This window comes from Prionailurus bengalensis, chromosome B2 (genome assembly GCF_016509475.1).
Source record: "Prionailurus bengalensis isolate Pbe53 chromosome B2, Fcat_Pben_1.1_paternal_pri, whole genome shotgun sequence".
Classification (NCBI taxonomy): domain Eukaryota; kingdom Metazoa; phylum Chordata; class Mammalia; order Carnivora; family Felidae; genus Prionailurus; species Prionailurus bengalensis.
The window spans coordinates 138702471-138843295 of record NC_057349.1 but is presented as its reverse complement, the minus strand read 5'-3'; the positions used below and the strand labels follow the sequence as shown (position 1 = coordinate 138843295).

At 37.1% G+C, this 140825-nt stretch overlaps 1 protein-coding gene across 1 annotated transcript; it reads right to left on the bottom strand.

Annotated features, from left to right (window-relative positions):
• Nucleotides 1–19158: 19158 nt before the first annotated feature.
• OPRM1 (opioid receptor mu 1) lies at nucleotides 19159–60336 on the bottom strand. Its single transcript, XM_043593200.1, has 3 exons — nucleotides 59809–60336; nucleotides 20460–20812; nucleotides 19159–19724 (listed from the first exon to the last, which is right to left on the bottom strand). The coding sequence occupies exons 1-3, from the start codon at nucleotides 60099–60101 to the stop codon at nucleotides 19159–19161; spliced, it is 1212 nt and encodes a 403-aa protein (XP_043449135.1). The 5' UTR covers nucleotides 60102–60336.
• Nucleotides 60337–140825: the final 80489 nt, after the last annotated feature.

The following is a 140825-nucleotide window of genomic DNA, read 5'->3' as shown; positions in this document are numbered from 1 at the left end:
CTATAACATCTGGTTATAAATGGGAAATCTCTTTTGGAAGTCTCTGGTAGTCAGACTCTTTAGGCAATAATGTCCACTAATTTTAAAACATGATGTCTTGACCATGGCAAGAAAAAAAGTCATGTGTACTACTCTGTCAGGAAAACTGGAGAAATTAATACCACATCTTAATGTTATGCCATATAATGGAAACTTCATGCAAATTGCATTGTATTATTCTGGGAAAGTAAAAACCATGTCACTCAAAAACCAGTGGAATCCAGTGGTTAAATGTTAGACTCTTGATTTTGGATCAGATCATGATATAATGGTTTGTGGGTTCGAGTCCTGCGTTGAGCTCTGCGCTCACAGTGCGAAGCCTGCTTGGGATTCTGATCAGTGCTCACAGTGCGAACCCTGCTTGGGTTAGCGTCTGATTAGAGATCTTTTGAGGGGATAATATAGACTATATGCCTGTAACTGGTCCTTTCTAACTCAGAACTGGGAATATCTGTGGAAGCCAAATCTACGTAGGCATTTGCAGACCCAAAGAAGCACCAATGGATCTCTAGGCTTGGTTGTTTTGATGCCCTAGCAGTGGGGGCAGTGACATTATGCCAGAACCAGATATGGGATGTGAAAATATCTCTGTGTCCCAGAAGCCCTTCTCTGAGGGAACCATAGAAAGGGGAGCCAATGAGACATATAAATGTTGCAAATACCATGTAGTGTTGGGACATTACTTCCCTCCTCAAAATGAGGGAAAATAATTTGCTGTTTTTCTCAGTGATTCATCTGCTGTGTCCTCCACGATGGATAGTAAAATCAGTCATCGGGTCACACAAATGTGATCTCTCCCTTTTCTCCGGGGCTCAGTAATTGCAACTATTTTTGCTGTGTCTATATTAATGAAGCTCACCTATGGTTGTTCAGAGTATATGACCATGTTCAGTTTTACCCAGGCTCTCAGGAACATAGTGTCTTCTCTATTCCTTCCCTTTCTCTTCTCAAATCTTCCTCTGTTTGTATCCCTTTTCTCTCGTTTCCATTTGGCATTCTATAACCCTCTGTATTCAGTAGAGACTTTCTAACTTTAGTGGGTAATACTAATTAAATAAAACATTTATGTATTGGAAGGAAAACAATAGAAATATCTCCTAAGAGACTTAAATGTATATATTATAGCCTATTCTCAAGATTTAGGTTCTTTAAGAAATCAAATAGCAAAATAAGAAGGAAGTTGTAGGTAATGTTTAAACTACCTATTAACTGACAAATAATATTCTTATTAAATAATTCACCTATTAAATAATAAATAGGTAATCCACCTATTCCTGGAGGATTTTTGTTGCTAAACATTCCTATTACAAGGCATGTGACAATACAAAGATGTATTTTCCTCACTGTCTCCAGAAAGACCTCTATGTTCGTTCTCTGAAACCATAAATGAACAAATATACATTTATTCTTTTCAGGCAGTGCATACATCACTAAGAATGTGACACTATTAGTTGGAACTTAGGCAATAAGCCTTTTCTTTTTCTAGTTACACTGGTTTAGATTTCATACACATAATTGTAGGGGGAGAAGAAAACAATGTTTGACTCAGGAGATAGCTCCGAATGACAACAAATCATTGAGATGTGTGTGCAGTTATTGAGGTGTACAGAGGCAAATTCAGTTACTGCAAAAATTATGAGCATCTCCCCTTATGACATATATTTAAGACTACCATTATTTCAAAATCAAAACCTAAGATACTCCGTCTGAAAAATAGAAACGTATCTATGCTTACATTGAGACATTTGGGGCTGTTAAAATTAATATTGGGCAATTTTCATACTACAGAGGGCTGTTTTGTGTTCTTTCCACAAGTATGTAGGGGTTTTATTGAAACACAGAGCTGTAAAACTTGCTTGTTTTATGTAGGTTCTGTTTCTGGTCTAATATGTCCTAAAGAACCACCGCAGCTTTGAGTAGATTACTACCTGCTCTGCAAAATGTTTGCACGATTTTTAAAGACAGTCTTTTAGTATAAAGGGTAGTAGTGCCAACCAGGTCCTCTGGGTGGTAGTGAAGTATGATGCCAAATAAGTCTGATGGGACAATGATAAAAATGAAGACACTCTCTCCTTCCCTGCTTACCCCTTATTGGTTCTACTTGATTCTTAACTAATTTCCCCCAAATAAATAATAAACATTTTGCACTGTCTTAGGGCTGGTAGTACACTCCAGGAACATCTTTTTCTATTGCATGGAGTTTTATTTTGTCTTCAAGCAGATGGGGTACTTTTCTAGATGTGAATGGATCAGAGACTTTAAGTTTCTGGAGCTTGAGAGAGAAAGAAAGAGTTCATACCTTGTACCACATGAAATCACAGGGCTGTTTTTTCTAGGTGTGGGTTCTGGGACCTCGGGACTCAGAACTCCAAGCATTAGTTTTCGAGTGAGTTGGTCACGAAATGCAAACCTGAACCTCATTCAAAGAGCAGATGAAGCAGTAGTTGTCCTAATTTCCTCTGTAAATTTGTAAAGTTTAAGTGCAATTCCAAGTGCAGATTTCAATGGAATTCTCACTTCATACAAGGTTACAGACAACGCAAAGCGAATTGAAAAAGTATAGTATTAAATTTGCATTAAATATGTAATGGGAACAACCCCACCCCCAAACTGATCCTTCTCTGAATATGTGCCCAGGGTCTAGAATCATCTTTTCACATATTTGAATCAAGACATGCTTTCAAAGATTTATATATTTAATTTTTTCTGAGTCTTAAAAATTCCTTTAAATGTACGTGCAGCTAGTCAATGTTCTTTGAAAAGTACCTTGTTACAGGATGCATTTTCAGCCCACCCTCAACCCATTTTCTGTAATCCTAAAATCTCAGTGTCAATGGTCGTTATGTTTGTAACTTAAGTGTCTTGGACACAAAAATATTGTGTAAATTAAATTGAACTTGACTTACGTTCTGACTCCTTTAAAAAATGCCATGGCATTACATGGCAAGAGGTTGAATATTTATTTGCCACACACCACAGTGCACTAAACTTTTGCAATTTGGTTTTGCTTACTTTTGAACAGCTAGTAATGTGCATACTTCCTTGTGGTTTTAGTTTGATCTCAGGGGTAACCAATGACTAGGTTGAAATTCTTTCTAATTACATTTAACTGGCTCTTGACTGGATGTCACAAAGCAGACCCTTTAATTGACTCATCACTCTTAGGCTCTAATGTCCTAATGGCAGTAGTCTTAAATATAACCTGGATACCATATTCTGTCACTGTGATCCTGAAGCATCTCCTATGAGGGAAAATACAGTGGTTGGGACAAGGCACTGATGAAAGTTCATGTTTCTTTCCATCCCTTCCCTTCAGCCAAGCAGTATGGCTTGTGAGAAAAAGAATTCTGTTGAGAATCTCAGCAAAAATCTTGATGCTTTTACAATGGCAGTGAGGATTTCTGAAGACACCCATTTCCTATGGGTGGATATTTCTATGAAAAGGGTAGTGTTTGTGGCTGTATATGCACAGCCACAGCAGGGGCATGTGTGGCTCATAGAGAGGGTGAGAAGCTGAGGCTACTATGTCTTATCCTTAGTTCACATCTACAGTCTCCTTTACTGGAATGCCAAGCCAGAAGAAATCCTATCCATAAGGACAGGAAGGTAAAATGAGAAGGAAGAACAAAGCAGAACATTGCATTTTCTTTATATTCAGATTTCATAAGGAACTTAAGCTCATCAGACTGAGTCAGGGCTGGCACTTCCCTATTTGTCATGGAAAAGCAAGGTAGTTCTAGCAAATTTCTGATAAAAAATGGTTTTGAATGAAAACTACTGAAAAAACACACCTATTTGTTACTTACCTTAGAATGTCTTAACTAAAGCTGGTCCTTAGGCAGAAATAATGATTGTTGAGAAACATCCTATGGGCAGAAAGCAGTAATACTTCATCTCTTGAGAGAACCTCTGTTATTACAGCCCATTAAAGGGAAGAATTTTCCTCCCTAGTGACTTACATACAGATACTTTATTCTCCCTTATTGTGTTTTATTTGAATTATCCTTTTACTTGTGAAATATCTAATAGTGTATATATGCATATATGTATTTATACACAAATGCATTTATTTAACATTCTAAAAATTTTTAAGGCTCCAGTTTTAATTACTCTGATCAGAAAAAAAAAAAATAATGCATATCCATTCTAGGACATGATACTTGAGAAATAGGTTTTTAGAGGCCAATATAAGACTTCAATATTCAAGATAAAATATTATCTTGGCTTTTGTTTTTTTCTCATCCAATGGGTATATGTATTGGGTCCACATTAACTACAGCCAACTAGATCTGAGACAGTAAATTTAGTTATCTTGATCCAAGACAGCTGTCTTCCTGAAACATTGCCTCTGGATGTCCGGTGCATATTTGTGCCTTATTATATTGAGGGACAGACACAGATTTTAACATTGAATCTACTGGCAGCCTGTAGAGTCAGAAATATTCTTATAAGGGAAGCTGGCACCCTGTTTTCTATGATGTTTTCATAGATAACTTCAGTGTGCTTGATTCATCTAATTAATACAGACAAAAGTTCAAAGTGGAGGGCTTTTTGGCATGAGGCATCTAACTTGACTATCTACATAGATAAAATAAAACGGGCGATTGCCTAATCTCTACTGTGTGTTACAACAAAGAAAACCATAGAGTAGAATTGTCTTAGAGAAATTGATTATAAGACTGAAATTTTACAAAGAAAATCTTGACATAATTTAGTGAAGATCAGAAAGACCAACATACTGGTGGTGACGTTATATAAACACAATCTTCAGGAAAATATTCTTGGGTCATTGTTAATATTTCATGTCCAAGGAACTACACAGGAGTGAAAAGATAGCCATTTTTATCTATGGTCATTTGAGTCTTTCTGCTTTGAGATTAAGCTTATTGGATCCATATTTTTCAAAAGGCTTAAAGTGTTCTGAAAATCAACCAAAAAAACCTGCCATTTTATCACATTGATTCAAAAGGCATAAGTATTCTGAGCAGAGTTAAAAAAAAAAAAGAGAGAAAATAATATGCAAAGGGAGCATGCAGTATGGAGAAACTACAGAGAAATGAAAAGTAAGTACATTTTAATGCTTGACTTCCTGCACAGATGCAATGATGAACTCACTGATCCACTGTTACCTTTTATGAATACTTAGATAGAAGAAGGAAACTGCACAGTTGAAACTAGGGAGTAAACCACTGAAAGCCTTAGAATGGACAGTCTCCCACTAAGACTCTCAGGAAGTACTTTCAGTGTGCAAGAATCAACCTTTCTGCAGCTGACACATTTCTGGCTTTCAGATTACGTTTCATGTTAATTTCTTCTCTTGCAATTATGTGGAACTAGGTAAGGGATGTTATTCTTTTAAAGAATACAAAACCAAGACTTGAAGGTGGACATGATGTCTTAACCAGAAGATAATTTTAAGGTTAATATTAAAGGTAAAAAGTAGAACAAAGTATTCCTTACAGAAGACTAGAAAGTCTTGGACTTTCCACACAAGGTCCTTTGATCAGAGGTAGCATTTACTTTTCATGTCATTATGGTGAATTTAACAATTGATGGGCGTTTTCTTTGATGAGGCCATCAATGTTTGCTTGCAAACAAAATATTACACACAAAGGGGTCACCTTCTAGGATGACCTCAGTTCACATACCACGGTGTGTTTCTGTCCTATTGGGCATCTTCCTCGGGATTATGTACACAAACTGGACTCTTCAGTGCGGTCTAGTTCTCTCTTTCCCAGCACTTCACTTAGTTTAGATGTCCCTCTCATGTGCAGAGTGGAGTGGCCACAGAGGATCAAGTTTTGATGACTCAGAAGCAGGCACTTTCCTAGGAAACTAGAGCCTCCCACATGTTCCTGCAACGACATACTTCCACGGAGATGGTGCCTTTTAAGCTCAGTGAGGGTCTGAATGGCATGAGACCCACTTAGGGCAATGGAGCAGTTTCTGCTTCCAAATTTTCCAGCTGAAAGAAGAAAAAAGAAGAAAAAAATGAGCATTTCAAATTGGGTAGCAGTGCACATTTATGGGACGTCTCCTGTATGTGGGCATTTATGGGCAGCAGCTCTGTATGTCAGAGCTGCACTGAGGGTCCTCAGTATACTTTCACCCGGGACCCTCAGAGCTTTTCGTAATTGTCAAGACATTAATTAATCTCTTGGGTCATCACAAATAATCTCTTGGATCATTATGAATATGGCTAATGAATAAGGTTAATGAATAAGAATTATACACTAGCCTTCAAAGAGATATTATTGATGGCTTCTTTGAAAAAATACATTTTAATCCAAACCCCCTTATCTCCTTCTGTTCTTGACCCTCTTCCTCCTTCTTTAGCCTCCAATTATTCACGACCTGACAAAATTTTCAAAAGAAAAGCAGTGTCTCTCTTTGCGATACTTTTTATATTCTTTATTTCTAAAGAAAGAAATCTTTATTTTTCACCCAAGTCTCAAAATTAATGGATTTTTTTCTGAAGCAACTGACTTGAAATACAGGAATTTTTCCACCCCCACCTCCACGGTAAAGCTGGCATACATAGTGAGCAATACCAGGAAATTTGTTCACACACATAAAAATGTGGCTTGAGATTTTCAAATAAGGGGGGAGAATTGTGGAAAAGAAATAGATTTTGTACTTAACAAGTACTTGTTGCTGTTATTGTTACTATAGTTTTTGGTGAGAAGAAAAGGAGGTGTTTATATAGTAAGTGTAACTTACTGTAAGTATAACTTACCATAAACACTTTATTTTGGTAAATTTCAAACTTCAGGAAAAATGCAAGAATAAGAAAGGTACAAAGAACAGTTGTACCTTTACTTTACTCGGATTCGCCTGCTATTAACTTTTTATCTCATTTGTTCATCATTTGCTTTCTATTCTTTTCTTCCCTCTCCTTCTACACACACACACACACACACACACACACACACACACACACACAATCTTATTGAACTATTTGATACTAACTTGACTTTTTTATCACTAAATATTTCAACATGTTTCCTAAGAATAAGGAATAGAAAGATCATGATCACCATTTGGAAAGGCAGTCTGCCAGGCGCTCTGGGTTTCCTGCACATCCTTGTTGACTGCCCAACTGCAAAGCTTACCTATCCTCTGACCTGGAACAGTTTCTCCAGATGGTCACACAGGCAAGTAGGTAGGCCAAGGTGACCACAGCGCTGATTGCCCTGTGAAGTGCTTTTTCCTAGGGAGGAAAAAGCTTGCCCCAAAAGGGGCTGAGACTTTAGCTCTGGGTTCCTTAACTGTGACCCATCGTGTGTGCAGATGGTTCCATCCCACTGCCCTATGGGGTGGGGGCAGAGGAGACACAGCTATTGTGAAGCGTCTGCTGTTTGCTGTGCTGTGAGTGCTAAACCGTCTGACATTTGGTCTACTTTTGGCATCTAAAGAGTTGTGGCAAGACAACCTGTTTGCTTGCTCAGTCACCTTCTTTGGAGTCTGGTTACTTCTTCCCAAAGGGGTACAGCGAGCATTGATATTGTTTCCTCTGGTCCATTGAATCACATTGTCTATTTTGGTACCCGTGGAACAGTGCCAAACCTGCTTGCTTGCTGAGATACCTCCTTTGGAAACTTGTAAGTCCCTGCCATTTTCTAAGACGGGGCTTCTTTCCTGACATAACCACAGTACTGTTACAGATTTCAGGATATTTGACATTTGACAGTGATACACTATTTTAATCTACCATCGGTTTTCCAATTTTGTCAACAGTTTTTTGAACTGTTTGTTTATTTATTTATTTATTTATTTATTTATTTATTTATGTTTTCAGGAAGTCAACTAGCAAATCCCCTTGGGTTATTTTTTTAGCCTATTTTGAACAATAGAGTTTTGAAAAACTTTTAGATTCAAACTGAAGCTTACTTGAGGCACTTTTAATCTCTATCCATACAATGGCTGGAGTTTGTTTACTACCCCTGAAGGGAATTTAAGAAATTGTATTTGTTTGTTTGTTTATTTATTACTGATTTAATCAGCAACAAGGCAGTCCTTGAATCTCAAGGCTTAGAAAAGTCTTTCTTTGGTTGTATTGCAATCCCTTTCCCCATAGCTTCCACCCATTGGCTTTAATTAGTGGAGTTGTGGTGAATAAATCTAATTCCCTCTTCATGTCCCTTCAAGTATATAAAGAGAAGTACCTTGTCCTCTTAGAGTCTTCTATTTCTCAGGGAATCAGGTGCAGTTACTTCAACCATTTGTCATATTGAGGAATTTTAACTTCTTTCACCTTTTTGGTGTCCATCTCTGAACACATTATAATTTGCTTATTTCATTCCTAAAAAATGTGGTGTAGTAGAGAGAAGCTAACATTTCTTAGGCTCTGGACACTAGACTTCTGTTGATGTGATTATCTATAATTGCAATAGTTCAAAAATGGCCTCTATCATATTGTTGGTCCATGAAATAGGATCTGTAACTTTTTTTTTTTCATATCTGCTATGACTCACATTCTGTGTGTCTGTAGTTGGATTTTCAGACTAAACTTTTTCTCTAGTAAATACTATAGTTGTAGGTTTTGCTTACTCTTCTAGTACATTGGTTCTTTATCCTATCATCTAAGACTGGGACTGTTAAGATGGGAATCCATTCAAATTTATAAACCTAACTCATTATACCATTATATCCAGATCATAATTCAACAAACTATAACATTACAAAAACTAGCAAGAGTTTGTCAAATCTCCTGTTAAAAACACCATTGATGCTGTGCTTACCTGATTTCCTTGTCCTCTAAGAAAACAAGATTCCTTTTACCATAACTAATTCCTAGAGGTATTATCTTACCTCCCAGAGGTTATTGTTTCCTTTCTAAGTATTCTCAAAATATATATTAATAATATGATCTAGGTCCTAAAAATAATTAGTACAAAGCTCAATATTCAGTGCTTTTTAGTTGCTACAAAATAACCATTAAAACAGTGACTCTATTTCTTTCCACTAGTTTTCCAGGACTAATTCCCATTCTTCTTTGCTTCTGAGATTATGATTTGGGTTTCACTGTGTTTCATTTACAAGTTCTCTTACTGGGTCACAACATCCAAGAGACTTGACCTCATTCTGAGCCTCCCAGGATCCTTGAACACTATCCTCACCCTTATTGACCTTTAATCCTTTCTTAATAATGTTTCAGGCTGAAAATCTTTTCTCTGAGAGAGAAGCTTCAAATAAAAGAAAGATTGAAGAATTTTCCTTTCCTCTTGTCTTCCATTAATATTGAGTCGTAGTCTTTGCAACTGGTTAGCAGCGCAGAAGGAAGATTTCTTTTGAGAAATCGGTGTGCTGTTTCACAGAACACCTGGGGTCTAGCTCCTAGTTTGGGCACTGATCAGTTACACACAGCTGTCAGTTTAGAGCAGTGGTTCTCAATTCATTTCCGCCCCCTGCCCCCATCCCAGGGGACATTTGGCAATGTCTGGCAACATTTTAGCTGTCATAACAGGGTAGGTGGGTGATACTGGCATCTAGTGGATAGAGGCCAGGGATGCTGCTGAACATTGAAGTGCACATTCCCCCACAACAAAGAATTAGCTGGCCCAAAATGTCACCAGTGCCAATGTTGAGAAGACTTAGCTAAGATCAACCTTATGATTCCTTTTGGCACCATTATCTGATTCCTTTTAAATTTTCTTTATAAAAGCTGTAATTTAGTCTCTTGGGGAAAAGAGAAGGAAGGAGATGATAAGTGTAAAGCTTCACTGAGTGGCTTAGAATAATAGTAATGCTAGCCAGTTGCCTGGCAAAGTGCATGGACTATGATCCAACACGTTCAAGTCAAAACTAAGTGCTAGCTACTACAAATACCACTATTCTCACAGAAGTAGCAGTTGAAACTGGAGAGTTCCAGAGGTTACTCAGAAGCATTCAGCTGATGGGTGGCAGAATCTGGATAAATCAATGAGCCACCTAGACTGTTGGATTTTATATTGTATCTGCTATCCTTATCTAATTATAAAGTGTTCCCTTACCTGTTGAAATGTTTAATTAAATTTATATATACTAGAGTATATACAATACATAATAACCTGACTTTGTTTTAGTCATAAAAGTTTTCTTAAACTCTACTTGAAAGCCAGATATTTGACAAGATTCTCACTATCATCTTTCATATTTGGAAAAAAAAAGCATATAGTCAAAAAAGTACATTTCCAGGGACGCCTGGGTGGTGCAGTCGGTTAAGCGTCTGACTTCAGCCAGGTCACGATCTCGCGGTCCGTGAGTTCGAGCCCCGCGTCGGGCTCTGGGCTGATGGCTCAGAGCCTGGAGCCTGTTTCTGATTCTGTGTCTCCCTCTCTCTCTGCCCCTCCCCCGTTCATGCTCTATCTCTCTCTGTCCCAAAAATAAATAAACGTTGAAAAAAAATAAAAGTACATTTCTGGCCTACACTTTCCCTGTTTGTAGAATAAGGAAGTTTGGACTGGACAATCGATCTTTAGTTTTTTGTTTTTTGTTTTCAGTTCCCATCACTTAAGAACTGTGAATATTTTGCATATGCTTGATAAATCCAATTGCATGAATGGGATTTAGATGTTGATCTTTACTTATAGTGTAGTCATTTGAGAGTCTCCTTGTCCCTCTGAATTTCTGAAATAGCCAGAAAACTTTTCAGTAACATGTATGCTTGCCATATTGCAAGCTTCGGTCTGCAGCATTGCAAGGTTCTAAGAGTGACAGGTTCCTCTTCCATTTCCGAAGTGTAGCTGAAGAAAATCAATTTTTAAGTTGATGTTTTGAATTTGAATGAACGCCTATATAATTATATTTGGGGATTTTTGAATATAAAGACATTTTAGCTAACATGATGAAGAAAAAAGAACAGAAAGAGTGAACTATTCTTGCTGGGTTGGTAAATTATAGGATGGGTTACATACGTGATTGTATTGTCAAATATGTAATGACCACATTCCCTTCCACATCCACTATTCACTGCATTTTCTTGTTAAGGTTTTTTTTTTTAATAATTTGGTTTTTCTTGAGTAAAATATTCTTATTTCTTAATGTCATTTTCTTTAGCCTTTACTTTTTTGCTTTTCTATCAAATGTCTTAGAGGTAAATATTTCACCACAGTAAGCAAAAATTACTCATTTCCAATGTTTTAAGGGACTTAGGCATACCATTTGGGATTCTGGATCATCTCTATCTCTATTGACCTTTATGAAGATTTGATAATGTGGGTAGAAAAAAAGGGGAAAATTAGGTAGGGCTTAATAGATTTTCTAGATTTCTGGTATCCTTAGGATTTCTGGTGTCTATGTGGAAAACAGAATAGGAGGAAGAATGTGGCTGATATACTCTTTTTCTCATTCTCTCCCTCCCCTCTTCCTCCCCTCCCTCTCTCCCTCCTTTCCTTTCTTTCTACCTTCTTACTTTATAAATTCTGTGCATTATAGACAAATGACATGAATTATTTTTCTCCATATTCATTCTTGGACTGACAGAGCCATTATTCTAAATCACAATGAAACTTGCAGCTTATATTTATATTTATTCAATATTTGATAATTATATGTAGCTAATTTATCTGGCTAATTCTTTATTTGCATGTGTTCCTAATGAGTTCAGGTATTATGGAAAGAAAAACTTCATTTCCTTTGATTCACAAGTAGTAAAGCAACAAACATTAAATTAAATGTAAAATAGACTCACACCCAGGTATGGTTAGTAAAGTAATATTTATGGGTATTCGTTCCTTCAGGATACATCACTGGTAATGCCGAAGATCAAACTCATATGGGGTCTTAAGAGTTGGCATTATAATCTTTTGCATATGTTGATCATGAAAACCATTCATGTTTTGAAAAAGTACTATTACAATGATTTAGCACTCAACATGAATCCTGTTTGTAGACTCCCCTTACCCTCACCGTGTGTGTGTGTGTGTGTGTGTGTGTGTGTATGTCTGTGCTTTTATTGCAGTATCGTGTTCTAATATTTCCTTTTGTCATGAAAGTTTCTACTCATGTCAAAGCCAGAAACTCCATTATATAAGAAAGAAATTCCTTAGAGTAAAAGGAGAAGGGCAACAAAATTTGTGGCTCTAGGTTCTTGACTTCCATGAAAATAATAATTAGAAAGGAAAAATTAAGACATGTTTTATTTTAGAAACTTGTACTTCTCATAGTGTCATTCCCCAAATCCTTTTGCTATGTGAAAAACTAGCAATTTGAAAAGATTTATTGCAGCTTATCAAAAAATAGGTTGAATGGCATTCAAAAATTAATGACTGGTTTGTGGTAGGTCCTTTATATTCAGATGGTCAGTTTGTTTGGGATGAGGAAAAAAATGCAAAAGCAAAATAATAATATGTCACTGCATTTCAAGTTCATATAGGTAGAATAATAAATGTGTTGTAGAAAGTTAAAAGAGCAAAATGTCCACCCTTCATATTTAGCTCCCAAGATATAAATACAGATAGAGAATAAAGACTGACATGTTCCAAAGCACTCAGTTTCCATGTGAGGACTTTTCCATGATAAGTGATTATGAAATATCAACTCACCACTTAAGGTTAGCCAAATAATAACATCTCATTTAAAGTTAGTTTTTTAAAGCTAAATATGTTGCTTTATTTTATCAGTTAGTTACGTCAATTGAAACAACAAGCACAGAAGAATGCTGCGGTAATTATATTAGTTAATCTAATCTTTAAAACGTAAAATGTAAAATGGGTACCCTCCCTGAAAGATGAGGGTATTCATTCAGGAAGACCACTAGCCAATTCATGATCCCCGTATGGCTCTGGTATACAGAACAATCTTCTGGTTCAGTCCTCTTATGTGTGAGTTGAGCAAACTGAGTTTTTATAAGATGAAGGGGGCTCGCTCCATCACATGTTGGACAGACATAGCATGCCAACTCAAACTTTCACCTGACCCACTGTCCTGGTCTCCTCTGGCATCATCACCCACCAAGTTGCCTTGTCTAGTAGGATAAATATGATTTATGAAAACACTATATGAACCTCTCTGACATGAATGAAAAATTTTAACTTATGGAAAAGCAAATACTATCATATGGTAAGAATCAACATGGACTTAATGATGGCAAGAGTTTAGTTCAAATAATTTGAACTCATATAATGATAACCAAAATTCTCGTCATTGAATTTCTAATTCCCCATGATATTCATTAATCTATTTTGATGTTTATCTTTATACACAGACACACAGATATCCTATGAATACATCTAAACAAGCCTACATAAAGACCTTTGTGCGTTTGAATTGTTAGTATGTAAATGCTAAAATTTAATTCTAAAAGTCACCATTGAGAAGAGTGTCAACCACACTGGAGGAGAAGAAGGACACATAGATAGAGATCAGATTCAGCTGGACTCATTCCTCAGTCACTACTTTTGTAACTATGACTTTGGGCAAGTTCATTCTGTAGACATTGGTTTCCTCAACTGTAGAGATAAGAATCCATACCTCATATGACTAAGTGAGATATACTGGACACAAACTGGTCAGTAAGTGTTATTTCTAATAGCCTTAGAGCCAAATATTTTCTGTGAATAAGCATATTTTCAATTAAACAATATTTTCTCCTCCCAGATTATGGCCAAGTTATAGAAGCATATGAAATTCTTTTGCTATTTATTAAAGATAATATTCATTTTAAATATAAAAAGGGGCACCTGGGTGGCGCAGTCGGTTAAGCGTCCGACTTCAGCCAGGTCACGATCTCACAGTCCGTGAGTTCGAGCCCCGCGTCAGGCTCTGGGCTGATGGCTCAGAGCCTGGAGCCTGTTTCCGATTCTGTGTCTCCCTCTCTCTCTCTGCCCCTCGCCCGTTCATGCTCTGTCTCTCTGTCCCAAAAAAATAAATAAACGTTGAAAAAAAAATCTAAATAGACTCTAGTACTACACATGCTTAACGAAGCACAACAAGATCATGCACATGAACACACACACACACACACACACACACACACACACACACACTTGTAACTGGAACGATTTTCCTCTTAAACCCTAGAATTGAAAGAACAACCATTTTGGTTTAGCAAAATATGCATTAATGAGGTCAAGCTCTGTAGTTTTGTGAGCTATTCACATTTGGGGCTTTTGTGATGGAATTGAAATGCTTTTTCTTCTCCAATGATCTTTCCACAGATGTTTTATTAAAAAAAATCAAGATCTGGTATTTGACACAGTTGGTTTAAAAAAATAGTCTTCTGCTTTTAGTTTACCTGGGGATAATAGAGCTTTGTAGTAAATACAAATGTAAAACATCTCCTAATTTCTTAACTTGCTACTTTGATTAAAACATTAAGAAAATGCTTAAAAAATGGTAACCAGAGGGCTTAGGGTTCAACTTGTCATATTACTGAGAAGAAGCTGTCGGGAGGTACTGTAATGTTAGCTTTATCACTGTTACATTACTATGTCCTATGAGACTCACTGATAGATACATTAGAAAGTTAAGGATTTGTCCAACTATAGCTACGTTACCTTGCTTTAGCAAGATGCATTTAGTGAAAAAATTCTTACCCATCAGATTGACTGAAATGGTAGCTGGGTTAGACAAAACGGTAACCTTGGTAGTATTTGGATAAAGTTACAGTTTAAATCAGTTTTCAGTTTCATGTTTTATTCTAAAGGCAGATTCTTGGACCCCACCTTGATCTTGAGGCAGTGAACCAGAATTTCTTAGAGAAGTTCCTCAGAACTTATACTCACAGTAAGATTTGAGAGCCTCTGGGTGAGACCACGTAATATTTGAGTACAATGTGGCATTGTGTAAGAAAGCAGAGGAAAGCTTTGGATTAATATTAGAGGCCCAGATATTTGTCTGGGTTCTGCCTCTTACTGGTGGTTTGATCTTTTATAATCATTTAGCCTCCCTGAGCATTTATTTTTTTTTTATATTTACCCATCAGGGTTGTTATATGAAGCCAATGTGATAGTGCACACGAAAGCACTTTTTAATTTGTTTGCTGTGATATAAATGTAAGACAGCATTATTATTATAGTTGTGGTTAATACAAGCTCCTTAAATAACAGTCCAACTTGTCTAATAGAGTTGCTTCTTTTCCTGTATAATGTTAAACAGTAAAGGACATAGTCTAGGTGTCAAAACAGAAAATGCATTATAGAATGCAGTCGGGGTGGAAACCAAGCAGTGAAGGCAAGCCAGCATCTCAGGTCCAAGGTGACCTGGATTGATCTGAGCAAATGGGGGAAGTGTTCTGAAGCAAGGTGGAGTCCAGTAGCAATGGCAGGGTGGTACATGCACAGAGAAATTAAATTGCACTGAGAGCAGATGGAAAGTGAATGTCTATGCCTGACTCTCCCTAATAAAAATACAGAAGCTATAAAGACAACGAGCTGAACATAAATCAGGCATGGAATCCTGCAGCTGGAGTGGGAGGCTGAACCCTGGAATGGACAAAAGGACATAAGACATCTTTTCTTTCCTTATTTATTTATTTTTTTATGCTTCTCCAGGGCCAAGTCCTCTTTAGGGCACGAAATCCTGTTCTTGGCTTCCTCATCAATAGCACTTGTTAGAAATACAATTAGAAGACAAGTACGAGTGTGACGATTTTTTTTTGAAAAGTAGAACTTTTGGTCAGAGGAGTAGAGAGTAGAAAATGAAGAATGCTGCTGTGAATAGCTTCCAGTTACTGAAGGGAGAGCTGGGAATAACGTCAGAGTGTTATATAAGCATTGACGTTGTCAATCAGTTGTGTAAGAAAGGGGTCATCCTTACTACCCTCTGTATCTCCTGAAATATCATGAGGCCTCTGATCATCATTCATTCCACAGATATTTTTGGAGTACTTTTTAATGTGTCAGACACTGTTTTAGGTAGATGCTGGAGGAACTAGAAGGAGGAAGGCAGACGTGTTCTGTGCTCTCAGGAAGCTATGCCTACCCAATGCAGCACGTGTCTACGATAGAGATAGTTGGCAAAAAGGGCCACGATGATTTCCCTCCCTATATCCACATCCCTTTGCAATGTAACTTCAGCTCCTACCATCAAGAGGTGAGGTCTGTTTGGCCACCCCTTAAACCTAGAACCCGTTACCACCATGAGAACAGCAAGGAAGATGAGGACCCATGTACAGTCTGCAATTGTTGCAGGGGTCATCCCAGGCTAGCTAGCTGACAGCAGTTCTGACACCTGCTGCTGTCCCTAGCGTGAGCCCAGCTGAGACCAGAAGAACTGTCTGGAAGCCCAGCCCAGGTCCAACCGCTGATCTATGGAAGCGCAAACTAAATAAATGGTTGCTTAAGGGTGCTATGTTCTGGAATGATTTGTTATGTAGCAAAAGCTGACTGAGCAGCCCTTCACTAGGTAACCATGATTCAAACTTTATTTGGGGCACAGAATTTTCTCAGATGGCTTATCAAATTACCTTGATATTTGGCAACTCTTCGCTTTGCGCTGTATGGACATGGTCTCAGTGTACAGTTGTCAGAATACAGACACCCTGGGAAGGTTTGATATTGGATCTCTGATCTGCAGGATATGAAGTTGACTAATGTGCTTGAAACATGACATAGATAGTATATTTCTTGGAGAAAATACAAATACATCTACAAGTACCAACTCCAGATAAGCAGTTAAAAAAGTTCATGCAAATCCAATTAGCTTTGTTTCCCAACATAGTGGCTCATGGTTTAAGAACAGAAAAAGACAAACAAACAAACAAAACCCCCCCAAACCTGTCCTTCAGATTCTGAATTTGTATGACTAATCAACTATGCAGTATAGATATAACCATAAAGTCTCTGGTTTTCCTTCAAATGGTTTTATTATTTTGATATATTATTGAAACTATCACCAAAGGCTTATGTATTGTTCCAGATGTCTGCGCGTAACTGCCTTGATTCTAAGGATGACACATCAGTGGAGATTAGTGAAAGAGATCTTTGATTTGTCTTAATTTCCAAATATGTCAGAGTGTCTTTTCCTCTTTTCCTGGCAGCCGCTCTTCTCTGTCCAGCCCTCCCAGCTGGGCATTTTGGGAAAGCAGCCAATTCCAGGGCTAATGCGTTTCTGCTGTTATCTGACACTGATGCTGCTTCATAGAGGCAGCGATGAAGATAAGCCCTAATTGGATGTATTTTTAAAGCAAACCTTTTAGTTACTTAGAACAGAGCTTCCTCAATTAGCTTCCTTTCTCCTCTCTCTGGCTGTGCAGGAACCACACTAATGTGGAAATGCTGGATATGGATGGAAGTCAAGGGCAGGGTCTGGGCAACTAAAGGACAATCGTAGTGAACTCAGGAGAAGTGCTTCACCAGACAGGCTAGGAGCTGAGCTGTTTCCAGGACAGCAGGTGAGGGAAGAGCGCTGAGAGGATCAGATGGGACTGGAGGCCTCATCAGTGGCCTGGGTCACACCACCCCCAGCCACACCCCAGAGTGCCTGCAAGGGAGAGAAGGTAGGGCAGGCCCTGACTGAGAAAGACTCAGCACTTAAATGGGCTCCATCACTGTGCTCCCGTGGAAGTACTTTGTTCCAATGCAAAATATGTTAACCTGGGTTTAGGACTGAGGGTTTTAAATTGCTTTCCGCAACATATTATCCTCGGGTCAGAGAAAATCTATTTAAATCCCTACCCTTTTTTAAATTACTCACAAGCTTTTGCTAGCTCCTGAGAGGGACCTAGAAGAAGCAGGTGTAGAGGTCTTGATGTGGAAAAAATATAGAGAAAGGAAGCAGAAGAGAAACACATTTCTTTCTGGCTTTTATTTCTGAAATGAAATTGGAGGTGACACTTAGGAAGTTAGTAATTTCCCGTTGGCTGGAAGTGGAGCTGCCATCATACCCTCTAGGGGGCCCAATGGCCCCTGCTCCTTTTGGCGTTATTCAGTATCAGCGATGTGAGGATCAGCGCCCCCTAACGCAGACCCTCTGCACCACGTTACCTTGGGTCTGTGGTCAACTGGAAAGGCTGAGCCTGGGCGGGGCGGGGTTGCGGGCGGAGGTGGGGGGGGGGGGCGGGTAAGAGGAGACCGAGTGGGGCTCGGGGAAGAGAAAACAGAGAGGAAGCCGCTGATCTGTGCTGCGCGGCTCTCCCCTCTCCCTCGCCAATTCGACTTCCTTGTCATTTTTGTGGAGTCATCTGTTCAGACAGTCCTGCCCCCAGACCTTAAGAAGTTTTAAGGTTCTGACTCAAGGATTTACTTCACAAAATGTTAGAATTTGAGTTCTGTGTTATAAAATTACAGAGGCTGCGATTTTTGGATGCTGGCACTATCATTTGAAAATTTACTTATTTCAATTAATGTTAATAGTTAGGCGGTATGTTTGAATTACCTTATAGGTCAGATTCCAAATTTTGCACATCAGTGGCTTATCAAGGTCATAGTAAGTTAGAGACAAATTTTTCTCTTTTCTTTTTTTTTTTTGGTTCTCATGTGATTATAATATTGTGTGTAAATCTTGACTCTTCTGTGCAGCCCTGCATCTGTATCTGTGCCTAGGAATACTTCTTCCAAAAAATAGTCACTCCTCACCATATTAACCCTGACTGGTATAAGGGCAGTTATAAAACTAAGTTAGTTCTAGTAATTAAGTAGTATGATTGCTATGTCCTCTAGAGTTCAGGTGTAAAAATGGACAAGCTAGTGGCTGAACAGGTTAGGGCTGGCCTTTTTTTTTTCCCCTTCTCTTTTCTCCTTTGCTGTGACCCTGATTTGCTGGGAACATCTGACACTCGTCACCACAGCCAGCAAGTGATAACCCTTCCCATTTAACCACAGAGCCAGAGCAGGACTGGCTTTTGAGAAGTGACAGAGATATTGGAGTGATGTGCATGAAACATAGAACACTGGGGGAAATGAGAAGAGTTTCAGAACAGGATCACTTCCACCATGTGCTAACATCATACATTTTGCATAGAAATAACAGCTGTGAAGATAGTGATTTTTAGTGGCTTTATGGATTTCTGGTAGGCATCGCTCTGTATCTAAATAAATACATACCAGCACCTAGAGTTGTTTAATGAAGTACCCCTCTGTCTCAATGACCATAATTTACTCCTCTCCTCCCTCAGTCCTCACGGGAGGAACCTCTATCCTTTAGTTACCAATCCACTTCTAATGGATTAAAACTGGATTGGTACAAACTCTATAATTTTTATGTCATCTCCAGTAGGTATACCCAATTCCAGAAGCCGCATACCTGATGGTTAGTCCTATCCACTGTATTGGCCGTGGAGGGGTGGTCTCTAGTGTTCTGACGAATTCGAGTGGAGTTTTGTTGCTCAATGGTGGAGGAAGTTGGGATACAGAACTCTCTGAAGCATCGTTTGAAGTTTTCATCCAGAAATGCGTACAGGACTGGGTTCAGGCAGCTGTTTGTGTAACCTAGAGCAATGCAGAAGTGCCAGGAAACGGTCTGGAATGTAGTTTCTGGGATTGTAATCAAGGCTTTAATGATGACGTAAATGTGAATGGGAGTCCAGCAGACAATGAACACAGCCACAACCACCAGCACCATCCTGGTGATTCTTCGCAGGTTCCTGTCCTTTTCTTTGGAGCCAGAGAGCATACGGACACTCTTGAGGCGTAAGATCATCAGTCCATAACATACTGTAATGATGAGGACTGGCATGATGAAGGCAAAGATGAAAACACAGATTTTCAGCAGGTTTTCCCAGTACCAGGTTGGGTGAGAGAAGGTGAGGGTACAGTCTATGGAACCTAGGAAACAATGGTTATAAGGAAGAATTAGCAGCAATATCTAATTGCAGCCTTGACCAGAGCTAACTTAAAGCCATGAAGAGAAGCCAATAAGGGACGATTTAAAGCAACTGAGGGAGAAACTCAGCTCTCTGTTGATTTTCAGGGAGAGTTTATTTTTAGTTTTTTTTTCCCACTACGTATCTCATTTTTTGTCCTTTTTGATTGCTTTAATTCAGTCAACAGTTGCAGACCTTTCACTGTGAGCTAGATCCTCTATGGGTCTACGTTGCCATAAAAATATAATCACTGTCCAAAGTCTATAGGAGTTTCCAGCTAATGGATATTTTCATTCCACCTTTTGATGGGTGGTTGATTCATCATTTTAGAAAGATAAATTTGTCATGGAGACAGCCACTCAAAGTTTTAAAACAAGCTTCCACTTAGTGTTTTTTTTTTTTTGGGGGGGGTTTAAGTTCTAATTACTCTTGGTAGAGCTATCTTCTTGCTTTCCCATCATTTTGATGAAGTAAATGTAGAGAAATCAGGAAGCAATAGGTTATATTCTCTTTAAAATGCTTAGTGGGCTTACAATTTAGGGAAAACTTCCTTTTACAAAAACTTTAAAGGCATTTTGCTAGAAAAAAATCATTAAAATTACAATTTGACTAAGATGTTAGACCACTCCCTATTGGACGCATGACTTCACCAGCATGTCGGTCTATAAACCCTTCATCCCGCAGGCTTGCAACTTACCATGCCTGTACTTCGTTGTTGCCATGAACATCACAGGCAAACCAATGGCTGAAGAGAGGATCCAGTTGCACACATTGACAATTTTGGCATTGCGGGGTGTACGGAAGTCCAGGGCCTTGACGGGATGGCAGACTGCGATGTAGCGATCGACGCTCATGGTGCAGAGGGTAAAGATGCTTGTGAACATATTATAGTAATCGATGGAGATCACAATCTTGCAGAGGATGGTTCCAAACGGCCATGTTCCCATTAGGTAATTGACACTCTGGAAGGGCAGGGTGCTGGTTGCTAAGGCATCTGCTAGAGCAAGGTTGAAAATATAGATGTTGGTGGCAGTCTTCATTTTGGTGTATCTAGGAGATGAAGGAGGAACAGTGGCAGAGTCAGAAAAAGACCAACATGAAATACAGATGAGCTTCCAGTAATAAAATACATCACAAGGATTAGTGGAAAGCATTTGAGATGAGATATGCGAGCTCTCTTTCTAATACTAATACTATTTATAACCATGTGCCTATGAGCTAAATACATAGTTTCTTTGCCTATCAGTTTTATAATCTGTAAAATGGTTATAATAGCTGCTTGCTGATTTATTAGCTTTTTTTTTTTTTAACGTGTTCCAGGCACTGTGATAGATGTAATAGACACAGGGAGGTCTCAGTCACGTATCCAAGTATATCGATACTCATGAAATGGATATAAAATGAATAATTCATTTTAACTCTATGAGAAAAATTTCAGTATATATAGTTAAAATTATGGAAAAATGTAATCATGCAGGAATGTGTATGTATATATGTCAGTGTATTAGTGCAAGTGTGTTTATACGTATGTATGTCCATATGTCCATACACACACACACACACACACACACACACACACACACGACTATTATGGTGGCACAAAAAAGAAACAAAGGGAATAGAAGGGTTAAGGTAAGGGAGGAAGGAAGGCATCCTGGAATTGTAAATGTGTAAGTATAATCTTACAGTTGGTAAGAGTAGGTCATTCTAGATAGGTAGAACACCTAAACAAAGGCATGACATGTGAGTTTTAGCACTGCCACAGGATAAAATCCTACCAGAGAATGAATGGCAATAAATCTGATAGGTTGGGCATATAGAGGCCAGTTCATGGAGGGATTTCTGTGCCATGGTGGGGAGGTAGGATTTTATCCAATCCAACATGAGGAAAGTAAAGCTGTTTTTTTTTTATTTTTTAATAGCTTTATTGAGGCATCATTGACATACAATAAATGGAATATAATTCAAGTGTACAATTTGATAACTTTTGACATATGTACACATTTGTGAAACAGTCATCTTAATCAAGATCAGGAATTGGTGAACTATAGCCTGCAGACTGGGTCTGGCTGCTGCCTGTTTTGCTGGAGCACACTCCCATTCATTTAATTACTTCTTATCTATAGCTGTTTTGATAATGCAATGGCAGAGTTGAGTAGTTGTGACAGAGACCATATGGCCTGCAAAGTCTAAAATATTTACTATCTTGCCTTTTACAGCAAAAAATGCCAACTCTTGATCAAGATAATAAACCTATCAATCACCCTCAGAAGTTTCCTTGTGCAGCTCTTAATCTTTCCATCTTAGTTTCTTCCCTTGAACCCCAGCCCTAGGCAATCATTGATCTTGATCTGCTTTCCGTTATTCTAGATTAGTTTTCATTTTCTAGAATTTTATGTAAATAGAATCATTCGGTAGGTACCCTTTTTTTGTTTAGCTTCTTCTGCTCTGCACAATTATTTTGAGATGCATCCACATTTTGTTGCATGGATCAATAATGCATTCTTTTTTATTACTGAGTATGGTGATTATTATTAGTATTGAGTATGGATGTGGATATTGTAGTATGGCTATGCCAAACTTGTTTATCATTCATCTATTAGTGGGAATTGAGTTGCATCTCGTTTTTGGATACTGAGAATTAGCTGTTATGAACATTAGGACTTTGCATGGACATAGGTTTTTCTTTCCCTTTGTAAGTACTTTAGGAGTTTTATATGTCTTCAAGGTCACAGAAATTAGAAGAGATAAGTAGGTATGTTGACAGCACTAATAAATTATATCTGATGGTAGAAGGATATCCTGCAAAAGTATTGTCAAATTGCCAGATGTATTTGACATTCCACATCTATTTACCTTAACCTTAGGAACAGTACCTCAGTTTCACTCGGGGAACCACTCCTTTTCCACTCTTAGTCTGTGTGCTTTGCAATTTGCTCTATTACTAGTTCAGGGCACCACGATGTAAAGTGATCGGGGCCATGGTGAATGTTCAGATATAGTCTCATGTTTCAGACAGAGCCAATAAGATTTTGGGGGGACTTCTGGAGAAATAATATAATATTTTAAAATAATTAAACCTGAGAGAATGTAGGGTGTGTAGTTGTTGGAAGAACCTACTTGAAAGTGGATCCAACACAGAGGATGTGAATTTGGGAGAGTAAGACAGGAACCTATACCTGAAGCCTTGTACTTTTTGTTTACTTGGTGCAATACATTCTCTTTAAACTTCAGCCTGTGTACATTTTTCAGTCACATGATTAAGAAGCTAACTCAGACCAAGATAATTGTTGGTTGGAGGCTAGAGTATTATGGACCCATTTCTTAGGGCCTTAATTCAGTGTTCAGGAAAGGTTTTTTTTTTTTTTGGTTTTCAAGAAGCACCAGGAAGCTGTAGTTATAATGGAGGATTTCATGAACCTCTTATGGTCAACAGGGCTGAATTGTTTCTTCGAGCTCTAAAATTCTGATACTCGATCTTGTCTGTTATAATCGCAGACGTTGCATTAATGCAGGAGAGTCAGACTTGGGGCCTTTTGAGTTGCTTTAGAAGTTTTATTCCTTTAAAAGATTTCAAAAGGAAAAGGTAGAGAAAGCCATTTAACTTGAAGAAGTAAACCAATTTGATTTTAGTGAGGACTCTAAATGTGGCAAACATAAAAAAGGTAATTTAGACAAGATCCTCCAAACTCCAACAGCAAACAAATAAAATCAAAACTACAACTTAGGATTTCAGAATAAGTGACTTAGATGCTCAAGAGGTTTAAAGATTTTTGATACTTATATGGGGCACCTGAGTGACACAGTTGGTTAAGCGTCCAACTCTTGGTTTCAGCTCAGGTCATGATCTCATGGTCACATGGGTTTGAGCCCCGTGTTGGGGTCTGAGCTGAGGGTGTGGACCCTGCTGGGGATTCTCACTCTCCCTCCCTCCCCCTCATGCTGTCTCTGCCCTTCTCAAATAAAAAATTTTAAAAAATTAAAAAAATTTTTTTGACGTTTATAAAAAGAAATTTCTCCCGCAAAGCAGACAAAACCCTTGCTAGCTCCATCACTGATTCCAGACATGCACGATACAAAGGCACACGCCACTGCATTAGTCACTTCCCACCCAGCCGACCTTCCATTTCACATCTTATCTTTAAGAGTGTATCATGTTGAATATTCAGGTTCTTTACTGTCAGTTTTATGACTCAACATACCTCTAACCTTTCCTTCAGGCTCATTATAGCACTAGGTACTTATTAATGTGTGTTTATTTCAGTTAAAAAGATGTTCCTCCCCCAGAAAGAGATGTTTGTGTAACAAAATTAGGTTAGGGTCCTACATCACAAAAGAAAAAGTGGATGTCTACAAAAGCTGTTTCAAATGGCATTTTACAGGAACAATGCTGTTTGAATTTTCTCAATTTATCCAAAGAGTCTTCCTCTAAAGATAGCCAGTGTTCTTACCGCAGTTACTCACACTTTGAGTCACAGCAAATATAAATGAGGGTTTTGCAATTTCCTAAATATATGTAAGAGAATTATACAAGACCAAAGGTTTCAGAATTCCAGTTTGCCTCCAATGTATCTCTAAAGGCTTTACTCTAAAGGGACAGTCTGATCAGAAAAGGGGTCCTTCAGTCTAGCAAACACGAGCTGATCATTCTGTTCTGCTCTGATGCAGTGGTATGAATGTTGCCCCAGAAAAGTTACACGAACAATCAGAGTCACCCCACGAATTATAGGAGTATACAAACCAGAGTTTGCAAACCTACCAAAGAGGTGAGCTGAAGGAAGGACCATCTCTGCTGCTTGGTTCACCTGAGTGGATCTGAGTAGAGCTCCTAGATATTAATATGCAAGCCTCTTTCCATCCTTTGTACCTGTTCCTTCTTACTGTGCCATGAACGAGTTTGGTGACAAAATGGGCAACAACTGGAGGGATACATGGCATGTCCTTGGAGTGTCTCACCTGGATTATAGGGCCTTCGTGACCTTGACCAGCCTTACTCTGCCCACTGAACTGGGGCTTTTTCTCTAGGCAGAGGCTCAAGCTTTATTTATTTATTTTTTTAATAATTATCCCACTAAATCTTTCCTGGTATGTATTTCTTTAAAACTGTTCTAGGTGATTGAGTAGCTTATTAAAATCCAAATGTATTACCATGCAATTATTATTTTTTTTAAGAAACTGTATTCTCAGGACCTTCAATGTTTGACCCATATTTAGATGCTGTGTTGGGGAAGAGGCATTATGAAGCCCATTTCATTGGCAGCTCAAATATTCTCCCATATTTCGTACACACTTTTTGTTTGTCAATGCTCTTCCTTTCTTTGTGGTTATAAAAGAATACTTATTCATCTTCAGACCCATTCTTGATGTCATTTTTGCAACTATTACTACTTGCCAAAACACCATTGATTGTGACCAACAGGTGTTAAATGAAGCCACGCAGAATAAATTGCTTGTATAAATGGGCTTTGCAAACCTTTTGTTATTCTTTTATTTAGAGTTAATTATTGAATCATGATGGCCTTGTCTCTAGCCAGAAAAAGAATGGCCAAGGAAGCTTGAAAAGAGGAAGAGCATATTTTAGAATCCAGTTTGTCAGCTGTCTAACATGTCACCCTTCATATTGCTCTACTACTTTTTCTGGGGGTTCACAACAGAGCCTTCACCTCTTTTTGGGCTAATTTGCTGTTCTTTCGTGTTTTTACCAAATGGAGTTTTTCTCACTCTTTTTCCCGTTTGCTAATACCAGCGAAGTAGAAAGATCTCTAACCCAGTAAAGACTCAATGAGCCCTTTCTAGCACTGTGCTTGGAAAGATACTTCTCTAGCATCTGCCATGACTTTTCTGTCTACCTCACGTAAAGAAATTCATGCTTTTGGAGCACCTGGGTGGCTTAGTCGGTTAAGCCTCTGCCTCTTGGTTTTGGCTCAGGTCATGATCCCACTGCTTTGTGGGTTTGAGCCATGCTGGTAGCATGGAGCCTGCTGGGATTCTCTCTCTCTCTCTCTCTCTCTCTCTCTCTCTTTCTCTCTCTCCCCCCCATCTCTCTGCCCCTCCCCTACTCATGCTGTGTCTGTGTCTCTCAAAATGAATAAATAATAATTAAAAAAAGAAATTAACACTTTTAGGGGCACCTGGGTGGCTCCGTCGGTTAAGCCTCCGACTTCGGCTCAGGTTATGTTCTCCATCTTGTGAATTTGAGCCCTGCATAGGGCTCTTTCCTGACAGCTCAAAGCCTGGAGCCTGCTTTGGATTCTGTGTCTCTCTCTCTCTGCCACTCCCCTGCTCACACTCTGTGTCTCTCTCAAAAATAAACATTAAAAAATTAAAAAAAAAGAAATTCACACTTTTAATAGAGAAAATGAATTATTACATGCATGAACAAAAATGGTCATATGACTACCTACTTAAAATTCTCATTTATTGTCCATTTCATTCTTGTATTTCTGGCAAGCATGTGTGTGTATGTGTGTGTGAGAGAGACAGAGAGGCAGGAAGGGAGAGAGAGAGAGAGAGAGAGAGAGAGAGAGAGAGATGTAAAACAAGAACCAAAACCAAAGCCAGTGATAATACTCTCATTAGGTATTAACATAGAAAGAAACCGTATACTCATTTGTTATTTTCTGTTATATTCTCCACTAGGTTAGGGAAAGAGGGAACAGGGGGTTTCCTCACTTTGTTATAGAATGTTTTAAAATATTTCACTTATATTTATTTCAAAATGGTTTTGTGTGGTCAATGACCAAATTTCCAATAAGCTTATACTAGAAAAAGGAGAGAGTAGTAACCTCAGACCTCTGAGTCCTGTGGACAAGAACGTGAGTATTGCTTGCCAGTCTGACTCACAAGACAAGACAGAGAGAGGCTTACAGGAAATAAACACAGAGGCACCTCCTTCCAGAGGTTAATTGGCTCTTTCCGTCTCCTTGTCACCAGAATGTGAGGACAATCAGAATCTTTTTGGCTGAGTGTTGCTCTCTCTTTATCCACACCCCACTTCGTTTTTTGTTCTCTCTTTTTATTCTTACTTTATTCCTCCTCCATCTCCCATTAATGACAATTCATGAGAAAAATATCTTTCACACACAGCGAGGGAAAAATCTGCTCTCTTGAAGTAGATTGAGTTGATGAATCTTTTAAATAGAAAATGTGAAATGAATAAGTGATTATATATTTTTTTTGCATTTGTGGCTTGGAAAAATCAAAGTAAAATCTGCATTTCCTATTAATAATTGCGTAGAATCCTAATGACATTAAAATCGCATACCTTTCTATCTTATCAACTTTACTGATGGTCTCATCACTTCATTCTCTTTCGGTTTCCTCTTTGCCTATTTTCATCTTTATTTCTCTTATTTTATTGTATGCATTTTGTAAGGCTTTTCAAATTCTCCTTTCCGAAATGGAACTGAGGTGGACGATGGAGTGAGAACATGACCTCTGATTAGAGGAAAAAAAAATGAGAGGCTTCCATTCTGGCTAAGAGACTTTGGTTAATCATTTTTTTGGATTATGCCTTTTGGAAGGGCTTACTTACTGCTTTATTTCATTCCTGAAAATTTTACTTCAGGACATGGATAGCATTTATTTCATCCAAAGCTTATATGAAAAAAAAATATTTTGCCTACTTAATACCTATATTCTGTGATAAATAATATTTATGTATCATAGAAAAATATTACTATGCTAAATCTTCTGATGTGTTTAACCACCATTGCTGGTTGAAATATTCTTGTCTATAACTTTATATTTTTGTTTATAAGAAAATCTCATCTCTATAGACTAACGGACTTCAAATATACCATGAGAATATCTACCTCAGAGTAAAGCCTTTTGGTTCATAGAAACAATGTTTCACTTTTATTTTAGAGACCTGGTTTTGAGAACTTAGAAATATCTTAGATTTCAAATTTGGAAGTTCTAAGAGAAAAAGAAATTTCTTCTATTTTAGAATCTGACAGTTTTGTACACAAAAAATAATCGAGTTGTACATTATCACTAACTTCAAATAATAATATATCCCTAGGCATTTATTTAATAATGAAGGAACAAAAAAGGATACAACTTCAAAATATGATAAAACAATTCTACCACCGTCAATATTAGAAAATTGCTTTCTGAAGAAGCTCAAGCATATGCTAAAGATTATAAATTTTTAGGAGGCATAGTCTGCCTATGAAATTATTACCTATTGTACTTAATGAAAGAATGAATATAAGGCTTCCTTTACCCTTTTGGTGTTGATGCGCATACAATCACTCAATATAAGTAAAATATGAAAGATAACACAAATGGAAAAGATAAAAGAAATAAAAATAGAGAAAATTGTCCATTTAGCACAGAACTCAGCACAAAATGGGGACCAGTAAATGCTTGTTGAATGGAATTAAATATGGAAAGAAGGGCTTGGGTTATTTTATTTATTGTAGTAAGATAAGCCAAACGTTTTTTGGGAACCAGAAGTTTTTAAAGTAAAAATGAAGAGGGAATATTCTTTTTTCCTTGCCAAATCACTGTCATATTAAAGAGGACTTTGGTCAAAAAGGTCATGTAATGATAAGTAGGAACTGAGAGGGGCTTTCAAAACCACGCTGTCTGATCACCTTGTTTTATGATAAGAGACCCTGAAGCAGAGAAATGTACAAATTTTGAGATTTTTTCCCCCTCCATTTCTTTAGGCTCCACCTAGAATTATAATGTGCTTTCTGTACTGTGATGTGGGTCATGTACGTTTCTGGGAGTGCATTGCTGATAACATTGCAAAGTAGTTTGCCCCAGCAATATTTGACTTACTATCTAGCTAAAATATGGTAGGTATGCAAAGCTTCTTAATCTTCCTCTCAAAAATGGCCATGCTGGGAACATCTTGGAAATCTTGAGACATTTTCTCATTATATTGAATATTGTAGCAGAATCATATTTTTAAAAGAAGAGCTGAGTTCATGTCTTTTGCTTTACTTTCTCATAATCCTAGCTGATCCACAACCTCTCTCTCAAGTTCTATGACTGCCTTTGCAGCTCTCTTTTGGACATCTCCACCTGCTATTGGCTTCTCAAATGCAATATATCCCCCAAAGTATTTATTCTTTCTTACCCCCTAACCACTACTACCACCACCATCACCACAATCAACAACAGCAAAATAATTAGTAACATCATTTAAAAAGATGTAACAAATGGTGAATTGAGATAATTGGGAAGAAGGATCAATAAGACTTAATTACTAAGGTATATAATATATAATATATAAAGCTTAAGAAGAAAGTACGTATAGGGAAGAAAAAAGGGCCCAGGTTAAAGTCCTGATAAAGATGGAAGGTAATGAATAGCCACAGTTTAAATTTTTTTTTAACGTTTTCATTTATTTTTGAGACAGAGACAAAGCATGAGCAGGGGAGGGGCAGAGAGAGAGGGAGACACAGAATCTGAAGCAGGCTCCAGGCTCTGAGCTGTCAGCACAGAGCCCGATACGGGGCTCGAACTCATGGACTGTGAGATCATGACCTGAGCTGAAGTTGGACACTTAACCAACTGAGCCACCCAGGTGCCCTTGAATAGCCCCAGTTTAGAGAAGAAACCCAGAGCTGGGGTTAAGGAAACCAAGAAAATAAAGAGTGTCATGAAGTCTGTAGTGGTCAAAGTCATGGAATGCTGCAGAGATTAAGTAAGATGAGGACAGGGATATGTTTATGGGCTTTAGCAAAATACACATTATTAACAGTCTTGACCAGTGCCGTGGAGTGGTGGGGTTGGGAGATAATTTGGTTAAGAGTTAAAAAGCAAAGGGGAGCAAGGGGGAAGGAGGGTATAGAATGCTTTTGAGATGTTGTGTTATGCAGAACAGAGGGAATGTGAGTCAAGAAAGGGTTTTTTAATTTTTACTTAAAAAATTTTGTTTTAAACATTTATTTATTGTTGAGAGAGTGTGAGCAGGGAAGGGGCAGAAAGAGAGGGAGACACAGAATCTGAAGCAAGTTCCAGGTTCTGGACTTTCAACACAGAGCCTGATGTGGGGCTCGAACTCATGAACTGTGAGATCATGACCTGAGCTGAAGTCAGACGCTTAACCGACTGAGCCACTCAGGTGCCCCAAGAAAGGTTTTTTTTTTAAAACCTTGATCTGGTATATATCATATATCTGGTATATATCAGTGAGCGTGTGTGTGCTGATAGAAACACTAGCATTGGGAATCTGATGAATCAGAGGAAATAGAGGGCACTGGTGGCAGCAATGTCCTTGAGAAACTGAAAGGAGATGGGACTCATAGCACACATGGTCTCTTCTTGATTATTACTAGCAGCAGGACTAAAAGTAGGGGGACAGATACAGAAAAGGTCTGCAGTCTCATTGAAGACCTTTTTTGCTTGCTTATATTTTTTCCAGTGAAATCCTTCTCTTGACCTCATTTTTCATTTCCTGGTGTCCATTTCTGTTTTTTGTTTCAGCAAAGCTGCTGGAAAAAAAACAATCCATTTTCACTGCCTTCAATTCTACCGTGTAGGCACACAATAAATATTTGTTAAATGAGTGAACGAAGTAAAAGTCTGGGCATCAATGAATGAAGGTGATGGAGCAAGGAAGGTGGGGATCTGCCAGGGAGGAGAGCAGGAGAGCAAATTCAGCAAAGAAACATTTGGTTGGCGGTGTTGGGTGCTCATTTGAGATTTGTAGTTTGCAAAACAAGTGGTTAGAATGATGGATGGGGATGGTCAGTTTTGAGGGAGCACCAGATTCAGGGTCTAGAGAATGAGGAGGTATTATTAGTCTGAAAGGAGTAGGGGGTCCTTAAAGGGGAGATTTCAGAGTTCTTGATGGAGAATAGCTCTAGGGTGTGACTAGGGAACTGAGGCTAAAATCGAGCTACAGTGAATTATCACCAGTGAGTCCAATTCAAACTCTGTCCTTCATGATGGAACAGGCACTTTATCTTTCCCTTTTTGCAGATGAGCAAACTAAGGCTCAGTGATAAGCAGGCTAACGCAAGGTTGTAAAACCAGTGAGGGACAGAACTGGGATGACCCCATGTCTGTTTACTACTCTGTGTTCCTTCCCCCTTAACAAACAAAAAGTTCCTCAGAGTCAGAGTTTGAGTCTTGGTACTCTTCCCTCCAGCCCACAGTAGGCAATCAAAGATGCTTATTTTATTTGGTTACTTAAAAAAATACACTTAATCTTTGTCAAAGAAATCCCTGAACATAATTTCATCCTGGTGATGAAAGATGACAATTTCTCTTAAATTTCATAAATTGCTTAGTGCAATAACAAGAATGTAGCAGCGTTAATAAATGTTACTCTTCTCATGTATGAGCTGTTTGGAAGGATATCGGCCAAAATGCTATCTCCAGGAAGTTGGGTTCCAATTTATTTTTTATTTTCTTCTTTGTACTTCCCTGTATTATTTATTTTTACATTAAGATGCATCATTGTTTTCTTTAATTTAAAAATACATTCTGGGGTGCCCGGATGGCTCCGTTGGTTGAGCATTCAACTCTTGATTTCAGCTCAGGTCATGATACCAAGGTGTGGGGTCGAGCCCCACATCAGGCTCTGTGCTGAGCATGGAGCCTGCTTAGGATTCTCTCTCTCTCTTTCTCTGCCCCACTCCGGCTCACACTCTCTCTCTAAAAATAATGATAATTAAAAAATAATAATAATACATTCTAAAAAACATTTTAAACTATTGAAAGGAAATTTCAGAGACAATTTTTAATAGTGTCTGAAATGCAGTAAAAGAGGCCTTTGTGAAAAACATGCATGTGTGCGTGCGTGCACACACACACACACACACACACACACCATAAGGGAAGTTAAAAGTTGGCATTCCTGTTCATGTCATATCCAGCTACTTCACATTCTAAATATTAAAGAGGTTGATTTCCTTATAGGGAGGTCACTGGTGGTCCAGGACTACAAATAGGTGGGTTAGTGTATTTCATTCTGGGGTTAGAATGAGGAAACTGTTAGTACTACATATCTAAGGCATACCTACCAGCAAAGTACTTATCCTAATCATGCTGATGTATTTTCTCCATTCACGGAATCATGACATCTTCTCTCTCGGTTGGCTCAAACATTCTCATGGAAAGTAGGCATGGCATTTAATGGGTCCCTTTAAACATCCACATGGCCTATCAAGAACTCCTCTCTAATTTTCACAGATTTATATCTGGCTATTCATTGATTTATTGCTCAAAATTATGTTAGTTAAAAAATAATTTCTGAAAGTTGGTCTAGAGTTTGGGGGATGAGAGTGGAGTGCTGTGCTTGTTCTCAAATCTGGAAATGAAACATTGTATAATATTTACTCTCAACAAGTATTTGAGTAGTCAATAAAGGGAAATCTCGTGCTATTAATGAATTTGAGAGTACATTTCAACCTTGCGCATGCTCGTGCATGAAATCTTAGTGCTGTGTAACATATGTGGTGATTATGCTAGAATTACCTGTGTTGTTTCTTGGTCCGTAAGCTTCTGGAGTCCAGAGACCATGCTCCTCGTCTACCCTACTGTCTGCTCGCCCAAGCAACGTGATGAATTCTCCTGACCCAAATGCCCACATCTATATATCTCTTTAAATATGACATTCCTGTTCATCTCGTATTCTTAAGGGATTCTCATCATCCCCAACAGAAACAAATCATATCTTCTCCTCCTATGTGCTCTTACCACGCCGTATTGATCCCCATTTTTATCCTTCCCCTATTGCCAGAGGAGAGCAGGGGGTGGTGCCTAATGGTAGTGAGGCTGAGGAATCTGAGGGAAAAAGCCCCAGGGAGCTTTCAGGGAGTTAGCCAAGTTGCTGACAGCCAGGCTGTGGTGTTTTTTTGTGGAACATAGCTCTATAGAATATCAACATAGGAGAACTCTTCATGGCCGTGATGCAACAAGACAAAAACAATCCACTCTATAACTACGCCTGAACAGAGATAAAATCCAAATCACCCACAGCCATAAAAATGCTAAACATTTCCCTCTCCTGGTTAACATTAAGTGATGGCTGCCTCTTATTCAGTGATGACTCCAGCCCTACTTTGTGAATTCTGTGTCCTAGATAAAAAATCACTGATGCTCACGCATCAAATTACTCTTGCTTTGAGATAGCACCCTATGCAAATAGACCTCTGCTTCCTTGAAGCCTATCCTAAATCACCAGACACTAAAATTCCTGTGGTGTTCTCATTGCAGCGAGCTTAATAAGTTTAATTGTCTTTGGCTCCAGGTGTATTCCCTGTGGCTATCAGCTGGTGAGCATTGATAGTAGAGCTTACTTGGCTCAGGAGATTGTACCAGCACCAGCGGGCCAACAGCAATCAGCAATTGAAGGAGCATTAGGAATTTTCCAGTGATGTCCACAGATGGGCACAGGCCACTTAGAGGGCATTGCAGCCACAACAGCTGCCTGCACCACTGGAATCGTGGCAAATGTATTCACTCATTGTCTGCCTGTAGCAGATGCTACTGGGGGGTTCCCCTTTTTTCAGGGCTGTTCCCTTCTTTCAGAGCCCACGACCATGCATTGAGCCATTGACTGGATCCTCACCAGGCCCTTGGTAACTCGTTCACCTATAATGCATTCCATTCCTTCAAGTAGTGTTCCTTAGGTCTAGGAGTCATTGAAGCAAAAAACCTTCTTGTTCGATTACAGCCTTATGTTTTATATTTATAGTGTTCCTTTACAATATCTTCTAGAGATATTTTAGATTTTAAAATCCAGTATTTCCTTAATTAAAATGTTAAGTGTTGGGAGATTAAGTAACCAAAAATCTTACCTTTTAAGGTAGGAACATTCCTGGCAATTCTCAAGTCATAGAAACTGTTGACTTTGAGGAGCAAGGCCAGTCCTGTTAAAGTGTTATGAACCCACAGAGCAGTGAATAACCAAAACTACCTTGATTTTTTAAATTTCCTCCCAATTTACCTTCGTGATCAAGATAAGAGTAAAACAGTCCTGCATAGCCTAGTAGGAAGATATGGTTTAGAATTAGAATACACAGGTCTGAGTACTGTGTCTTGTGATCTTGGCCAAGTGGTTGAATTTCAATTTTTACAATTGTAAAGAGGTGATTACATTACTTCTAAAAATTACTATGAGAACACATTAAATGATGATGGTAATGGGTGCTATTTTAAATTATTTTAACCCTAGCCAATATTTATTGAATCTTTTATGTTGGGCATTGCTATACAGTAGTCCCCTTATCTTCAAGAGATACGTCCCCAAGGATGCCTGAAACCATAGATGGTACCAAACCCTGTGTATACTGATTTTTCTTATACATACATACCTGTGATAAGGTTTAGTTTCTAAATTAGGCACAATAAGAGATTAACAGTAGCTAATAATAAAATATAGCAATTATAACAATATACTTTAATAAAAGTTATGTGAGTGTGGTCTCCATAAACATCAATATTTTCTATTGTACTGTGCTCTCCCTCCTTCTTGTGATGATATGAGATGATAAAATGTCCCTTGATAAGGCAATGTGAGATGAATGATGACAGACATTGTGATGAAGCATTAGCCTATTGACCTTCTGATGTTATTTTCACCAGAAGGGTCGTTTTCCGTTAAGAGACTGGTAACCAAAACTCTGGAAAGTGAAACTGAAGATAAGGGGGCACTACCAGGAGCAGTTTACTTGGATTTTCTAACTCAATCTTTGTAACAGGCTTATGGATGGCATAATCATTTTCTTTGGTAGATCATCGAAAAGAGCTTCATGGAGATTAAATAACCCACTGAAGAATGACAGTGACAGAAGCAGGATGTAAATCCACATCTGTTACAGTTTATATTCTTCACTATCACGTGGCACTGCTATAACACACACCATGCAATACAAGCTATCTATATAATAAATACTTTTATAAAGTGCAATAAGGTTTCTGCATACATTTGTGTAAACTGATGCTCACAAAAATCCTACTGATAGCTGAAACAACTATGGTTATTGTCCCCATTTTATTAAATTTATTTATTTTTATTTGAGAGAGAGACTGAGAGCAAGTGGGGGAGAGGGGCAGAAGGAGAGAGAGAGAATCCTCAGAAGACTCCATATTCAGTGTGAAGCCTGAATTGGGGCTCAATCCCATGACCCTGGGATCACGACCTGAGCTAAAATCAAGAGTCAGATGTTCAACTGACTGAGCCACCTAGGAGCCCCTGTCCCTGTTTCAAAGAGAACTTTGAAAAGGTTTGGAGCAGTGTCAAAGACAGACACGCTTAGCACTATACATTTGAGATACCTGGGTGTTTTGTTGCTATGCAAGCAAAATGCCTATATAATTTAGATGTTTTGTGTGTGGTTTTGTGTGTGTATCCTATAGAAATAAACATTACCAGTGTTTAACAATAGTCTAGCATGTTGGAAAGAATCATTTATCATGTAGGGAGTTGAAATAGGAATGTTCTCATTGCTCCTGAGTGGGTTTTTTTTTTTTTTTTTTAGGCTTCATGCCGTGTGGAACCCAAATTGGGGCTTGAACTCATGACCCTGAGATCAAGACCTGAACTGAGCTCAAGAGTCGGCTGCTTACCTGACAGAGCACCCAGGTGCCCCACTCCTGAGTTTTGCAATTGAGAGATTTAATTACGATACACGAAGACCTAATTTCAAATTCCGTTTGTCAAAACTGTTGATGAGCATTCCCTGCCTATCTCTTTTAATGTGTCATAGAACCTGCTAATATCTAAATATTTTGGCATTCAATTAATTCCAGTGACAGTAGCTGTCCAAAATCTTTCAAGACCAATTGAAGGAGAAATAAAGTTAATACAATTAGTTCCTCTCAATCTTCACTTATGTAAAGTAGTGTATTTATGATGACTGTTTTGCATCCAAGCATTATACATTTTTTATAACTTAGTGATCATGCTGACCTGGGATTTTTCTAAGAAAAAGAAGGCAGTTTATTGAGATTTTTTTTCTAAGTATTTTCATGCAGAGAGATTTTTTGGAAGGTATTTCTTTCCCCTGTGGGGAATTCAATAGCACTTGTTAGTAGGAAAAAAAATGATTCATGAATAAACCAGTAATTTGGCAAAGCAAAAAAGTCCCATTAGTCTTTAAAATTTGAAATTTTCGTCTTATGGTGTGAAACGAGTTGTTAAGTCGACATGGAGTTGTCTTCCAACTTGGAATAGACTTATTTGGCACTATCAACATTTTTAGTCACAAATTAATGTATGTAACTGTATTTTTAATGGGAGAACTTCAAACATGTCTCAACTTATATTTTAGTGAAAAAGCCATCTGATGAATATTTTATTGCTTTTCAAGATCATCTATTACATTAAAAATTTTTCCTCTTTTACTTTCATATTGTGTTTTTCTTCATTATACCATTGCATATCCATTGTAAAAAATCTGGAGAATATATGAAAAGTAAAATACAAAACATCATAAGCTTAACATGTAGAGACAAACTCTGATAATATTTTGTTGTATTTAATACTCTAACTTTGTGATCAAAGTTAAACACTTCACATTTCTTATATCTTAGGAGAAGAGTTACATGAGACTTTATATTATGAAAAAGAACATCTGAAGAATTATAAGCATGTCTTTAATTGTCATAGAATATATTTATTTTTTCTTTTTTAGAATAAAGACATTTTAATTTTTTTAATGTATTTTTTAAGTTTTATTTAAATTCCAGTTAGTTAACATATAGAATAATATTATTTTTAGTAGTAGAATTTTGTGATTCATCACTTATATACAACACTCAAGCCTGATCATAACAAGTGCACTCCTTAATCCCCATCACCCATTTAACCTATCCCCCACCCATTTCCCCTCCAGCAATCCTTGGTTTGTTCTCTATAGCTAAGACTCTGTTTTATGTTTTACCTCCCTTTTTCTCCCCCTATGTTCGTCTGTTTTGTTTCTTAAATTCCACATATAAGTTAAATCATATGATATTTGTCTTTCTCTGACTGACTGATTTCACTTAACATAATACACTCTAGCTCCATCCACATTGTTGCAAATGGCAGGATTTCATTCTTGTTGGTGTCTGAGTAATATTCCATTGTAAATATATACTACATCTTCTTTATCCATTCTTCAGTTGATGGACATTGGGTTCCTTCCATAATTTGGCTATTATTGATAGGGCTCCTGTAACCATTGGGGTGCAAGTGCCCCTTGGAATCTGTGTTTTTGTCTCCTTTGGATAAATACCTAGTAGTGCAATTGTTGGGTCTTAGGGTAGTTTTACTCTTTAACTTTTTGAGGAACCTCCATACTGTTTTCCAGAGCGGCTGCCCCAGTTTGCATTCGCACCAACAGTGTCAGAGTATTCCCCTTTCTCCCCATCCTACCCAACATCTGTTTCCTGACATGTTAATTTTAGTCACTCTGACAGGTGTGAGGTGATATCTCATTGTAGTTTTGATTCATATTTCTCTGATGATGAGTGATGTTGAGCATCTTTTTATGTGTCTGTTAGCCATCTGCATGTCTTCTTTGGAAAAATGTCCATTCAGGTCTTAACTGGGTTGTTTGTTTTTTTTTTGGGTGTTGAGCTTGATAAGTTCTTTATAGATTTTAGATACTAACCCTTTATCTTATATGTCATTTGCAAATATCAGTTTCCATTCCAAAGGTTGCCGTTTAGTGTTGTTGATTGTTTCCTTTGCTGTGCAGAAGCTTTTTATCTTGATGAAGTCCCAATAGTTTATTTCTGCTTTTGTTTCCCTTGTCTCTGGAGACATATCTAGTAAGAAGTTTCTGTGACTGATGTCAAAGAGGTTGCTGCCTGCTTTCTCATCTAGGATTTTGATGGTTTCCTGTATTACACTTAGGTCTTTCATCCATTTTGAATTTACTTTTGTGTATGGTATAAGAAATTGGTCCAGTTTTCATTCTTTTGTATGTTGTTGTCCAGTTTTCCCAACACTATTTGTTGAAGAGACTGTTTTTTTCCATTGAATATTCTTTCCTGCTTTGTCAAAGATCAGTTGACCATATAGTTCCATATGTTTCATAAGTGGCTCCATAAGCCATTTGAGAAGCAAAAACAAGTGTCACACGTAAGAGTCATGAGTGACAAGGGAAGGTTTCTGTTTACTTTATTTAGGCTCTCTGGAGTAACACTGACATATCTTGCTACTTTCATCGGCAGTAATTCCAGCTAACTTGCCTTCCATCTGGTGTTTTGCTCACCAGGGAGATAAGGGCATGGTATAAGATGTTTTTCTTTGAATTTAATTAGGTGAATTTTTAGCAAAATCCTGAATAAAAGCTTATCTTTTCTTCCAGATGGGTTCTTCTCAGATTCTTCTAGAGTTAATTCTCCCAGATTCAATGTTTCTCATTCATTATTACCTCATTCTAGCCCATATCCCATTTGGATTCCTTGGGACAGTGAGTTGGAAGAAGGAAAAAGCAGATTCCATGGACTCAGGTTCTCTTCTTGAATGTGGAAAATAACCTTAGAAAATATCTTTGCTCCCAAATTAAACAATGGCAATGATATTTATAAGAATTTTACTTTTAGGAATTCTAAGTTTATACCAACCATTAACTCTCATAGGAGCAATGATACAAAAGTTATAATTTTCACAAACCAGAATCAGGACATTTAAACACAGAGGACTGAAATGAATCTGGCATTAATATACAGTATAATCAAATAAGTGGACTGAAACATTTCAGCAATGTCCTGTGTTCTATGACTGTTTCTTACTCTTTTGGTTTCAAGATAAAAGAGTGGAAAAAAAAAGTATACAGTCACATCCTCAAGGAGCTTACCTTCTCCAAATTGGAAACTTCCTTTTTCCAAAAATGTAGAAAGGGATTGCTTATGTAAATGGAAATCTGAAAATGGCATGGTGCTTGGCTAGATAATAGATCCAAAACCAAGCTTGACCTATAGCTGTCAGCACTGAGTCTGGCATACAAACCTTCCCCTGATCAGTGTGTTGTGTTCATCAGATACGAAGTATTAGCATCCACTTGTCAGCAGATCAAGTTATGCTATTGGGGATCTATCCCCTATATGACTGCACTTTTAGATGACGGCTGAGCTTTTGTAATTAACAGTTTCACAAATAATTAATGGATCCTATTAATCAGAACCAATCAGTCTACCTTTCAGCTGAAAGATAGAGACCTAGATCCAGTTAGTTCAAAGACATAAGTTCAGTTCAAAATGTCACAGTCCAATTTAAGGAAAAACTCCAGATTTAGACCTATAAGGAGACAAGTGTTCTGTTTAATTCATTTTCATTTCAGTGGGAGTATAGCCAATCAGTAAAGGAAAAGTCATGAACAGATTGTCAATTAGAGAATATTCTTAGAAGTATGCTGTAGAAGAGAAGATAGAAGCCTTGCAAACTGGCTTGATTCAATTACACATAACAGTTTTGAAAGTTAAGTTTCAGGGTTACATAGATCTTGATTCAAATCTTAGCTCTCTAATTTTTAGTTGGACAAATTGGGCTTATTACTTAAATTTTCTGAGTTCTATTTTACTCTTCTGTAAAACTTGGAATATAACTAGTACCTTCCTCAGATGGTTTGTGTAATGATGAAATTAAAAAAAAAACCAGTTTATTTAAGGATTTTTACATGGAGTCTAACACGTATTAACTTTCAACAAATGTTAGCTAAAATGATGGCTATGCTTCTCATGGGCTTCAAATTTAATGAGGCTGACACTATTCTCCAAAAGACCCTGGTAAATGTTAATATTTATAAAAGTGTTACTTTTGTTTTGCTTATACTAATAATGTTTGTAACATTTTTTCAATGTGTTAAAGATGCTTCCTGACCAATGATTGTTCTAAAAAACACAACTATTTTCTTTGACCAATTATCTCTCCACAAAATGTTTTGGTTTGTTAAGTTCCATAACATCATCTATTTTAATTAGAATGCTGACTGCTATATTATATTTTACATCAGTTTAACTTCAAACAACTGTGTGAACAAAACATCTCAGCCACACCAAAGCATGGTTTCTGTCACGGTACTAGAATTAATTTGATAGTGCAAAAGACCTACAACTTTATATAAAATGTATTTTAAAAGGCAATTAAAGCAAGTCTGTGTAGATGGGCATGCTACTTCATTTGTTCATGTACTATTATTTTGAGTTTCTAAATTGTTGAGAAAATAATACTCTTGTGGAAATGATTGTTGGTATGGTTTATGTGTTTTAATATATGCTTTGTGGCATTGACTCATGGAACAATGTCTTTTGTGGAAATGTGACATATTTATTTGTATGCAGGAAACATCTCTTATGTTCAGAGAAATAATCTTTTCAAAAGATGGTATCAATTTTTCCTTTGATATTTATATCCTAGATTCCACACAAAGGATAGTAATTTTAAAGAATACAAGTTTCCTGTCTGACTTCCAGCTTGAGTTTTCTGTCGCCTGTGCGTGTGCATGTTACAAAATGTTCAGAAGAAGATGGCCATGGTTACAGTACAGTGACACTAATGAATCTCTTAGCAATGATTCTTGAGATTTTTCTTCCCCTATATCCCATTCATTCAGGACTCTACTATTCTGCTGCAATATCCTTATTATTTGTAAAATGTTTATAATAACCGCTTTGAGAAAGTTGTAAATTATGGTTGATAAGATTCTCTTTCATTGTTTTATTAAATTAACCAGGGCCCTGTCCACTCACTTTTCTCTGTCTTGTCTCTGAGACATAAATAATACCTTTAAAAAATTTGGAAAGTGAATAAACACTTAAATCAGGAGTTATCCCATTGCTGGGATTGGTGATAGAGAAAGAAAAACTATACTGATTGATTGTTAAAAAGCTTGGGAATAGTGTTTGCCTGATAGTGTGGTTAAAGATCATAGGTTAGTTGTTATGGTCCTATCCTAGGCATTTATCAACTGGCTAAATCGTTTGATTTTCTTCTCTACCAGACTGTACATTTGGGGACAGGGAACACTGTATCAGTTTTCTCACTGGTATATCTACAACCCCCAAGGGGAGTGCTTTGTACATGGTGAGTGGCCAATAAGCATAGCAAATAAATGCTCAGAGCCTCAGTTTCATCCTCTTCAATATTAGTCGAGTTAACAATTTTTTCCCTGTCTATGATCACAAAAATTTTTTGAAACTCAAATTACTCAATGTAATGAAAAATTTAAAGTCCTTTAAAATTGTAAGGTATAATCTTTATTATTTAGATATGTGTATCGTTTATTTTGCAAAGAAGTTAAATAAGCTTTTTTGTTGTTGTTGTTGTTCTCAGAAGAACAGACTTCAGGATCTCAATTTACACTGATTTTAATAGGACCTCTTATTTCTTTGGTCTTGGATCACAGCAGCATCAGAAGCACACTCATTCTTATTTTCATTCAACTCATGTGGTTGCCTTTTCATAGCCAATGGGGGCTGAATAAGTATGAAATTATAATTTCTGTAATAATTTCCCCTGTTCTTCTTGGCAGGCACAATCAGTTTCTGATGTTCAGGTCATACTGCTGGCAGAATTTTTCAATTAACATTTAATACTCCCCCAGAAAATGCTCAACCTCTCGTTGGCACTGAACCCACTGTTTCAGTGGGAAAATGTTCAGAAACAAAGAAGACCTTCCCTTTCATTGATCTTGTTTTCCACAGCTTTTGTACTTAGAATGATCTTCATTCTGGAAGACACTAAGCCCCATGGAAGTTATTTCCTACCCTGTGGTTGCTTATTTATACCATTTACTATCCTTAGGACATTTATGGACATTGCTTTGCAAGTTCTGAAAAAAAAATCCATCATGAAGGTGTTAGAAAAGATAGACACACAGACTCACTGTATCATCATTAAGGCATCCATTATGAAGAGCTCCACCTTTCTGGCCAATTTTACTGTGATTAGTGAGTGACACAGACTCATAAAAGAAGCTAGGAGTCTTCTCAGAGATGGAATCTAAATGACTAAATTTCCAAAGCTAGTGTTTGAGAACACCAGTATTATAAGTAAATAAACAATGCTGCTGGCTAAAAAGAGTTTCATCACGTGCAGTCAGCATTTACACTTAAATTTTGCTTCAGATGCCCTGACTGTAACCTCAACTTAAATGTGAAACACTTAAGTAACAAAATAGCTATTTCCCTTCTCCCCCATAATTGGTTTGCATCTTTTTTACCCACTGAATTTATTCAGTGGACAGTATGGAAAGACTTATCAATAAGGAACCAAGTAAGTTGCACTTCTCTGTCTTTAGAGCTCTCTTCACATCATCTTGGTAGTCAGCGAGATGATTTTGGAATGATCCAGTTGGGAAGGAACTGATTTGAACCAAGAGAATGACAACAGTGACACCCATGCAGTGCCTTGCCTTGCTTCTGCAGAAATTGTGATTCTAAGTAATAAACTGCATTTCAAAATATTATAATGGGTAATATATCTGACCTATGAGAAAGCAAAGCATTGGGTGAGTGCTGAGACACTACATGCTAATGGCATGAGCCTAATGGGTGGGAAGATGAATTCTCAGTAGGAGGGGAACAAGTAACAAAACTCCTTACTTTTATATAGCACTTTTAATGTTCAATGTACACTTCCATTTATCTTATCTAATTTGGACCTAAAATCCATGTGAGATTGAATATGGTTATTATTTCTCTAGTAAAGTTTTACTAGTACGATTTAGGGAAGATGGGTGACAATGTTAACTAGCAAGGGGCAGAGATTCAAACATGAGTCTTCTTAGGACTCTACCCGCTTCGCCATGCCTATTAGGAAGAGAGCCAATTGGTCAATTTTAGGGAAATTTTGAAAACACCCTGAACTTTAGCTTTTCTGAGAGGTGGTTTAATTTACTACTTTTACTATAAACAACTTAAAGTTCAGAGAAGCAAGGCGTATGAACACACCTCGTAAACCTCCTGGACAGGTAAGACTCCATTTCCTCTTCCATGAAGTGAATAGGTTGAACCAGATCTGTGCCTCTAAATCTTGGCTGCACATTAAGAGGCCTTCTTTCCTATGTCTAAAAACTAACCCCAGAGATTGTGATTTAATCAACCATAGCCTTAGGTGGAGCTAGGCTTTGATTTTTGTTTTAAGGCTTCCCGGGTGATTCTGATATGCAACGAAGATAGAGCACCACTGGAATAGATGATCTGGGAGGCCTTCTTCTATGTGTCTAAGCATATTTCAAGGACTTATGCAATAGTTATGATGTTCCATGAGTTAATAAGTTAATTGGAAAAAAATAATGATTTATTTTAACCTGTCTGGATTCCTTGATAAAATATAGATCTCATTCTCCTTTAAGAGATTCTGGGAACCTTAGAATTTTTGGCTGGACTATATATTGCCGAGTTAAATCTCTCCTCAACTTTGCTCTCCTTGCAGACTTAGACCCAGCAGCTATCTGGCTAATCTAAAGAATTCCTGTACATGCCAGAAAGTTTTATCTGAGCACAACTATTCAAAGATTCAGTCATTTGGAGACAGATGGGAACCAAATTAAAGATGTGGAGTTAGGCAGAAAAGAGACTTCAGAGAGTCCTTAGAAAAACCATTGAGTAAAACCATGGACAAGAAACCAAGGGGTTACAAACACCACAGAATACTTTGGCATAACTAGTGCTCTTTTTTATCGAGCTAGCCATCCTGGTCCTAAAACACAAAAGATAACATTTTTCAAAGGAAACTTGGAGAACTGCAGCAAACAATTTTTTTTTTAAATGAGCAAGTTACATAAATCAGAAAGAAAAGAAAAAAAAATCCAACCAGTGAGCTTTTGTGCCTGAAAGGGCATAATGAGAGGTTGAGTGAAATGAAGCTGCCAGTCACCATCTGGGTGCATGGGGGTGGGTGCAGAGTGGCTGGTGTGCAGACATAGGTGTCTTTGAGGACAGATTTTGTATTTGCTGAGAAGTTAATACGAATTTGCAGATGACAGTTTCAATTTTTCCTGAAAGCTTCAAATAGTTGAAGATGAAAATACTGTGAGAGAGCCTAAAAAATTGCACTGATTTAAGATAACCACAAAGCATGTCCAATTGAGGGAAATTTTTCAGCACGCTATTTTCTAAGCACTTGCTCCCTAATCACTGGCTAAGGATGGTAATGAATATTGCTGATTTTCTGGGGGGATGAGGGTTAAAGGTAGTGGTATAGGAGGATCCTGAACTCACCTCCTCCCACAAACACAACAGACCCACAGCTATATGTGGAACATTTCCTTCTGAAAAGGAACTGAAAGCTAGCTGAACAGTGTTTACACAAAAAAGGATAAAAAGGCTACATCAATATGGGTACAAGAGGCAGAGACATGGCCTTGCAAGAAACTCCACCCCAGGTGTAATGACCATAGTCAGGAGGGTTCTTATAATACAGAACTTGTCCCTTGATGAGTGAGGGTTTTTTTTTTGTCACATATCAGGCACCCCAACCCTTGGGAACTGCATCAGACAAATGAGCCACCAAAGAGTTAGAGTTTGGCCTTAAAAACAAACAGGACTGGGGGCGACAAGGTGGCTCAGTTGGTCAAGTGTCAGACTCTTGACTTCAGCTCAGGTCATGATCTCATGGTTTTTGAGTTTAAGCCCCATGCCTGCTTGGGATTCTCTCTCTGTCCCCTCTCTTTGCCCCTCCCCTGCTTGTGTGCACTCCCCCCCTCTCAAAATAAATAAATAAACTTTAAAAAACACAAACAAACAGGGCTTACTTCCAGGAGAACAATAGGGCTATGAGGAACAGAAATCCACTCAAAAGGTTCAGCATAGACCCACTACAAGGGGACCCATAAAAAGAGCAACAATTTGAAAGGCGACTAATCCATATCAGGGGACTCATTATGTTAACCTTAAAGCATCTGCCAGAAAGGCAAGAACCTGCTGAGACTCACTCTGGGGGTGGAGGTGCTGGCAGGTGCCATATTTGCATTCACCTTCTGCCTTATTGGTGCTGGGGCTGGTGGGTACCATTTTTTGCACCCACCTTCTGGCCTGTTAGTTCTAGTGGGAGCCTCACTCCCTCACACTGCAGCCATTGTCGCTGAGTGCCTTGCCCCTCATGCACCATAGCTAGACATACAAGTACCTCACATTGCATCTCAGCTGTGGGTTGTCCTGTCCCAGTCCTGGTATGTCACAACCACAGCCAGCCTCGCCACAGATGATAGACATGTGCAGCCCACACAAGGCAGGCCTCTTGAGTGCCTGCTCTGTTGGCCAGTGGGAATTGTGTTTCTGAGCCTTATGAGTCTGAGATAATCAGAGAGACAGTTCTTAGCAGCCTACCATCCCTAGGTACTGAACAAACAGCTGACTAAAACATGTCCCCAGTCTTCATGAGACAAATGCCTATTTTCTTGTCCTGGAGCTTCAGCCTGAGGGTCAGGCTTCAGGTTTGGCCAGGCTTCAGGCTTTGCCACATATCCAGATGCTACAGCAGTGCTCCCAGGGGGTGTGGGCATGGAGATACCATATTAGAGCCCTCCCTTGACCTTGCTACAGCTCCCTGATGCATCCAAGAAATGAGATTTTATATATATGTGACTAATGCATTTTTTTGCCAGTGTTGCTGAGGGGATAACTCCAAATTTCCTGGTCTAGAAATCAGCAGGGTTTATGATTGCAGACCCATCTATATATACATAAGATTATCTCTATCTCTATCTCTATCTATCTATCTATCTATCTATCTATCTATCATCTATTTATCATCTTAAAAGCTGGTGCCAGAGGATCTGGCTTACAATTAGCCTAAAACCAGGCCCTGTCTGAGATCCAAACCTTTGGAACTCTGACAGGTCTTGGCATACTCTCAACAACTAGGACCCATCAAAAACCAATCATGCTACTTAGACAATCAAAGAAGTCTGAGAAACAACCACAATCCAGGGCAAGGTTGAATGATAAGGTTCATGTCCTACACAAGGCCACTCTTTCAAGACTTGAAGAGAGAGTTGTTTCATCTAATAAGGAGAAAAAGAGAGCTGCCCAAAATGAGAACACAAAAGAATGTATTCCAAATGAAAGAACAAGACAAAACCAGCTGAAAATGGATCAGCAACCTGGAATATAGGGCAGTGGAAATTACCCAATCAGAGGAACAAAAGAAATAAGAATTAAACAAAATGAAGATAGTTTAAAGGACCCTTGGGACAATATCAAAAGAAAAAAGCATCTACATACAGAGGCCCCAGATGTAGAAGGGAGAGAAAGAGGTAGAAAAGTTATTTAAATAAATAATGGCTGAAAAATTCCCTGGTGAACTTCCCTGAACTTCCCTGGTGAAGGAAAGAGACATCTAGGCTCAGGAAGCAAACAGAGTTACAAATAGGATGAACCCAAAGAGATTACACTAAGACGCATTATAATTAAAATGTCAAGGGGCGCCTGGGTGGCGCAGTCGGTTAAGCGTCCGACTTCAGCCAGGTCACGATCTCGCGGTCCGTGAGTTTGAGCCCCGCGTCAGGCTCTGGGCTGATGGCTCAGAGCCTGGAGCCTGTTTCCCATTCTGTGTCTCCCTCTCTCTCTGCCCCTCCCCCGTTCATGCTCTGTCTCTCTCTGTCCCAAAAATAAATAAACGTTGAAAAAAAAAATTTTATAATTAAAATGTCAAAAGTTAAATATAAAGAGAAAAATTTTAAAAGCAACAAGAGAAAACAACTTGCTACATACAAAGGAAGTTGATAAGACTATCAGTTAATTTTTCAGTAGAAACTTTGCAGGCCAGAAGGGAGTAGCATGATATAGTCAAAGTGCTGACAGGAAAAAAAAAAACTTCCAAATGAGAATATTCTACCCAGCAAGGTTATTATTCAGAATGAAAAGGAGATAATGTTTTCCAAACAAACAAATACTAAAGGAGTTTGTCAACACTAAACTGACTTACAAGAAATATTAAAGGGATTTTTTTTTAGCTGAAAAGAAAATGCATTAATTAGTAACAGGAAAACATATGGGAGTAAAAATCTCACTAATAAATGCAAATATATAGTAAACAGTAGATTAACCTCTTACAAGGTTAATATGAAAGTTAATAGACAAAAGTAGTAAAATTAACTATAACTATCATAATTAGTTAAGGGATAGGCAAAAGAAAAGATGCAAAATATGGTATCAGAAACAGAACACATGGGGGCAGGAGTAAAAATATAGAACTTTTAGAACATGTTCAAACTTAAGATGCTAATAACTTGATATAGACTGTTAAATATATAATGAAACTAGAAATCAATCACAGGAAGAAAATTCGAAAAATCAAATGTGTGGATATTAGATAACATGCTATTGAAATCAATGAGTAAAAAAAATCAAAGGAGAAATAAAAAAAATACCTGGAGACAAATTAAAATGGAAATACAACAGCCCAAAATCTACGGGATGAAGCAAAAGCAATTTTAAAAGGGAAGTTTACAGCAGTACAGTCCTATTTCAGGGAACAAGGAAAGCCCAAATAAACAATTTAACTCTGCATCCAGAGACGCTAGAAAAAAAAAAGAATAAACAAACCCCAAAGGTAGTGTAAAGAAAGGAAACAGCAAAGATAACATGGAAATAATTGAAATAGAGACTAAAAAAACAATAGAAAAAATTAATAAAAGTAAGAGCTGAAAAGATAAACAAAATTCACAAACCTTTGGCTAGACTCACTAAGAGAAAGATAAATAGACAGACATACAGACAGATAGATATAGAATCAGAAGTGAAAAAGAGAAGTTAGAGCTCATATCATAGAAATAAAAAAGATCATAATAGACTACTCTGAACAACTTTAGTCAACAAATTGGACAACCTAGAAGAAATAGATAAATTCATAAGGACATTCAACCTAACAAAACTGACTCACGATGAAATAGAAGACCTGAGAAGAATGCTTGCTAGCAAGGAGGTCAAATCGTTGATCAAAAACCTCCCAACAAAAAAAGTCCAGGGTCAAAAGTCTTTCCTGGTGAATTCTACCCAACATTCAAAGAATAATTAATACCTGTCCTTCTCAAAATTTTCCAAAAAATTGAAAAGAAGGGAATGTTTCCAAATTTATTTCATAAGGCCAGCATTACCCTGATACGAAAATCAGATAAAGACACCACAGAAAAATAAAATTACAGGCCAATATTCCCGATGAACATATGCAAAAATCCCCAACAAAATATTAGCAAGCCAAATTCAACAATACTTTAAAAGGATCATGCACCATGATCAAGTGGGATTTATTTTAGGAATGCAAGGATGGTACAACATCTGCAAATAAGCAATGTGACACATACATCACATTAACAAAATGAAGGGTAATATCATGTGATCATTTCAATAAATGCATATAAAACATTTAACAAAATCCAACACGCATTTATGATAAAAAATCTCAATAAAGTGGGTATAGAGGGAATGTGCCTCAATGTAATAAAGGCCACATATGACAGGCCCAAGCTAACATAGTACTCAACAATGAAAAACTGAAAATTTTTCTCAGGAATAAAGATTAGAAAAGGATGCCCATTCTTGCCATTTTATTTAACATAGTATTGGAAGTCATAGCCATAGCAATTAGGAAAAAAGAAAAGAAAAGGAAATAGAAATATAAAAATCCAAATTATAAAGGAAGAATAAAACTGTCACTATTTGCAGACATGATACTATATATATGCATGATCCTAGAAACTCCACCAAAAAACTGTTAGAATTAACAAATAAATTCAATATAGTTGCATGATACAAAATAAATATCCAGAAAAATTTGCTGCACTTCTATACATTAATATCAAACTATCAGAAAGAGAAATTAAGAAAATAATTTCATATACAATTGCATCAAAACAATGAAATACTTAGGAATAAATTTAACTAAGGAGATAAAAAAATATCTCTGAAAACTATAAGATGTTGATGAAAGAAATCAAAGGGGACACAAATAAATGGAAAAGTATCTCATACTATAGGTTGGAAGAACCCAACCCATTTTAATATTGTTAAAATGTCAATATTACCAAAAAACCGTCTATAGATTCAATGCAACCCCTATCAAGATCCCAATGGAATTTTTACAGAAGTAGAAAAAACACTTCTAAAATTTGTAGGAAACCAAAAAAGATCCTGAATGGCCAAAGAAATCTTGAGAAGGAAGAACAAAACAGGAGACATCACATATCCTGATTGCAAGCTATATTATAAAACTATTGTCATCAAAACAGTATGGTACTGGCATAATAACAGACAAATAGACCAAAGGAACAGAATTAAGAGCCCAGAAACAGACCCAAACATATACGGTTAACTAATATTTGACAATGGAGTCAAGAATACTCAATGGTGAAAAGACAGTCTCTTCCATATGTGGTGCTGGGATAATCAGATATTCACATGTAAAAGAATGAAACTGGACCCATATCTTACACCACTCTCAAAAATTAACTCAAAATAGACTAAAGACTTATGTGTAAGACCTGAAACCATGAAACTCCTATAAGAAAACATAGGAACAAGTTTCCTTGACATGGGTCTTGGTAATGATTTTTTAGATATGACAACTCAAACACAGGCAACAAAATAAAAAATAAACAAACAGCACTATATCAAACTGAAAAGCTTCTAGACACACAAAATAAATCATTTACAAAGTGAAAAGATGATCCATGGGATGGGAAAAATATTTTCAAGCCATATATCTGATAAGGGGTTAAGATCCAAAATATATAAAGAACTCATATAACTCAGTAACAAAAAACCCAATTAAAAAATGGGCAAAGGACCTGAATAGACATTTATCCAAAGAAGATATACAAAAGGCCAATGTGTACATGGAAAAATGTTCAGCATCTTTAGGCATTTGGGAAATGTAAATTAAAACCACAGTGAGATATCACTTCATGAATGTCAGTATGACCAGAAATAACAAATACTGGCATGGATATGGAGAAAAAGGGACTCTTGTGCATCATGCATGTTCTTAAATTTGTGTGCTAATATAGGTATCTAGTGATATACTGATTCATATGGGAACCCATTTTGTCTTCAAGCTATTCCCTTTGATTATGATAAATAATGATTAAAAATACAAAACGTGCCTTCATGACATGAAATTGTAATCATATTTAATATGGAACATACTTTCTGATTTTTTTCTTCAGCTCTGTTTTTAAAATATTTCCTGGGAAAACATTTGTATATGCAGTCGATCCTCACTATTAATGAATTCTGTATTTGCAAACAACCTTGCTTGTTAAATTTTATTTTAACCCTAAACTCTACTGATGTGTTTTTATGGTCATTTGCAGTTATGTACAGAGTGACAGAAACTTTGAGTTGCTTTGATGGACAAGTTTTCAGCGGAGGTCAAACAAAGCAACACTCTGCCTTCCCATTTCAACTCTCAGACTACAAATGTCTCCTTTCTGTGACACATTTATAGCATTTTTGCGTTGTTTGTCGGTAATCTTACTATTTAAAATTGACCTCAAACAGACTGCTGAAGTGCTGTCTGGTGTGCCTAAGTATAAGATGGCAGTGATGTGTCTAATATCTTAGATGAGTTTCATGCAGACATTGGTTACAATGCCGTTGACTGTGCATTCAATGTTAATGAATCAACAATAAAGATTAAATGGATGCCTTTATACAGAACCACAAATAACAGAAAGTTATGTTTTGATTAACTGATGCAAATGTGACTGTGGCTCACAGGAACGTAACCCTAAATCTTCCCTAGAAGCAAAGCTTCAGTCTTGTCTAATTTATTAATCACAATGACTTCATAAAATGTAACTATCATGAATATTGAGAACTGACTGTATTAACTTTTTAGTAATTTCACTCTTTAAAATCTTTCTGTATTTCAATCATAAGAGCACAATCTATTTCCAATTTAATGTTTTTGGACTTACACATGTATGCATATATAGATATATGTGTGTGTATGTGAATTTATGATTTTCTGATATTAATCCAGTGATACAGATCAGTTTTCATGATTCAAGTTATAAAAGCTAAATACCCATGAATAAAGCAGTGAATTGAGAGAATTGTCTGAATCAGAATTTACATTTGAATACTTTGAGGTGAATCTGAAATGTTGAAAACTTTGAATTACAAAATATTTCAAAGATGCATGCTTCTGTTGTTCAACTTTGAACAACTATCACATTTCTTAACTATCACAGAGAGATAGTTGTATATCAAGTGTTCAAGGATTATCAAGTGACATTTTGTAAAAGCATGAGAAAATGTCCAGACTTTTCACAGTCAGAGCCTTTATCATGGGTTACAGTGCAGGGAACTTGGTTGTAGAAGTACTTTGGGGAGGCTGCAAAGAGAAATGGCTTTAAGTTGAGACTTGAAGAATAAGGATTTTATTAGAAAAAGTAGATGACAGGGGAAAATAAAAATTTATAGAAGAAATTAATATGTAGCATATTTGGAGACTGAATGTATCATGTTGGTTTAATATATTTAAACCTTAAATTACAAAGAATAATTTTTACTAAGTGTGAATGATTACATTTGAATCTCTTTAGGACACCTACTTATATGCAACTAATAAGATAACACATGACCGAATTTAAAAAACATACTTGACAATATTCTTGCCTGGGCAGAAACTTATATCCAGAACAGACTGATCTCTCTCTCATTTGAACCCATCCAGGTTCCCTCATGTGTAACAGTCCTATCTGCCCTACTTTAGAATGCAACATCCTGAATATAATTAATTTCTGAAAGCAAATATTAAAATAATCTTTACATGAATTCAAAAGAGAATGAGAGAGAGGGAGGGGGAAGGAGGAGAGGGGGAGTTAGAGAGGGAGGAGAGGAGAAAAGGAGTGGAGGGAGAGAGAACAGGAGAGGAAAGAGAAGTGTCAGGGTTTAAGCTGAATCTGAGAAGTCTGAGTCCAGGCCATATACTGTGTGTGACCTTTGAGGCTCAACCATAGGCAACTACAAAGGCTCTACTTGGTAGACTTCATGGGGAGAAGCTGTCCTCCCCACAAGAGACTTGGTATATAATCTGGAGGAATTTGTGTTCAAGGACTCATGCCCCTCTTCCACCTCAACAGCAATGCTCTAAGATGTATATGCATCACTAGTCCAACTGCCTCCATTTGGAGCCTTCTTATTGAGTAGGCCTTGACAAAGCTATTTCCAGGTGTCTCTGCTGAGACCTCCTTGTCAGGAGTCCTTGAAGAAACTCTTCTCTCTGACTCAATACTTTCCCGCTCCTAGCTCTTCTTGTGACCTGGTGCCTTAATGTGGGGAAAAACAGAACCCTGGGGAGCGGACGCCTTTATCTTGTTTTGTGACTTGCTTATATTCTCACAGTAAGTGAATGAAGCCTTGACTGTTGCCTTCAGTCTGGCTCATTATATTAATTGACTACCACCAAACTGGCATCTCAGCAATTTCTCTCTCTGACAGAATCCATTTGAGCTTATCTAAAATGCAAGAGGGTGAGATGGAATTGAAAACAACATTATTTAACTTGGTAAATCATTACTCTTTTTTCTCTAGACAGTATAGCTGCAAAATTATGGAGAAGTAGTCCTTGAAGTTGCCATAGGAATTCTTAGTACTAGAAGGGACTTCAAGAGTTTTTCAGTTCAATTCTTACATTTTACAGATGAGGAGAATGAGGCACAGAACAGTTTGAAATTGAGCCACAAGTGGCACTTGGGGTCCTGAGCCAAAGCCAAAAAACATTTTTTCTATGTGACCTTTATATTCTACAATGTATATCTTGAATTCAAAGACCCTCAGCCTGAAGAATTTGTGGGGAAATAAAATGGCCTGAAGCAAGAATGGATGACTAGGGAAAGGAGATGCGAAGACAAACTCATTACATGATGTTTATTGTATACGACATTTCTTTTATCTTGTTTCAGCTCATTTTGAGGACCCTGAAATTTTCTTGAATTTAGTTATCATAAGAACTTTTATGGGTATTATATAACTTGGAACCAGTGGAGAAGGGGGTGGTAGTTTTTGTCTTCAGATAATTTATTAGAAGGCTCAGGAGGCTCTATTTATTTCTTTTACATATCTGAGAGCATATTGCTACCATCACCCTGAACTCAAGAAGGAATCTGAACACTACACATGACTGTTACCTCCTTCCTGTCCATTAAGGGAAAATCTACTAAAGCCTTTCCTGAATCCTGAAACAGGAAAACTAATAAAAGGAAAAGCTTCGCTCATGAATTCTCTTCATTGTTCTAATATGGGATACCGATTAGAATTTTTCTTAAGAACTTTTAATTATTCAGGAAAACCTATATTTAATGAATTGGCAAAGGCCTATTTATTAATTGGATTTTACTGTGCCAACACATTGTAACCAGTCATAAAAATAACAGGAATGATGAGCTTTACAGAGCGAGACAGAAATTGGTGTGAAGGTAAATCATTTTGGAAAGCATTTGCAGGGAATGGGAACAGAAGTGGGGGAGTAGAAGGTAAAAAGGAAAGAAGGAAAAGCATGTTCTTGAAATGGTCACTATGAAGACCAGAGTTTCTAATGTGCCTTGTGGTCTGCTCCTCAGAACTGAGTACCTAAGGGTAGAGGGAAGCAGAGGGGACCATTTGTCCACAGCTTCCCATTTCCCCAGTCAAGGTGCCTTTCGTGGGTGGCAACTTCCTCACACATTCTCACCTGTGAATACCAGGCTGATTTCTGTGGAGGGTGGTAGAGTCAGAGAAGTTCCAGGGATGAAAACAAGGGCCATAGATGCAGCTAGGGTAGAAAGTTACCAAGATATATCCGGGCAAAACTAACTGCCATACTAATCACTGAAGTCAAAGGTGAACAGCAGGATGAGACGTGAGGTACAACAAAGGTCTGAAACTATATGAAAATCACTATTTTAAAATATTACCTGAGAGAGCTCTGGAAATTCCATGAAAGTGCTCTGAGGACAGCAATGGAGGGTAGGATGGGGCGAGCAGTTGAGCAGTGCTCTGTGGCCCCAGCATGTGATTCATCCTGAATAGCTCCTTTGATTTCCTTTATATATTGGCTTATGAGTTTGTTTTTTTAAATAGAGTTCACTTATTTATTTTGAGACAGAGAGAGATCACAAGTGCATAGGAGCAGGGGAGGGGCAGAGAGAGAGGGAGAGATTGATCTCTCTGCAAGCTCTGTGTTGTCATCACGGAGCCCAATACAGGGCTTGATCCCATGAACTGAGATCATGACCTAAGCTGAATGCCCATGGAAGAGTCAATTGCCCAACCTACTGAGCCACCCAGGCACTCCAATATATTGACTTAGGAGTTCTTGAAGTAAGTGTCTACATCTAAACTCACGTTTGGAGACTATAGTCATAAATCGTTGTTTTAGTTAATTAATATACATTAATCCTTATGAAGATTAAAAATATGAAATTCACATATTTTAAAAACTTCACACAACATTTAGTCTTGGTATTTATCGCTAATATATTTTAAGATGTCACACTGTTTTACATTATTTATCAAAACCAGTTTATCTGCTCCTGCTAACCAAAATAATTTTATTTCAATTAATACCTAAAGCGGAATTCTAGAAGAAATAACATTTTAAGCTTTTATGTGTAAAGAGTTCTCTAAGACATTCAAAATCCCAAAGTAAGGATTGTTAGCATTTAGCATGAATGACATTTTGAAGTAGTCAGAAACCAATTATTTTTATTTCCTCCTTAGAAGTAGAGAAATTATACCTAGGTTTTATTCACAAGATTTACTTATTGTAGCAGTTGCCAGAAGTTTTTCCCCAAATACCGCATGTAAGTATTAATGAAAATATTTGTTCAGGAAAACACTTGTGAAGAAATCTTCACAATAATTTTTAACACAGATTTAGAGATAAGTTAACAGTATTAAGGAGAGTTAATTCTTCAACATCTCGTTTCTATGATCTGCTGGAACTAGAACAACTCTGGGAAAATAGTGAAATTATGTCTATTCACATTAATATAAAATATAAACATTTAATATATAAAGTTCAAAGAACATGTTTAAAAGATGATACTTTATGGAAGCACAGCAAAAATAAAAGTTTAAAATATGCCTATGAATAATAACCACCACATTTACAGTAATAATAGTCTCTGGGGAGTCAGTATGATAGGAGAAATGAGGCCGCTTCTTATATATATGTAGCATATGTATAATATAATTTACATATTATATGTTATTATGTGTATATAATTGTTATGTATTATGGATTACTTATAATATATAATGTTTATTTATTTTTGAGACAGAGGGAGACAGAGCGCTAGTGGGGGAGGGGTAGAGAGAGAGAGAGAAAGAGATCGACAGAATCTGAAACAGGCCTGTCAGCACAGAGCCTGATGTGGGGCTCGAACCCACGAACCATGAGATCATGACCTGAGCCTAAGTCGGATGCTTAACCGACTGAGCCACCCAGGCGCCCCAACTTATAATATATAAAACATACAATCATGTATTGTATATTATATAAAGTATATATATATTATTATGTGTAATATATAATATATATTACTAGTATATATAATTATTATAATTATACATATAATTTTTGAAGGTGAAGAATCTTATTACTCTCTATACATTCCTTTGTGCTGGAAACATTTAATAAAATATGAGATAGCTCATCCTTTCAAGAAAGAAAGGAGAGAAAGAAAAGAAACTCAGTGATAACTCTATGTAGATGACAGAAACACAACCTACCACAGAGGAAATGAAAAGCAACTTAGTGTTTTTAGGACACACTGAAGAACAGTGTAATGGTAGAATTAGCACCTATATGTGAAATAGTTAAAGTTGACACTGTAAGAAATACTACCAGGAGCTCTGTATTGCAAGTAAAAGGAATACAATTAAATTCTTATATTTTCATGTAAACTATTACGTAAAGGACAGATTTTTATTTAGTAGGATTTTTTTTCCTTTAAATCCATCCTCAAAAAAAATCATCCTCTAACTAGGATATTTTATAGGTTTAAAAAAGAAAGCAAGCTTTGTTAGTATTTGAGCTTTCTAAATAAACAATTATCTTTTTTTATTTTATTAAAATTACTAGTGACCATATTCAGGGACTTATGCATTAAAATTAACTCATATGTATATATGTATTCGTGTGTGTGTGTGTATTAGATAAAAAAATATAATATATATATAAAATATATATCTAATATTTATATATATTAGATAAAACATTGTTATTGCTTATTTTTTCAGCTACTTATATCTGAAGTGAGGAAAAAAGCTTATACTTCTGTTCTAATCAGTCATGCCTGTTCATTTTGTAGTTTAAATCTGAATCAAATATTTAGTATATAAAACAAGTATGAGCTCATAGGACTTGTTTTAAAGTCAGAAATACTTTTTAGTGAAAGAAAAATGACAATAACATCTTGCATATATATACATTCTCTGCTCTGGTAACTGGTCATATTGAGAATTTATCTAGTCAAATTAAGAAGTAATCTGAAAAATGAAGGCAATATCATTTATTTGGCACTCTTCCCTGGAACTTTATTGGTCAGGATGATTTATACAACTCATAGAGATCTAACAGTTTCCAACCCTCTACTTTTTCTTTTTTCTTTCTTTTCTCTCTTTCTTTCTTTCTTTCTTTCTTTCTTTCTTTCTTTCTTTCTTTCTTTCTTTCTTTCTGCTCTTTCTTTCTTTCTTTCTTCAACGTTTATTTATTTTTGGGACAGAGAGAGACAGCATGAACGGGGGAGGGGCAGAGAGAGAGGGAGACACAGAATCGGAAACAGGCTCCAGGCTCTGAGCCATCAGCCCAGAGCCTGACGCAGGGCTCGAACTCACGGACCGCGAGATCGTGACCTGGCTGAAGTCAGACGCTTAACCGACTGCGCCACCCAGGCGCCCCTCTTTCTTTCTTTCTTATCAGTGTCTGCATAGACAATGTTCATGACTACATGGACAAACCTTTTTGGAAAAAAAACAAAAATAAATACATGTGGGACAATATCAACTTTTATATTTATGATTAATTCTATGCTTTGGATAAGTGCTCTCAAAAAATGAAACATTCCTGGTGGCTATAACTCTGTGTACTATTCTGGTTGATTTTTTAAAAAATATTCTTGACAATAATACATTTTGTAATATGTTATCACCACAGTTTTAGAATTTGTGTGGTAAATTTTATAATATTATCTTGCAAGTAATTTTTTTCTTTAAAACCAAAAAAAGTTTTTGTGTGATGAATAGCTATAACATTTCTATCATTTGACATCTGGATTTTAAATCTTTAGATCATATGATGGTGATGGTATCTCTTTTCCTCCCTCATGTTTTTCAGAACAGCACTGTGTAAGAATCCTACTTAAGTTATACTATTTAATAATGTTGTTGATGAAGGTATGATGATGATGGAGTTGAGACAGAACAGAGCAGTATTAATCATGGTATCTGCATCAGCAGTTATTTTTGTTGTTGTTTTGGTTGCCATAGTCACCTGAGCCTCATGATTCACTTGGTGTATTAAAACATACTAATAAATATTACCTTAATCTGGTTAGGAAACTGCAACTTGACCATTAATTGTACTTGATCTTTCAAAAGTATTTGTTGAACTTTAAATAATAGCAGGAAGTGAGCATTTTACCTCAATACTCTAATGGGTGTAGCATTTTACTCACCTTTTTAACAGGGGCAATAATATCTCCAAACTATAACTTTGGTAGTAAAAACACCACAGCCTGGAGACAGTCCAATTAAATATTCTAAGCTAAATAAACATATTTTATTCAACCCCAGATGCTTTCTTCATCACTTCATCAGTCACTAAACTGTCTATTTTTCTGTTTCACAGTCATATTCCCAGAGGGTTACCTGACTGTGGAATTAAACACCCAACTTGCCACAGGTGGGTGTTGGGGATGAGTTTTCAAATCATACTGCATTTTGTTAGAACAGAGAAGTAAAGCATAATATCGTGTTCTCACTAAGATGCAATGTCACTATCTGTCTCCAAGCCATCAAGAGGTCAGATGCCTTTAAAACAAACTCACCTAACCAGCAATCTCTTAAACACTGAAATAAGACCAGCCTTCTTATTTCACAGCCAAATTGCTGCTTTACTGGCTCTCTCTTTATAGAAAAGCATAAACCAGAGGGGAGAAAAATAAGGAAGGAAAATACCAAGAGAAGAAATAAAAGGAAATAAAAGATTATGCTTCAGACAGCAGGATTTCTAGACACTTTAGTAATTTCTCTTCATTGTGTCCATGATTCCAGACATAAATTTGGGGTACTTTATTATTTCCGCATTATTACGGCTAACTAAATCTATTCCATCAGTCTTTTAGTTGAATTAACTCAAATCATAATTTGCCATTCTAATAAAAAGAAAATTATATTGGCTAATATAGATATTATATTGAACTAACAGTATTATAGAACTAATGAACTATCTGTCCTTGAAGAAATCACTGATATTTTCTGTGCCTCAGTTTACTCATCTAGCATAGGTAATCTCTAGGGTCCCTTCCAGCCTTATCAGCTTGTGATTCTATGAATTTTCTTAGGACAAATGAGAATCATATTCTCTCTTTATAAAGCAGTCCTTTAATTATGCTTTATTTATTTATTTTTATTATCATAACTGCAAATTAGACTTGTTTTTTTATCTTTGAATCTTTGTATTGGATTATTACAAGGTAAATGTTTTCAAAAATAAATTCTTCCATTGATTTCCTTCCTGCATTTTCCCTTCTGTTGTTAGCCTTCTTTTCAATAGATGGTGCTCTTTTCTCAGAGACACTACTTATCTTATACCTCAGCAAAAGATTAGAGAAATTAGTTTTATTCCTTAACAATCATTAATTAAAGAGATCAGGCATATAAGAAAGAATCGATTACAAGCAACTTGCAGCACCTTGATCATGAAAGTATAATAGGGAACATGATTGTTTAATGATTGAGGAGCTCCATTAAGCCCTGCAATACTTGCTGAATAGATGGAGTGAATATTGTAACTAAATATGAAAATACCATGTTCATTACATACAAATAACCCCTAGTAGGAAGAAAACCCCATTTTAAGGTGTTAAAATATTTGTTTACTTTAACAAAAATGAATATATCATATTCCATATTAGCATGTAGGATTTGAATATACACACCAGCACTAACGCAATCTACATTAATCTCAATTAATATTGAAAACTCGTACACTCTTTGCCAAACAAACCTGGAGCATATGAGTAAACAGAATATGGCCCACAAATTCTTTTGAAATAATTTCACTGAGTAAAGACACTTTTTTCCCCATGAGCAACCACTGTAACTTCTTTATATTATAGTTTATAACCCAGAATTATGTCGCTTTTGGTCACTTTTAACTGGGTCTCATTTTCAGAGGATTTGAAAAACAGTCATACCCTGCATTTATCCTGAACCACACTCTATTCCCAATTCGGTTTGTGACTCCCATAGCAGATCTACAGCTGCCAACTGCAAAATGGTCTAGGCAGCCCAACTGACATATTTATTACAACAAAACATTATTTACTGTGGAGAGACACAAGAAAAACTTTCTCACTGAGTGTGGCCTCAGGATGGCCACAAGGGAAGTGAGACAAATGTGACAAGGAAAGAGGAGGGCAGGGGGTGCAGCAAAGTACACGGAAACCAGGAGGGGTAGGAGAGTTGCCAAGGTTCTTCTCTGAAAAGAACTCAAAAGGAGATCGGCCCCCAAATTAGGAAATCTAACTAAAATTTCTCTTTCATTATTCACAAATTACTGTGTCCACAGCTCCTGTGGAAGGGACTGTGGGTTCCTGTGCCCAAGAGCCCCCTTGGCTCAGTGTAAGTGAGCTCTAAGACAGAGCTTATTATTATTATTTTTTTTATTTTTTTTTCCAGGAGCTTTACAGCTCCTACCAAAGCAACTTCTCTGTTTCTGAAATTTTTGATTCTTTAACAGTGGAGAGAAAAACAGAAAAGTAGATTTTTGTACTCACAACAACCACTCTATCCACTGTTGCTCCCATAATACCCCCCTGTTTACCTCTCTTCTCTCATCCTCCCGCCAGACACTACCCAGGGGTCAGGTGTCCCTTTACGCCCCTATTAGCTGCTGAAATCTCTGCTGGGAGCCCTGGCGCCTTCCTTACCTGACAATCACATACATGACCAGGAAGTTTCCGAAGAGACCCACGACGCACACGATGGAGTAGAGGGCCATGATGGTGATGGCTGTGATCATGGAAGGACTGCCGGTCGAAAGGCACGAGCTGTCCCTCCCGCCCAGCTCCGTGCGGTTAGGACCGCATGGGTCGGACAGGTTGCCATCTAGGTGGGAGAAGTTGACCCAGGAACCCGGGCTAGGTGCTGGGGAGCAACTTGAAGAGTGCAAATAGGGATCAGTGCAATTGCTGGCGTTCGTGGGGACGGTGCTGCTGTCCATGGTGCTGACGCCTGGCTGGGACCTTGTTGTGAGGTAACAGCGAGCACCCAGACTTTTCCAGGTTCCACGCGTCTCAGCTGCTTCCTCTCGCCGCCGCTACCACAGTTCCTGCTATTTCTTACAGAGACCAATCCTGGTGCAGCCAGAGAGGAGCTTCAGGCAGAAGGGGAGAGCTGGGCATCTGACATTATCCACTGTTTGTAACCCCCTTTCGCCTTAGTAGTAGAGACACATCCTCAACCCAACACCACTGTAGGGAGGGGAGGGAGGGCTGTGCGGGATCCAGAGGCTGGAGGGGAGGGAGAAGAGAGAAGGGGGGTGGATTTTGCGCAAAGCGATCTAACGAGTTGGTCTGTCTCCCCATTCGGCACTCGTCCCTGCAAACACATCTAAGGAGGAGCAGAATGGGGAAGGGAGTTGGAGGGAAGGGTTGGGGGGAGAGAGAGTTAGTTCTTGGCAGCAGTAAGGCATAAGAAAGGGGGCTGACATCACTCTATTTTCCTAGCGCCGTTTTCTCTGTATAATACAATACGACAGGAAGCACATTGGCCTGGTGCAACCTGAGTAATCCTTACCCTCCAACCCTTTTCCAGCCCTCTAGTCTGCTGAAATCTTTGGCATGGGGCACACAAATTCCTCGTCTTTAGTCTCCTTGTCTCAGTCCTGCGTGTCTACACATAGCAAAGGTGTTTTTACATCACTGAACGAGAATTTTCAACCCTACAAACCTGTCTGAAACAAATGTCCTTTTTCTGAAAAAGAAGCGAGAAACAAACTTTTGTGTAGGAAACTTATTCCATTCAGTCCATATTCCTTTAATTTCTCCTAGAGCAGAAGCTTTAGTTGCAACTGATTTCTATCCTGGTGGGGAAAAGGCACAAGAACTGGTTACAGCAATCAGGGGATTGTGGCATTCAGGAAAGTCAATGAAAGATAAAGGTGATCCTCCACACTTAATTCTCACAGATCTGTTTAGAATTATTTATTACCTCTTTTATTGCCAGGCACGTGAACATGTGCTTTTCAGTAGAAGCGTGTCAACATCAAGCATTCGCATTATTTCAGTCTGTTTCCTCCTATAGAGATTCCTAGAGGAATTTCATAGATATCTGGAACTGGTTGATATCCACACAAGGTTGAAGAATATTGATACACTTAAAAATTTGATACCTCACTTCCAAGACCCCAAATATTTTTATTTTAGAAACAAAATTTAAATCAACCAGGGATAAGATGTTTTTGTTGTTGTTGTTTGTTTCTTTGTTTTTTGGTAAGTTAATACTAATTCTGAAGTAATTCTCATATCTGTACATGTGTGTATTTGTGTATGTATATGTCTTTTAACAATAAGCATTGAGATTAGGTATCCCCAATTGGTTGTAAAAAGCAACCTTCTTGGGGAACAGAGAGAGAAGTAGCTTAAGGAGCTTGGAAAGAACATTTAATTCCAATTTTTTTAAATCATTTTCTTGAAAACAGATAACTCATAAGTAAACTCCACTAACCATAAGTTACTTGGCCAATGTTCAGTATTATTTTTATCCTTTTATACTGAAGGGTGTAATTTCAGCAATAAAAGTTTACAGAGATTTCCCAAAGACTAATAAAAATACCTTACCACATATTCTTGTATGAACTTGTATATCAATTCACTCACAATGAACTGAAATCTCTCTGACATTATTTAGTCTCTTGAGGACACACAGAAGCAGTCTAAGCTTTACTTGATGTGAAAGACAAATAGGCACAATGGAATAAGCCCTGGCCTTTGACTCAAATCATTTTGTGAATTTTAGATTTATAACTTTTTTTTAAATTTTTTTTCAACGTTTATTTATTTTTGGGACAGAGAGAGACAGAGCATGAACGGGGGAGGGCCAGAGAGAGAGGGAGACACAGAATCAGAAACAGGCTCCAGGCTCTGAGCCATCAGCCCAGAGCCTGACGCGGGGCTCGAACTCATGGACCACGAGATCGTGACCTGGCTGAAGTCGGACGCTTAACCGACTGCGCCACCCAGGCGCCCCTAGATTTATAACTTTTAATTGTGTGAATCTGAATGTGTTACTTTCTCACACTGAGTGACAGTTTTCTTATCAGTAAAAAAAATGTTAATAATACCTCATAGGTCTGTTAACAGGATTAAATGAGATATATAATACCATAGTAGTTAATAAATGATAACTTATTATTATTCCACTTCATATATTTGACAATAATTAAGTAGTCTCTTCTACAATTTAAATATTACTTTCTTTTGGCTGTTCCTTATAAAATGTAGTTTTGGTTTTTTTTCTGTAACCTTGCCTTTTTTCTAGTCACATTATAGTTTGTATGTCCTTATTTCCTTTTTCCTTCCTTCCTTCCTTCCTTCCTTCCTTCCTTCCTTCCTTCCTTCCTTCCTTCCTTCCTTCCCTTCCCTTCCCTTCCCTTCCCTTCCCTTCCTTTTCCTTTCCTTTCCTTTTTTCCCTCCCCCCCCCCCCCGCCGTTCTTAAGGTACAGCTCCAGAGCTAAAAACAGTGCCTTAAGTTTGGCTTGACCAATAAAAACTTAGCAATATTACAAACTTTTCTTTCTACCAATATAGTTATTGGAAGGCCCCATTGACTTTTTTTTTTTTTGAAGTCACATTACTTTCTTGACTCTCCTTATGTCCTTATGTTTAGTCTTGACGACATTCCCTAAACATGAGCCAAATGAGTTCAATAGATATTTATTAAAGGTCTACTTTGGGCCAAGTTCTGCAGTTTTAAAAGTTAGATACAATTGGAGCTTACTTCTTATGCCTTATAAGTCATGTTTCTCCTGTCCTATAAATTTATAGTTGTTTAGAGGGATCTGAGCACAACACAATAGATTTTTAATTTTAAAATGATATCTTGTTAGATCTAGTTCATGATTCAAATCTAAGAAAATCTTTTGGAATATGATTTTGTCATCTTTTGTATGCCTACTTCCTACTTTATATATTTTATTTACTCTCTCAGCTTTATACACTGTGCAAGAAGATTCCTGAGGGTAGGCCCGTTCACTACATGGTATTTAATACATAGTGGACTTTTTCATCTGTATGTATTAAATGTATAATATATTTACATCTATAATATGCTAATTTAATTGAGACATAATTAGTATATGTTTTTTTTGTTGTTGTTATTTTTATTGAGAGAGCAAGTGAGCAGGAGAGAGGGGCAGAGAGAAAGAGAGAGAGAGAGAGAGAGAGAGAGAGAGAGTCCCAAGCAGTCTCTATGCTCAACACAGAGCCTGATGCAGGGCTCAATCCCATGACCTGAGCCTAAATCAAGAGTCGTGGCTCAACTGACTGAGCCACCCAGGTGCCCAGCATACGTTTCATAAATGTTTTGGATGGAATGTTTGTGTCCGCCCCCAAATTCATATGTTAAAATCCTAACACTCAGTGTAGTGGTATTATGACATAGGGTCTTTGAGAGGCAATTAGGTAATGAGGGTTGAGCCTTCAGGAATGAGATTGTTGGAGTGCCTGAATGGCTTGGTGGGTTAAGTGTCAGATTCTCATGGTTCATGGGATTGAGTCCTGTGTCGGGTTCATGCTCACAGCTTGGAGCCTGCTTGGCATTCTCTCCCTCTCTCTCTGCCTCTTGCCTGGTCTCTCTCTCTCAAAACAAACAAATAAACATTAAAAAAATAAAAGGAATGGGATTATTGCCCTTATAAAAGAAACTCCAGAGAACTCTCTAGCTCTTTTTTCACCATATGAGGATACAATGAGAAAAGAGCAGTTTGGCAATCTGCAACCTGGAAGAAGACCCTTACCAGAATCTGACCATGCTGTCACCCTGATTTTGGGCTTTCAGCTTCCAGAACTGTGAGAAATAAATTTCTTTTGCCTGTAAGCCACTTAGTTTCTGGATTTTATTATAGCAGGCCAAACTGAGTAAGACAATACTTCATCTAAAATAATCTGGGTGATTTTTAAATGGCACAGCTTGAAAACAAAACACCTTTATGAGTATAATAATAACATTTATTTTTTTAAAGTCAGTATATGCTGTTAACTAACCAGGACTCAGTGTATAGACATATGGACTAACTATGTGACTTTTCTCTTAGAATTACTGTCACAGAGTACAAATTCCCACTGTCTTTCTCTAGAAACATTATTTGTTTTTCATTCTATGGAGTAGGAATTTGAACTCTGGGCTTCAACTATATATTTTTAACTGAAATCTGATGTTTTCCTTTTCTGCTACTCTTTCTCAAGTTTCATTGAGAAAATTATCATTTCTGTTTTGAATGTGGGATATTCTGGACATCATGATAAGTCTGTCCTTAAATTATGTTAATATCTATATCTCAGTATCTCCTATCTATTCACTATACAGTTTGAGAAAATGCAGGACAAACTTAATTTCTTAATTGATAAAACCAGGGAAGAGCTGTTATGGGAATAAAAATTGGTATCACTTAGCATATAGTATAAAAGGACCTCATGTTCCAGCTTCTGTTATATTTTAGTTGCTTTATGGGGTGTTGTCCCTTTTCTCCATAATTGCATGTTTCATACCAGAGTGGTCTTAAGTCTGCTGTGAAATCTCAGGTCTCTTGTAAAAGGAGGTGAAATGTAAATACATAAGTCAATTTATTACGTGCTTAATTATTTTATATAACATGGATTCTAGCCATATAATATTTAGTTTCCTTAAGCCTTTAATTTCCTTAATCTATATATTAGGAATATGTGATTTTTTGTTAACATTTCTTGTTTAGCCTAGATTTTTCTATCTGAAGAGGGAAAAACTTATCCACCAGTCAAGATTTAACATTGATATGAAACCTTATCATAAAACACTTTTTTCATAAAAATATTTGCTTCAAAGCAATGCATTTAGTAATGGAATAGATTCTAAACAAGTGCTAAAAGCCCCTCTTCTTTGAATTTCAAAATACATTGGCTTTATTCATATAAATGCCTTTACCCCACACATATTTTAATAGCTTAGTCCTGATTTTTTTGAGACTGTTAATGGAACACAAGATTAACAGCTATTAATGAAGAATACATAAATACAGTGCGCAAAAGTATTACAGTGCTTTGATGTTCCGGAAAAAAGGGGGCATCTAAGGTTTCATTAGAAGAACACTTTATGTGTTTATTTACTGATATATTCTATGCCATATAATATCTAAATGTGTATACTAAAGGACTTAATTGCATTATGAAACAATATTATCCTTGATTACTGTATTGTTGCTTTTACATTCAGTAAAATGGAACAGGTACACTTATTTACATGGTAAAAATAGAACAAAAAATAAAAACTAATTTCACACTACCTCAACTTGATAAACCTAAGAGAGAGACGTCTGAGATAGGGTGGACAAAAGCCTTGGACTTTATTTATTTAAAACATTAAAAAATTTACTTATTGAATTATAATTGACATACAATGTATTAGTTTTAGGTGTACTACATAGTGATTCACATTTTGAGGGGGTTGGATAATTCTTTATTTGGATTGTACAGGTGCTGTCCTGTTTTTTTTTTAAATCGAAATATAGTTGACACACAAGTTATGTTAGTTCCAGATGCACAACAGAACAATTCGAGAACTCTATATGCTGTGCTCACAAGTGTAGCTACCATCTGTCATCATACAATGCTCTTACAATGCCGTTGACCATAAACCTTATGTTGTACATTACATCCTTGTGACTTATTTATTTTATAACCGGAAGCCTGTACTTCCTACTCCCCTTCACCCATTTGGCTTGTCCCCCCACCTTCCTCCCCTCTGGCAACTGTCAGTTTGTTTCTATTTTATTTTGCTTGTTCACTTGTTTGTTTTTTAGATACGACATATAAATGAAATCATATAGTATTCGTCTTTCTTTGACTTATTTCACATAGCGTAAAACTCTCTAGGTCCATCCATGTTGCCAAAAATGACAAGGTTTCATTCTTCTTAATGGCCGAGTAATATTCCATTGTATATGAAAGTATTTATAATTTGCCTTTTGGCTTTTTATATCTTGTTGTGTGTGGCTTGAATATTAGCAAGAAGAATTAGTGGAAACATTACACTATATTTAATAGTATAAAATTGACCTTAAAGAGCTGATTGCTTTAAGGACCTGAAGGTAGTATTTATGGGTCCAGTTAACTCTTTTGAGCTAGTTTCAGCAGCTAGTTTAAGTGATTCATTGGTCTAAATATCTTTCTTAAAATCTGGATTCTCGTTTCTATTTGAGTCTTTCTCTTCAATTTCCAGTTATAGGGGTCTGCCATTACTCTATTTCTTTTTTAGCTTTATGTTTGGACAAAAAGTTCTCAGATATTTTTGGTCTCAGGACTCTACACATTTAAAATATATTGAGGATTCAAAACAAACTTTGTTTTATGTAGGCTATCATTATTACAATTTATCATATTAAAAAGTAAAACAAAAAAAACTTTAGAAACATCCATTCATTTTGGGGCGCCTGAGTGGCTCAGTCAGTTAAGCGTCCAACTTCGGCTCAGGTCATGATCTTGCTGTTCTGGGTTCGAGCCCCACGTCGGGCTCTGTGCTGATAGCTCAGAGCTTGGTGCCTGCTTCAGATTCTGTGTCTCTCCCTCTCTCTGCCCCTCCCTCACTCACACTCTTTCTCAAAAATAAATAAACATTAAAAGCTTAAAAAAATAACTGTAAACTTATTATAGGTAAACATAAGTTTTTAGAAAAATACTATATTTTCCAAAGTAAAATATTTAGTGAAAGAGTGGCATTGTTTTATATTATGCAATTATTTTTAAATGTCTGGTTTAGAAGAGGACATTTCTTTATGCAGTCAGTTGCAATATGTTGTTTGGTTGAGGATATGAAGAAAATACAGTCTTACACAAATATGCGGTTGGAAAGGGGAAGAGTATTTTAGTGGCCTCTGCAGATAATTGTGGATATTTTTCTTTGATACTAAACCTGAATTTAGCAAATGCTAGTTACTTAAAGGTTAGTTGGAATGTGGAAATTGAAATAGTGATTTGTGTGTGTGTGTGTTCTGTTATATTAAAAGCCATTGGTTTATCTTCCACTTTGAGCGAATCTGCTACTCATGCATGATTTTGTAACATCATGCACTGATGATTTGGAAAATGTTGGTTTCTTGGATTATGACAATTTTCTGAATGCTGAAACAGTCTACTGTATGATATCAAAAAATGCCACCACTGGTATTCTAGGAAATTTATTCAGATATTGGGATATTGTCAAACTACAATGGAAGACAAAAGTTTTCTAATTTCCAATTTTGCTTGAAAGTCTGAATTTTATCATTGGTAAGAAATATATTCAGTTTTCCTTAAAGTGATAGAAAAAGTTTAGTTTGCACTAAATCACAGAAATGCTTTTCCTGGGGAAAACCGTTCTACCCTGGGATGTGGCAAAAGTGCTTCACTTCCCACTTCATCATCTGAAATATCAAAAAGACACATACTCAAGGGTCAAGATTTAATAAAACCGATTATTTTTACTGATCGGTCAACGACATGTTAAAAGTGAATTTTTTTTCTTCTCTGTGACTGTGTATTCGTGAAAAATACAGCAACACAGTTTTGAGCTCCTGCCTCGATTCCTACCAAGGTGCTAGCAGTTTTACCCATCATTTTTTTTTGCACTATTGATGCAAATTTCAACATGGTGAAAAAGCTGTATAACTTTCTAGAGTTATTGTAATAATAGTGTTGACCTCATGGCTCCCTTGAAAGAGTTAGAGACCTCCAGGAATCCATAAGCCACACTTTCAGAACCACTGATTTAGACGTTTATAAATGTTTCTTGTTTTCTGTTTCCTGTCAATCTACTGACCATATGTGTCAGTGCCATGTCATTCCTTGAGCAAATCATTCGTTTGCACCATAGCCTTTAATGACTCACCCAAACCAACTTCATTAACCTGCATTCTTATCTACACACTACTTTGTGTTTCCTTTTTCTTGATGCATTGCCCCATTTCCCCCCTCCTTGAACTTCCATGCTTCATAGATCACATAGAAAGTGATGGTGGCAGGGGCTCCTGGGTGGCTCAGTCGGTTAAGCGTCCGACTTCAGCTCAGGTCAGGATCTCGGGTCTGTGAGTTCAAGCCCCGCGTCGGGCTCTGGGCTGATGGCTCAGAGCCTGGAGCCTGCTTCCAATTCTGTCTCCCTCTGTCTCTGCCCCTCCCCCGTTCATGCTCTGTTTCTCTCTGTCTCAAAAATAAAATAAACGTTAAGAAAAAAAAAAAGAAAGTGATGGTGGCAGCTTTTTTCCAGGATGTTATTTCTGTATTCAAACCATTACACATAGGCCTTTGTACATAAGACCCTTTTACTTTGGTGTTAGTAAAAGGATGCCATTCCATTCTCATTAAAATGGCACTTTATTCATGTTTTTATCTCTAACCCAGGCTCTGCCCTTAATCTTTCCCCTCTTTTCTCACAGCCTCATATTCCTCGACACTTTAAAATCTGACCTTCATTTCTAAGGGCATTAGGGACTTTCATAATGCTAACCTCCTGGCATTTTCAGTCTTACAGGATTTGTCTTCTTGAGTCTCTTCACTGTCTCTCTCCTCAACTCCATTTCTTGATTATCCTATCACTCTGATCATACCTTTTAGTTTATTTTAATAGTTCTTTCTTCCTGTACTTGCTCTGTAGATGCTGATGTTTTTCAGCATCCGGTCTACTAACCTTCTCAACATGCTTTTCCAAAGTAATATCAAATCATTCTTGGTTTTTACCTATAGGATGATGGACCCAATCAATTTATATCTCCAGCTCTGACCTTTATCTAAAGCTTCGGATTCTAATACCCATGGGTTTGGTGGACTTTTCCACTTGAACAACTCACGGGTACTAGAAATGCCATCCTTTGAATGTATTTTTACCATCTTGTCCAAACATACTTCTCTTCATGGTATCATTATCCCTGGAGTCTCCCAACTGAGAAACTGGGTAGCCATCCTCAGCACTTCTAGGTGGGCAGAATCCTGTAGTGGTTAGGAGCATGAACTCTGGTGCCCCGTTTGTTGGTAAACTCCCATGTTAATCGGAAACAAGCAATGCAACTGTGGACAATTTACTTAACCTGCTAGTGGCCAGCTTTTTCATCTATAAAATTGAGTTCTCACTAGAGCTTTAATGGGTATCACATGTGTTGCTGTTAATAGAAGCACTTACAAGAGTCCTTCGTACATTAAACATGGTATAAATATTTGTTAAATAAGTTCATAGACTGCTCCCACTCCCCTTTTATCCCCAGATTCAATTACTGTGATTGCTGATTCTACCTTTTAAATTTCGTCTCATTCTTTCTATCAGTCTTCTAGTTCAGGCTTTTATTACTCTTGTAGAGTTGAATAGTAATCTCAACGATTCTCTTTTTCTCTCTATGCATTCACCTTACACAGTGCTGCCAAAGGAGATGTTACAGATGGAAATCTGACTGTGCCACTATTGGTCATGTTTGTTAGCTCCTTATTATTGTAGGATAAAGTTGAATTTCCTGTTATATATAGTCCTTCAGCATAAACCCTTTTAGCTTCATCTCCGGGGTACTCACTGTTTGCACTTTGCTCCCTGTGAATACTAAACAACTTATAGTTTTCTGCACTTGCCATACTCCTTCTTGTCTCTGTATTTTGATCATTTTCTTCTCTGGCACACAGGAAATATTTAATAAGTGTTTGTTGACTGACTGTAAGGCACTGTTTTGGCCCCATTGGATGATATAGACTGGTCAGTGATAGAAAATCTTCAGTGAACATCTGATTGCCAGGAACATGGTGAAGACCCGATGGTGAGAGGCATTCTGGACATAGGGAGCAGAGTATCTCAGAATTTAATGCACTTGTGCCAAACAACTGATTGGTCATTTTCCCCGTAAACACTTTTAGCAAAATAATAACGTAAAATTGTCTAAATGCCAATATCTGTATATTAACATTCAGAGACTGTGTTTTTGAAATAGGATTTCAAGAGATACAGACCCTCATGGAGATTTGATGGTATTAAACTATTATAGATTTTTCTTTTCTTATTGCTTTTTTTAAAAAAATATTTTATTTATTTTAGAGAAAGAGAGTGAGGAAAGGGTGGAGAGAGACGGGGAGAGAGGATCAGAAGCAGGGTCTGTGCTGATAGCAGCAAGCCCAATATGGGGCTAGAACTCATGAACAGTGAAATCATGACCTGAGCTGAAGTGGGACATTCAACCAACTGAGCCACCTTGGTGCCTCTTTTATTATTTTTAATATAAAATTAAAACAAATGTCTATAAAAACCCTAGCATTAGGTAGCACTTGGATTCTTTGTGGCTGTAATTTCTGGCCATTATCTTGGATTATATATTCTAGCCTTTGTCTGTATCCATTTGCAGGTTCAGAGAGATAAGTTAATACAACTTTGCCCTATTTTTTGGTCTTTTCTGTGACCCCCTTTTTTAACAGGAACAATGAAAGCAATACATATATTTTTAAAGTTGTTTTTAACTCTGGATCCTTCTGACATTCATATAATTTTCCTCTTTTCAGTGAATAGATTGCACAAAATTTGATGTAGGACAACGTGCATCACCCAAACCTCTTGTTCAATCTCCCTGTACTTTCTAAATCCTGTGAGGAAAATATCCCCAAATTGTCTTTACCAGAAAAAATTTGTGAGAAGAAAGCTGAGCACATATCTTTGATTAACTATCTATTTTTCTTTCATTGTTAGCTTATAATTTTACTTTTCTCTGCATTTCTTTTGAAAGAATTCAGACATATAGTAAGACTTGATTCAAGAAAGCTAACACTTCTAAGCTTACACTTGATAATACACTCCTATTAAATTTTTTTAATTCCTAAAGGCACCAGACATAGTCCTATTTTGAATTTTTACAGTATTTCTCAGCATAAGTGAAAATTTCTAAAATCCCAGTGTTTCCATAATACTTGTCAAGTTATTTCTTTAGAAGAGTTTAAGAACTTCAAGATCAAACACCAGGGCTTACACTTCCCTGTAAATATGTTAATATGTCTTCTTAAATGTAAATACACATCTGAGTAACATGAGGAGACTCTCAGAAGGGTAAGGTCAGGTATACTCTGAATATTTAAGGGAATACTCCTGAATATAAAAATAAATGGGAATTTTTCTCATTTCCTGATAGAACATTTTCTGATAGAAGCCTTCAGAATTACCAATGATAGCCCATCTCATCTGGATAGAATAATCTCATCTGGAACTGTGCTTTTTTATAATTATTAATGTATCCCTCAATATAGCTGCAAATGTTGGTCTTCTTTCTTTGATGTTAGGATTGATTTTCTCATGTAATAAAAAAGTCATTTAGAGCCAAGTTTATGTATTGTGTTTATGTCATGTTACATGGGGTTTAAAATGAGATAGTCAGCCTTAGACTATGGAGCTGAATTTTTAAAAAATATTTGGTTTATACATTTTTTGAAGGCAATTTGAAGATTGGTCCTTGAAACAGGAAGTATTTCTAGAAATATAACCTCACAAAATAACCATATAAAAAGTACTTTCATTTATGTTCTAGAGGGCTTAACTTAAAAAAAAATTAATTTGCTGTCGTGTTGCATATGTACTACCTTAAGAAATGTCAGTCTTATGTATATTAAAATGTTTTAAGGAAAGATCAAAGCATAAAGGGGGAATTATTTTATGTATGAATTTTTATTTGAATTCAGTGAAGCCCCATGGAAGGGATCTAGAGACCTGTATAAAGAGAATAGGAACCTATAAACTGGGCCAAATAAATGGTCATATTGTCAGAAATATATAATGAAAAAAAATTCTGTGAGGGAGAAATTCCAAGTTCAAAAGGAGAGGAGAGAGATATTAATGGGGTGCGAGTAGGGTGCCTGGGAGAAGAGCTTAATGATGGATCTAAGGAGGGTGGATCTTACATCTAAATAGAAGATGCTCTCTTTTTTCCAAGATGTATGAACCACAAAGAGAAAGGTTATCATAGGTCTGGGCATAGTAGTTTTTTCAGGACTTGAGTGTTCATTCCTGGGCTTGAAGTGTGGGTAAGACAATGGCACTATGCTTCAAAGAGAAATCTAATGCTTTGTCCTTGGGCAATAAGTAACCTTAGTTTATTTTTATTATTTCCCAGAACTATAATAGCTTTTGGACTCCCATATTTTTGATGAGCATGACCAGAAAAGACAAGAAAGGGAGTTTCTGGGGGAAAATGGAAAATGAGAAAGAGCTTTGAACCTAGGGATGTGTTGTGAAGAAAATCTCTTCCATGTTTACATGTGGGTGCCAGCAGCCAAATGCTAAACTAAAGTCAGAAGACACTGTTGGATCCATTTATGGTTTCCCTGGGCGGTGCCATGAACAGCTAAATCATTGCACATGGTGAAGAATTCAGTGCTTTTCACATGGTGTGTGAAATATGTACTATTTGATAGAGCAGTAGACTTATTTGATTGAGCAGTAGACTTATTTGACTAAATGGTTTGAATGGGTAGATGGCATATGACACAGCACAGTTGTATAGTGACATGGTTTGAAGTGTTGAGGTTTGGAGCTGACAGCCAAGAAAGAATTCTTGAGACATCTTTGGTGCAAAAAGATGGTGTTCTTAAAGCATGGGGACAGGACCCATGGGCAGAAAGAGCTGCACTGCAGTTTTGAGGGGTGATTGATGATATACCTTCAAACTTGGAGGAAGTTAGGGAGAACATATGTCTCTAAGGTATTTTGGAAGTAAAGTTTCCAGGACCTTGAGGCGCTAGCTGCTGCTAGGAAAAGGTCATTTGTTACTATTTAGGAAAACTCAGTCATGAGACCCTTCAGATATATATCAGGGGGCCATAAGCTTGGAGGATGATTGCCAACCTATATCTTGGAGGGTAGAGATACAATAAGTTTCCAAAGACATTTTTATATGTTAAAGTTGACTCACAGGATCCTGGGTGGGTCAGGATAATGTTAAGCTAAGATTGCCTTTGGCCTTTAGCAAAGTGTCATCATGGAGGCAGCTGAGTTCCCAGAAGATCACTCTGTCTGTCTCAAGGATTTGTCAGTGGGTTGTAAGTTGTAAGGAAATTTAATTTTTCATTTGCCTTTGTTTTCCACATCATATAGTAGCATAGCAATTCCATTTAAGTTGTCTGATTTGATTTTTGGAAGAACCTGGGTATGGTAGCTGATTAGGAATCATTTCATTTCCATTTTACTAACTCAGAAACTGAAATTGAGAATAGTTCCACAACTTAACAATGGAACATAGTAGAACAGAGACTTCAGGAAGTTAGATGTTAGGGGGCCAATTCCCTTTCTTTTCTCAATCTCTTCTCACAACATATGAATAGGAGTAAGACATTTTCTGGGAGCCTATTGTGTGCCAGGCACTGTGGTAGGTGCTTTACCTGGAATAGCCTCATGAGGCAGGTACTATCTTGAATTTTTCTATACAGGTGAGTAAAGTAGGCTCTGTGAGAGGGTGGAATGAATTGAAAGCCTAGAGGTTAAGCTGTTCATCATAAATACCTGGGTTTATACACATCGTCAAACACATTAGGACCATATCACTTCTTAGATAGATATGTGGCCATAACATTCACACATTCATTTATTTAAAAATATTTATTGGGCAACTTGTATGTGTCAGGCACTGGAACCAGGTACTAAGATAAAAGAATGGCCAAGTCCCTGCATTAATGGAGTTTGCATTCTACAGGGAGGGAGGGAAGAGGGGGTGGGGAGCAGTTGGAGAGGGAGAAAGGAGGAATAAATTAGTTTATGACTAATTTATGATTAGTCAGAAGATAATAAGTGCTAGTAAAAAACCAAGTCAATTTTGTGTTAAAATCAGATTGGCAGTCCAACGAAGAACCAGATTGAGAGGTATATCGGGATATTTGCTTTCAATCATATAAATGAGATCATAGCCCTTAAGAGAATGAAGCCCAACCATATTTTTATTTCCGTATACAATTATTTACTATTGAGGTTATTATTTCTAAAGAACTCTTTTTTAGTTTTGGTGATAACCTGGTTTTCAACTGAGAAAACTTTCTATCAGTCTCAATTTCCTTCTTCCCTGTATAATGATGGAACACCTATCACAGTGAAGATAGGTCCGTCCGTACTGTGCTTTCACGCATACCAAGGCATCTGTTTATGTATGACTAGCTGTAGAAAATAACTTAACGTTATGTTAACAAAAGTTGAATTAGAATTTCCAGACTTGAGGGGCACCTGGGTGGCTCAGTCGGTTAAGTGTCAGGCTTTGGATCAGGTCATGATCTCACGGTTCTTGAATTTGGGCCCCGCATTGGGCTTGCTGCTGTCAGCACAGAGTCTGCTTCAGATCCCCTATGTCCCCCGCTCTCCCCTGCTCACACACACACACACACACACACACTCTCTCTCTCTCTCTCTCTCTCAAAACAAATATTTTAAAAAATTAAAAAAAAAGAATTTCCAAATTTGAAAATGACTTTCAATATAAATTCTTTAAATTCAGTTCTAAAACTTATTAAAAGATGTTTTATAAGCAATTTAAACTCTTTTCAAAACAATTTTTTTAGGTTTGTTTATTTTTGAGAGAGAGAGAGACAGAGTGTGAGCAGGGGGAGGGGCAGAGAGAGAGGCGGAGATACAGAATCCAAAGCAGGCTCTGGGCTCTGAGCTGTCAGCACAGAGTCTGAAGCGGGGCTCAAACCCACGAACCATGAGATCATGAATGACCTGAGCTGAAGTCGGATGCTTGTGTGTGTGCGTGTGTGTGTGTGTGTGTGTGTGTGTGTGTGTGTATGTGTGTGTGTGTATACATGGTATAGCTTTCTGTATGTTAATTTTTTATACCTGTTACTTTATTAAGTTTCATTATTGTCTATGGTAAAGTTTTTTACTTTAGGGGATTTCAATTCATTTTTGCATGAGGTTACATGTTTTAAATTATAGCACTGGGAAATTACTTCAGTTTAAAATTCAAAGTCCCAGAAAACTTTTCAGAAATGCATATACTACATAACATAGAGAATATCTGTGCTTAGTGAGCCTCTCAGTAATAAATCCAAGGCCACAATTCATACTGAAGTCTGAAGTCTCTGTTTAGTTGGGCTCTTTTCTAAATTCAGCACAAGAATGTTGTGAATAACCTTACTTTGAATATTCCTTTAAGGTCTTATATATAGTAGTCACCCCTTATGTGTAGTTTTGCTTCCCGTGGTCACTCGTGGTCAACCAAAGTCTGGAAGCAGATGATCCTCCTTCTGAGATAGTCAGAAGGTCAAGAAGCTCCTAATGCTATGTCACAATGCCTATGCCATTTCTTTCACTTTATCTCATCACATGGGCATTTTATCGTCTCATATCATTACATGAAGAAGAAGAAGGGTGAGGACAGTACAGTAAGACATTTTAACGAGAGAGTATATTCACATAACTTTTATTACAGTATATTAATATAGTTCTATTTTATTATTAATTGCTGTTGTTAATCTCTTACTGTGCCTAGTTTATAAAATAAACTTTATCATAGGTATGTTTGTGTAGGAAAAAATACAGTACATATGGGATTCAGTACTATCTGGGGTTTCAGGCATCCACTAGGGGTCTTAGAACACAATTTCTGTGAGTAATGGGGGACTACTGTATGTACTTTTGTATATATGATTCCACATGTAGAATTTACCCATTCTTCTTATTGTCTGTAGGCAATATTTCTCGATGGCTCTCAATTTTTCAATTTTCATGACAATTTTTAGCCTGCCCTGCATTTTGTGAGATGTAGTCCCCTTAAATATAAAGTTTGTTTCTCCTTATCTCATAATCTTTAAATGGCTTTCATCTTACAAAAAAAAATGAACATTCTTTCAAAGGCTTACAAGGCCCTATAATATCTATTCCTCAAACCACATCCTTCTATTTTTGTAACCTCATTTTCTACCTCTTTCTCCTCATATCCTCCTTACTGCCTCAAGGCCTTTGCACTTGAACTATTTCTCCCATTTATCACAGTGTCTCACTCCTTTGGCTCTTTAAGTAGTGTCTGATCAATTGGATCAAATAGATCAATAACCCCTTTCCTGACCAATCTTTTCAAGTAGCCTACACACTGTGGTTCATGTATCCCTGGCTCCATTTTTTTTTTTACCCCTCCCTGTGTCCATACCCTTACTATTAATTCCAGTTCGTTCTTGAAGCCAGTGGGTGGAATGACCTATACTCTTCTTTGAGTCTTAAGTTCAGTAATATGACTTTTTGTGGCCAGTAGAATGAACTAGAAGTGACACTGTGCCCATTTCAAGTCTAGGTCTCAGGAAGCCTTGGCTGTTTCTATATGTTCTCCCACTCTTCTTATAAGGCCCTGAGAACCTGCTCAGACTGGCCTGCTGGACTTTTGAGAAACATGGATTAGAGATAAATTGCCCCAATCCCTTGGCCAAGATTGACCTTGACCACTCTATAGTCAGCCAACCCCAGTCAGATCAGCATAGTTGACACATGTGCAATAAACGCTTATTGCTGAATGTCACAACTTTGTAGTAATAACTATAGACACACCATTGACACTTGATTTTACTTTATAGCGCTAAGACTTATTTAACACTTACTTCTATCTACCAATTAGTTGACCCTTTAACAATGTTGGAGTTAGGGGTGCTGACACCCACATAGTTGAAAATCCATGTATAACTTTGATTCACCCCAAACTTAACTGCAAGTAGCCAATTGTATCATGGAAGCCTTCCTGATAATATAAACAGTTGATTAACACATATTTTGTATGCTGTATTATTATTCATTGTTGCAATAAAGTATTGGATTCTTACAATAAAGTAAGCTATAGCAAAGAAAATGTTATTAAGAAAATTTCAAGGAAAATCTCAACACTATACTGTACTTATTGAAAAAAAAATCTACCTATAAGTGGACCCGTGAAGTTCAAATCCATGCTTTCAGGGGTCAACTGATTATATGTTACTTTTATGTTTATTGTGTTCTACCATTCAATACTAATTCCATGAAAGCAGGGAGTTTTTCTGGCAAGAGTAGTTTCTCAATAAACATTTGTTAGATGAATAAATTCCCAAATTGTTTCCACATATTTTGTTAACATGCATTGATTATTTGACACTTGAACGACATCATTAATAGATTTTCTCAAACCACTCTCACACACATTTACACTGTGATTTAAATTAAATGCACAGGTTTTTTTGCAAGATGGCGGCTTAGGAGGACGCTGGGCTCACCGCACGTCCTGCTGATCACTTAGATTCCATCTACACCTGCCTAAATAACCCAGAAAACCGCCAGAGGATTAGCAGAACGGAGTCGCCGGAGCCAAACGCAGACGAGAGGCCCACGGAAGAGGGTAGGAAGTGCGGCGAGGAGGTGCGCGCTCCACGGACTGGCGGGAGGGAGCCAGGGCGGAGGGGCGGCTTGCCGGCCAAGCAGAGCCCCCGAGTCTGGCTTGCAAAAGCGGAGGGGCCGGGCGGACTGTGTTCCGACAGCAAGCGCGACTTAGCGTCTGGGAGGTCATAAGTTAACAGCTCTGCTCGGAAAGCGGGAAGGCTGGAGGACAAAGGGAGGGAGAGCTGCTGAGCCCCCTGACGACAGAGCTCAGTTTGGTGGGGAACAAAGGCGCTCGCCAGCGCCATCTCCCCCGCCCACCCCCCAGCCAAAATCCCAAAGGGAACCGGTTCCTGCCAGGGAACTTGCTCGCTCCACGCAAACACCCAACTCTGCGCTTCTGCAGAGCCAAACCTCCGGCAGCGGATCTGACTCCCTCCCGCTGCCGCAGGGCCCCTCCTGAAGTGGATCACCTAAGGAGAAGCGATCTAAGCCTGCCCCTCCTGCCCCCGTGCACCTTGCCTACCCACCCCAGCTAATACGCCAGATCCCCAGCATCACAAGCCTGGCAGGGTGCAAGTAGCCCAGACGAGCCACACCACCCCACAGTGAATCCCGCCCCTAGGAGAGGGGAAGAGAAGGCACACACCAGTCTGACTGTGGCCCCAGCGGTGGGCTGGGGGCAGACATCAGGTCTGACTGCGGCCCCGCCCACCAACTCCAGTTATACACCACAGCACAGGGGAAGTGCCCTGCAGGTCCTCACCACGCCAGGGACTATCCAAAATGACCAAGCAGAAGAAGTCCCCTCAGAAGAATCTCCAGGAAATAACAACAGCTAATGAGCTGATCAAAAGGATTTAAATAATATAACAGAAAGTGAATTTAGAATAATAGTCATAAAATTAATCGCTGGGCTTGAAAACAGTATACAGGACAGCAGAGAATCTCTTGCTACAGAGATCAAGGGACTAAGGAACAGTCACGAGGAGCTGAAAAACGCTTTAAATGAAATGCATAACAAAATGGAAACCACCACGGCTCAGCTTGAAGAGGCAGAGGAGAGAATAGGTGAACTAGAAGATAAAGTTATGCAGAAAGAGGAAGCTGAGAAAAAGAGAGATAAAAAAATCCAGGAGTATGAGGGGAAAATTAGAGAACTAAGTGATACACTAAAAAGAAATAATATACGCATAATTGGTATCCCAGAGGAGGAAGAGAGAGGGAAAGGTGCTGAAGGGGTACTTGAAGAAATAATAGCTGAGAACTTCCCTGAACTGGGGAAGGAAAAAGGCATTGAAATCCAAGAGGCACAGAGAACTCCCTTCAGACGTAACTTGAATCGATCTTCTGCACGACATATCATAGTGAAACTGGCAAAATACAAGGATAAAGAGAAAATTCTGAAAGCAGCAAGGGGTAAACGTGCCCTCACATATAAAGGGAGACCTATAAGACTCGTGACTGATCTCTCTTTTGAAACTTGGCAGGCCAGAAAGAATTGGCACGAGATTTTCAGGGTGCTAGACAGAAAAAATATGCAGCCAAGAATCCTTTATCCAGCAAGTCTGTCATTTAGAATAGAAGGAGAGATAAAGGTCTTCCCAAACAAACAAAAACTGAAGGAATTTGTCACCACTAAACCAGCCCTACAAGAGATCCTAAGGGGGACCCTGTGAGACAAAGTCCCAGAGACATCACTACAAGCATAAAACATACAGACATCACAATGACTCTAAACCCGTATCTTTCTATAATAACACTGAATGTAAATGGATTAAATGCGCCAACCAAAAGACATAGGGTATCAGAATGGATAAAAAAAACAAGACCCATCTATTTGCCGTCTACAAGAGACTCATTTTAGACCTGAGGACACCTTTAGATTGAGAGTGAGGGGATGGAGAACTATTTATCATGCGACTGGAAGCCAAAAGAAAGCTGGAGTAGCCATACTTATATCAGACAAACTAGACTTTAAATTAAAGGCTGTAACAAGAGATGAAGAAGGACATTATATAATAGTTACAGGGTCTATCCATCAGGAAGAGCTAACAATTATAAATGTCTATGCGCCGAATACCGGAGCCCCCAAATATATAAAACAATTACTCATAAACATAAGCAACCTTATTGATAAGAATGTGGTAATTGCAGGGGACTTTAACACCCCACTTACAGAAATGGATAGATCATCTAGACACACGGTCAATAAAGAAACAAGGGCCCTGAATGAGACATTGGATCAGATGGACTTGACAGATATATTTAGAACTCTGCATCCCAATGCAACAGAATATACTTTCTTCTCGAGTGCACATGGAACATTCTCCAAGATAGATCATATACTGGGTCACAAAACAGCCCTTCATAAGTTTACAAGAATTGAAATTATACCATGCTTACTTTCAGACCACAATGCTATGAAGCTTGAAATCAACCACAGAAAAAAGTCTGGAAAACCTCCAAAAGCATGGAGGTTAAAGAACACCCTACTAACGAATGAGTGGGTCAACCAGGCAATTAGAGAAAAAATTAAAAAATATATGGAAACAAACGAAAATGAAAATACAACAATCCAAACGCTTTGGGACGCAGCAAAGGCAGTCCTGAGAGGAAAATACATTGCAATCCAGGCCTATCTCAAGAAACAAGAAAAATCCCAAATACAAAATCTAACAGCACACCTAAAGGAACTAGAAGCAGAACAGCAAAGGCAGCCTAAACCCAGCAGAAGAAGAGAAATAATAAAGATCAGAGCAGAAATAAACAATATAGAATCTAAAAAAACTATAGAGCAGATCAATGAAACCAAGAGTTGGTTTTTTGAAAAAATAAACAAAATTGACAAACCTCTAGCCAGGCTTCTCAAAAAGAAAAGGGAGATGACCCAAATAGATAAAATCATGAATGAAAATGGAATTATTACAACCAATCCCTCAGAGATACAAACAATTATCAGGGAATACTATGAAAAATTATATGCCAACAAATTGGACAACCTGGAAGAAATGGACAAATTCCTGAACACCCACACTCTTCCAAAACTCAATCAGGAGGAAATAGAAAGCTTGAACAGACCCATAACCAGCGAAGAAATTGAATCGGTTATCAAAAATCTCCCAACAAATAAGAGTCCAGGACCAGATGGCTTCCCAGGGAGTTCTACCAGACGTTTAAAGCAGAGATAATACCTATCCTTCTCAAGCTATTCCAAGAAATAGAAAGGGAAGGAAAACTTCCAGACTCATTCTATGAAGCCAGTATTACTTTGATTCCTAAACCAGACAGAGACCCAGTAAAAAAAGAGAACTCCAGGCCAATATCCCTGATGAATATGGATGCAAAAATTCCTAATAAGATACTAGCAAATCGAATTCAACGGCATATAAAAAGAATTATTCACCATGATCAAGTGGGATTCATTCCTGGGATGCAGGGCTGGTTCAACATTCGCAAATCAATCAACGTGATACATCACATTAACAAAAAAAAAGAGAAGAACCATATGATCCTGTCAATGGATGCAGAAAAGGCCTTCGACAAAATCCAGCACCCTTTCTTAATAAAAACCCTTGAGAAAGTCGGGATAGAAGGAACATACTTAAAGATCATAAAAGCCATTTATGAAAAGCCCACAGCTAACATCATCCTCAACGGGGAAAAACTGAGAGCTTTTTCCCTGAGATCAGGAACACGAGAAGGATGCCCACTCTCACCGCTGCTGTTTAACATAGTGCTGGAAGTTCTAGCATCAGCAATCAGACAACAAAAGGAAATCAAAGGCATCAAAATTGGCAAAGATGAAGTCAAGCTTTCGCTTTTTGCAGATGACATGATATTATACATGGAAAATCCGATAGACTCCACCAAAAGTCTGCTAGAACTGATACAGGAATTCAGCAAAGTTGCAGGATACAAAATCAATGTACAGAAATCAGTTGCATTCTTATACACTAACAATGAAGCAACAGAAAGACAAATAAAGAAACTGATCCCATTCACAATTGCACCAAGAAGCATCAAATACCTAGGAATAAATCTAACCAAAGATGTAAAGGATCTGTATGCTGAAAACTATAGAAAGCTTCTGAAGGAAATTGAAGAAGATTTAAAGAAATGGAAAGACATTCCCTGCTCATGGATTGGAAAAATAAATATTGTCAAAATGTCAATACTACCCAAAGCTATCTACACATTCAATGCAATCCCAATCAAAATTGCACCAGCATTCTTCTCGAAACTAGAACAAGCAATCCTAAAATTCACATGGAACCACAAAAGGCCCCGAATAGCCAAAGGAATTTTGAAGAAGAAGACCAAAGCAGGAGGCATCACAATCCCAGACTTTAGCTTCTACTACAAAGCTGTCATCATCAAGACAGCATGGTATTGGCACCAAAACAGACACATAGACCAATGGAATAGAATAGAAACCCCAGAACTAGACCCACAAACGTATGGCCAACTCATCTTTGACAAAGCAGGAAAGAACATCCAATGGAAAAAAGACAGCCTCTTTAACAAATGGTGCTGGGAGAACTGGACAGCAACATGCAGAAGGTTGAAACTAGACCACTTTCTCACACCATTCACAAAAATAAACTCAAAATGGATAAAGGACCTGAATGTGAGACAGGAAACCATCAAAACCTTAGAGGAGAAAGCAGGAAAAGACCTCTCTGACCTCAGCCGTAGCAATCTCTTACTCGACACATCCCCAAAGGCAAGGGAATTAAAAGCAAAAGTGAATTACTGGGACCTTATGAAGATAAAAAGCTTCTGCACAGCCAAGGAAACAACCAACAAAACTAAAAGGCAACCAACGGAATGGGAAAAGATATTCGCAAATGACATATCGGACAAAGGGCTAGTATCCAAAATCTATCAAGAGCTCACCAAACTCCACACCCGAAAAACAAATAACCCAGTGAAGAAATGGGCAGAAAACATGAATAGACACTTCTCTAAAGAAGACATCCGGATGGCCAACAGGCACACGAAAAGATGTTCAGCGTCGCTCCTTACCAGGGAAATGCAAATCAAAACCACACTCAGGTATCACCTCATGCCAGTCAGAGTGGCCAAAATGAACAAATCAGGAGACTATAGATGCTGGAGAGGATGTGGAGAAACGGGAACCCTCTTGCACTGTTGGTGGGAATGCAAATTGGTGCAGCCGCTCTGGAAAGCAGTGTGGAGGTTCCTCAGAATAAAAATAGACCTTCCCTATGACCCAGCAATAGCACTGCTAGGAATTTATCCAAGGGATACAGGAGTACTGATGCATAGGGCCACTTGTACCCCAATGTTCATAGCAGCACTCTCAACAATAGCCAAAGGATGGAAAGAGCCTAAATGTCCATCAACTGATGAATGGATAAAGAAATTGTGGTGTATATACACAATGGAATATTACGTGGCAATGAGAAAAAATGAAATATGGCCTTTTGTAGCAACGTGGATGGAACTGGAGAGTGTGATGCTAAGTGAAATAAGCCATACAGAGAAAGACAGATACCATATGGTTTCACTCTTATGTGGATCCTGAGAAACTTAACAGGAACCCATGGGGGAGGGGAAGGAAAAAAAAAAAGAGGTTAGAATGGGAGAGAGCCAAAGCATTAGAGACTGTTAAAAACTGAGAACAAACTGAGGGTTGATGGGGGGTGGGAGGGAGGAGAGGGTGGGTGATGGGTATTGAGGAGGGCACCTTTTGGGATGAGCACTGGGTGTTGTATGGAAACCGATTTGTCAATAAATTTCATAAAAAAAAAAGAAAAGGTTAAAAAAAATAAATTAAATGCACATAGCTGTCTTTAACTCTTCTTAGAATTCCATATGTCATTCTTTGAAAATATCCTGGCTGGAACTGGTTGGTACTCTACACATAACCATCTTCATTGTTCTTATTTTCTCTGGATTATTGGCTGACTTAAAAAGGCAGGAATCAAAATATTTGGGGCTCAAGGTTAATACACACTTGAAACTCTCTCCTCTTGCACAAGCCTAACTGATTAAGGATAGTGAGCAATATATATTACTAAAAAATTATCTCCTATTTTTTTATTTTTGGAAAACATTTAATTTAGCCTCTGTTATTTTTGAACATTATTGAGGATGAATAGTTTAAAGATAGAGAAAATGTTTTTAATTGCCTGAGCTGTAATCAAAACCTGAAGCCAGTTTTGACCCAATTCCTGCTTTTAAATGTGAGACTCTGGGCTAGGCTCACAGGTGTTAGAGTATGGCATTATTTGCCACATTAACCCTTTAAAGGCATGATACCCAGGAAGGGTTCTGGAAATCAGATATCATCATAAATGCCACTTTTTTGCCAATAGTGGGAGCTCCACAAATTTGTATTTTCGGCTTAAGTCTACCTAGCACCTTGTGGAGGAAGAAAGAGATGTAGCCATTGATAATCTAGACCAGAAGCTGATGGATCTGCCTACTGCTCCTCTTTGAGTAGTATAATTCAATAATGTATGTTATGGAAAATTTCCATCATGACAGCAATTAGAAGACAAATGTTTATTTCTGTTGAGTTTTACTTGCTTGGGATTATTTTAGAACTTTGTCAGATATTCAAACCCACCTTTGTGAAAATGTTAGCACGTTATATTTTTATTATTTAGCCCATATTAAATCACTTGTTGAAGCAATTATTATAAATTGTCAGTTCCGTTGGTATTATTGAATTGATCCCATCACAGAAGTGTTAAAGATGCAATTATTTGTCTCTTTCAGCTGTGTCCTCAAGACAGATACTTCCTGGTATCAGGAGAGAATTAAGTTTTTACATTTGGAAATGGAAGTTCAATAACTTATTTTGGGGGCGCCTGGGTGGCACAGTCGGTTGGGCGTCCGACTTCAGCCAGGTCAGGATCTCGTGTTCCGTGAGTTCGAGCCCCGCGTCAGGCTCTGGGCTGATGGCTCAGAGCCTGGAGCCTGTTTCCAGTTCTGTGTCTCCCTCTCTCTCTGCCCCTCTCCCGTTCGTGCTCTGTCTCTCTCTGTCCCAAAAATAAATAAACGTTGAAAAAAAAAATTAAAAAAAAATAACTTATTTTGTTGATAGTTACAGTATGGTCTAAGTTAATAAAAAGGTTGTCTCAACTTGACTCTTTAAAAAAATTTTTTTTTTAACTTTTATTTATTTTTGAGAGACAGAGAGAGACAGAGCATGAGCGGGGCAGGGGCAGAGAGAGAAGGAGACACAGCATCTGAAGCAGGCTCCAGGCTCTGAGCTGTCCATGAACTGTGAGATCATGACCTGAGCCGAAGTCAGAGGCTTAACTGACTGAGCCACCCAGGTGTCCCTCATCTTGACTCTTAAAGTGCAATTCTTTTTTGTTCTGAACGGACATTTTCCCCCCATGTTTGAATTTAAATCCCATCTCTGTGCAAACATTGCTGTCACATAATTTTAGTAGCACCATCTGTATTAGAAGTCCATCTGTGAAAGAAATAAACCAATGGGCCTATTTTATTCTCCATTCCAACAGCTGCCAAAGATTTATTTTATTTTATTTATTTTTTATTTAAAAAAATTTTTTTTCAACGTTTATTTATTTTTGGGACAGAGAGAGACAGAGTATGAACGGGGAAGGGGCAGAGAGAGAGGGAGACACAGAATCGGAAACAGGCTCCAGGCTCTGAGCCATCAGCCCAGAGCCTGACGCGGGGCTCGAACTCACGGACCGCGAGATTGTGACCTGGCTGAAGTCGGACGCTTAACCGACTGCGCCACCCAGGCGCCCCGCCAAAGATTTATTTTAAATAAAAAATGTCCTAAACATTTTAAAGTGGTCTATGCATGATTGAAATGGAAAATTATTATGGTCAGAATATTTTTTATTTTTTCTTGTAGCATCCAGATAATTGAGACGTATGTATTACTTCAATTCAAATTGCTTGCCCTTGAGTTCTATGTGTGTATAACCACGTGTGAGTGCACAATACGTGTGTATAACCATGCGTGAGGGCACGAGGACACACACACGGATAAACATACAGTCAGGATGCAGTTTATATTTATATTGAAAAAAAACTTGCATGAAACTTTTCATCTGTTGAAACTTTTCTTTCTTGTCTTTTCTCTTAAGCTGATTTTTCTAAATATTTAATTCCTAGAGCTAGGAAATCTAGATTTCCCTATGTTTTCCAAGGTTCCAAATGTATAATAAAATCAATAAGTAACCACAGGAACTCTAAAATGATTTCTATAAAACCATACTTCGGCATAGATATTACTTATTCCATAGCCACTCTGGAGAAACACAGATATGCGTACATACATGTCTTTTCATTTAACTCTCAAAGCTGTTAATTACTCCTTTTGTGCTTGCTGTCCCTCATTTGTCAGCTCTTCCATCACAGGGACAAGGCAGAATGCACGATATTCAAAAGTTGAGTCTTCAGTAGTCCTTACACCTGCTTTTGCAGCAAATTCAGTGGAAAAGGTTTCTGCCACAAAACAAATCAGCTCTGTCTCCCCTGGGCTATGTTATTTCGGTAACGTGCCTTGTACTGTTGCTTTTCTGCCATAATATGAGAGGGTATGTATGCCCCAGGTTTTTCGGGGAAGATTTTGATGGGATGCAAGGGCTGGTCCTTCTCATAGAATGACATTTATTGCATGTAACAAACACAGGCACAAGGGGCTGCGATTACATAAAAGATAGGCGTCTTCTTCTGTCTTCTCAGAACAACATAGTTCTGCCACATCTACTTGACTGAATTCTCTCGTTCATAAAAGAAAAGGGCAATTAACGCAGGTAAAATCGTTACCGCACACGGCATGGAGAAGCCCTTCTGGACCCACTGCTCCATCTTGTTCGCCTTTGCTTTTTCCGGTGAGTTTTGAGAACGCAGACGTAGTGAAAGCTTACAAGATTGTGACAGATCACACTTCCCTAAGCTTTGTGGGTACTCTCCAAATGATCTTGGAAGACTTCCCAGCTTTGGTGCTGATTGATTTAGTTGCGATTCTTCTCTTTACAGGCAGACAAAGACTTATTGGGGGCTGGGGAGGGGAAAGCCTGAACAACAAGCAAACATGTAAGCAATGATGAGAGAAGGACAATTTTGTCCATATTTTGAAATTAAAATTCTAGTTGTCTGTGTTCAGATATCAGATCAAAAGCGGCTTAGGGTGATTTGACCGGAAAGCATGTTTGCTTCCTGAAGTCACTAGGAACGCTCTTACAAGGGTGACTTTACTAAAGATAGAATTATTCCTATACGAATGACCACCATTTATTGAAATCCATGGCCCAAGTCCTGTTTAAATTCATTTAATTTACATACCATTCCTATGAAGTAAATATTATCTTCCTTTTATATGTGAGAAAACTGACCTAGAGTAGAAGAAACAACTTGCCCAAGTTTACAGAGTTAATTTGGGGTTGAGATAGGGGTTAGACTCAGGCAGTCTGGTTTCCAGCCTACAGTCCTAACCTCTTCCCTCTACTGCTAATCACTATGCCACATCTCTGGGAGCATGGGCTTTGGAGTTGAACAATCTGGCTTTAGACCCTGTTTCTGGTACCCACCAGTTGTGTGTCCTTGGGTACGATGTTTAACTTCCATAAACCTCAGTGTCCTCATCTGTAAAATTAAAATAATAAGGTTAACCTCATTGTGTTCAGTAAGAATGAATGGAATAGGTTCTGTGTCCTTACTTGGGTGGAAACTTTTAAATTAAAAAATAGTCCCTTCATTTAAACTTTGTATGTTTTCATAGTAAATAATAAGACTAATTTCTTGATTGCTCCCTTGCAACAACATGCTCTGCTCAGCCATTCACCTTTGCTTATTTATGGACTTTTCACCTCTCTGTATCTCACCCATATTGGGAGACATAACGAATTCACTTATTTGCTGAAAATATCCTGTGAATTTGGCTCATTTTGTAGTAAATTTATGGGAAAATCACACCTAGAAGTTAAATCTGAGGTCTATTTTGTTCTGGTTGTACGTAGTATTTTTGTTTGTTGGTTTGTTTGTTTTAATGGTAGTGCTTAGTTTTATACAGTCAGAGAAAGAAAGCTTTCATAGTGGCAAAGGTCACATGTTTACTGCAATTTTTAAGAATCTGTGTCAAAAACCATTTCTTCTTATTTAATAGAAAGAATATCTTTGGCTAGATATGTGTTTTGTAACATTGTGCTGATACTAATGATTTTTGCAATAGGTTGGTTTGCACAAATATTGATAGACTGAATGGATTTCCACATATTTTTCAAGATATGTGGAACCCTATTTGGAACCCTAGATATGGAACCAAGATATGGAACCCTAGATATGGAACCCAAGATATGGAGCCCAAGATATGGAACCCTATCTTGGAACCAAGATATGTGGAACCCTAACCCTAACCCTAACCCTAACCCTAACCCTAACCCTAACCCTAACCCTATCTATGGACCATATGCCTATGGACCACTAGGCATATTTCCTTCCTTGATGATGCTTGGAAACTTTTCTTTCTTTCCCTAACTTATTTATATGCTTCCGGTTGGTACCATGGCAAATATTCAGGGTCTATTTTAGTGAGGAAATATATCTTTATTTGCACACACACACACATATTTCTTTCAAGATCATTTTTCCAAGTTTGTCACACATGCAGTCTCTACTTCCTCACTTCTTACTTCTTTTCACCCTATTCAACCTGGCTGTCACTTCTAATGCTTCACAAAAACTGTTCTTCACAAGAGTCCGATTGGGCTTTAGGACTGATCAGCACAGGTCTTTCCACAACCTACTCACATTACCTTTCTCAAAATACTTTTCTCTTTTGGCTTTTCTGTCACACTGTTCTCTCCCTTCTTCTATGATTCTTCTCTTACTCTGTGTGAAATTTAGGTGTTGGAGTTCCTTGGTGTATGTTGGTCAAGGTTCCCCAGAGAAATCGAATCTGTTTACCTACCTACCTGCCTATCTGGTGTTGTATCTATCGATCGTGGAGACCGAGAAGCCTCATGATCTTCCATCTACAATCTGGAAACCCAGGAAGACCAGTAGCATAGTTTGAAGGCTTGAGAGCCAGAGAGCCAGTGGTGTAGATTCTAGTCTGAGTCTAAAGTCCTGGGAACTAGAGGTGCTGAAGACAGGAGAAGGTCAATGCTCCCGTTCAATATTCAGAGAGAGAGGGAGAGAGAGAGAGAGAGAGAGAGAGAGAGAGAGAGAGAGAGTTCTTCTTTTTTCCTTTTTCTTCTATTCAGGTCCCCAGTGGATTGGATGATGCCTACCCATACTGGGGAGGGCAATGTATTTTACTCAGTCTACCTATACAAATGCCAATATCTTCTAGAAATATCCTCACAGACCCACTCAGAAATAATGTTTAAGCAGATAATCTGGGCATTCTGTGATCTAGTCAAGTTGACACATAATATTAACTATCACACTTGAGGTAAGTCCTAGGTTCTTCTGATTACATTCTCTCCTTAGATGAGTTTATTAAATCCCATGCCTTTAAGTATAATTGAAATTTTTACAACTACCAAAATAATAGTTCCATTTTAAACTCCTCCCCCAAATCATTTTATTCAGCTGGCTACTTGACATCCCTATTTTGATAACCCACCAACATTCTAAACTTACTGTGCCCCAGACTGAATTGATTTCACTTCCAAAGCTTTTTCTCACTTAGTCTTTTACCATCTCAGTAAATGATGATATCATTTCTAACTTAGTTGTTGAAACCAGAAACTTGTCCCCCCCTCCATCCCCATCCAGACACAAACTCTCTGTCCAAACATATAGTCATCTACCCCATGCATCTCCACCACCTCAGTGTATTTCACCATTGTTCTTATCTGGACTCCTGCGTTAGTCTCCCACTTGACATCTTTGCTTCTACTGTTGCCTTCCTCTGATTTATTATACATATGGAAGTTAGAGTGGTCTTCTAGGAACATAAGGTTGATCCTGCTGTCCCCATGCTTTAAACTCTTCAGTGACTGTAGCATTTAGGACCTGTACAATATGGCTTCTGCTTCTCTTTCAACCTCATCTGCTTCTACTGTCCCCTTTGCTATATACTTCAACTACAGTGGCTTTATTCCATATCTTTGAACACATCAAGTTAATCTTTTTTGATATTTCAGCACAAACACATCCCCATGCCCATTCTCTTTTGTGCTATTCGTGTGATTGATTCTTTTCATTCAGTGGGTCATTTTATAACTAACTTACTGTCTTAGATAAGACTGTTCTATATTATAAAAATTGATTTTTTAAAAATTTTGTAGCATACCCCTAGTTGATGTCCTTCACAGCACCTAATACATCTTGTATTTAAATACTTATTTGCTAACTTGTGCTATCCATTTTTTCACTAGATTATATACTTCACTAATAAAAAGACTATTTTTTGTTTCATATATTACAACCTTGGTGTCTCACACAGTGTTTTGACATAGTAGTCATTCAATAAATATTTCATAAATAAACACATAAGTTAAATAGAGTGGGAAAATTTTTTTGAGATATGGGTGTGTGTCAGAATTCCTTAGAGCAGAGCAAAATAAAGAACAATTATAGTTGTAGAGTTTTAGATATGGTTTATGAGTTCCCGGGGTATACATTTATTAAAACTTCTATGAACTTCAACCCAAGTACAATATAAAGTCCATAAAGCAGTAGTAAAAAAGGGAAACACAACAGAACATTATTCACAGTCTTCCCCAAATTATTCCCAGAGTGATTGTGTTGTTCTCAATGCAAAAAAACAGCGTCCATAGAGAATGACAGCTGGCCTGTCACTCTATTTGGTGAAATGTTCTTCCTTTGAAGTAGCTGATGGGAAAATTAATAGACCATGGAGGTTGAAAGAATAAAATTAGGGGCAGATTCAGATATCTTTAATGTGAGAAGTCTTTCTTCTTCCCTTTACTGTGTATGAAATGAAAAAAATATTAAGATAATGTCAATCCTGGGGCGCCTGGGTGGCGCAGTCGGTTAAGCGTCCGACTTCAGCCAGGTCACGATCTCGCGGTCCGTGAGTTCGAGCCCCGCGTCAGGCTCTGGGCTGATGGCTCAGAGCCTGGAGCCTGTTTCCGATTCTGTGTCTCCCTCTCTCTCTGCCCCTCCCCCGTTCATGCTCTGTCTCTCTCTGTCCCCAAAATAAATAAAAAACGTGGAAAAAAAATTAAAAAAAAAAAGATAATGTCAATCCTTACCATTCTTAGTAATCATCCATTTTCTTATACCAATAATTATATCCTTGGGAAGAATCAGGGTATATTACATTAAAGTTGGAGTCTATTTCTATCTGGGATCAGTCCTTTGTAAATTTAAATCTTCAAGTCTGGGACTTCTGCTTTCAGTGGAAATGCAATTAACCTCTTAAATAACTTAACCTCCTAAATAACTGAGGAAATGTGAAATATATATGAAAGTGGTTTTTAAGATATTGGACATCAGGTAACAAAGGATAGTGATGCCTCAAAAATAGGAAACAAACAAGGTGAATTTCAACATTGTCCCAGCTCCTTGCCTGAAAAAAATTTCATATAATACAAGGAGGCAAGAACCCAGAAAGAACTTGCTGGTCTCCTTCAGCTGAGAAGAGAGGGCTGGGGAGTCCATGGAGGTCAACATGGTTTTATTTGTATGGCAGATTACCAGATAAGAGACAGCTGTATTTAGAGAGACCTGTAGAGTTCCTTCTCAAGTCTTTTTATATAGGTGTATTCTGGTAAGTACATGCATGTGAGGCCACCGAGACTAGAGGAAAAAAAACACCTAAAAGATTAGAGAAAATAGTACTTGAACTAGGACTGAGAATAGTTTCACCAGCCAGTGTAAAAAACCTCTTAATTCATCAGATATCAAGACTTTTATTGCAATAGTGGAGAAAATTCACCATAGATAAATACTGCTTTGGTCTTGCCTAGCAAAGGTGAAAATCAAGACCTGAAAGAATCATATAAAATAACTTATCTCTGTCCAAGAATGAAGGTAAAGAATATTTATAGAAATACAAAAATATCCAACATATAAGGTGAAATTTATAATGTTGACAAACAATAGAAAATTACCAGGTGTACCAATGAGAAGAAAAATATGATCCTTAATGAGAAGTAAAACTAAAAATTGACTAAAACAACTCCCAAATGATGCACATGACAGAATTAGTAGATAAGGATGTTAAAACAGTTATTGTAATCATAATCCACATGTTCAAGAAGCTGGGGAATGATTAAGCATATTAGGTAGAGAAATGGAAAAAAAATGTATATATCTCCATATTAAACTTCTCAAGATGAAAGATACAATGTCTTAGAGAATAAATACACTGGATGAGATTAACAGTAGGTTAGATATTGCAGAAGAAAGAAATCAGTGAACAGGCATATATAGTGATAGTACTTATAATGAAATAGAGGTAAACAATGAAAAAAATGAAGATAATATCAGATAGCTGTAGAAAAAAATTTCAAGCAATGGAATCTTTACATAAAGGGACTAAGGAAAAGTATAAAGAAATATTGTAAAAAATGACAAATAAATTTAAAGTAAAACTATGGGAAAATATACCATGGTAACAGTAATCGAAAGAAATCTGGAGTGGCTACATTAATATCAGAAATAGTAGATTTCAGAATAAATATTACCAGCAATAAAGAGAGCCATTTCATGATAATAAAGAGGTCAATTCATGAAGAGAGCTTAACAATCCTAATTAAATGCAATGTATGCATTTAATAGTAGATCCTCAAGTAAAAACTGAAAACTCGAAAGAACTGTAGAGAAAAATAAACAAACCCACAATTATAGTTAGTTAATCATCTACTCTTAATATTAAATGAACAAGTAGACAGAAAACCAGTAAAGATGTAGAGAACTTAATACTTTCAACAAGTTTGAACTAATTGACATTTATAGAACACCCCCCCCCAAGACTAATTGAATAATCTGTTAATTGCACATGGAACATTTAACAATGTAGACCATATTCTAGAACGTAAAATGACTCTCAATAAATTTTAAAAGATTCAAGTCATAGGATGTTCTCTGAGCACAGTGCAATTGAATTAGAAAGAAATATTAAAAGTAATATTTTTAGAATCTTAGAGATCTTCTAAGTAACCCATAGGATAAAAAATTCAAAAGGAAAATGAAAAAGTATCTTGAAGTGAATAAAAATGAAAATACATCTTGTTAAATTTGTGCAATGCAGACAAAGCAGTACTTACAGGGAAACTAATAGCACTAGTCTTAAAAGGGTCTCAAATCAATGACCTCAGCTTCCACTTCAGAATATTAGAAAGGATGAATAATCCCAAAGCAAGCGAAAGAAAGGAAATAATACAAATCAGAGAAGAAATCAATGAAACAGATGATAGCAAAATGATAGAGAAAATTAGTAAAAACAAAGGCTGATTTTTGAGCCGATAACTAAAATTATAGGAAGATCATTTCCTGTCCCAAACCATGTACTTTGTGGTTTTTTGACTGGTAGATTAGAGGGTTTTGTGAATATTTTACTCAATGCTGCATGAAATATGATGTTTTTTCCATTTGGCTGGTAGGAACGGGCACTGTATTCAGCTATGTGTGAGTATCAGGTACTGGTCCCTCTAATTCTTTTGGGTGGTTATTTCGCCAGCCTTCCAATACCTTCTTCACACACACGCACTGTTCAGTACTCTGTTGAATACTCAAGAGTGATCTTCTGCAGGTTTCAGGGTCCTTTTCCTGGGCAGCCCTCTCGTCTCCAGGACTGTGCTTGGTACATCTAACTGTTTGGACTATTAGTTCGATGTCACAACTCTGATTCTCTGCCTATGTTGCCCCTTCCTGTGGCAGTTGACTGGGAACTGTTTCAAAGCAGTAAGCTCGAGCAATTGTGGGGTTTACCTCAATTTACATTTCTCAGGAATCCCTGCCCTTTGTTGCCATGGTCCAATGTCTTGAAAGTTTTTGTTTTATACATCTCATCCTGTTTTTGATTGTTTCAATGGGAGAGTTAATTAAGTCTCTACTGCTCCATTTTGCCTAGTAGGAGATATTTTCATCTTTTTTTCAATGCATTTGGATGTATGTTTGTCATTTTCTTTTCTGTGCCTCAATATGTTTGGCTTTTCTCTGTCTCTTTTTTGTTCATCATTTGAGTTTTTAACTGTGTTATTCCATTATCTCCTAAATTGAATTTAAATTTATACATTCTACATTTTTTTGATGGATGCATTAACAGTGGCAGTTAATAAGTGTTTGATTGCTGCAGAATACTCACAGGACCTAGAATTATAATGATTACAAGCCTACAGTTTTCTTCAGGAAAAGGAAACAATATAGCTACTTGGGATTAATTTAATAACTTCCAGACAGCAATTTGCTGAGTGCTTTTGATATTCAATATTGATTTTAAACCATAAGAAACTAAAATAAACATTGAAGGCAATCAGTGTATCATTGAGAATTATTTAGGATACAAAACTTTTATTGGTCTTTTAAAATTTCATATTTTATGCTGCTGTTTTTAAGCATTGCGTGGCACCTTGATTTGATCCAGATATCATTTAAGGCCACTGATAATATATATATAACAAGTTAAGATTGCAAATACTGTCTAGCCAGACTATCAGAAATATAACTATAATTGAACAACTTGGGTTTATTGCTCGTTTCAACAAGGGGAAATCTGCACCATCAAGAACTGTGAGTCATCTAAGTAAGAGAGTTTTAGAAACAACTTTTGAAAATAAGATTTGGGCTTGGTTTATCAATTTTGAAGAAGACTGAGGAAGCAGACTTTGTTCTGGATTGGATACTGTCAGAGAGTGGAGGTAATTCTATCTTAATAAATCTTATCAAAAAGGAAAGAAGACTGGATTAAGGTTAAAATTGTAGTCATTTGTATCAACCAGGATAGGGGGATGTTCAGACATTTTTGCAGTTTGGAGAATGTTAATGTTTTTGTCTGTACTCAGACATGGTTATGGTCTTGTCTTTGTGTTGATCCACAAGAGTCACAGATTGGCCTTTTCTGATGTTGATGTTCTCTGAAATTACATTCCACAGGAGAACACCAAGACCTAGCTATGAGTGCCAGGCTGCCTCCTGGCTGTCAAAAACTGCTTTTCTTTTTCCAAAGACATATTGAAATGAAACCAGATAAGAGAATTCAAAGAGACATTAATAATAGGAAAGTCTATTTAAGCTAAAAGGATGCACGGTATGCAAAATGTGCATCATTGTATCAGTCAGGGTTCTCTAGAGAAGCAGAACAAATAGTGTATCTATCTATCTATCTATCTATCTATCTATCTATCTATCTAATGAAGTATATATGACCATGTAAGACGTATGGTTACTGTACTGGAGAGATCACATGGAGAGGACAAGCCCTGAGACTACAAAGGAGAGAGAGAGACCCAGGTTTTCAAGATCTTAATCACTATACAGCAGCTACTGTGTTAATGACATCAACTGAGACCAACCAGATAATTGCTCAGCTAACCCCAGTCAACAAATAGAAAGATGAAAATAAAAAATAACCTTATTTTTATAAGTCACTATGCTTTGAGAAAGTTTGTCATACAACAATAGATAATCAGAACGGGGATGCGGAAAGGCAAAAAAAAAAAGAAGGAGCAAGAGCAGTTAGAGGGCTAGTCAGTTGTCCAGGTGAGAGATGATGTGACCTTGAACTAAAATTTCAGGAGATAAGAAGAGACTGAAGTCAGAGATAACAGGATTTGTTGAGAGGTTGCTGGATGTGAGATAAAGAGAAGAATCAAGGTATTTTATGTTACTGGTTGGAGCAACTGGGATCACAACAATACTACCTAGAGGTGAAAAAGTTTTTAAAGAAAAGTTTATTTACGTAGGGTAAATAGAAGTTTAGCTTTTAGATATCACTATTAGTATGACTACTGGACATCTAGTAGAACTGCCTTGTAAGTAGTTGGATCCATACTAGGGAGCCTGTTGGAGGCACTAATGTGCGGATGACAAAGGAAATCAAGAAGAAATGATTAGCGAGATAGGAGGAAAATCAGAAAAATATGATGTCCTTAAATCCAAGTGAAGAGGTGTTTGAAAGAAGAAAGTGTGTTGGGTCAAATGCTCCTGAGAGGGCATGTACGAAGAGGGTCAGTCATGACCCTTGGATGTGACGACATGAATGTATTTATTGACGAAGAGCAAGACTGATTTCAGTGGAGTAGTAAAGATGAAGGCCTAAAATTATGAGTTTAAGAGAGAGCGGACGATGAAAAAATGAAGGCAATGAGGACAAAACAGTTTTTGTTATTTTTGCTAGTAAAGGGAGCAAAATTCCTCAAAATTGGAGGTAGGTAGGATTGTAAGGGGATTTCTTTTCTTCCCTTTCTTTTCTCTTCTCTTCTTTTCTTTTTTTTTTCTTTTTTTAAGTAGGCTTCACACCCAATGTGGAGCCCAACGTGGGGCTTGAACTCATGACCATGAGGGTCAGACATGGGATGCCTGGGTGGCTCAACCAGTTGAAAGTCTGACTCTTGGTTTTGGCTCGGGTCATGATCTCACAGTTCATCAGTTTGGGCCCTGCATTGGCCTCTGCGCTTGGGATTCTCTCTCTCTCTCTCTCTCTCTCTCTCTCTCTCTCTCTCTCTCTTTCTCTCACTGCTCCTCCCCTTCTTGCACATGTGTACTGTCTCTCTCTCAAAATAAATAAACATTCAAAAAAAAAAAAAACAAACCACATACATCCAAACAAGGGACTCTCTAAAAGGAAAAAGATGTCCCATGTTTATTTTGTCATGAGAAAATCCAGTGAAGAGGGAAATCCTGACAAGGGATATAAGTAGGTAATTTCAGGAGCTGGGATCCAGAACACAGGGAGAGGTATTGACGTGCTCTGGAAGAAAGGCCATTCACCAAAGGAAGCAGTGTGTAAAAGAACAGATGTTTGATCTTGGTGGATTTGGTGGAATAGGATGAGGAAGTTATCTGTTGAGCATTTCTAATTTTGCCGCTTGAGTGATGTTTTGGGGAGGAGATGTTGTCATTTTGGGGAGAAATAAAATTTTGTGAAATAGTCATCTGAAGAGAGTAAATGCTTTAGACATCTGGAAGCAATTAGGAAGTTCTGCGTTTCTGTTTCTCCACTGAAGAGGGATCAGATCCTGACCCTCTGCCCTGTTGTTACATATTCTGCTGTTTTGCCCAAAAGTTATTGTAGAAATTGTTCTGAATTAAGGTTGCCATAGAGCTTGGGTATGCAGTCTTAGTGAATCACCACAAATAGATTCAGGATAGGTGTGATCTCGGTCAGGACACCTTACTGGACTCTGCACAGGCAAACTGCTGAATTGTCTTGATCATTGTAAAAGTTTTAGCAACACCACCATATGGAAGAGTTATTTCAAAGGATAGGATTCCATTTTAGAGTTAGAAAATGTGTTTGTTCTGCATCTGCTGAGTTGTTGAAGCCATTCAGCTGGCTTCAGGGTGGTTCCTTGTTTTTTGGCTAACTGTGAATTACTGTCAGTGTGATATCATTCTGTTTTGCTGTCCCAGAATTCTCTGCCAACACATTTTCCTCCATCAACAATGGTGGGGTTTTTTTTTGTGTGTGGCATAATACTTATTTATCAGCAAGGAATCACAGAGCTACAGGAGGTTTTCAAACTCTTGAATTTCATACATTAGTGGTGTCCAGAAAAACCTGGAGATAGATATATAGTATATAATATATGAATTCTCTCTTGTATATAATATATATATAATCTCACTGATTTTTCAAAAATAATCATTCAATTATTCAAGTGGTAAGTAAAAAAAATGCTAGCAGCCTAAATTTTAAAAAGAGATCAGTTACTGCACTAAAAATAAGTAAATAGAATTATCCAATGTTATAGAGGAAGCAAGGCGGGGTGGGGGGATGGTATTAGTGATGGAGCCCATGGAGAAGTAAGAGGAAAATGTGATTTATCTTCCTCAGCACCAAAAAAGAAGTACCATGACAATCTATTCTTGAGCCATAACTTAAGTAAAACCAGACCTGTATGAAAACGAAATCTTACTGGTCAGGCAATAAATATTGATATGTCATGAAGCACGTACTGATGCGGAGACTGTATTTGTGAAAGATAAAATTTTGGGGAAAGTTCAGAAACGCTCTAAGTGCTCTGATGTTAAACAAAACCCTTTGGCCAATTTCAGAATGTCATTTTCCGCACTGCAGTGTATTTGTCATTTTAGACCAAATGTAGGACTTTTCACTTGGGGATAAAAACATCTGGCTTTGAGTCACTGAATTGTCTAATGGAATAAGCACTGGAAGTGATAATAGGCAGACGATTGAAACATGCTCTTCAGCTTCTCTAGCTCCCCTAGGGGATAAATATTTCATTCGATGGAATGAGAATTAGCTTTTGAAGTAACAGTGAGAGCACCCAGAATTTTCCCAGTTCTATGTCTCTAGAGAAACTGCTTAGTCCAAGTAATTGAGCTTTCGGAAATGAGACTGGTGCATGCTCATAGGCTGAGGTGAAACTCAGACCAAAGTATGGCCAAGTTATTTGGGGATGTGATAAGTTAGGGTAACAGGCTTGGCCATATAAGCCTAGGGGGTGCCTGAGGATGCCTGCCTTTGCAAATAGAACAGAATAGGAGTGATATATTCTGGGTTCTCAACATAAATACTGGGAATTAGAATTATAACTATTGCTAAATTAAGCAATATTAAAGACTCCTAGTCTGCATTTCCTTATCTGTATGAAACAGACACATGCTATTAACTTGCATTGAATTGTCACAGAATGTTTCACGTTTCCCATAAATGATGTACAGGATTGGTGTACTTTTGGGTATTTTTCTTTTTTCCACCCCTATTCCCTTTTTGTGTATGTTTCTGATTTATGGATATTGGACTTGGATGAGGAACTCAGGCACGATGTGACAGTAATAGGGAAGCTTTCATTGTGCAGGGAGAGGTATTCCAGGATTCTTAGAGCTCCGAAAGAGACAGGCCGAAGCCTCTGAGAACACACAACTGCTACCGTAGATCAAAGATAATGTGTGTAGCAAAGGAAAATATTTTTTCTCTCCCTTATATGTATGTTTTTTTCCAGAAGACATGGGGATTATGGTTCTAATTCTATTCTGTCTGCCACAGGAAATAAATAAAAAATCTCCTAAGAGATTTGAAAAATTAAAATTATTTAATTTAATTGAAACCATAAGGGCCAGGACTACTAAATGCTGGCAATTGTAATAACCCTGGCTTGAGGTGCTTAGAGAAGCAGTATGCAGAGGACAGAGACTTTAAAATAATTTGAAACCTGTGGGCCATGAGAAGACTTTTATAGAGCAAGGGCTATGACAATAACAATAACAACTGACCTGCTTTTGGAAAAAAAAGTACCATTTAGGTGGTTGAATAAGTACAGCTCTCAAAATATTCCTCTCTTTCTCATAAGAGCTAAATGAGGAACAAAGTAGTTGAAAATAAAGCAAAAATACAGCAACAATAGGCCCATAGGAAATTAGATGCAAGTAAAGCCTTGGGCTCTCTTGAGGTCCATACAGACAGAACTGTGCAGAGCTTCTGAACTTTGCCTGGAATTCTGGGATAAGCTTTGGAAAGCAATAGATGGAGCAACACTTAACCATCAGGGATCTTAGGTTCCCCATCACCCGGAGGGGCAGAAGGGACGAGGGGACGAATAAGCCATTTCTGTCCTTGAGGCCAGTGAAGTTCAAGATTCTGAGGAGAAGAGAGGTTCTTCCAGGTCCATTGGCAGGAAGCATGCCTAGTTCTAGATTACAGCCACTTTGCTTTCCACTGTTTTTGACAACTGGACAAAGAATAATACATCTCATCTAAGGGAATCCAATAGGGTAAAAATGATTATCAGTGAAGACAAATAAGATTATTTGGTATAATAGAATTGATTTTATAGGCAGGAAACAATTTTGGGGGGACTCCCCTGCCCCATCTTTTAAGGAGATATAAATGCAGCACACAAATGATTTTTTTCCTTTTTTGGTATTAGAAACTACGTTTTTACCCAAATACATCCATTTAGTAGATGACATGGAGGAACATATTGTCACTGTGGAAACTGAATTAAAGACTTTGAGTTTAAAAGGCATAAACTGTCTCAAAATTCAGAGTAAAGACACAGAGATAACAATGATGAGGGAAAAGATGAAATATTTGGTTGGTAGATCCAGGAATCTAACATGTAGATAATTTAAAAAAGAAATAACAGATTAAGGATATGCGCTCCTTTAAAAAAAGAAAAGGGTCTCTGAGCTAAGGATAGAGTTGAATCTATAGATTGAAAGGACTAATCAGGGGTGCCTTGGGTGGCTCAGTTGGATAAGTATCCAACTCTTGATTTCAGCCCAGGTCATGATCTCTCAGTTCATGGGATCGAGCTCCACATTGGGCTCTATGTATGGAGCCTGCTTGGGATTCTCTCTCTCCCTCTCCTTCTGACCCTTCCTCACTCACATCAGCATGTGATGTGAGTCACAAAATAAATAAACTTAGAAAAAAAGAGAAAGGGCTAATCAAATTCCTGGTAGGAATGATGGAAAAAAAAGAAAACTCTGAACATATTCTGATAACATTGGCTTCTAAAGTTACAAAAATCTGACAAAAGTCTATAGGGAGAGAAAAAAATTATAGTCTGTCAATTGACCATTTATTTGCCAGTCAGCTATAAACAATCTCCTGGCCACTGACAGAAAATATCGTGATTCCAGAAATCACTGCTGTCAGCGCAGAAGAATTCAGACAGGCTTTCCTGGAGTAAGTAACCCTGACACAGAAAAGAGAACATAGCTATAGATGAAATGCTTAAAGAAATAGATGGTGACATGAAAGTAAACAAACAAACAAACAAACAAAAAACCACTAGAAAATAACAGATTGATCTGAAAGATAAGCAAATAACATTTTTAGAAATAGAAAATTTTGAAGTAACTCTAATAATGCAGGTTAGACATAGCACAGAATGAAGGTGCTTGCAGCCACTACTGGAAGGAATTAACTAGACTGCATCCCAGGGAGACAAAGAGACGAAAAATATGAGAAAAGGTAGGATATAGGGAGGAAAGAATGAGAAGGCTCAACATATTTTAAGTGGACTTCCAGAAAAAGGAGGATAGAAAAAAGTGGGGAAAAGAAACTACTTGAAGAAATAATGTCTGAAAATTTTATAAATTAAAAAAAAAACAAAAACAAACCTATAGGTTTTTAAGAAAGTGAAATATTCACCAATCTGGATAGACACTAAGAAATTTACACTTAAATTAATTGTGGTGAAATGGCAGAAAACAAAGGTAAAGAAAAATCTTAAAAGCCATCAGAGAAAAAGCAAGTCACATACAGGTTAAAAATGGGAGAGCTAAGTAGCCAATCTAAGAGGCCAGAATAAGAACAGAACAACTTTCCACTATAAAATGAATAATGTCTGAGGATTGAATACAGAACATAGTAAGAATAGTTGATAGTACTGTATTGTATTATTAAAATTTGCTGGGGGCGCCTGGGTGGCTCAGTCGGTTAAGCAGCCGACTTTGGCTCAGGTCATGATCTTGCGGTCTGTGAGTTCGAGCCCTGTGTCGGGCTCTGTGCTGACAGCTCAGATCCTGGAGCCTGTTTCAGATTCTGTGTCTCCCTCTCTCTGACCCTCCCCTGTTCATGCTCTGTCTCTCCCTGTCTCAAAAATAAATAAAACATTAAAAAAAAATTTGCTGAGAGTAGAACTTAAATGTGTATATATATGTAATACATATAAAATTTTCCTATCTATATATCAGAACAAAAATTTTTAGAGGTTGAAAAAGGATATAAAAAGTTTATGGTAGAAATTAATAAAATAGAAACTAAAGATGACATAAGAAATCTCAACAAACCTAAAATTAATTCTTTGAAAAAAAAATAGAAAATATTTGTAAAATTTTAGCAAGAAAAATATTAGGCAAATAAAATAAGATTAGATGGATAAAATGGGAAGAAATGTAATTTACTATAATTTATTAAAAATTAATAGAAATCGTGGGGCGTGTGGGTGCTCAGTTGGTTAAGCATCCGACTTCGGCTCAGGTCATGATCTCGCGGTCCGTGGGTTCGAGCCCCGCGTCGGGCTCTGTGCTGACAGCCCGGAGCCCTGAGCCTGTTTCAGATTGTGTCTCCCTCTCTCTGTGACCCTCCCCCATTCAAGCTCTGTCTCTGTCTCAAAAATAAATAAATGTTAAAAAAAATTAAAAAAAAATAGTAATCCTAAATTCCCCTATAATCATTCAGGAAATTAACTCTTACATTAAAAAATTTTCCACAAGGATGACACTTGAGCCTGATAGCTTTACAGGCTGATTCTAATAAATTCTTAAGAAATAGAGTATTGCAATCTTATACAAACTATTGTAAGAATGGAAGAAGAGAATACTCCCAGTTCATACTTCAGATTTGATACAAACTTGATTTCCATATCAGACAATTTTAGGCCTATCTCAATAAAGATTCAAAATTCCAAAGCAAAATCTACAAGAGAAAAAAGAACATATCGTAAGCAAGTTGAATTTATCCCAGGAAGGCATAAGTGTCCAGAAATATCTTTTACCAATTAACATATTAAAAAGAAAAAGACATGTGACCATACTAACACATGGATGAAAAAGCGTTGACGAAATTCAACTTCCACACATGATAAAAATTCTTATTAAACTAGAAAATAAGGCTTCCCTTTACCTGACAAAATATACCTAACATAAACCAAAAGCAAACCATTCTGAATGGTAGAATATTTTTTTTTATGAAATTTATTGACAAATCGGTTTCCATACAACACCCAGTGCTCATCCCAAAAGGTGCCCTCCTCAATACCCATCACCCACCCTCTCCTCCCTCCCACCCCCCATCAACCCTCAGTTTGTTCTCAGTTTTTAACAGTCTCTTATGCTTTGGCTCTCTCCTATTCTAACCTCTTTTTTTTTTTTTCCTTCCCCTCCCCCATGGGTTCCTGTTAAGTTTCTCAGGATCCACATAAGAGTGAAACCATATGGTATCTGTCTTTCTCTGTATGGCTTATTTCACTTAGCATCACACTCTCCAGTTCCATCCACGTTGCTACAAAAGGCCATATTTCATTTTTTCTCATTGCCACGTAATATTCCATTGTGTATATACACCACAATTTCTTTATCCATTCATCAGTTGATGGACATTTAGGCTCTTTCCATCCTTTGGCTATTGTTGAGAGTGCTGCTATGAACATTGGGGTACAAGTGGCCCTATGCATCAGTACTCCTGTATCCCTTGGATAAATTCCTAGCAGTGCTATTGCTGGGTCATAGGGTAGGTCTATTTTTAATTTTCTGAGGAACCTCCACACTGCTTTCCAGAGCGGCTGCATGAATGCTAGAATATTTTTAAAAATTGTTTTGTTTCAGGAATAAGACAAGATTACTACTACTACTATAAGATAAGAAAATAAAAGATCGGAAGATTAAAAATAAAGAAACTGTAATTATTTTCAGATTTTATGTTATTTACATATAAAACTCAAAGGTTATACTTTGAAATCATTAGAAGAAATAAGAGATTCAATAACATAGCTGAATATAACATCAATATATAAAAATTCATTGGATTCTATATACCAGAAATTAAGTTGGTAAAATGTAATTTCTTTCTTTTTTTCTTTTTTCTTTTCTTTTCTTTTCTCTTCTTTTCTTTTCTCTTCATTCCTTTTCTTTTCTTTCCTCTTTTTCCTTTTCTTTTCTTTTCCTTTCACTTCTTTTCTTTTCTTTTCTTTTCTTTTCTTTTCTTTTCTTTTCTTTTCTTTTCTTTTCTTTTTTCTTTTTCTTTTCCTTTTAGAAAGAGGGTGGAGAAAGTCCAAGTGGGAGAGGGACTAAAAGAGAAAGGAGAATCCCAAGCAGTCTCCATGCTCAGTACAGAGCCCAATGTGGGGCTCTGTCTCAAGAAGTGTGAAATTATGACTTGGGCCAAAATCAAGAGTTGGATGCTTAACCCAATGAGCCACTCAGGCACCCCAATAAAATGCTATTTTAGACTAATATATAAATTACCTAGATTTAATGCTAGCAAAGAATATGCAAGTACTGTATGGGAAAAAATGTAAATATTTTCTGTAAAGCAGTCAAGAAAATAAATGGAGAAATATATTGTGGTTTAGGTTATAAAAATGTTGATTCTTCCCAAATTGATCTGTCAGTTGAATTCAATTCAAATCAAAATTTCAATGGGGTTAAAATTTCAGTAGGATATGTGAGTGAAATTTGACAGGGTATTTCTAAAGATGATGGTAGGAAAATGCCCTACTGGTCACCAAACCTTTAGAAAGATATGGTAGTTAGGTATTTTTGGCATTGGACTTCATGAAAAGAGAGACAAACTGACAAATCAATATGGACACAATGGATATGAGAAGTGGAATTAAAGAGGGGAAATTGAATAGACAGTATTGTGAAAATGAACCTCATTTATATAAAAATTGATTTCAGTAGATTAAATCATTTAATGTAAAAAGCAAAATGAAAACTTTAGAAAAGATGTAGGCTGAACCTATATGAACTCTGGGTAGTAAAAATAAAAAAATAATACTTATAAAGTGACAATAATAAGTAAATCATTTGACAGATTTCCCTAAGTTAAATCTAAGAACCCCGTTCATTAAAAGGCATCACTAGAAAAAGTAAAAACAAGTCACAGAGTGGGAGATGCCGTTTGAACATTTTCTGATAAAAATTCAATAAAAATTAATTTATTCACAAAAGACCTGGAGAATAAGGCAAATATTTATTAAAATAAAATTGAAAGAGCAGAAAAACAAAATGAATAGATAAAAACCTCTCCTAAAGAATCATTTGGTAAAAGAGGAACTTTACACCAAAATTGCAAAATATCTGGAACTTAAACATAATGAAAAGACTACATTTCTGAACCTTTGGCATACAGATGTAATAAAATAACTGTGACTAAATACTCAAGAAAAATGAAAGGAAAATATTAGGCATTCAGCATAATGACTTTGAAAAATTAAAATTAACCTGAGGAAACAAAAGGGAGAAGCAAATAAAAATTAAAGCAGGAAATAATAAATGAGAAAATGAAAATCATTGGAAATAATGAATAAATCTGTGCCAGTTATTTGGAAGGGAAAAAAGCAAGACCATAAACTTGTTAGCAAAATCAATCAAGGAAAAAAGAGGAATAGATCAATAAAGTATAAAAAATGATAATGGGGAAATGATAAAAGATACAAAGGAAATGTATAGATGTAAAAGAAATATTTCCATCCATGTTATACATTTTATTGTGATGAAATATGTTTTCTACCAGAATGTAAATTGTCTTAATTGCCCCCAGAAGTGTTGAAATAATAGTTCTAATAGTTCTGTGCCACATACTCTTCTGAGGGTTTTACATAATAATTCTTTTAATCTTCTCAACAACCTTATGAGGTAGGACCCTGCGTGCATGTGTGTGTGTGTATTATATATACATATATATGTGTATATATATGTATATATGTGTGTGTGTGTATATGTATGTGTGTGTGTGTGTGTGTGTGTGTGTGTGTGTATTATCATTCCTACTCTCCAATGAAGACATGGAGGCACAGACGGACAAGTGATTTGCCTAAGGTCACACAGCTAGTAAGGAGTAGAACCAAAATTCTAACCATGGGCTTCCAGCACCAGAGTCCGTGCTTCCAGCCAGTTTACTGCCTTATCTTTAAGAAAACACAAGTCAAATGCCATAGAAGAAAGGGGGATTGCTGTCAGTGTTACTTCCTGAAAAAAGCACCAGGCTAGAGAGAGGCAAAAAGAATTCTACCTTGCTTGGAATGAGATCTAATCAATATTATTTGAAAGCTCCAGAGGAGAGAAACAGAAGACATTTCCAATTTTTTCTAGGAGGCAACTATAACCTTCATATGAATGCTCCCGAAATACAGCACGTTAAAGTAGCTCAACCAAGATCACATATGGATACCGATAGAAACATTCTGAGTAAACAGAATTCTAAGCAAAAAGAATGACCAACACATTGACAGAATAATAAACAGCGTTTCATTCTAGTTATATAACACAGATTCAGCACTGGGAAATCTGGTAATCTAATTCATCAACTGATACATTAAAATGAAGCAATTTTACATACACAGAAATGCTGAAAATAAAGTTGACGAAGGTTATTATATGGGATTAGAAAATTTTCTTAAATAATGTCTTGGAGCAGGAAATTGACTCATCCACACTGATAGTCTATATGCCATAACTTTAGTACTGTGGTATTCCAGTCACTGATCTCCTCTAAACAACTGATAAGCCAGAGAAATGAAGTTAAATATTGAGAAAAAAAAGAAGAAACACAAATGCAATTCTGCCACACACTCATGAGAATGCCGGTAATTAAGCACATCAACAATACAAACTCTTGGCAAAAATGTAGTACAATTAGAGTCGGGCAATTTGGATGTAAATTGGGACAATCACTTTGGAAACTAAGTTTGCAATAATTACTAATACTAAATATATACACAACTCTGGACCCAGAAATTTTATATACACTTACGTATGTGTTATATAAATACATTCAAGAGAAATGAGTACATATATCCACTCAAAGACATATGTATAAAATTTGTTTGTACAATATGTAGTAGCTTATTCATAGTAGTCCCAAGGTGGAAACAACCCAAACACCCATCAGTAGTAGAATGGGTAGATACAATATGGTGTATTTATTCAATGAAGAACCATACAGCTACGAAATAGAAGTACCGCTACCTGCCAAGAACAGAGATAAATCTCACTGTCATAACAATGAGTGGATAAAACTAGACAAGAGTACAGAAGCTAGGATTCCATTTACATGTAGTTGAAGAGGAAACAAAACTCATGTCTGGCTATAGAATGGTTGCAGTCTAGCTATGGGCATAGGGTGGGGAGTGGGTTTTGGCTGGGAAAAGACACAGGGAAGTTTCTAGGATTCTAGAAATTTTATATATATATTTAAAAAAATGTTTATTTTTGAGAGAGAGAGAGAGACAGAGACAGAGAGACAGACAGACAGAAAGTGGGGCAGGGACAGAGAGAGAGGGAGACACAGAATCTGAAGCAGGCTCTGAGCTCTGAGCTGTCAGCGCAGAGCCCGATGTGGAGCTGAACCCACTGACCGTGAGATCATGACCTGAGCTGAAGTCAGACGCTTAACCGACTGAGTCACCCAGGCTCCCCAAGAAATTTTTATATCTTTATCTGAGTGGCAATTACAAGGGTTTATACATATATAAACATTTTTAAACATTGGTCGAACTGCCCACTCAGAATTTGTGCCCTTTATACATCCTTGACCTGAACAAAACATTAAAAAATAAAATGTGCAAGAAATACAAAAAGGCAATATTTTTGGGTTTGAATACCACACAAGTAAAGATTTCTGTTATACAAATAGCATGGACAAAATTGACAGGCACAGACTTGGAGATGATTCTGATATAGTCTGCAACTAAAAAGCGTTCTTAATATTTGCAAGAAATCTTAAATGTGTAAGAAATTCAGTTTAAATGGAAGACAGGAAAATCTCTAATTAGCCAAGAAAAGATGTAACAGATGAATTACATGCATGGAAAGAAACATGAATACCTAAACAGTAAAGATTATTCAGTCACAGTAGTGAGGAAAAATTTCAAATTAAAAAAGCAATGAAATGCATTTTTTTTTTGCCATCGAAATTAGGGTCAGAAAATTAGGTATTAGGTATTAGGTCAGAAATTAGGTATCAGAGTGGAAAATCTCTTCCTGCTTCTGAAATATAAATAGGTTTGACAGTTCTGCAGAGTATTTTGTAGTGGATTTGTGTATGTACATATGTCATCACTGACTCTGTTCCCTGAGATGTTCTTCTGAGAAAAACCATTCTACATATCCATGAAGAAATGGTCCAGCTTTGCTAGTAAAATCAGAATGGGAAACCATCTAAATGACCATCAATAGGGACTGGGAAGGTAAAATGTCATACCACAAATGATGGAATACTATGCCACAGTGAAAACGAAAACTACTCTATCTATAGGAAGCAGGATGAATGAGTCAGAAGTATTTTGCATGAAAATTATAAAGTAACATAAAGAGGTGAATAGCCCCAAACCATTTTTTAAATTGTAGTCCATAATTTATGGTGACACAATGGGTTGGTGGTGTTAGGAATGATACACAAAGCCATTAAAGGAGGGAAAAATAAAGCAGATGAAAAGAAATTTAAAAAGAAAACTGCAAGAAGCAGGCATTATAGCATGCCACCAACTGGCCGGTAACTCCAATTCTATGTGCCTGAGGTCCAAAAGAATGAAATAACTTCCCACAAAACAGAACCAAATAACCTAAACTATTTTCTATTTCCTTCAAATTGCAATTCATGCAGTTAAATCATGTGAAAAATGAACAAATTGGACAAAGCAAGAACCACATCAGAATAATATCATTTGTGACATATTCTGCTGCTGGAATTTGTCAAGGCTCCATCTATGCTTAGCTTATGTCCTATTTTCTTCATTTTGGGTTTTTGATTAAAATTAAAATATCATTAAATCTGCTGCAGTTCGAAGGACAAATCCATGTAAATCTTTTGATTTCTAAAGATCAGGGTGTCAGAAAAGTTAACCAGATTTATTTTTACTGAGCTAAATCTTTTGGTATAGCTACTGTAATTTATTTATATTCTTTTTTTGTAATTACATTCTTTATATATTACTCTTTATACTCTTTATATATTACTCTTATTGACTACTCAAATTTTATATAAGATGATAAACTGAGAGTATGCTTGAATAATAATCTTCATAGTGGTATTACTTTAAGTACTTTGTGATTTCCCGAGTGTAGTTGTGACTTTTTGTGTTGTTACAAGAGAATAGGGAAATTGTGTTGCTAAACAACGTTCTACTTAAGCTCTAATTTAACGAGTGACCAGTTTTCGCAACTAAATTCTACTTGTTTTATCTGAAAGAAGCCACAATGTTATTGATATGATTAATACCATATTAAAATGCTGAAGCATTTAAAAGTACTGGACAAACTACAACTATAATTGTCAGGGTTCTGTCTTACAATCTAACACCGAACTTGTAGACAAACCAGTTCTGAGTTTATTTTAAGCAAGGAAAAGGCAGAGTCATGATGAATTGTGAAAGACCATTATTTTCTTTCAGTGCACATCTGCAGACGTCTTTGCTCTGTAGATCAACAGGTCACACGCTGGAGATTGTTAATATCAACACAACATATCCATGGTTCTCGATTGTGCCATTTTTGTTTCACCTTGAGAAAATCAGTGACCATCCCCAGTGTGTGGAGCCACATTCCCTTGTTTCAAATCCTAACTGCCCACTTAGCAATCTGTGTCGCTGTGCATAAGACATTTGATCTCTCTGTGCCCCAGTTTTCTCTTGTGTTAAATTGGGCAAATGTCATTATGACCTCCTATTTGGGTCTAGTTAATTAGTGCCCAGAAAATTGTGAAAAGAGCCAGAGAGTCCAGCCACATAGAGCTTAGCCAAACATGTCTCCCTGCTAGTTGCCCCTGCCTTGGCACAAAGCTCCCCCAGAGCTCCTCAGAGCAGGATTGTGATACACCCACGTTTTCTGCAGATGATGGGCAAAATCTGCCACTAATGACTTCACTGCCACACACCAGTCAGTGTCAACCACCCTGACAACTTCTTCGGCGGTCAGCTGTGGGATATGTTGCTGCCCATCAGGAAGAAGGGGTTTGTATGCTTCAAGGAGAAGTGGCGTCTCAGGCATACAAGGGTTCATGCAGGCAGTCCTAGGTTGGTGTATGGGGGGAGACAAGGGCTTTTGGGGGTGCACTTGCCCGGTCTCTGAATTTCTGTTTTTATTTATTTTATTTTATTTTATTTTATTTTATTTTATTTTATTTTATTTTATTTTATTTTATTTTTTATTTTTACTTATTTATTTTGAGAGAGAGAGAGAGAGAGAGTATGAGCAGGGGAAGGGCAGAGAAAGAGGGAGAGAGAGAGAGAGAAACCCAAATCGGTTCCAGTGCAGAGCCTGATGTGAGGCTTAAAGTCAAAACTGTGGGATCATGGCCTCTGCTGAAATCAAGAGTCAGACGCTTAACAGACTGAGCCACCCAGGAGGCTCTGAATTTCTGTTTTTTTCTTTCTTTCTTTTTTTGTTTTTACATATAACAGATACTTTGATCTTTTTGTGGCTGGTATACCCATTTTATGATGTTCATGCTGGCTATAGAATATTGTTCTAAAAATGCATTACATGTGTGTTCTACAAATGAAAACTTCATCAGTAAGTTGAAATACTTGAGTTGACAATGGATTTCAGAATCCATTCCCATTTCCATAAGCCATTTCAAAATTAATTTTACTTTGAAAGAAAAAAAGGAGCTGTTGGAATCTTCAAATATAATTTCCACTATAGTAATTTTATTTTTTCTGCAAACTTGTTGTGGACAAAGTTTTATTGATGATCACATAAAAACTTGAATATATCATCATTTAAAAGCCTTGACCAGGAACTTAATCTTACCATTTCAAGTATAAGATCGGATATTAAAAAGACATGTTTACAGAAGCAGTTCAAGTTTTTCATTTAAATTTTCAAAAAGTTATAGTTTGAATGTTTTATAGAAATTTGGCATGCAATATATGACTGAAAATATTATTTTTCTAATAATGAAGTAGTAGAAAAAAGTAACATTTTTTTCCCACCAAAAACTATACAGATGTCACTAGTATGACTACATCTCTGATATTTATTCCATTTTACCACTGAAATATTATTTTTCTTGTGTGCCACACTGTGAATAATTTTGGGAAGTACTTACTAAATATATGCCCAAACCGGGATGTACTACAAACATTCAAAAAGAAAAATCAGACTTACATTAATGATAAGGGAAAATGTCTAGGTATTTCCCTAGTTCTCATCACTAGTTCTCACCAATATTGCATTCTTTCCTTCCTGGGTGTTTGGTTGAGCACATTTCCCACCTTTCTCAAGGTTAGGTATGTACAAGTGACTAGAACTGCGTATTGTCATGTGAACAAAAATGACATGTATCACTTCTGGTGTGAGCTTTTCTCTTTTCTTTCTTTTTTCCTGCCATGGTAATAAGCAGCATTTCAAATGGTGGACAGTTGGTCACTGTGGGCTTTTGAGGAACTCTGTGGGGTAAAATAGCTGTCCCCACGTCCAATGACATAATCTTAACATGCATGTGTGAATCCACTGCTCATTGAAGGTTATTTGTTCTCTTAGGATGAGCTTAGCTTACTCTGAAAAACTCATCAAAATACTAAATAAAAAAAATAGATTGAAAAATGAATGGGGCTGATATTCAGACCATAGTAAGAATTATTAAAAGAAAATAATCAAGATGGATGATCCCGTAAAATTAATAGGCAAGTGTCTTGAACAGGAAAGAGGATACCCAATGTTCAATGAATATACAGAAAGGTGATTACTGAAATGTAAATGAAAACATAATCACATACACACACACACACACACACACACACACACACACAGACACCCCAGAATGGCTAAATTCCACAAGCTGGCAGTACCAAGTCTGAATAAAGATGCAAAGCAATGGAAATGCTAATAGAAATGTGAATGGGAATAACCTATTTGCAAAACTGTGGCTTATCTAGTAAATTGGAATATACTTAGTCCCAGTGACTCAGCTATTGCACTGCTAAGTATCATCAGAAATCCATGTGAAAGAGCCAAAACCTGAACACAAAGGTAGACTAGATAATTAAATGGTGGCATGTTCACATAGTAGTGTGCTTTTCGTCAATAAAGGAAAACCAATTACAGCAAGGCAGAATTACATGGATAAATATCATAAACATAGCATTTCCTAAAAAAGCCATATCTAGAAGAAGATGTAGCATATTTTCCTTTTTCATAAATGTTAAAATCTCATAAAAGTAGCCATTATGTTAGAAGTCAGGATCATGTTGTATGTGGGGAGAGGTATGGTCACCAGAGTGTTCACTTTGTGATAATTCACTGAGATGAATATTTGTTCTATACATGTTTTCTATGTTTGTTATACTTAAATAGAAAGAGATAAATGGAATATTTTTAAGACAAAATCTCTTTCTGATAAATACATGTGCAGACAAAAATAGTCTGGGAATATATATTTCAAACCTTTCCTTTATAATTTTTTTTTAATTTTTTTTTTCTTTTCAACGTTTTATTTATTTTTGGGACAGAGAGAGACAGAGCATGAACGGGGGAGGGGCAGAGAGAGAGGGAGACACAGAATCGGAAACAGGCTCTAGGCTCCGAGCCATCAGCCCAGAGCCTGATGCGGGGCTCGAACTCACGGACCGTGAGATCGTGACCTGGCTGAAGTCGGACGCTTAACCGACTGCGCCACCCAGGCGCCCCCTTTATAATTTTTAAAACTATTATATCTACTTTCACTTATTTTTTCAGAAACATCAAATTTAGTATACTATTTAAAAAATCTTTACATTTTTGTTTTATTTTTATTTTTTAAATTTTTTTTAACATTTATTTATTTTTGAGACAGAGAGAGACAGCGCATGAACGGGGGAGGGTCAGAGAGAGGGAGACACAGAATCTGAAACAGGCTCCAGGCTCTGAGCTGTCAGCACAGAGCCTGACGCGGGGCTCGAACTCACGGACCGCGAGATCGTGACTTGAGCCGAAGTTGGCTGCTCAACCGACTGAGCCACCCAGGCGCCCCACATTTTTGTTTTATTTAATGACAGATTTTAACAATGATTTTTAAAAAAGTTTTACTGTATCATCAGTAATTTTATTTCAACTTTATCTAAAAAATTAGTAAACTTGGTTGGGAAACTAAGCTATCATTTTTATTAGTTTCTTTTAGTAAGTACATCCTGAGTTACTAAGAGTATAAACTTTTAGAATGTGAAATATGTTTGGTAGTTTGAAGCCTTTGCTTTTAAGAAAGTGTTTATGTGAGTATCTCCCACAATTTGTGCAACAGGAAGGCATTTTGGTTAAATGCATGAAAGTGTGCATAAATTTATATTTTGTTATTATAATTTCAAAGAAATCTCTTGGCCCAACATGGAGCTCAAACTTAAGACCTCAAAATCAAGAGTCCCACACTCTCCTGACTGAGGTAGTCAGGCACCCCCTAAAATGCATATTTTAAATTTTGTTTCTCTTCCTACATTATATAGTTTGTGTGTGCCTGTTGACTTTTATTGTCTTAGGGCAAATTTTATCATAGAATATTATAACTAAAGTAGTATTTTCCAAAGTATGTTTTGTGGGAGCTAATCCTGAGAGGTTTCTCTCTCTCTCTCTCTCTCTCTCTCTCTCTCTCTCTCTCTCTCACACACACACACACACACACACACACACACACACATCTTGTTTTCAAATATATCTGGGAAAGAAGATACAGTCTAGTTTCCTGTAGAGGTTAACAAAGCATATGAGAATATTTAGGACTTTAACTAGTCTTACAAAAAATGAGCCTTCTTTATTAACATTAACACATTCTTCCTTAAGTTTATTTGCAGTTCTCCAACATTCCTACTTTATGAAATCCTGGTTTACCTCTCTAAGTCATAACCCACTGCCCCATATTCTCAAATGCATGATGCATTGGTTTGTCCTCTGACTGAAAGGCATCTGAGTAATTCCTTGCCATAAATTTGAATAAACATGGAAATGATTCTTGCCTTTTATCTTTCCTTCCTTCAAATGCCTTTGTTTTATTCAGTTTTAATCTTAGTGGTAAAATCAGGATGCGGTCTGGGGCCAACAGTTGAATATGTTGTTTTATGTTTTATATTGTTTTTGCTTCTACAGCCAAGGGACCACACCACCTCTCTTGTCCTATACCTCACTCCCTGTCTCTCCTTGGCCACTCCGCACCCACCCTACAGCCCACACAGCCTTTCTCAGTGGTGATCTATTATCTAAAAGGGGGGCGTCTCTTCTCCCTTCTAACCCATTACAACTTCCATTTTCTGGGTATAGTTGTTAGGAGAAAGTCATTTTCACAATTCCACACAATGAGAGATAGCATAGCCTAATGCATTTCTGTCTCTTAGAATTTTAGCTTTTTTTTCCCCCTGGCAAACAATGAGACTAAGTATAGAATTAGAGCAGATAAAATAATCAAGTGCATTTCATCCAGAAAGAACATGGGGAGATATTTTTCAGAATCCACATATCAAATCACATTGTATAAGTTCTATACCAGCTCCTCTGCATCCCAAAGGCAGTGGCTTGGACAACAGGACCCAATTCCAGTAGGTATATTTCTGCTTCCACTTGAACTCCCTAGTACAAGGTTGGAAACTATGATCCAAAGCTCACTTAGGGGCAGCCTATGAGCTAAGGCATCCCAAGCCTAGGATGACCTTTACATTTTTAAATAGTTGAAAAAATATCAAAAGAAGAATATTTTGTGGCACACAAAAATTACATGAAACTTAGCTTTCAGTGTCCACAAATAAAGTGCACAGCCACAGTCATTTGTTTACTTAGTGCTTCTGGCTGCTTTCAGACCATAGAGTTGAGTAGTTATGACAGATTCCATATGACCTGCCAAGGCTAACTGGTTGACAGTCTGATTCTTGCCACACAAAGTTTACCTATCCTAACCTTTTAGTAGAAAAACACCCACATGAAACTGTGGCATCAAATGACCGCTTCCTCATCTATAACAACACTATGCATCTCTATGTTCACACTAATACATAGGTCCTTCAGGGAGTAGGGTTTTATTTTGATTTGCTTTTTGAGATCTTAAGACTTTGTGTTTTAAATTGCCAGGCAATACTTGCTTTATACAACAAATCAAAGGATTAAGAGATTCTTTCAGAACAAAATAAAATCTTTTTACCAAGCCTGTAAAATCTCCCTCCCAGAAATAAGCGATATGAACAGTTTGATGTATATATTCCACAAGTTGCTCTGTGATCAATCAAACAGAAACAAGCATGTATAGAATATGGGTATTGTGTTGTGTGTGTGTTTAAGAACTATCCATTATAGTGGCACCGGGGGGAGGAGGGCTCAGTTGGTTAAGTGTCTGACTTTGGCTCAGGTCATGATCTCAGGGTTCATGAGTTGGAGCCCTATGTCGGGATCTGTGTGGACAGCTCGGAGCTCAGAGCTTGGATCCTGGAGCCTGCTTAGGATTCTGTGTCTCCCTCTCTCTCTGCCCTCCCCCACTTGTGCCCTGTCTGTCTCTCTCCCAAAAATAAATAAAAATTAAAAAAATAATAAAAAAGAAGTATCCATTATGTATAAATCTGCAGCTTAGAGGGCAGCCCCTGGTAGATTTTATACAACTCATTGTTTTTAGTAGTTCCTTGTAGCTTATAGTTGGATATACCATAATTTATGCAGCTACCCACTTGCAGACGCACGTGCATTTGACTTTCAATCTTCTAACCCAGCCAAAATAGACGACGTTACATACAAATCCTCACATAACGGAGATTTACTTCTGTAAGACAGAGTCTAATGTTAGATTGCTGTAGCAAAAGATTTATTTAATTTTAAAAATCTAATTTTCTTATTAATACAAGAAAGGCAAACACTCTTTTAAGAATGCTAAAGGAAATTTAAATACATTTTATAGCATCTTGCTTTTTAAGAAAGAATATTGTAGAAAGGTCAAATCTCCCTATCTATATTAATTGACAGATGTACTGTCCCTCTTTGATTTATTTAACATTATCTGCTGTGAATTCCACCTTATTATTATTATTGCAATTTCAAAATTCTTTTTGTTATTCTTTGCTTGATTTAACATTTTTACCCTTTTACCTGCAATCTGTCTGAGACACTTGGTTTTCACTGTGTCATTTGTACAAAACACATAGCTTGTTTTAGTTCATTGGTTCAGGTATGAATCTTTATGTTCCAATAGAGTTTATCTTCTATTTCAGATTCCTCATAAAACTGGGATAACTAATCTTAAGTTTTAAGTCTCATTTGTTTTGTTTTTTGAATCTTTTTTTAAACATTTTTATTTATTTTTTAGATACAGAGACAGAGTGCAAACAGAGCAGGGGCAGAGAGAGAGGGAGACACAGTATCCAAAGCAGGTTCCAGGCTCTGAGCTGTCATCACAGAGCCTGATGCAGGGCTTGAACTCTGACTGGGGAGATCATGACCTGAGCTAAAGCTGGAGGCTTCACTGACTGAGCTTCCCAGGTGCCCCAAAATCTCGTTTTATTTTCTGTTTAGAATGTTTCCTAGACACCTATTTTTGCTAGTTGGATTTCCTTTTTTTTTTTCTATTTTGTTTTCTGTGTGGCAGGCAGAGTGAATGTGTGAGTTCTGTGTGACTCCAGTTTTAAGGTTCATTGTTTTTACTCTTCTACTAGATATCTTTGTATCCATGACACCTAACCCTTGATCTTTTCATACAACCACTGTAGATGCATCTATTGATGTTCTATCTCAAAGATGAGAAAATCAACACAATTGTACTTCTGCCTGCTTCCTTTCATAGATTTTATTTCTCCTGTTTTAGTAAGTTTATCGCATTGGCTTACACCATTCATCCTTGATTTATCCATTACAGGAGGTGACTGCTGAATTTCCTTTAAGAAATATGAGGAAATTACACATATCTTTCAACTTATTTTCTGTTACTATTTCACAGTAACACAAAAGTGTCTCACAGTTTTTACTTATCAAAGTGTGATTTTAGTTTCTCCCAATGTATTGCTTTTATCTTCTGTGACCATATCTCCCATGGCTGCTTAGATTTATTCCTTATCATTAGAAAACAGTCGACAATCATAAGGCACCAGACTTGACTATGACATGTCCTCCTGTTGCTTGGTCACCTGCATTCTATTCCTGAGTTCTGTTTTTATTAAGAATGACTCAAGTTATTTAAGAATGACCCCCTAGGTTTCTTTTTTTTTTAGATTGTATGCCATCCTCGTAGAGTGATCCTAGTCTTACCTTCCCTCTGGACTTTGTTATTCTAGCTCAGTAGTTCTGAACTAGAGGGCAGTTTTAACCCCACCTCCGATCACATGAATTTGTCTTAGTACATTTGAGCTTCTGTAACAAAATATTATCAACTGGTAGCTTCATGGCACTGGTTCTCAACCTCAGTTCTGGAAGCTGGGAAGTATAGGATCAAGGCACTGACAGATTTGGAATCTGAGGAGGGCCCACTTTCTGGTTCTTAGAGGGACTCTCTCGCTGTGTCTTCACATGTGGAAGGGGGCAAAGGAGTTTTTTGGGGCTTCTTTTATGAAGGCATTAATCCCAACCATGAGGGCTCCAACCCCATGACTTAATCACCTCCTGATGCCATCACCTTGGGGGTTAGGATTTAAATACATGAATTGTGGAAGGACATCAACATTCAGACCATAGCAAAAACCTCAGGCATCTGGAGTCTTTTTTGGGTGAAGGTCAGTAAACGATGGAGCTCATAGGTAAAGGCACAGGGCAGCTCTCCTACAACAAAGAAATATCTGACCCACAGTATCAGTAGTGCTGAGGTTGAGAAATCTTTGTTTTGTTGCTTCCAGAATTGAATAAACCTGTGAAGAAATATAAAGCCAGCCTGGTTTTTATAATCTCATTGTAACAATTACTTGATATTTTTGCACGGATTCCCGAAGAATTCATTTTTCAGCTTTGAGATTTCGGTATTAAATGATCTACATCATTTTTTTTTCCTCTCCAAATTAGTCCTACTTTTAAGAAGAGGCTTTTTTTGAAGTTTCATATAAAAAGCCAAGGTGTTCAGTGCTTTCTCCTCACTTTGGGTCGTCAGGGCTACAACCCCTGCCAACACAATGTGATCGCCCGAATCTCATTCAGCCAACGACCCCAGGATCTGTTCCTTACCTGCCGCCTTGCAGTTTTGTCTTTGGGATGAACAGCTTGGTCTGTGGCCAAAATTGCAAATAGGGATATTTCTTAATCAGCCCTTCTGAGAAGTTTTTACCCAAGTTCTAGTCACCCCAGGTCCTTGGAACCTGATTTCTGTTTCTTTTCCTCTGTGAGGCTGATCCTGCCTCTTGGGACTCTTCTTCCCTGGGCCACAGTTTACCAGTTGTCGTCAAACTTGTAGTGAAGATGAATGTTGAGATCATTCGTGTGTTTCCCTTCTCTCAAGCATCACAGACCTTCAGTGTCAGCTGTTCAAGGCCTGAAAATGGGTGCTTTATGTATTTTGCCTTGAAGGGTGCTGGGTTTACTCCATCATGGCTGGAACTGGAAGTAGGTTTTACCCTTGAAACTGTCCTCTACTTCAGTCGTGGAAATGTATTCTCTTATATTTTAACTTTATTAAAATAATATCACACTTTTTAAATGGTCTCTATGTTTATAGATTGTATTTTTAATACATAAGCTAATCAGAAGAAATAGGTAAATCTCAAAAAGTACAAGATATGGAAGATTTAAAAAATGATTTATAGAACTGATCTAAAAGATATAGAGAGAATCTGCATCGAAGAAAGAGAATATAAATTCATCTTTACCACAAGCACAACACTCCCAAGAAAATCAATCAAGTACTAGGTCTCAAAGGAAGCCTAGTATATTCTAGAGCACTCGCAGTATACATAAGGTTTTTTGTTGCAATGCAATAAATTTAGGAATCAATACCATTGATTTAGCATAAGAAATGCCAATTGTCCAAAACCTAATCAATTACTTCTGAATAACCTCCATTTCTTTCTGTGATTGTTCTCTATATATGGAATTGCAACCTCTTTCGGTTATTATATAATAATAATAGTTTTTAATTAAACCTTTTAAATTAAATTTTAAATTTAATTTCAATTTTTAATGAAATTTACCCTTTTTAATTTTTTAAAATTAAATTTACCCTTTACATTGTTAAAACAAGATCTTTTGCATTAGAGAAGATACATCAACTTCAGGTCTGTAAAAGAAATTTTAGTAATATTCATTTACTTTGACCAGTTTCCAGTTGTTTCTACATTAGCAGTGAGATATAATGAGTGATTTTTCATTTTTCCTTTCAGTTAAGCTTGGGAGGAAAAGCCAGCCTAGAATGTTTGTGATAGGAGATATATGTGAATGCATATTTTCTATAATGCAAACAGTTTGTATGTTTAAAAAATAAAGATAAAAAGCATCTGTCACTTAAAAAAGTGCTGGAATGGATTATTTCAATGATTTTCAAGTTACTGAAATTAATAAACATTTTAATGTATTTTTATGTTTATGGATTGTGTTTGTTATAAAACAATTGTCATTCAGTATATGTTGAGCTTGACCTTTACTATGATGGAGATTTGACAATTTCTTTTCTCTAGTTTTTCCCAATGTGTCATTAGGGAACTTCGTGATGTCTGTCAACATAGAGATATTTACATCTGTTTGTTTGTGGATATCTATCTCTACCTTTATCTCTATAAATATTTTTTTTTGTTTTTGAGAGAGAGAGAGAGAGAGAGACAGAGAGAGAGAGAGAGAGAACAAGTGGGGGAGGGGCAGAGGGAGAGGGAGAGAGAGAAAATCTTAAGCAGGGGCTCAATCTCAGGACCGTGAGATCATGATGTGGGCCAAAATCAAGAGTCTGATGCTTAACTGACTGGGCCACCCAGGTGCCCTGATATCTTTTATGTATCATAATAATCAAATCCCTTATTTCCTGAGTGTGGTTAATGAGACTCTGAATAGTAACCTCAGATATAAAAGGGATATGCTGATATTCAAATCCATTTGGATACTGGATTTCAGAGAATGAGTAGGGAAATTTTGAACAGTGAAGCATTTATCAAACATTTGTCCAAAATTATTTAGTTCCAAAGTTGGGACAGTAAAATTTCCAGTTGCCGGGGATAATAATATGTGAGTATTTTACATAATACTAAGCGACATCAGAGGTTTCAGTATAGTTATGACAAAAGTTGACATACAGTATTAAATCTAAAGGAAATGTCAGTGATTTATTTTATTAACCAATTTCTGCAGTAGGAAAACTCACACCATGTCAGGATTCACAGTGAAATTAAGTTGACAAAGCATTTAAGGAAAGCCAAGTCTCACGGGCAAAGGAGGCACGGTTCCCAGGAATACATGAAATTCGAATTCACAGTTTCTTTTAGTGTTACCCACTTTAAAAATGGATAAAAATCTCTGACTGAGGAAACACCTCCACCAGATTTCAATTATTACTTTTACCCATTGTATGGATTAAATTAGAGCCTTAAAAGAGTTTGTTCTATCTATCTGCCTATCTATCATATCTATCTATCTATCTATCTATCTATCTATCTATCTATCTATCTATCTATCATCTATCTCTCTGTCCATCCATCCATCCATCCATCCATTAGTGGTGGGCAGCTTGAAGTGCAGTCCTAGTTGAAGCTAAGGACGCTACAAACTTTCTGCTATTTGTTCGTCAGTGGTGAATTATTTTTAAGCCCCTCTCCAGTTCTTCTGAAGAACTCATAATATGACAATTTCTAAAGACCAACAAACACATATTTTTCTGTGAATCTGTGGCATAATATTATTTTGACTCCTTTGCCAACCTTTATTTGAGGAGGAGTGAGTATCACTTGCTTAGGAAAAATGCCATCTATAAGCCCTTTACATCAGCAAAACTTCAGGCAAGACAGTTGTCAAATTATCTATATAAATGTAAGTCACCTCTATATTTATGGAAATATTTATACAGTAAAATTTGTTAGAAAATAAATAAAATTGGGGAATTATAGAGCTCTAAATTACACAGTTTTAAACAGAAGTGTAAGTTTATGTGGTTTCTTATAGATGGTACCAGAACTAGAACCTAATTTGTTTCTGCTAGTTAATGATCTCTTAGAAATAAAGTTAATAGATTTAAAAAATGAAAAACAAACTGGAATGGGTATAGAAAAAATATGTTTATTTTTTATATCCACATGGATCTTGCTAATATAGGCTTAAGTGTTTTCACAGAGTTTACCTTCTTAAGTTGGTTTGCATTTCTTTTGCTCATAATTTAGTTTACTCTGTATTTGGTATATCATTCATTGTTTTCATAACATAATGAAAAGTGTACAATGATAGATTCTAAAGTACTGCAGTTAAAATTAAGAATGTTTTAGGCTTTAATGCATATATAAAGTGACTGAACAAATTTAGAATATATCATGAATAGATGGTACTGTTATATTTTCTAGTTTATCTGAGGGAAGCTATATTATATTATTATTAATATTATAATATAATATAATATTATATTATATCAATCAGAAAGTCCTTTAGAACTGACTTAGTAATATGTTCAGAAAATGTAACAGAATGTGGCACATAATTAGGGCTGCCAGATAAATTATAAGATGCCAAATATAATAATATATATTATATCACATATAATATATATAAAACATATAATAATAACTATGGAACCCAGTCAAACCTATATGCAAAGCCAGCCAACTAAATTACTTTAAGCGGTTTCATTTCTTTATGCACATTAGGAGAATGTTAGAGAGAGTGCTTTAAAAATGCAATTTAAGGACTTAATGCAGACAACTTTTGCTTGCATATATGTTATAATTTTTTAAAGTAATAGTTAAATATTGCAAACTTGAGTTTACCATTGTGTTTCCAAGTTGCCCTTTTAGAGTGGAAGCACATAAACTTAAAAGAGTAAAATGAAAATACTCCTTTATAAGACAATTTTTCTCCACATAAAATGAAACCAGCTCTCATAAAAATCATACATCTTCAGCAATGTCATACAGCTGGTTAACAGAACTGTAGGGACTCAGACCCAGGTTACCTGATCTCAATCCTTGTGCCTTTTCCATAATAGAATGGTATATAAGAGACAGAAAATTTTGCAATTTCAGGAATAAGTCAGTGCTTGAGAGTTAATTAAAAATTATTTGATGTTTCAGATCTATGCTATTACTATATACTCCTGCCCATCCGAAAGCTCTAACTAGAAGTTGTGTCAGGGAATTAACCTTAGCCAAGCTGATGCCAATGAATTATTCTAGTATTTTCTTGAGAGATGGGTGGAAACTAATATTTATTAGGAGTCAGTCCCTAGTTCAGGAAGAATGAGATTGTAATGTCATTTACCAGAAGCTAGCAGGGGACTACTTAGAAATTAAATTTCATTCCAGCTTTCATCTTTATTTGCCCACTTATTTGATGAACATCAAGTCCATTTTCACTTGTCCCTGGCTTCAGTGCACAGCTTTGACAGAACTGTTGTTCCCATGATGACATGTTCATATTTTGGTGTCCTGTCTTGTTATTTTTTCATTCTTTATATGGCACCTCTATTTTTTGCAGCCTGACCCTTCATGTTTGAGGCTTTCAGTCACTAAAAAATATTGGATGATTTTCCATTTGCTGCCACGTTGCAGCATAAAAACACACTACAGAGAAATCTTACAGTATTTCTAAGTAGTAGCTCTTTTGAGTGGGCAAGAGAACTTGAAGGAGGATGATCCCTAATCTTGGTGAGATCTAATATAGGGGACAGCTGAGATAGAGACTTCTTAGAAGCTCACTTAGAAAATTAGGCTGTATGAGCTTTACATTAGAATTTCAGCTTTGCAAGGAAAGTTGCTCTAAGATTATCTGTTTAAATCATTCAAATGGTGCTCCTAGTCCTGTAGTGTACATCATGTGGTCCTTTGTCAGGGATGTGGGCATCGTCAGTGACAGGAAACCCTCATCTCCCCAGAATCAGTTGGGTCTGACCGGACACCCCTGACTGTTTACATTCCCACTTTAACTTGGGCCCTAATCTCTCCTTCTGTGACTTATTCTTTTGTGATAATTCATGGGGATGACTTTCATGATAATTCCTCTATGATTGAAGACAGTGAGAAATCATGTCTTCTAGACTCTTCTCTCCAGGTTAAATACATCTCAGAATTCTGTATGACATGGTTTCTGGGACCATGTTCTTACTGGGCCCATGTCCCCTCTGTTCTTGGTTTCCAGGTTTCTATAACTCTTTTAACAGCTGAATATTCAGGGTATTCTTACCAGTACATAGTAAGTATGATATCATTTTTCCTGTTGTATAAATTATCTCTTCATTGTAGGATTACATCCAATATTGGATCATTCACATCATGTTTTTGGCATGTATTCATTTTAATGTAGAAAAAACCCAACTAAGTTGGCTTTATGCAAGTCACTGCCAAATCAAAATTACTCGGAACTGGAATTTGTACAATTGTTCTATCTGGATATGAATGTAGTCCTATAATGTCATACCAGTTAGATTCCAGTGTGTTAGATTTACCCCAATTATTGCAGTCCAAAAGATTATTTTTTGTTATTAAAACTTTTTAAAGTTGATTAATTTGAGAGAGATAGAGACAGAATGAGAAGGGGAGGGAGAAAGAGAGAAAGAGAGAGAGAGAATCCCAAGCAGGCTCTACATTGTCAGCACAGAGCTCGATGTGGGGCTTGAACTCACGAAATTATGAGATCATGATCTGAAGGGAAACCAAGAGTTGGATGTTTAACGGACTGAGTCACCCAGGCGCTTGCCACCACCCCCCCAATTTTTTTTTGATACAGATTCTGTTTTCCAAATTATTCACACTCACCTCAAGTTTCTCTTCATTTACATATTTGGTAAATATTTTATTTCTACTTCCAAATCAATTGAGATAAAGTAGACGAAATAAGAGTTTTGAATAAAATTCCTGAAACATATTAGTTACATCTAAAAATTTATTTTTCACTCTGATTGCCATTTTATGTCACCTTTTTGTTCTATTATACTTGGGACTGCTTTTTTCCCCCCTGGAAGAAAATGTCTTAAATAAAATTAAGGATGAAAACAATAATTACTTATAATCTCTGCACTCAGAGAACCTAAGAATAAAACAGCAGTTTTAGGCAGTGTGCTTTAAGTAGCCCATGAAAAATACCAGCACAATGTTAGAGATATTTGGAGGTAGGCAAAAATGCTTTTGACTGAAGTGAAAGCCATATGGAATTAACATTTCAATTACTAATTCCTTTATCAAATATTTATTTATTCTGTACTATGTACTAGCTTTGTATCATGCATGGGAGAATAATAGAAATGAATACAATGAGAATTGAGCTTTAAAGAACAGAGAGATTATCTCCAGGCAAAATTTGGAGGGAGATCATTTCTAGCAAAACAAATAGTAAGAACAAAATCCCAGAGGCAAGAAACCCTGCTCTATATCTTGGGAGTGGAGATCTAGGCCATTCTAAATGAAATAATAAGGATGTTTTGTGATAAGAGTTCTCATGGAGCAATTTTTAAGACAAATCACCCAGAGAAATGCAATTTTAATATTTAATTGGATTACCATTCATAACGTTTCATTCCTGTGAACTAAGACATTGCTGTGTCCTTGCAATATATATACACACACACAACCCCATCTTGACTTCCATATGTGGTTTGCTTTTATTTTATTTTTTTAATTTTATTATTTTTTTTACACTTCTAAGCAGTTTTATTTTTGCTTAGTAACAAACATGACTGGAAGGTGATATGATTATTAATCATATTTTATACATAAGGACACCAAGGCCCAGATGTGTTAAAAATTTTTTTCCCACATAAAGTTGAGATTCAAACCAGTATCCAGCCTGACTCCATGGCATTCCTAAACTCTATACCATACACCCTCCTAATAATAGTGGAAAGGGCACAGGATTTAGAATCCAGGGGCCACTACTTACTAGTTGTGTAACCTTGGTCACATTACTTAAACTCTTGGATCCTTAGTATTTTTGTATTGTTTTAAAATATGAAATTTATTGTCAAATTGGTTTCCATACAACACCCAGTGCTCATCCCAACAGGTGCCCTCCTCAATACCCATTACCCACCCGCCTCTCCCTCCCACCCCCCATCAACCCTTAGTTTGTTCTCAGTTTTTAAGAGTCTCTTATGGTTTGGGTCCCTCCCTCTCTAACCTCTTTTTTTTTCTTTCCCCTCCCCCATGGTCTTCTGAGACCCACATAAGGATCCACATAAGAGTGAAAACAGGATCCACATAAGAGTGAAAACATATGGTATCTGTCTTTCTCTGTGTGACTTATTTCACTTAACATAACGCTCTCCAGTTCCAGCCACGTTGCTACAAAAGGCCCTATTTCATTCTTTCTCATTGCCACGTAGTATTCCATTGTGTATATAAACCACAATTCCTTTATCCATTCATCAATTGGTGGACATTTAGGTTCTTTCCATAGTTTGGCTATTGTTGAAAGTGCTGCTGGGGCGCCTGGGTGGCGCAGTCGGTTAAGCGTCCGACTTCAGCCAGGTCACGATCTCGCGGTCCGTGAGTTCGAGCCCCGCGTCGGACTCTGGGCTGATGGCTCAGAGCCTGGAGCCTGTTTCCGATTCTGTGTCTCCCTCTCTCTCTGCCCCTCCCCCGTTCATGCTCTGTCTCTCTCTGTCCCAAAAATAAATAAACGTCGAAAGTACTGCTATAAACATTGGGGTACAAGTGCCCCTATGCATCAGCACTACTGTATCCCTTGGGTAAATTCCTAGCAGTGCTACTGCTGGGTCATAGAGTAGATCTATTTTTAATTTTTTGAGGAACCTCCACACTGTTTTCCAGAGCGGCTGCACCAGTTTGCATTCCCACCAACAGTGCTAGAGGGTTCCCATTTCTCCACATCCTTGCCAGCATCTATAGTCTCCTGATTTCTTCATTTTAGCCACTCTGACCAATGTGAGGTGGTACCTGAGTGTGGTTTTGATTTGTCTTTCCCTGATGAGGAGTGACGTTGAGCATCTTTTCATGTGCCTGTTGGCCATCTGGATGTCTTCTTTAGAGAAGTGTCTATTCATGTTTTCTGCCCATTTCTTCACCGGATTGTTTGTTTTTTCGGTGTGGAGTTTGGTGAGCTCTTTATAGATTTTGGATATTAGCCCTTTGTCTGATATGTCGTTTGCAAATATCTTTTCCCATTCTGTCGGTTGCCTTTTAGTTTTGTTGATTGTTTCCTTTGCAGTGCAGAAGCATTTTATCTTCATGAGGTCCCAACAGTTGATTTGCAGCAATGTGGAAGGAACTGGAAAGTATTATGCTAAGTGAAATAAGTCAGGTAGAGAAAGACAGATACCATATGTTTTCACTCTTATGTGAATCCTTGTATTTCTGCAGGATTGATTGTAATAAATACATTTTCATTCATTATTTTATTGACTTGGATCCTCTCTCTTTTCTTTTTGAGAAGCCTGGCTAGAGGGTTATCAATTTTGTTTATTTTTTCAAAAAACCAACTCTTGGTTTCGTTGATCTGCTCTACAGTTTTTTTAAGATTCTATATTGTTTATTTCTTCTCTTATCCTTGTTATTTCTCTTCTTCTGCTGGGTTTGGGGTGTCTTTGATGTTCTGCTTCTATTTCCTTTAGGTGTGCTTTTAGATTTTGTATTTGGGATTTTTCTTGTTTCTTGAGATAGGCCTGGATTGCAATGTATTTTCTGCTCAGGACTGCCTTTGCTGCATCCCAAAGCATTTGGATTGTTGTATTTTCATTTGCATTTGTTTCCATATATTTTGAAATGTCTTCCCTAATTGCCTTGTTGGCCGATTCATTCTTTAGTAGGGTGTTCTTTAACCTCCATGCTTTTGGAGGTTTTCCAGACTTTTTTCTGTGGTTGATTTCAAGCTTCATAGCATTGTGGTCTGAAAGTAAGCATGGTATAATTTCAATTCTTGTAAACTTACGAAGGGCTGTTTTGTGACCCAGTATATGATCTATCTTGGAGAATGTTCCATGTGCACTCGAGAAGAAAGTATATTCTGTTGCTTTGGGATGCAGAGTTCTAAATATATCTGTCAAATCCATCTGATCCAATGTCTCATTCAGGGCCCTTGTTTCTTTATTGACCGTGTGTCTAGATGATCTATCCATTTCTGTAAGTGGGGTGTTAAAGTCCCCTGCAATTACCACATTCTTATCAATAAGGTTGCTTATGTTTATGAGTAATTGTTTTATATATTTGGGGGCTCCGGTATTCGGTGCATAGACATTTATAATTGTTATCTCTTCCTGATGGATAGACCCTGTAATTATTATATAATGCCCTTCTTCATCTCTTGTTACAGCCTTTAATTTAAAGTCTAGTTTGTCTGATATAAGTATGGCTACTCCAGCTTTCTTTTGACTTCCAGTAGCATGATAGATAGTTTTCCATCCCCTCACTCTCAATCTGAAGGTGTCCTCAGGTCTAAAATGAGTCTCTTGTAGACGGCAAATAGATGGGTCTTGTTTTTTTATCCATTCTGATACCCTATGTCTTTTGGTTGGTGCATTTAGTCCATTTACATTCAGTGTTATTATAGAAAGATATGGGTTTAGAGTCATTGTGATGTCTGTAGGTTTCATGCTTGTAGTGATGTCTCTGGTACTTTGTGGTCCTTGCAACATTTCACTCCCAGAATCCCCTTTAAGATCTCTTGTAGGGCTGGTTTAGTGGTGATGAATTCCTTCAGTTTTTGTTTGTTTGGGAAGACCTTTATCTCTCCTTCTATTCCGAATGACAGACTTGCTAGATAAAGGATTCTTGACTGTGTATATTTTCTGTTCATCACATGGAAGATTTCCTGCCATTCCTTTCTGGCCTGCCAAGTTTCAGTAGATAGATCTGCTACTAGTCTTATCGGTCTCCCTTTATATGTTAGAGCGTGTTTATCCCTAGCTGCTTTCAGAATTTTCTCTTTATCCTTGTATTTTGCCAGTTTCACTATGATATGTTGTGTAGAAAATCAATTCAAGTTACATCTGAAGGGAGTTCTCTTTGATATCAATGCCTTTTTCGTCCCCCAGATCAGGGAAGTTCTCAGCCATGATTTATTTAAGTACACCTTCAGCCCCTTTCTCTCTCTCTTCCTCTTCTGGAATTCCTATGATACAGATACTGTTCCATTTCATTACATCACTTAGTTCTCTAATTCTCCCCTCATACACCTGGATTTTTTTCTCTCTCTTTTTCTCAGCTTCCTCTATTTCCATAATTTTATCTAATTCACCTATTCTCTCCTCTGTCTCTTCAATCTGAGCTGTGGTTGCCTCCATTTTATTTTGCACCTCATTTATAGCATTTTTAGCTCCTCATGACTATTTCTTAGTCCCTTGATCTCTGTAGCAATAGATTCTCTGCTGTCCTCTATACTTTTTTTCCAGCCCAGCGATTAATTTTATGACTATTGTTCTAAATTCATGGTCCGTTATATTGCTTAAATCATTTTTGATCAGTCCGTTAGCTGTTGATACTTCCTGGAGTTTCTTTTGAGGAGAATTCTTTCGTTTCATCATTTTGGATAGTCCCTGGGGTGACGGGGAACTGTAGGGGACTTCCCCTGTGCTGTCTGGAGTAACTTGTGTTGGTGGGCAGGCCGCAATCAGACCTGATGTCTGCCCCAGCCCATGCTGGGGCCACAGTCAGACTGGTGTGTACCGTATCTTCCCCTCTCCCAGGGGCAGGACTCACTGTGGAGTGGTGTGGCCTCTGTCTGGGCTACTTGCACACTGCCAGCCTTGTGGTGCTGCTTCTATGGGATCTGGCATATTAGCCGGGGTGGATCCACAAGGTGCACAGGGCAGGAGGGGCAGGCTTAGCTCACATTGCCTTTGGTGGTCCACTTTGGGAGGGGCCCTGTGGCACCGGGAGGGAGACAGACCGGTTGGAAGGATGGATCTGCAGAAGCACAGCGTTGGGTGTTTGTGCGGTGCAAGCAAGTTTGTGACTTGTGACGGGAACTAGTTCCCTTTGGGATTTTGGCTGGGGGATGGGCAAGGGAGATGGTGCTTCCCAGTGCCTTTGTTCCCCGCTGAGTTGGGGCTCAACAGCTCTCCCTCCCACTGTCCTTTAGCCCTCCTGCTCTCTGAGCAGAGCTGTTGACTAATAACATTTCAGATATTAAGTCCCGCTGGCTGTCAGAACACACTCCTTCTGGCCCCTCTGCTTTTTCAAGCCAGACTTGGAGGCTCTGCCTTGCTCGGCAGGCTGCCCCTCCACCACCCCAGCTTCCTCCTGCCAGTCCGTGGAGCGCGCACTGCCTCTCTGCCCTTCCTACCCTCTTCCGTGGGCCTCTCGTCTACACTTGGCTCTGGAGAGTCCGTCCTGCTAGCCTTCTGGCAGTTTTCTTGGTTATTTAGGCAGATGTGGGTGGAATCTAAGTGATCAGCAGGATGTGGTGAGCCCAGGTCCTCCTACGCCGCCATCTTCTCTTCTGTGGTTTATTTTTAAACACATGTTGACCAGTAGCTTCCATGTTCAGTAGTGAAATAACTGAGTTTGTGTTGTGTTATGACAGAGTTTCACACAAATGCCCCTATTATTTTCACTTAGGATTCAGGCATGGTTTTGTGGTTTTTGAAAGCATAAGAATCTTTTGATGTCTTGTACATCAAGCTGAGATGCAAGTTTTTGATAACTTACCATTAGAAATATGTAGTGTCAAGAGAGGGTATTTATTATTCTCAGAATATCTAATGCTAGACATAGGGCTTCAAGACCTCTCAAGTCAAGGGAGGCTACTCAAGTCTTCTCTGGAGAAATTTCTTCCCTTTCCTTCTTTTTCTTTCTTCTTACCAGATTTATCTTCTAGTAATTTCCCACTATTAGGTTTTCTAAAACTTACAGACTTTCTCCTTTATTCTAATATTTCAGTTCTGTCAAACTTGAAAATTTTATGTGTTTACTATAAAGAAAAGTAGAAAATAAGCAAAATGAAGAAAAAAATCACCTGTAATACCACCACCAGAGATAACTATTGTTATCATTTTGATGTATTTTTATTTTTTTTTTTTTAATTTTTTTTTTTCAACGTTTATTTATTTTTGGGACAGAGAGAGACAGAGCATGAACGGGGGAGGGGCAGAGAGAGAGGGAGACACAGAATCGGAAACAGGCTCCAGGCTCTGAGCCATCAGCCCAGAGCCCGACGCGGGGCTCGAACTCGCGGACCGCAAGATCGTGACCTGGCTGAAGTCGGACGCTTAACCGACTGCGCCACCCAGGCGCCCCGGGGAAGGTTTCTTAATTCCATTGCTAATGGAATGTTCCGTAACAATTTCTTGAGTTCTAACTGGACTTAAGTGTGTGAAGCAACTCGTGAGAGCACGGTCACTCTGCTATGAGTGGATTTGTGATAGAATCATCTTTTTTAAGATTGCAATGTTCAAGAAATAAGGAGAAACATTTTAAGGCTTTGTGAAACCAATTCTAAATGAACTATAAGAGTCATTATTATAGTCATGTATTATTATTATTATTTAATATATGTAGTATAGTAATAATTTAATATATAATAATGGTTAAATAATTATAGTAATTATTATTATAAGAATAAATAAATAATTATAGTAATAGTTTAATATATGTAGTATAGTAATAATCATTATTGCAGAAAACACTAAACAGAATTACTTGAAGGCAGAGACTATATATTATTCGTCTCTGGGACCTAAGTGCTTAGCCAAAGTCTGGATTGTGATAGCTCTACACTTTGTTTAATGAATGATTAAACCTTGAACATGAATGAAACCTTACATTTGGGAAAATAATTTGAATTCAGTATTTCTAAATCATTGTTTTCTCTTTCTATATTTGATATAAATATTAATACAGAAGAAAATTATCAGGAACATTTATCAAAATGATCTGAGATAGTTCCATTTTTTTTCTTAATTGAATTCATAGCGAGGAATATAATCAGTATTGAAAATTATCTTCTGTTTTCTCATTAAGAGGACAAAGCAGAAATGGACATGACCCAAGACATCAGGATGTGAAATGCTGGCAAAAACAATCACCAGCTGTTTTGAATTGGTTGTAGTTCCCCATCATTCTGAGAAGACACAGAAATCACTTCCTAAGCTCTACTCTGTTAATAATTGTAAAATCAAATCCATAATTGGAAGAGGATTCTATTTCTGATATGTCTGATGAGAATTTGGGAAATTATTGGTTAACAATTATAAATTAGGTAATAGGTAGTTTTTAAAGATACAACTTGTTTTTTACTTCCCTTTACCAAAGTAACATTGAAGATATTACAGATAAGAAAAAAAAGATGACACAATCTTTCCTAACATATTGCTTCATCTTTCCAACTTCTTTCCTAATATATTTATAGAAATGGGATAAAATATCATTTTGTGCCTCTAAATGGATTTTATAAAAGATAAATTATATTAAGAAGATAATTTTCAAAGCTACTATTCCTTTTTCTCCATAGGTAGTAGTGATGCCAGAGACAGAATACAAAAATCAGGGTATTTTTATTGGCGAATATAATGAAAGAATAATTGTTAATGAATTTAATACTTATCTAATCATTATAGATTCTTTTATCATAGACAATTGGAGCATAAGAATATATTGTTTAAGCATTGTGTTTCTTTCCTTCTACCACTGAGGATGATGGATGAGTAGAGAAGCAGGAATGTTTCTGCACAGAAGACAGAGCCTGCATCTAAATGACAACATGAAACAGAAATTGATGTTGTTTACCCTCAGGAAGTATGAAGTTAAGTAAAGAAACCAGTGTCATTCTGTGTTCCCCAAACAAGGGTTTGATCCCAAGAGTCTATCCAAATATTATTTGTAGAGATTTTTTTTAGCTCCACTTATCTTTATTTTTTCTATTTCTCTCAGATATTGAAAAGTTCTTGGTCTGTTTAGCACTGGGCAGGAGTTATGGAATCTAATAAAAGGTGTCTGGTGATAGCTTTGTTGCTCGTCTATTTCTTCAGAAACTTCTGTCAGTTGGTTGAGTGACGTTATTGAGCCTGCTAATTTTTAAGCAGGTTCCTGAACAACAGCATCAGGCAGTAACATCTATAGCGAGGATTCTAGATCCAGTAGGAGTTACCACAAGTACAGCCATAGTGCCAGCTCAGTACAGTCAAATTTGGGTGACACTTCACACCAAGAACGAAAGACCTTTGGAAAACCCAGACACATTCTGAGCCAGTCAACCTCAACTGATATGTGGAATTTGAGATGGAGTCCAAAATGGACTGGCTGAAACCCATGTGGAGTATTATACCTGTTATTTTTGTAACACATTCTTCATTCTCTATTGAACTTGTTTTTTTTTTTTCAAAAAAATAAGAAAGGAAAGAGTCAATTTGCACTCAGTTGTTTTCTCCTATTAATTGCTGTTTCTGTAAAGCGCATTGGCAGCAAATGTGTTTGATCTTTATTAATTTGGCACAGTGTTCATCCCCAGGTCATAGGAATTTCTGTAGTCTACAGAGTTGAGAAAAGAATGCAGAGCTTAAAGGAAAAATAAAGCCAAGACTGTATCATACTGTATACATACCATGGATGTTAAGTGCAAGCTATTATCACTTCAAATAATTGTGTCACAGTTAGAGATTTGGACACTGATTTACATATGGACAAGGGAGACAGGGGTAGTGAAGAAGAAGGGGAATTCTGCATGCATTTGAAGAGCTCATCTATCACTATGGAAACAGAAACATCCTAGCAACAGCTGCTTGGTACGTAGCTGACATGTAGAGCTCAAGACCTTAAACAAGAGGAAAATGAGCCATGAAGAAATCTTTAGTATATATAGCATTTATATTTTTAAAGATTTGAAATGGAGGTGGGAAATTCATACATAATTATGTCAAAGAATAGAAAGTTACAGAAATCAAAGTTTGTCTTCTCACCATCCTAGAACCCAGAATATTACTTGTATTCTAAAGCTACCATTATCCTGATTGTAAGACAAAATGCCACTTATCAGATAGCCAATGCTACTTGAACATCATTTGCTGAGTCTAGAAGATAGCATTCAACCATATTTTAATATACATTCTTTGTTCTCAGCAATTCTTAGAATCTTCTCAGTATAAAATATTTCAAACCTTCCTCTGTAAAAGGAGAAAATTCAGACAATGGCTTAAGGTTTTTATTGAAGCTTGAAAAATATTATAATCGTGTTTTTTTTATTTTAGTGAATAGAATAGTTTTCTGATGCTTAAAATTTCCTGGCTAAGCATGTCTGCTGTTCATTTTACATGTTTAAATAAACATTTATGTATATAAAATGAGAATAACCAAATATTGATTATAATTTCACATCCCCCTGTATGAATGGCATGTGTGTGTGTGTGTGTGTGTGTGTGTGTGTGTGTTCACAGCAGATAGTTTCCAGGGACCATAGAATTATTTTTCTGTAACTTTTTAATATATGAATATAGATTTGAAACACATCGTGTGGACTTCCCCTTCTATTTTTGGAGCCATCAAAGTTAGTGACCCAGCCGTGGAACCAATCATATTGCTATAGACCATTTTAGGAACTCACACTGCTTTACTGTTTAACCCATCGCTTTTAACTTCCAGAATCATAATTCTAGTATTTAAAACATATTTTCATACTGACCCAGAGGACAGACCAGAAGACAGCTTTTTAAAACATAACCTTTTAGAGAGAGCAATTCAGAAAATTGTAGTAAATCGGTAGAATTCACTATGTATTTAAATGTCAACACTATCAAGTGTCCATCAGTTAAAAATGTCATTTGTTATGTTAGTTTCAGGTGTATGATATAATGATTCAACAAGTCTATACATTACTCAGTACTCATCAAGGTAAGTAACTGTACTTGTAATCCTCTTTATCTATCTATTTGGGTGAAATAGAAATGTCATTTTAAAAATCCAGAACTTAAAACTTTTTTTGTATGTCTTTACTAAGTAATAGAAAGGAATATTGTTAACTATACTGTCAAAATTGCAAGATTGGGGTGCAGAACGTTTAAATGTCTATCTACCATCACATAAAGAATCATTTGCATGATTCAAGGACCAAGTTCTGTGACTGTTGATTTTCACATGAAGTGAACACTGTTACCAGAATGACTTGTGACTTATGGTTCTTGTTTTGTGATACCCAGACATCTTATTAGCTCAAGAGGCATTAAGAGTCTCCAAAACCCCGAATAATTAATTCTATTTTATTTAATTTAATTGCATCCCCACTCATATAGGTAACACAACCAAATATCTGAGTCATCCTAGACTTTTTCTTTATTTCTAATCTCATATCCAATCACGAAGTCCTGTCAATTTTATCTTCATTAAATTTTTTTCCCCCTGAATTACTGTAACAGGCTTGCTCTGCTGTTATCTGTCCTCACTTTAATCAATTCTCACAGTCGCTATCTGAGCTTTCCAGATCCAATTCCCGTGATGTTCTCTCTTGCTTAAAAAATTTTAATGGCTCCTCACTCCCCTTGCAATAAAGTACAGCTTTTTTCATAGGGTACAGAATCCTCCAAGATCCAACTTCTGTCACCATTAACCTTGTACTCCCTCTGCTCTTCAAACGCTAAGCACCAACCATACAAATGACTTGTTTCCTGAATTTTGCTCCCTAATGCTTTTACACTTACTCCTCTCAAATAAACTTTCCTTTAACCTCTAATTTAAGTTCTGTTTGTCCTTCAAGATGATCAGGCATGTTGTTCTCATTTTTTTTTAATGTAGACTGAAGAGTATAAGGAAACCCCTGTAACCATTACTCAATTTAAACTATTAATCCATGGCCAACATTTTTCAGGTATATCTCATTCCTCCTGTATTATTTTGAAGCAATTCCATTAGCCATTACTCCTTCTGTAAATCCTTCAGCATACATCTCTTAAAGATAGCTCTTTTTAACCACTAACAATAACATGATCTAAAAGAATTACCAATAACTTCTTGATTCTATGATATACAGAAAGTGTTCAATTTCCAACTGTTCCATGTGTTAACAGTTACAGAAGTTTTCTAACTTTTAAATCTTTTATGGTTTGCTACTTGAATCTGGATTGAATAAAGTCCAAACAGTGCAAATGGTTTATGTGTCTGTTTCCTATAGGTTCTATCTCCAGGTTTTTCCCCTTGCAACTTAACTGTGGAAAAAATTAGGTTATTTGTCCAAGAGAATTTTCAATTAGCAGGATTTTGCTGATCCCTCTATGCTCTCCAGTGTTCTTCCCTCTTTTGTTCGTGTTGCTAGTTGGATCTAGAGACTTAATAATATATGATTCTTTTTTTTTTTTTTGACAAGCCTACTGCAAATGGTCTTCCATCTGAAGCACATACCTGGTTACCCCTATTTTTATGGTAGAATGAGCTGTGTACACTGTTGATTCATAAATGCATTAGGGGTTGTCAAACGGTCATATTGCAAGGTTATGATTTCTTCCTCATTTGGTAGCTAGATTAATTTTATGAATAAAAACATCTCTTGGCTATCCATCATGAAGCTTATATATCTTTATTTACCAGTTTTCACAACATGTACCAGTTTTCAAAAACATTAATTGACCAACATTTTATTTGGAATTTTAAGATTTTATTTGGAAACCTATGTCATGGTTTTCAATCCATTTTAGTTATTTTTCTCATTGGTGTTCAAATCTTCTCATTTTTGGTCAATGAGATCCTCCTTAAGTTGGATCCTAAGTTCTTTTGGTGACCCTACAAATCTTTTCTCTTCTTTGTATCTGGTGTAACAAAACATTTTAGACTCTGCTTTCTTTATTTCCAGCCCAGGTCTGAAATCAGCCATTTCTCCAATGAGCTGTATTATTTCTTTAACTAAAGATAATGAATATCATGTGTCACAGATATACTTCCAAACCAGTCATAATTATGGAGTTTTACTTAGTCTCTTACACCTTTTATCTGTATCTCTTAACAACTACACTAAGAATCCCAGTACTAAAGGATTTTGGCTAGGGTAGGATAACAGTTATTTATTTAATTTACCTGATAATTGGATACATTTATGTCAGAATTACAATATAAAACTACTTAACAACATACGATTTCCAAAAACAACTCAATTTATTTTTCTAGTTCTTGACTTTTTGTTCTTAGGGTGTATGTATTGATGGTAAATCTCTAATGCGTTTTAAGTCAGTACAGTTCTTACCTGTGCAGTTAAATTACCACCAACTATATATACAAAGAGGCTCATTTGTTTCATTAAAGTTTCTTAAGATGTTTTGATATTTTTTTCTAAAGTTTATTTATTTATTTTTGAGGTTGGGATAGGGACAGACAGAGTCTGAATCAGGGTACATGCTCAGCAAAGAGCCTAATGCAGGGCTCAATCTCACAATCATGAGATCATGACTTGAGCCAAAATCAAGAGTTGGAAGCTTAGCTGACGAACCACTCAGGCACCCCAAGGTATTTTGAGAATTTTAAAAATAATGGGGCGCCTGGGTGGCTCAGTCGGTTAAGCGTCTGACTTCAGCTCAGGTCAAGATCTCGTGGTCCATGAGTTTGAGCCCCACGTCGGGCTCTGGGCTGATGGCTCAGAGCCTGGAGCCTGCTTCCGATTCTGTGTCTCCCTCTCTCTCTGCCCCTCCTCCGTTCATGCTCTGTCTCTCTCTGTCTCAAAAATAAATAAAAACGTTAATATATATATAACCCTAACCCTAACCCTAACCCTAACCCCTAACCCCTAACCCTAATATATATATATATATATATATATATATATATATATATATATATATTAGAGAGAGGAGAACACAGGAATGGGGGAGAGGGGCAGAGAGAGAGAGAGAGGGAGAGAATCTTAAGCAGGCTCCATGTTCAGTGCAAAGACTGATGTGGGGACTCAATCCCATAACCCTGGGACCATGTACTGAGCCAAAATCAAGAGCTGGATAGTCAACTGACCGAGCCACCCAGGTGCCTCCAAAATAAAATAATTAAAAAAAATGTAAAATATTTTCACAATTTAAAAATGAAAACAAAATATATTTAAAGGAGTCTAGCATCTACCTCTATTTGCTTGCAAATAATTCCTCCTCCACTTATATATGTATCTATTTTTAAAATGTTTATTTCTTTTCATTTTTTAATATTAAGCTTACACACACACACAAACATATATATATATATATATATATATATATATATATATATATATATAATTATGTTAGGGTTTTTTTAAAAGATAAATTATGGCATACTATATATATTATATAATTATACTATATATATCAACTGTTTTGCACCTTGCTTTTTTCTTTGAAGAATATTTCCCTAAGAGTGATCCCTAGTAGTATAGAGAAGCTCCTCATTTGTTTTTGTAGCTACACAGTAATCCGTTGTGTGAATATATCACTTAATTCAACCAGCTCCCTACTGATGTGTGTTTAAGTTGGTCTAACAAATATTCCTGCAATGTACAGGCTTATGCAGAAGCCTTCCCTGCACCCCCCCCCCCCCATTATATGCCTGATATAGATTCAAGCAACTGAGATTGCTGGGTCAAAATATCAATGCTATGTAATTTTGCTAGCTATTTCCAAATTATTTTCAATAGCAATTGCTCCTTATTGCATTCTCCCTAAAGATATATGAAATTGCCTCTTTTCCCACAGTTTTGCCAACAGAGTATGTTTTCTGATTTTCTTCCAAATTAGAAAATGCTCTCTTGGTATAGTTTTGATCTGCATATTCTCATTATGACTGAGGTTGAGTACTTATTCACATAGCTAAAGCCATTTGCAGTTCTTATGTCTGTGAATTATCTATTAATCTCTGTAGCTGATCTTTAAGGGGCCATCAGCTTTTTCTTATTCTAGAAGCACTTAATATATTAGAGATATTAATTACTTACCTACGATTGAAGTTGCAAACAAGCAATTTGTTATTATTTTGTTTATGGTATTCTTAATCACTATGAGGTTGTTTCTTATTTTAATATGATCAGATTTTTATATTTCTTTTTGTCTCTGGATTTTAGATCTTATATCGGTGAGTTTTTCCTTTTTTAGGTTACAGAGTAATTTATCTACGTTTCTTCTAGTACTTGTATGGCTTCACTTTTTGTTTAATCCTTATTTCAATCTTTGTTTCCACATGAAAACTATCCTCTTGTATCCAAACTAATGGATCCAATTTTACTTTTTATGCATATGGCTATCCAGTTTTCCCTTTATCATCAATAAAAAAACCAATATCCACAATTTAAGATGGTCCTTTTACCGTACATTATTTGTGTATTATGAACCATGCAGCAAACCTGTATTATTTTAATACAGAGGTTCTATAGATTGGCTTGTTTTAATATCTCCTGGGGTTAGCCCTCCCTCTCCTTCTTCTTGATTTTCTTCTGGATCCTCCTGGGTTTTATTAGCTCACCAGTGTGTGTCTTTAACCTCACTAACTAGACAGGTGTCTGTCATTTACCTACTGTCAAATTCTAGGTGTGGAGCTTTGGGGAGGCAGATCTACCTTGTGGTTCTGAGCTTTTTTTTAAAAATAAAATGACAAAAGATAAATGGGTAAAACAAGATAATTTCTGGGGGCTCCTGGGTGGCTCAGTTGGTGTCTGAGTGTCTGACTCTTGATTTTAGCTCAGGTCATGATGCTGTTAGGATCGTGGGATGGAGTCCCGTGTCGTGCTCTGTGCTGCTGAGTGTGGACCCTGCTGAAGATTCTCCCTCTCTTGCCCTCTGCCATTCTCCCCTGCTTGTGTGCGTGCTCTTTCTCTCAAAAACAAACAAACAAACAAACAAACAACCTTCAGATAATATCTGATTTCATCCATTGACCACTGAAGTAGAGGGCATGCTCTTGCTAATGCCTTAGTTCCAGAAAATTTCAACTTGACCTTTTATAGTTATATATCATAGAAGCAATCACTAAGCTCTCTAACAGACCATGACAGACCACATTCCGGATAGATAATCTGGATAATCAGTCTTTTTCTAGATAAACAATCTTTCTGGTAAGACATTGAAAATTAGAAAAGTACAAAACAATTACATTCTTAAAATTTTCAACAGTGTCGAGGTAGACGTTATCTCTAACATTTGCATGATTTTATTTTGTTTTGTTTTATTTATTTTACTTTATTGTTGTTGTTTTACATTAGTTTCAAGGGTATAGCATGGTGAATAGACAAGTCTATAGTTGTGCTGTGCTCACTGCAAGTGTAGCTACTATCTGTCACCACACAATGCTACTACGATACAATTGACGGTACTCCCTGTGCTGTACCTTTCATCCCTGTGACATATTCATTCCATAACTGGAAGCCTGTATCCCCCACTCCTCTTCACCCATTTTGCTAACTCCCTCCTCCCTCCCCTCTGGCAACCACCATCTCTGTATGTATAGATGTTTCTGCTTTTTACATGTTTGTTGTGCTTTTTAGAGTCTGCATGCAAATGAAATCTTAGCATTATTTTAATTTAAAAATTACTTGTGTCATTTTAATTTAGAAATTAATCCCTGAATTATTTATATATCAATTCATCTTATGTGATAGCATAGATCTGACTCTGCATTTTATAGCTGTAGAAAAGCTAAATCCCATAGCTATATCTAATTGACTAACATTTTGGCAATCAAAAATAATAATATACAAAGATAGACTCCTTTGTAGTATGGGTTGACGGAGTCTACAATCTCCCCTAGTCCCAAAATATATTTGTTTACTACCTGAAATGAGGGTCAAAATTTCCAGAAGACATACTTCTTTATGTGAGGCCCTAAAAAACTTAGTCAAAATTTAATTATTTTTTTAAGAAAATGTCAAAACATAAAGATTTGTTATGTTGAACAATAACATCTTAGCTTGGAAATGAAGCTATCCTACCAGCAGGACTCTGAAGATATGGATCCCAAGATAAGCAAGTTACAATCTAACAACAGAAACAGGCTAATGCTAGTTACATTTTAGTAACTAACTCCCTGATATAAATCCCACCATGCTTAACAGAGGTAAGAAACTTGAGAAACCAGGTACTTAAACGAGGCAACTATAAGGTGTCAACCTATGGTGTAGCCGGGAGGTAGAGTGGGCTCTCCTTTGAATGATATGACTACAAAATCGACGGGATAATTTTTATATATTGTTTTGTTATATAGTAATTTTTGTATGTGTATATACACACGCACATGTATTTTACATGCGTGTGTGCCTATACAATGCATGTATAATGTGTATTGCTGTATGAGCCTCTTACATGTTTGGACTCTGCCCGTCTGTCACTTAGCCCAGCAGGTAGCACAGCACCTTGAGCAAAATAAGTGCTCAGAAGTTTTGTCAAATGAAAAAATAAAGGCCAAACTTTATCTGTCACTTGTGCCTATGTCTGACTGCCTTTTTTTTTTTAAACATTTTATTTATTTTTGAGAGACAGAGCATGACTGGGGGAGGGGAAGAGAGAGAGGGAAACACAGAATCTGAAGCAGGCTCCAGCTTCCCAGCTGTCAGCACAGAGCCCTACGCAGGGCTCGAACTCATGAACTGTGAGATCATGACCTGAGCCAAAGTGTCAAACACTCAACGGATTGAGCCACCCAGGTGCCCCAAGGTCTGACCCTTCTTAAACAAGAGTTACCTGTGCTTGGACACAAGCTGCAAACAGATTCCACACCTAAAATTTAACAGATTCTCAAGAGACAGGATTTCTCCCCCTCCAAGTAATGTAATACAGAAGACAAATATCATTGCTGTCTTGACTGTTGTATTTCAGAAATGGTAGATTGGCTGTTGCATGGACAGTTTTGCTATATAGGAAAAATCACTCTGCAGTCTGGAAGCTTAAAATATCATACGTAAATGAAGGAACACCTATGGCTAATTTGCAGGTCGCCATCAAAAGTGAATCTTGAAGGCCACCTGGGTGGCTCAGTCGGTTGAGCATCCAACTCTTGATTTCGGCTCAGGTCATGATCCTGGGGTGGTGGGATAGAGCCCCGCATCCAGCTCTGTGCTGAGCAGGAGTCTCTCTCTCTCTCTCTCTCTCTCTCTCTCTCTCTCTCTCCCCCTCTGCCCCTCCCCACCGCTTGTGTGCACTCTTACTCTCATTCTCTCCCTCTCTTAAAAAATAAAATAAAATAAAATAAAATAAAAGCGAATCTTGAATAACAATGCAATTTGCTATCTGCTGGAATGACAAAATGTGAAGATCTTTATCCTTGAGTGGTTTGGGCTGCAATGAAGGAGCCAGATCAGAGTTATAAAAGGTCAATCAGTTTCAGAGTCAACAAAACTTTTAAAGAACTTTTAATTTTTGCATGTGCCCACTGTGATGAACACATTTTAAGGGTATTCTTTTTATGCAACCACATAGCAGATGTCATTCCATCATTTAACATAGCCAATTTTACATTTTCAAATTCTCTCACGTTCTCTTGTACTTTTATTTAAGCACAGCGTCATTTTCAATGTTCAGAAGTTTATGTTTCTTTATTTTGGCAAGCAATTTTCAGTAACTTCCTTTCTGAGCAAGAAGATCAGAAATTAATACTTTGCCTCTTTATGATTACAGTGTTCATTCTTTCCTTCTAGAGTATTCAGAGCACGAGGGAAATAACTATAACAAGAAGAACAAGTACAGCTCTTTATAGTT

What these genes read in the sequence shown, in the direction of transcription:
- OPRM1 (XM_043593200.1), bottom strand. Translation starts at nt 60,101, where the DNA reads ATGGACAGCAGCACCGTCCCCACGAACGCCAGCAATTGCACTGATCCC. An exon ending in GTCATGTATGTGATTGTCAG is followed by an intron (nt 20,813 to 59,808) that starts GTAAGGAAGGCG and finishes TTCATCTCCTAG; the next exon opens with ATACACCAAAATGAAGACTG. An exon ending in AACAACGAAGTACAGGCATG is followed by an intron (nt 19,725 to 20,459) that starts GTAAGTTGCAAG and finishes ATTGTTTCCTAG; the next exon opens with GTTCCATAGACTGTACCCTC.